The following is a 144,179-nucleotide window of genomic DNA, read 5'->3' on the forward strand; positions in this document are numbered from 1 at the left end:
ATTATATTATTATCAACCATATCCTAAGTCATTAGCACACATTTTGTTTTTATAGTAAAAACATACTGTAATTTAACTTTTACTTTTCTTGAGGAGTATAAAAGACTTGGAATTGAATTATTAAATATGTTTAGTTTGAAAGAATATCTGTCTCTTCTCACTGCTATGACAGGCCATGAAAGGAAGCCTCTTTGAGGTAGATATAATGGCCTGTAAATAATAAAGAGTGCTATATAGAGAGAGCACAGCCTAACCCAGTTCTTCCAGCCACCCCCATTAAGGTACTGGTACTGTGAGTGGTACCACCTTGGAAAACCAGGTTGCCAGGTGATTGCAAAAGCAGGAGTGAGTAAGTAAGTGAGCCCAGTGGGAACTTCGTGGAACAGGGAAACAATGGTCAGCTGAGCACAGTCCAGATTGCAGAAGTGATTAGCTCCCTTAGAACAATGACTTGATCATCATCGCTACTGTATTCCATAATCCTGGAACACAATAATGTTTTTGAAAAAAAATGAATTAAGAAATTAATAGCCTGATATGAAAAGACAGTATGGGGCTACATGAAGTCCTAGAGCATTATAAGGAAGAAAGCTACTGGGAAATGGAATCAACTTAAAAGAAACACAACTGGGGAAGGAAGCTGCTATGAATACCAATGAACAGAAGTGACAGGATACAGACATCTCTTTATGACACTTCACAGAAAAAAATTCTCATAATGTAATATGTGTACATACTCAGGAATCTTGTTGATGTTTACTGATAAAAACCAAAAATATTAAAGGTAACCTCTCCCAGCTCTTTCTGGACACAAGTCAAATGTCACTCACACCACAAAGTTTGTCCTGACTTCCCCAGTCAGTGTCAAGTCCTTGCTCCTCAGTGCTCACATAGCACTTGACTCCGTGTGTTTTCTGTTTGAACACCTAACACTAGGTGTTAGGTGTTTACATACTAGTCTCCATTTACTTATTCCATTTACTTACTAGTCTCCATTTACTTACTAGACTCCCATATCAGACCTGGAGCTCACTGAAGGGTTCCTTTTTTTTTTAATTTTAATTTTAATTAGCTTCAAGTATACAGTGCATTGGTTAGACATCTATATAATTAGTAAAATGATCCCCCCACTTGCTCCCTCCCTCCCCTGACCCTCCACCTAGCCAAAGTATTAATGCTAATTGCATTCCTTATGCCATGCTTCCCATCCCCCATCCATCAGCTACTAATTTGTGAATGGAGTGAAGAGTTAAAGAAGTACAAATGAAGGCTTCTTTTTATATGCTAGCATGTACAATAGGAACTCAATAATGCTTATGAAGAGGGAGCTATATTTAGTGAAAAAAAGGAGAGATAGTATAGCCAAAAGTCCTCTGTCGAAGTGCCAGTTTTTGCCTCTTATACACTATGAGGCCTTCAGTGAATCACTTAATCTCTGTATGCTAAAACAAAACAAAACAAAACAAAACAAACAAAAAACACAATTCAAACTCATTTCATTTACTTTTTAATAAAGTGAAGGTGAACATATTTTGAAACCTTCAGTATTCTAGGAAAGCTATGTACTATTATAATAGTGATAATTAGTCTTCCTTCCATCCTCATCTCTTCTCCAAGATATTTTTTTATTTCAATCTCTATTCTAAGTTACATAAAGAGGCAACTTCTAGCTCTTCTCTGAAAGTCTACAGACTAAAACGATTTATACAAGTGCTCAGCCTTCCATTACCCAGAACAACTGAAGTTAATTTCACTCTTCGAAGGGACAAGTTTTCTCATAATGAAAATGGAATTATATGCTTCCCCAAGATTAAGCTGTCTGGTAAGCAGAAAACTGTGTTTTAAGGCTCTTAAGTCACTTGTATATTTTACCAAACAAGTAAATGTATTTTGAGTAAAAACAATGTCATTCAATTCAAACAAAACCTTGCATAATACAATTTCTCTCTCTTATAGTTGTAGTGTGTTACATTTACCTCCCTTTACGTACATGGCTGTTTCACAACATTTAGTTCTTTTTCTTAGACATTTTTATTAAGTTCCCAAAATATACTGGTTGCTCTTCTCAGCTCTGAGCATAGATCAGTGCAAGACAAAGTCTTTTTAGTAAGAAAGGTTAAAAAATGATACATAAAATTTCCTTCATAACTCTTAAGTCATGATACATTTTATCATGACTTAAGAGTTATGAAGGAAATTAAATCAGAAAGGGAAAGGGCTTAAGAAGTGAAGGTGTTGTCAATTGGATGACATGTTTTATTTACCAGTTCAAGAAGTTTTTTCTGAGAAGGTGACATTTGCTAAGAGACTTGAATGAAATGAGAAACATTCATAGATTTAAATAAGATAACTCCTGGCAAGAAAAACATAATATTTGCAAAGGCCCTGATATAGGAAAATTGTGATATGATAGAAGAGTCCCCCCAAGGAAGTATATGAGATAAATCTAGGGCATCTACTTAAAGATAGTTCAGTATAATTACTAAATTACCAGTGACTAGCTTTACTTTGCTATGATATGTATGTAGTATACACATACACACATGCACATGTTATTGTGCAATGTTATGCATTGTTGTACTTTCGGATAGTGCTGATGTTGTTCAAAGTTACCTTAAAAACAATTAAGTTATGTTGGGGTGAGAGAGTAAATACCAACACATCCCTTCTTCTTCCTTATCTACCCCCATCTGGATTTGGAAACAATTGATAAAGAAAGAGTAAATCGCATAGAGATAAAAATGTCAACTTAATTATTCACAACTTGATCTGGAGATTATAACATAATTATGGATATGTGAGTTCATGAATACCCCTTAATTAGTCAGGTTTATCCTTCTAGTCATTGGCAAAGGAGAAAAACCCAAAGTAGCTTCTACCATGGGGCAGAGGGCAGGCCAGGGTATACATGCTCTCTACAGATTTGAGGCCCAGAAGAATTTTACATCCAGAAGAATCTCACTCATGTCTAATTTGTCTCCATCAAAGACCAAGATTGTTACTGTAGGAAAGTTCTACAAAAAGAAAACATGAAGCATGGAATAAAGTGAAGATGACATTATATTTTAGTTATCCAAGGACAGACCCAGTTAGCACTGGCTCTTCCAGCAAAAGTATTAGTAGTATTCACTATCTAAAGTGCCTTGGTGACTCTGGGAACACGTGCTCCTCTCAATATACTAATACACTTTCTCTTTGTTTTTGAAAAATTTTCTTGATTCCTTTTTTTCTCACATATATAAAGAAACATTTAAAATAATTAGAACATTATATATTTTTGGTACACCCTTGTCATACAAGAGACTGATTTCAGTGCCCATTTAAAATATGAGTGCTGTAGAAGCCCCAGTCACCTATTGAATAAGGCATTGGCCTCCTAAAATTTGAGTGTTGTGGTCTTTTTAAAAATGTTTTCAATTATTGTAAAAATATAGACCAATTACATTTCTGGAGCAAAAAGTATTAATGCAGAGAGGAATATGTAAAAGACTAGATGATATTGACAGTCCTATCACTCATTATTATTTTAACTAGGTGGTTTACTGACTTGTATGTATTTTTCACTGCCTGCTCAGCTGTACTCTCCAAATTTTCTTTTCTGTTCTCATGTTTATCATGGGATATTTCACTCAATATCTATTATTTTAAATTCTATAAATAGCTTAAATACCACAAACCAGCTTTATATTTGATCACTTTTCTTTAATGTTATAGATTAAAGAAGTTTAGTATTGGTAAAATTCAAATTGTGAAAAACTTACAATGTTGTTCATAAAATTGATTATATTAAATTAAAATTCCCTATTTGATCTCTTCACATGAGCTGAATTAGTTATTAGATATTTGTATGCGTTATTTGGGTTGACTCATTTAAACTTACTTGACTTAGTTGTTAAATTGCTTACATAGAAATGTTTTTTTTTTTTAGTTCTTTTTAATTACAGGAAAAAATAAACCTTTTTAAAACAAAAATACTTTATATGTATATATAGTTATCAGTTCTTAAAAAAAAAAACATATTTTTGTTTGTTTTTACATTTCAGAGAAGCTCTAACAAACAAGCCTTGATTTACTTTCAGACTAACTCATTTACTTTTTATATATATAGTCATGCATCACTTAATTTTTACATGATACATTTTATATTCACTATTCTCTCCACCTTAATTATTTATATTACATGGGATTTGATCAAGTTCCTTCAAACGATTAATTATTTTCATGATTTTTTTGAGAAAAAAGATAGTTTAAGATTTTTAGCTTTTAAAAGATATCATCTCAAAGACATACACACATTTGCACTAATGTAAATTTCATGGAAACACAATGCAATGATCAAAATAAGACATAATTATTCTTTAGTATTTGAAATGATGTAATATATTTCCTAAAGTATTATATTTCTGAAATATATACAAAAAAGAAAATTAAAAATAACTATTCATTAAAAACTTGCATTTACTTATTTGGCTATTTTACCATTAAGCAGAAATACATTGTTTTATCAAACATATAACATATAAAATACTTTGCCCAGATCTCTTAATGTCTATTCCATAAGAAAAATAGGATTAATATTTGTTTTATAGCTGAATTTTTAAATGCAAAATCATTGTGGCACAGAGTGTTGGTTGTTTCCCTATATTGGTTTTTCTTTACTGCATTAGTATTAAAACCTGTGAATTTTAGCTGATCTCATTGTCTCTAGAATAAACAATACATTTGCGCTTTACTGGAAGAATAATGATGTGACTTGTTTTGACCGATGAGAATGACAGAAAGTTATTGAAATTCCAGAGTCTTGTCTTCGATGGGTATAGATATGCTCTTTACATTTTTTTTAATTAAAAAAGATGTCATGTGAGAGATAAACAGCAATCTTAAATTAAAATGCAGAAACCATTCCTGAAGGTGTTTATATTCAGTGTGTACTATGTATCAGACACTGTTCTAGATAGAGGTGATAGATTTGTGAACACAATGACAAAACTTTTAGGACCCATGCAGCATTTGGACGTATTTCAAAAAGCAAATAAACAAACCTCCAATAAGAAACACAGAACACCAATGTTCGTATTCTTAATCATCTCTTTAAAAATGTTCTGTTTTTCAAAGGGGAGAACATTCTTACTATGAGGGCCAGCCCCTTGTAATAGCATCTCAATCCTCTTTACTTTCTCATTTTTCTCTGAAGGTAAATTTCTTTCTTCTCAATTTGTGGACTAAATTTGGAAAAACAGCTATATGGGATGATGGCAACCCCCCACTATAAAGTTTAAGTTATATATTTGCATTTGCCATCTTCCCAGGGGCTCCTATCCTAGCCTCTAAAAATTTCAGATGCCAATCATCACATAACTGAGAATAGATTAGTGTGTGGAGATCGACAAAAAAATAGAAGAGTTCTGCTCTGATACCCATCTAGATTTTATCATAACAGAATTTGAACACTCAGAACATATGAAAGACAGAAACAAAGTTAATTCATTGTTTAGGCCTTTATCACAGTAGTCAAGCAACAACAAAGCAATACAATAAAGGTAAATATCAAATAGGTTTATAAGGTTGCAATTGTTATTTATAAATAACAGGTGTATTTAGAAATACAGCACTCTATCTATACTCAGCAAAAATATCCCCAGTTTTTTAACCCTCAAAACATTGCTGAACTGAGATGACGAATAAAAAAATATAATGCTTGAAATTTATTTTAAAGTATAACACATTTATGACTCAATTAAATAACAAGCATAATCACAACAATAATAACTATTATCTAAATGATTTACTTGTAACAACACATTTAATTCAGCCAACAATACCATGAAAGAAGAGTTGTCATTATTCCCCTGATTTTGAACAGGAAACCTGTCATCAACATTTATGTATTGTTCCCAAAGCCGTTCATACATTCAAATCTCAAGCAAGAGACCCTGGAATCACCATTCTTAGATAATAAATTATATTGATGTCTGAAACATTAGTAGTTGGTTTTGCAAGAAGAATAAGTTGTAATTAATAATATCATAATTACTTTGTTTTCTAAAACCATTGGCATCAAATTTTAATTAAATAGGGTTATCTATAAGGTAATGAAATACCGAAACAGTATGCAGAATACTTGGACTACTTTCAGCCCTCAAACAATTCCAGACATTGGCACTGATTATGTATCAAAAGTATATGCCTAATCTATTTATATTAAATAATATTTTGCCTTTATCCTGACATCTAAACCTTCTAGACTGAAATTTCTTTCCAGTCTTATGTGACTAATGCCTCCTACTCCAAAGCACTGACATTAGCAGCATGCACCCTCTGTGCCGATCACATTGTATTCTCCCCTGCTTCTTGAAATATTCTTATCTATAAAGGCCTGCATATTAAATATTTGTGGCTTTGTAGATCAGTGAAGTAGTACTAAAGTATCCAGAGGCAATAAGTAAACAATAAGCAAACAAGTAAGTAAGGCTGTGTTCCCATATACCTGTATTTACAAAAGTATACAGCACTCTAGATTTGGTCGATAACCAGGGTTTGTTGACCCCTTTTTATACATTTTATACTTCAAATGTTATTGATATTTATAATCCTTATTAAGATATATTGGTCATTTTTAATTTTCAAAACTAATCCACTTCTCCCTGAGGCCTCTCTAGATCTCCTCTTTGTCTGCTCTGCCATATGAATCCCTTCTTTGCCTTAAGTAAAGTGAGTGTGTGTGTGTGTGTGTGTGTGTGTGTTTTAATATTACAAATCACCATAGGCTAATAATTTTAGTTATTTGTGCATGTTCGTGATTACTTTTTACTTTCAACTATGGTTATTCATTCAGCATAATATCTCCTATAGTACTCAACATAATGCATTATTCACGGAAGATTTTAATACACATATACACACATATATTACATTTAAGTGAAATTTTTAAAAAATATATCTACTATTGTGCAGATCTAGGAATTTTGTCTGGGAAGTTACATGCTGAAGTTGCATCTATACGATGCCAAAACATCGAGATTAAAAATAAAGCATTCGGTCAACCATGATGTTGTTTCCAAGTATCTACATGCTTGGCATTAGAAAAGAAAAATGTTTAGATGATAGATGTTACTTTGCATTTTCCATCTGGCAGTTCTGGCTTCATGTAGACAGAGCCTCTGACAGTTAACATTGATGACAAAACAATTTCAGGTTTTAGATTTGGTTTTAAGCCCACCCACATGGAAGTAAACAGATTAGTCTGAAGAAGAGAAACTGTTGAATGCTGAATCGCATTTATGCTTTTAGCCAAGAGAAATCTCTGAGGAATGACGATCTGCATTTAAATCTCCCCAGACTGTAATTCTACTCTGTTTCATAAGTGAGAGTTTGCCTGGAAAGATCCCCAGTTGAATTACTCAGACATTTCAGGAATCTCCAATAAGAGTCATGTCAATCTGGGGCCCTACATCCACCGGGGAGGAGGTAATAATTCTCCCCACAATGGTCAAAATCAGGAATTAACTGGTTGGAATTCTCTGCAATTTTTTTCTTTCTAAATGAAGACTTTAGGATTTAATTGGGAGGAACATGATTATGATAGGAAAAAATGTTTTTTGGTTCATTTTAAAAGGACATTGAATTCTTCTTTATAGAGAATCTAGTAGAGATAAGAAGTAAAATATCTACATATCAATTAATAAACAAATCCACCTAAAATCTCTATGTAACTATGAAAAAAAGTTTGAATTGGCTTCAGTGTGACTCTATGGAGCAGAAAATTACCAGACTACACATCTCTATGAACTATCAATTAATTATAAAGCATTTTTAAAAGTTAGATAAATTACTCCCACATACACACAGATACACTTACACACAGACTCACTCATACACAACATGGTAAGAGTCATGCATGCTGGAATTTTTGTATTTATACGAAGAAAAACTTAGGCACTTAGATCTAAATACCACAATTGGGCAATTCTAAATGAGAGAAAATTTAATCCTCTGTTAATATTTATTTATAGTCTTCTATCAAATTGGAGAAACACCTTTGGCAGGATACTTATCTTAATATTATTTTTTAAACAATAGTTTAACAATAAAATACTTTGAAATTAGTGATTTGATCATTTATTCTGAATAGAAAATATGCAATTTTTATCCATGCTGATTAAAAAATATAGAATTCAGCTATTTTTAGTCTTTTAACAATCTTATTATTTCATCTCATACCTCCAAAGAGACATATATAAATCTTATCTTGATTTATATAGCCAAGTTTACTATCTTATTGAATAATGAATGTGGTTGACTTAGCATTGTAACACTGTTAATGATATCTTACAGGTTAAATATGAGTAATTGGCTGTTATAAATAGTAAGCATTGTTCATTCTAATGTAGCCAATTCGGACAGTGCAAAGACAAGTAAATGTTATATGAAAGAGTTCTAAAACTTTATTTATTCATCTTACTTACAGAGTTATTTCATATAGATGGATAAAATGGGTAAATAGGTAGGTAGATACATAGATAGATATGAAGCTGTGCTTATATTTGTATATCAGAAATTGTGTAATTCAAAAAACTTACTGTAATACTTGGAAGTACTTTAAAATTTGGGGTTGGTTCTATATTCTATCTTCTACTATATGCATAATACCTAAATTCAGGACAATATTAAAGCTCTTGGTTTATAAGGTAACTTATAAGTCTAAGCTTTGATTATTCTTTATTTGGCCAGTGAACATTTATTTATTTATTTATTTATTTGTTTATTCATTTAATTTGTTTATTATTTTTCAGTTATAGCTGGCATACAATATTATATTAGTTTTAGGTATACAACTTAATGATTAGACATTTACATAATTTATAAAGTGATCACCTAAAAAAATCTAGTACCCGTCTGATACCATACATAGTTATTACAATATTGTTAAGTATATTCCTTATGCTATACTTTACATCCTCATAACTATTTTGTAATTACCAATTTGTACTTGTCAATCTTTTCCCCTTTTTTCACCCACCCCTCATAACTCCCCTTTCACGGGGCAACTGTTAGTTTGTTCTCAGTATCTATGAGTTTGTTTCTGTTTTGTTTGTTCATTTATTTTGCTTTTTAGATTCCACATATAAGTGAAATCATACGATATTTGTCTTTAACCACAAATGAATGTATGTCTAATGAATGTCAAATGGCAAATTAATTTTGGAATGGGAGCCATCATGAATGATATAAGGCAACTTAAAACATATAAGCAGATTTCTAATTTATTTCTACATAATAGCAAACAGTGGAAATGGATTTGGTCTATAGGTTTAACTATATCTCTGTAGATGTACTGAAGAGGATCCCCATTCTGGAAGAAAATAAATCTTCCTAATACATATGGACATATGTGTGTTACCTGTGAACTTGTGTTGAACAATTTAAGTTTTTTTTTTTTTTTTAAAATGACACAGCATTAATCTCTATCAAATAGAGGCTATATTTCTAATGATATCTTAGAGAAAGTCTGCCTAAAAATATGTTTTTCTGATGTTTGGTGAACCTATTAATAGAATAAATATGTTAATATGTCTCAAAATTTTCTTTCATTTGAAAAGTGCATTATTAATTATTAAAGTAGGTAGATATGGGAAGATAAAAGAAATTTCCAGTAAGACTAGAATAGAACTTAAAGCAGCACAATTCAAAATCTGGAAAAAGTATCTGAGACCATCAAGTCACGTGTAAGATTATATTCAGGTACTGACTTTTAAAAATTATTTATTACTCCTAAATTCCATTGCTTCATATTTTTGAGGTTTGAGTTTTATGACCTTGGATCTCAAACAGCCCTTCATTCTTATTTCACATTAAAAATATAATGTTATAAAATATGCTTAAAATATCTTCAAGTTAATCTTATTTATTAGTTTCAGTAAGAAACATAGCATGTCTAAAGGACAGAGGAATTTTTCCATTTACTTAAGTTTAATGACAGTTTGTTTAACCTGCCCTGGGAAAGTGTTTGGTTCAGTTTTGTTTTATTTTAGTCTTTATGAAATTGCTCTAGAATATGAGTAATAGGAAAATGTAATACTAAGCATGCATACACTAAATTATTCAAATTACACTGATGTATAATCAGTGTGAATTGATAAGTACTTTCTGGAAATAGATTATATATTTGCTAACTGTTAAATCTTTCTGAATATTAGCAAGCATTTTACATTTCTCCTAAAAAAATTCCTCTTGGATCTTCTCTTCTCTTTCTGATGAGTAAAATGTATATACAATAACTGTAAAGCAGGTTACTAAAATTAAACATGTACCAGGACGTTCAGGTAACCCAAATGAGTTAAGTATGTGAAGTAGGGATTCAACAAATCAGAGAAAACACACTTTGTTAAAAGTAGAATGAACTATTTAGCATCATGTGAGTTCGCTTTTTGAAAATGCACCACATAGGATGCTAAATACTTTAGGTTTTTCAGGGGAAACCAGAAATTTAGAGTGATTCTCAAGCTTGATTATACTCCTGAATACTGTTAAAGGAACTAATGCACATGAAATAAAATATACGGTGCCTGTGAAACACCTTTCTGTCCATTACTGCCTTTTTGATGATATCAAGTGCTTTATGTTCTATCCAAATAAACAAAACGTTAAAGATTTGCATGTCCCAAGATAGTACAGCATTCTCTTACTGATCCACTCAATCTCTTCGGAGTCTTTGTAACTGGATTTCACATCTGCAAACATAATATCTTCATATTGTATAACATTTAGAAGTATATTTGACTAATTCCTTTGCATAAACAGAGGCCTATTTAAAGATATATGCCATATTCAGTGTATATACTTTATCCTGATATTTCCCAAATATGTCTGATCGTGAGAATTACCCATGTTGCTTATTAAAAATCTTTATTCAAAGGGCCCCTAGACTGATTCAGTTGGTCTGGAACAGGATTGGCAATCTAAAGCTCTCCAGTTAAATCCAGACCACGACCTGTATTTGTAGATAAAGTTTTATTGAAACACAACTGCACCTGTCTTCCTTAATGCCTGTGGCTGCTTTTCTATTACAATAGCAGTATACAGTATTTGTGAAAGAGTTCATATGGCCAACAGTGTAGAAAATATTTCTTATCTGGCACTTTACAGAAAACATTTGCTGACTCTCTGTCAAGAGAAAGTGTAGAAATATGAATATCTTAAGAAAGCTCCTTCTAACTGACCATTATAATCAAACTAGTTTGGCTCTTTCTGTTTATTTGATATGCAAAGTTATTTATCACAGAGCTTGGAAAATCCTGGGTTACTGTTGAATGATGTAAGTATTATATAGATTGAATTTCAGAACATTTACCTAATCAATGGCACCATTTTAATGAACTAATTCCCCTCCATGACCTTTTAAGAGATGTCTATTAAAATGTTCTAGAATCCTTAAATTTACTCATATCATATACATAATATAAAACTTTTATATTTATCTAGCTTTTAGTCATTCTCTATTTATGTCCAGTTGTTTTTATATGAGGAACAATAGTAGAACATGGATATTGACCTATGGACATAAATGTGAAAAAGTACAATAGCACATTTTTATACATGGCTCAAAGTTTCAGTCATGGACTTCAAAATAACTTATCTTCTTTGTTATTATTACAAAGAAAAACATCCGATGGTAGGAAAAAATAAGGAAGTAAAATATTAAAATTCCAATAAAGAGAGGAAAGGGAAGGAAAAGAAAAAAGAAAAGAAAAGAAAAGAAAAAAGGAAAAGAAAAGGAAAAAGAAAAGAAAAGAAAATAAATTGTATCTCGGCCTGAGAAAATGTTAAATACGCAATAATACTAACATACACAATATTTTTTTTTTATTCTTATGCAATATACAAACAGTTCAAGTATTTTTAAGAAAGAAGTATTAAAATCTGAAAGCATCCTGTTCAGTCTGGATTAATGAATAAAATTGTAATTTATTTGTTTTTTAATCATGCCTCCCCCAGTTGTGACCTCTAATAAACATAAGCTATTTTCTAATCCTATCATTTTATATTTTTAAGGAGTAGGGCTTATTTTCTTTATGAGGAAAGTTCTTTTAGTTCACTAAATCCTTCAATATGCTTCTTTTTAATTCTTCTATGAAGTTGTATTTTAGTTTTTTAGCTCTAAAAAGAGCACATCTAGAAAAAATAAACTGAAAAGAACGGCTGAAAATCAATCAATAAAATAATTCCTTCTAAGCATTAATTTTGCAGAGAGTCTTTTATCATGAGTCATGCCAATCAGTTTGAAAACTGATAAAAAGCTTACTTGGCAGGTAACCACTTGTGGATTATTTATGAACTACTGGTACTATTAGATGAAGTGGTAAGCTCTGCAAAGTTAACAAAATTGCAGGAAAACCTACCACACCCACTCTTAATGGAAAATTTCTTTACTTTTCTCAGACCCACCTGAAAATGGAACCAACTGTATATATCTCTGAAATATAGTCTATAATTATTTATATGCCATAGGAAGATTTGTGTTATTAAGAAATAAAATGACTTAATGTATTCACTTAGGAAGTACCTGAAGCTCTTATTTATTTTGAAACTCAAAAACAATTTTAGCTGAATATTTCTTTCATAAATTTTAATGCATATGATTTTTATTAATGTTCAAATAATTTGAATTAATATTCAGTAATTATTTCTAATGAGTCAGTGAACAATGATATCACGAAGTAGAAGACAATTATTGTACAAGCAGTGCTCATAAGATAGTTTTCTATGGACTATTAATTTACCTACTCAAAACTTACATGTATGTTTCTATAAAATACTTATTTCTATTTCTGTATATTTTTGATGTTTATTTTTTTCAGATTTTTCAACCATTTGAGAACAGGCTATCTATAAATATGACTAATAATAATATGAAAATTTAATATTTATCAGTATCTTCATTAGGGTATCTACTATTAAATTTTCTGGATTCTTGAGAATTATTCTGTTTATATCCACAAGTACTTGCATTACTTATTTGCAAAGAAAAGGTCATTTATAACCTAAAATTCTACTTTTTTTTAACAACATATTGTTCAGAACTACAAAATTTACTATATTTGGAATAATTATATTTAGAGCAATTTAATTTTAATTAAGTTGGTCTGTGAACAACATGGAGGTTAGGGGTACCACCCCTCACCATGCAGTCAAAAATCTGTGTGTAACTTTTGACTCTCCCAAAACTTAACAGTTGTTCATTAGTATTTGTAGGGGATTGGTTCAAGGATCACCATGCATGCCGCAATTAGCAGATGTTCAAGTCTCTTATATATAATGACATAGATCAATGTCGTCAGCCTTCTGTACCTGTGGATTCACAACCATATGTAGAAATACTATTTTGGATTCTCAGTTGGTTTAATCCAATCCTTGGTTGGATCTGTAGGTGCAAAACACCTGGGGCTACAGTGAGCCAACTCTATATTTATTGAAAAATATTTGTGTATAACTGGACCAGCATTGTTCAAGCTTGCGTTTTTCAAGGGTCAACTGTTTTCTACAACTCAAAACTAATATTACATGTTTGTGTAAATTAAATTATTTACAATTTATCTTCCAAAGTTATCTAAAAATAACAAGCCATTTGTAACTACACAGGTAATGAGATTAGTATATTTTTTGCTGAATTGTTATCTGCAAGGCCTTCATCAAATTTATTTTTAGCTTTTTAACCAATGAAAGTTTAGAAATTCAATGGAGATATGTACAATCTTATATAGATTTTAATCTTCACTCTGCTATGTGACTTTTATGAATGCTACTTTTTCTGATAAAAAAGTAGTGACTTTATTTCCTCAATAGCAAAATCTATAATGAACTTTGGAAGTTGAATATATTTGATGCTAGATTAACTTAATTGTGGGCTTCTTTGTTTTCTTCAAATCCTTGAGAAATCTCTTGGTAAATGATAAATTAATTTTCTCTTACCTATTAAAATTTATTGCAAAATTCCTGTATGACTATATATAGGCACATATAACTGACTACTCAAATTTTCTATATGTTTTCTATTTTCTGAGGGGGACGAATTTCAAAATGTCAAAATTTTCTAAGCATATGGTGGTATAATGTATGCAAACATGTTTGATAAATTGTAAAATGTAAGCAAATATTCATATACTAAGGAAATATTTTAAAAGCTTTTTCTTTCTCTCAGTCTCAAAATAAACTGAATAAGACAAAGCATTCAGAATACAGAAACTGGTACAACTGCATTCCTCCTCTCAAAAACTACAAAATAAACAGCATATTATAGTGCTATGCTATAATTACTATCATAGAGTTAAGCCTAAGGTCAAATAGAAACACATGAGAAGCCTCTTGTACTCTGAAGTCTTAACTTGATGAGAAAATTTTAAAAGAAAAAAATAAACTGACTTCACAAATCCTTTTAAATCTAGACTTAGACAAACAAATTTATTTGCAAATCATCATTTATAATTTAGTATTTACATGCAAAGTTATCATCCTAATCCCTATACATTTTTTAGAAGTAAAAAAAAAAAGAGAGAGAATGTAAGACATTAAAAGTTTATTTCTGTCTTTTCTGACAACTATTCAGTACAGAATTTTACTTAGGGCATCTAGGAATATTACCCAAGGAAATCAATTCCTCATTCATGTTTGCTTAGGCTCTTTAGGGTATGCCAGTTAATAAAAGTTGTGATTGCCAGAGCTCAGTGTTTTATTATGTAAAAGCCTTTTTACCCATTCCTTTGGGTCAGCTTTTTAATGATGAACTGAGCTTTCTCTTAGAAGCTCAATTGTCGAGTAGAGTTGGGTTAATGTAGATTATATGAAATGAAGCAGGCACTAGTAAATGACATATAAAACATTTAATGGATTCCAGAAATAGAGTCAGACTATAGAAGAACAAGAAGTGAGATTGAGAAAAACAAGAATTAAATTAGACTTGCTGGTGATTTATCCTGCCTTTTGGGGCAAGGTGACCTGCTTTCAGGTAAATTACTCCAATGCACAGCACAGATGTACCTTTGATATGCGCTTTTTCTTAATTCATTTGGATCTTAAAATTTATTTTAAAGTATATTTTAAAGATGACCCAAAGCAAACTAGGAGCGTAACACTCCTTACATTATTGCTATATCTGAAGTAGAGATGAAGATCCTGAAAGTAAATTTAATTAAGCAATATTGACTATATATTTCAAGAAAAGGTAGGGCATGTGTGCTCAAGAAGTTAGGTTTTCTTTATTCCTTTTGTTTTCTCTAAAATAATTAATTCAAAAGCAATACTAAAAGTTAGCCTACTTTTGATTGAGTTAGACTATAATTAATTTGGGTCTAATCTTAAAAGATATGCTTGTTTATACATTAGAGTCAAGAGATGAAGTAAAACAACATTTGGATTGTCAGAGACAGCAGTTTAAATTATGCAAATGACCACAAAGCATCCTGGCAGTTGACAGTAAAGGGGGAGATGATGAAATGTCTGAGCACAAACTTTCAGCTGAGAGTAAACCTACTCATTTGAAGTTAATGGACTCTGGGACTTGCATCCACATGTTTCTTTGTCAGCTCTTAGAAGCTCTTAAGCACCGCTGCGGTGCTGATGTAAATATGAAGAGCTATTAAGTAAACAAGAGCTCTGTGCTTAGAAAACACATGTAGAAATGGTGAAGATCAGTTATTCAAAATATTTATAAGCTTGAAACTACCTCAGGGAACATTTGGTCCTTAGTCCTACTTTTAAAAAGAAATCCAGCAAGATTAAATGACTTAACCAAGGTCACACATCTAGTATGTGGCTGAGTATAAACATGAAGTGCATCCTCATATTTTCTCCTTTATCATGATGTAAATAGGGATATGCACATAGCTATTATTTATTAGCAACTTGAAGATGTATCTTAATGTAGGGACTGTGAAGAAGGAAAGAAAATAATTATGTATTTTTTATGTTTTTTTTTACAACATAAACATTAAAAAACTGAAATAATACTAATGCCATGTATATATTAAACTTTTACAGATTCCAAGCAACCATCAAGCATTTTTCCTTCCCTATATCTATCCCCCCTCACAGACACATTCTAAACATATATTGGTGGGTGTAGAGAACATTTATAAACATAAAAATGGTTAAATTTGGCCACAAAAATAATTGAAGTCAATATGCAAGAGTATTTTTTATAAATGGAAAATGAATACATGGAATTAAGGATATTTCTCAGTAAAGATATGTAAATAGGACTCAGAATGAGCATCAATTTTAAAATAAATGTGAAGAAATAAAAAAATTGAAAAAGGTTAAGTTGTACATGTAAACAGAAAGGCAGTAAATTACAGATGAGAGCAATAGAGTAGAATCTAAAAGAAAATGATATTTCAAGGAAGAGAGTAGCTAATACTTCCAGATGAGATTCCAAATATGTAGTAAGAATTATAGTGTTTTTTGCAATTAAAAGAAAATTCTGTGCTGTTATTATTTTCTAACGGTTATTGGAGAAATTAAGGCGATTAAACTAGATTTGGTGTGTTGAGGAGTATATTGGGTGAATTATGATAACAGAGCAAAATTATTTTCAAGAGGGTCACTAATGCTGTAGAGAAGAGATATGTGGCATAGCCAAAGGAAAGCATGAATCTAGAGGAATATATGGTCAGTCAGATTATTTTCCTTGAGTCGTTCCAAAGTAGGTAGACTTGAACACATTTATTTTTATTTTATTTTATTTTTATTTTTTAGGGAGGCAACCTTGGTTGACTTGACAGATCACAAGGACCTTGTCAGCTTACAATCCTTATTTTTTTTCTTTATTTATGTTTTTAATTTTTTTTATTTTTTACACCTACAGCACCTGATCTTCCTAGGTGGTCTCCCATCCAAATACTAACCAGGTCCAACCCTGTTTAGCTCCCAAAATTAGACGGGATTGGGTTTGTTCAGGGTAGCATGGCCTTAGACTAGACTTGAACGCATTTAAATGCTGCATGGAAGAAGGCAATAGAGAAAAGGAGGTTGGAGATATAGGGGCAGAGGTAATTGATAAATATATATATATATATATATATTTTTTTTTTTAGAGAAATTGCCTATTTTGAGAAATGGATACCAGTCATGTCAGGAATTCATCTTGATGTACAAAAACTCACTCTTATTGTATAGTGAGTATGAATAAGAAAATTATTTGTGTATACTGAAAAATGATATTGTAGTTTAACGGTACAAATTATCAGGTAATTAAAGTGTATTAGTTTCTGTTTTCTCTGACGTAGAAAAGGTGTTTACATTTGAAAGTGGTGGGATAATACCCTAAGAAGTCTGAAAATAAAGTGGAAGGACTTTAAATAGTCACCGTATAGGAAGAAGAACAAATTAGTTATCGGTATATTGAAGGACTGACAGAAGGCTGAAGAGGCAGAACTATGGAGTTTTCTCAAATAGTTCTTAGTAATTAAGTGAATGAGTTAAAAAAAGTAAATATATTTGGAATAATTCTGGGTGGGCTCTTCCATGTGTGTACAACAGAAGACTAATGGTACAAGGAGTTGCAAATATCGACAAGATATTGGATGAAAATCATAGATCATGAATTATAAGTTATGTAAGGAAATAAACTCTTGAGAAGGGATCAGGATGCTTAATATACTTTAATGATGGCAATGAAAAAGAAACAAATCTCAGACATAATGCCAGTAGTACTCTTTAAAAAAAAAAAATGGTTTGCTCTACATAGGAGCACTTCATTAATGTTAGATTAATTTCAGCCACAATCTCTCCCACTTCCAGAATCTTAATATGTTGTTCGGTTGTTCTGAACACTCTTATTTCTGTATTACCCTACATAAATTTTCCTTTTATAAATCTTAACTTTAATACTATTTACTCAAGGACACTTTTCACCACTCAATAGACCAGGTAGAATCCGTAGTTATACATACCTTACACTTTCCTGTGTTCAAAATCTTTGTTATTTAAAACGTTAAGGAATATTTACATTTCTAATCAACACTTTGACATTTTTCTTCCTGATATATTAATAAATGTCTTTCTTTACTGGGATACCCTCACTACAGGCTTCTAGGTCAGTGTAAGAGTTACACATTGTAGTAGCTCATTTTAAGTTGAAAAGTTTTTCAATTGATAGCAAAAATCTTAAGTCAATTAAAAATAATTTACTTACAATACATGTTTTCTAATTCACCTTAGTAACTTTAATGTAATTTATTAACTCATTATGTTTATAATATTTTCAACCCTTGTTTTTAATATAAATTACAAGTTCTCTGAAGACAGAGATCGCATCTAATATACCAGTCTGTCTAGCATATACAACAGTGCCTATAACCTAGTTGACACTTATAAATTTATTCAAAATTGAATCTTTTTACATTGATCTGGATTTCCATTATATTCAGGCCTTTGCTGATAGGCTAATGATATCATTTTTCTACAAACATCATTTCTTGGGTCAGAGATACATTTTCAAATGTTGTCTTTCCTAAATAATCAAATTAAAAGCACAGACTTCAACACTCTTAAAAATTTCTTGTTGAAAAACTTGAAAAAAGAAATTGGCAAACAAAAAGGATATGGAGGTAAGCAGATAGCTGAGGACATATGTTAAGATTTACCATACAATAGGTATGAAAGATGAGAACTGGTTATATTATTGTAGATCAAAAAATGTATGAAATAATCTAGCAACTTAAAAAGGCAAAACAAATATGCACTGAATGATAATCTTATTGTTCACTACTAAATTGGAGACAGCCATAAATACAAATTTATATATCACAGATGAGTAATAAAATATATATTCAAATAGGATTAGTATTTACTTATGAATTTATGTAGTAGTAAACATTATGTCAGATAATCAAACTATATATATTGTAAATTATTTCATGTTACCAAGGACATTATTCCTATTTTTATTCTATGATATTTAAAGCAGATATTTTTGTTGGAGAACATAATTTTTTAAAAGGATTTTAAAAGTTTATTATAGTTTGACCCATTGCTGCTGTGCCTTCACAATGAAAAGCATTGAGACATTTTTTATTTTAGGTCATTTCTGACATTAGAAAATGGAAATCATGAGTTGTCTCATTTCTAGTCCAATTTCTACAAGAAAATAAGTTACAACTGTAAATGAGAATTTGAACTTTTAGAAATGTAATGGAAGAGAACCACGTTATTTTTTTCCAATTCTTCGTTTTTGGCTCTGGTGTCAAAATACTTTTTACTATGCTTTTAGGTCCACAGAAGAGCTTTCTTTTGCCAACAAACTGTTTAGAAAAATAAAATTTAAATTCATTTATCCAAGCTTTAGAGTTACTCTGTTTGCAATTTTAGTAAATATGCAAGCTCTCTTCTTAAACACAGGTTTAATCAAAGTATATTTGGGCCCAAATGTACCCATGGATATTCTTTTCTTATTAATAAACCAGTAACTATTAATTTTTTTCTAGGCTACTCTTACTACCAACTTAATATTAATTTGTATTTAGTTATAGTTCATTTTAACCTGAGAAAGTTTTTGGATTAATAATAGAAAACTAAAATCAGTTTTAAAAAATAAATTATTAATAGCCCATATTTTTATAATATTTTAAAGGGAGAGGTTAGTGTTAAAATGAAATATTACATAAACATGAGACCTGATGACTAGAAAAAAAATAATAAAAAGAAGAAGTTTCAACAATGAGAAATGGATGCATTTTTAGATAGAGATCTGATCTGAAAGCTTTGGTTTAGAAATGGGTCTAAGTTCAATCGCCCTTAGTAGCCTCTCCTGAGCTTGTCGTAGTACTTACTATTGTAAAAATTATATTTCTGATTGACACAGCTTTTTCAGGGAAGACATGAATTATTGGAAAGTAATATTTCTATCGGACTTTTCAGTAGAATAGTAAACTTTTAGCTCATATTAAACTCAGTTATTATACACCACAATGAAAGCTAAAGATTGGTGATTCTTATTTGCAAAAAAAAAGGGAGATCTGTCTTGCACTTACAATATCAAACATTCAGATCATCAGTTTATTTGCTCTTTCTGCTCTGGCTTTAGCCACTCTGAAAATTCTTTTCTCCTCTGTGTTGTTAAGATCTTAAAATCTCCTATAGGTTTATTCCTAACTTCTGTCTTGCCTGAAATCCACTTCACTTTCTCCTTTAATTCTGAATTAGAGCAGCTTTAAAATGTATGCTGTGGGTTTTAACACCATCTGGGTATTATTTCTCATTCACTGCTATGTCAGGCTTCTCCAGGCCCATCTCTTGTTTTATTTACTGTCGCTGACAGCTCAATCTGTGGGCCTCCCTCTTCTTCCTCATACCAATCTTTTAGAATTAACTTTAAGAATCATTCTAAAGAGATTTTCTGTGATAGATACTCCTTAGATGCTGCTGTTGCTGCTGCTGCTATTACTACTGCTACTACTATTACTTCTACTATTACTAAATATAATAATAGTCTAATTCTGAGGAGATGCCGTGAAACAGGCATACTATAGCAGCAAATTTTTTCTATATTGATATGTTTTGCTAGAAGTAATATGACATATATTTCCAATTAAATAAAGTCATTTAAGGCTCATAGAAGCTAGAAGTTAGAACAAAATGTGTAAAAACTATGCAAAAAAATAGCCAAAAATAAAATTTAATTATTTCTTTTTGGAAATGTTAGCAATAAAACAAAACAATATTAAATGACCAATAATTAATTTTAATTATTATTTAATATAATAAAGAGGAGTAAGTTTTGAAATTTCATTTGAGATCTGTCTTTTCGATGATTAAGTACACTCCCAAACATCTATACTGTGTGTTCTCAACTGCTTAGTTCTGGATTGTCCAGTAGTTTCTGTATTCTTGATGATAGTAAAATGCAACCACCTTTCCAGAAAATTGCTGGATGCCATTGCTGCAGAGTACTGGAGAATATCATTACTGTCAAAGTCTCTCTCTCTCCATCTCTCTCTCTTTCTATCATATATCATCTTATCCATCATCCAATTAGCCATCATCATTCACCATGCTAACTAACCATAGTATACATTCACATATGTATAGTACTACATTTATATATCACAAAACATATATTTCATTTTGTGCATATTTTATTTTAAGATAAAATTATAGTTTTATTCTATGAGAAAATAATATCAAGTTAAAAGTCATTTTCTATTTTGAAAACATCAATAACTAAATTTATACCATCATATTCAAGAAAAAATATGTTTTCTTAGATCTAGTGCCATATTGTAATAAAGTATATTGGAATCTAATGGTTTGTTTTTAGAATAGCTTATAAATGTTACTTTTTTTCCTGTGGAACTGAACCAGCATTTCTCTTTGTTTAATTTTTTTTTTTTTTTTTAAAGAGCTGAATTACAATCCAGAGCCAACAAACCTATATGCATTCAATATCTACTGTGGACTCAGCACTTAGTTACAATATCACTGCTACTTCTGAGGAGCTTTGAGTTTCCTTAGAAAAGAAGATTGACATATATAAAATAAGGGAAACAGAGCCGTTGGGAAGAAACTAAATCTGACTCTTTTGTTGTGATTTATAACAACAGTTTTTATTGCCAATTAGCCATGTGAGCCTGTGCAAGATGATTTACTACTTGAGATTCAATTTCCCTATTTATAATACTGAAGAGATCAGTTATTCTGAAATCTACGTTAAGGATAAAATCTTGATTCTGAAGAAAGGATAGTACAATACAATGCATAATCAACAGCTGGGTCAAATGGGTACAGCTTATGAGAACTATAAAATTTAGAAAGTTTGACATAATTGCAGAGTTGGATTCAATAGCAGATATAAAAATGGAAAGCTAATAATTTAGTTAACAGTTGTAATATTTCCTAAAACCCAGATACTGAATATAATGGGCATACATTTTATTATAGAGTCTACTTTCAGACAGAGTAAACTAAAACGTTTTCTTCTACCTTTTGAGTCTAGTAAGAAATAAGAAAAAAACAACTAATTGACATGAACATGGGATTCTAGTGCGATTTCTATGTGTGGCATATATAGTTTTTGATTTTCTCATGAAGAATGAGAGAGAGAGAGAGAGAAAAAGAGAGAGAGACAGTTATTTTATCATTTTATAGAAACTAAACTCAATTGTGTCTCATCCTAGAACCTGGTAATTCAAGAAAAAAATAATTCAAGGAGAAAAAAAAGTAAAAAAGAACATAAAATTTGCCATGACTTGAATTATTTCGATTCTGAATCAACATTCCAGTTGCCTTTGCAACGTTTATTCTAAATATTGTTGAAAATTATTGTTAAGCTTACTTGTTTATAAAGTCTAAAATCAACCTTTCACCTTTCAAAAAATAAGTTAGCCTGCTACCAGTGTTTTGAAACTCCTCTGGTCCACTAAGTCCCATTGATAAAAAATTGACTCCAAGGTGTTTGAGAAAGTATTTCATGTGGACCTCGATATTATTCTTTTAAATGTCTGGAAAAGCTTGAATTCCATTATCAATTGTGCCATTATTGTCATCATACTTGTTAGCTCACTCTTTCAACCTCAGCTAAAATGCCATTGCATAAATGGTTTTTTTGAATCTGAACTTTGTTTGAAAGTGATCATCTTATACTCTCATACTTCACCTAAAATATTTGAGAGATTCTATTATCTCTATGAAATTTTATTTTTATTTATTGCATTCATATTCTTATACTGAATATTAAAAAATAGCTTCTTTAAAGTCGTTTTCAGCCAATTTTAATAGTTCCATCATTATTAGTCTGTTTCTATTGTCTATTTTTCGCTTGTTTTTTGGACTTGTGGTTCTTTCTTCTGTATGTCTACTAATTTTTCTTTTCTTTTTTTTTTTTTTAATTATAACCCAGAAATGTTTGTCCACCAACAATCATGCTAAATCAAGGCTGTTTTGAAAACTTGGTAAGGTTAGGCCTGTCATCCCTTTCACTTCAGAACTTTCAACAGAAAAAGAGAAATCCTGACATACTAATTGCATTGGAACATCATGAACTTCTAATCTTTGTCTCTCCCTGAGATTGTCAAGTATTCTTGAGTTTCTCTCTTCAGATTCTTAGCCCTACCAGTTCTCATTGCCTTAAAGCTCTCTGATGCCTTCATGCATATGATTTCTGTATTTCATCCAGATTTTTTTTTAAATAATATTTTTGGTGTAGCATAAGCTAAAATATTCTATCCAAATCAGAAGCAGAAGTTCCTTAACTAACTCATTTTAATGCATCTCTCTCCCCCCGCTTCTCTCTCACTGTGTGTATCGATATATCTAGATCTAGATCTGTATGCATATCATAGAGCACATTACAGAACACTTACTTTTACGATACATCTAATTAAGCACAGAAAAATAATTGTGTTGATTTTTATATTGAAGCTTTCTATTCATTGGAAACTCAAAACCAAATGAATTAGAAATAAGAAGATAGTTCTTTGGTAAACTGCCTGAGATTACCTTTTACAAATTAACTTGTTTAAATCATGCTAAAATTGTGTGGCTTACTATATTCTTTTATTTATTCCTATTTTTATAATTTTTTTTGTATTTTATTCACACTTTTTTTTCAACTATGATTGGTCAGCTCTTTTTAATAAAACAAATAAGCAATATTATTAATACTATTTCATTTACTCATGTTTGAAAAAATTTTAGTCAAGATTCTACTTGCAGAGTACAGACTTCACCCTCACAAAAGGAAGAGATATATTACCAATTATCTTACAGATTATTTCAACAATTTATTTGGTCTAATTTTTCAGGTGTCTAAGAGAAAGAGCAGTTCTTGTAAGAAGCAGTTATTATAAACTCTTTCTGGTAATTGTAAGATGAAACATTTATTTCTGTTTGGTCTAAAGATCTGGGAAACTAACTTCAGTCTATTTATTAATACTAATACTTGGAATGAAGCTAATACCATTTCCAATCATAACATCAGCAAAATATAACTGGATTCTTGTCAAGAACTTCTTTTAAGAAGAACGTGGTAGATGAACAAAAAATAAAAATTACAAAGTCTAATATTTTACTTACCTCTTTCTAACTTTGATTTTATTATTTATTAGGCAAAAAAGAACTAGTGTCCTCGAACTTTTTGTTCCAAAATCCACAGCTCATGACTTTTATTATTTAAAATTCTTGTTTGAACTCCAATCATCACAGCTACAATCCAACCAGCAGAATTTTTTAAGTAATAAAAAAAAAAAAAAGACAAATTTTAAGAATATTTTCCTTAAGTGGGGTATATGTATTTTAGTTCTCTTATTCTAGAATTTACACATATATTTCTGGGAAATATATGTTACTTTAGGCAATCAAGTGTTAACTAGCACTCATTAATATTATTTCAAAGAAAGGAGAAACACATAACAGGGTAAGCAACAGGAAGTCTCTGCCACAATTACCCAAATGAAAAGGATCTCATAATCTTTTAATTTGTTTAATTTAGTTTAATGCTAATTTTAGTTTTATTGTTACTGACCATATACTGACCTAATAAAATGGCTTTTTAAAAAATCACATTTTACAACTTCTAAATGGAGTAAATTGATTGTTTTAGTGTCAAATGCTATGTACTACATTTTATGACAGTATGTATTATTTAATAAATTGCTGTACTTTATTAATCAGCATCCTGCTACCTTAAAACAGCCTGACCTCACTTTATGTGATATAATTTGACTCAAGAAAATCATCTTTTGCTCTATTCCTTAGTTTTTCTGCCATTGGGAAACTGTATGATGAACGAAAATATCAATTTTTCAAGTGAAATTTTTAAAAGAAGATAAGTTTTAGTGATCAATCATTATAGCAGGTTGTCAGTTTAATATAATGGAATATTGTAGCAAATCATTGTAGAACGTTTAACCTAAAATTTTCTTTAGCATTACTTCACACATTATCACCTACTAAAGTGTGTTTTAATGAAATGGCCCTGCTGAAGATGTCACTTCCATGAAGAGCAAAGGAACTACTTAAATTATTTTTCAAATATTTAGATTTATTCATTCATTTTTTAAATGTTTCTTATTTTAAAAAATGTTAGGAAATTGTCCTATTATTTATTATATGACTAATTGAACAACTATGAGATATGTATATACCAATTCTTCAGAATTTTATTGAGTTGTAGCCTCAGAAATGGTCCCTTTCTTGTTTAGAGTCTCTGCATTATATATTGATGAAAAAAGGTTAACTTTTTTTTTTAGTGCAAAAAAGGCATCTCTTAGTAAATGCATTACAGAGAAAAATAAATAATGAGTTGTCATATTGCTGCACAAGGAACTGTTGACATGATAGTAATGATTTTTTACTCTTATGATACATAGTTATTTAATGGTTTAAAAGACATTCTTAGGGGGAAAAAACAGCACTGCATAATAAAATAAAAAAGAATACATATCTCATCAATTCCAATGGATACAAGTGAATCTATTTTCTTACCACTTAGTAATCACAAAATTAGTAGAATGAGTTGATAGGCTGAGATTCTGGTGCTAGTAAAAAAAAGTATTTAAAATAAAAGTATGCTTCTTAAATAAAATGTGTAGAATTGATGTGTCTGTCAGACTTCAGTAGCCCTTAAGCTTTCGAATATTTGTTTTCAAATAAGAAGGAAGCAAAAGTATGTAAGAAGGACCTAGATAATTTTTTATGATTATAATAATCAGTGATGAGCTAGTAAAAAATTTCAGACCAATATTCTGTCATTCTCTGGTAAAAAGACAACTCAAATAAAACTTGGAATTCTGTTCTGAATTTATACATCTAAGAATATATATCCCTGTGCTTCAGTTTTTTGACAGTGCTGTACTTAAGTAGATTTACTAAGGAGGTTGAAGTAACAAATCACTTTATCTTTAGAATTTGGATGAGTTCTGTATGAAATTGGCCTATAAAATGTCAAAATCAGTCACTGTGATTAATGAAAAAAGCAATGGAATAAACTGAGCATAACATTTTTTAAGTTAAATTTATTTCAGAATATTTAAAGAAATTAATTATTCTGCCATATTATTGCTATTTTTATATTATCTCTTTCTGTATATGTTGACATGTATATATTCTCAGAATTATCTATGTGCAAGTATATATATATATATAAGAATTAAAATATATATATAACAGTCAGAGTCAGCAAGAAATAGAGAACACATATAAAAGGAGTAATTGAAACGTGTTTAATAAGAAGAATATTTATAAAAGTATAGGAAAGATTAATAAAAATCAATTGAGAATAGCGAAACACCTGGTACAGCAAAAAGAAAAAGCCTGAAAGTTACATCAGTAGTTATCAGACACTGTGATTAACCCGTTTTTCATTATCCATAGCATATTTATTATTTTATCAATCTTATAATACAAATTATATAAATTCTAAATTGCTAACCCATAAAATTATGTAAAATAAACTTATTAAAATTCAGTATTTGCACAGTTTTTTTAAGTCTGATGTTATGAAGTAAATATATTTTGTTCAAGACTAGTTCCCAATAATTAAAGGTGGTTATTGATTTTAATTACAGATAGGTTCTTTTTTTGTTGTTTATATTCCATTTTCAGTATTTCTGCACCCTTGGGGTGTGTGTGTGTGTGTGTGTGTGTGTGTGTGCGCGCGCGCGCGCGTGTTTGGGTGTGTCTGTGTTTGATTAGTGAAACATACTATGGTTCTCAAAGTCGAAATTATTGAGCAATTATATTCATAGAAGTATTTCCCCATACCTTTTACTTCTTCCCATCCTTCATCTATCTACCTCATTCCTACTTATTTTTGTATGTAACCAATTTCTTTGATTTCTTGTTTATCAACTTTGAGTTACTTTTTCAGAAATATGCAGACACTATGTTTTTCACTCCCTATTTTTTCTTACACAAAAAAGTAACATACTATACTCTTTAGCACTTTCATTTTTTAACTTAACAATATGTCTTGAAAATTACTTCAATTCATATAATTTTATAAATCTTACTCATTTTTGTTCGTTTATTTGCTTATAGCTGCATAATAAACTTCTACTTTTTTAAATAACTTTTCTATAGATTCTTCTTTTTTTCTTGAGAAAAAAATATATATCTTCTGTGAATAGTGAAGCTTTTTTTTCCGCTATCAAATCTATATCTTATTGTTTCCTTACGCTAGAGTGACATTCAGAGCTTACAGTAAAATTGTTCATGGAGACAGTGAATGAGGGCACATTTGTTATGTTCAGAAGAGTTCATTACCTTTTCACTAATACAAGATTGAGACACATTGTTTTTGACAAGGAAGGAAGGGTTTCTAGGTGTCTCTAGAAGGTCACAGTAGCAGAGAGAAAATTTCCAAGTTCTGAGTAATTATGGTTTTTTTTTCATTCTTTATCACACTCTATTCTGGCTTCTACCCCCATGTTATACCAAAACTGATCTTCTTTAAGTTTACTGATGAGCATGCTTCATTCACACAACTATACCCTCAAGAAACATTAAGTACTTCCATGACACCAGCTCTCTTGATTTTCTTCCTGCACATTTGGCTCCTCTTTCCCTCTATTTCGTAGTGCTTTCTCTTGGGCCTGACCTCCAGCCTAGGGAGTACCTCATGAGTCAGTCATGGGCCCTCTTCTGTTCTTATTTCCACCATCTTCCTAACGATCTCATAGATTCCTATGGCTTTGTGTATATTTTATCTGTGTATAGCAACTAAATGCATAAATCAACCTTAGTGCTAATTTCTGACCTCTAAATTTCTACATCTAACCTGCTACTTTATATTTCAACCCAGATACTTCATTGGCAGTTTAAAACATCATTTATAAATCTAATTAATAGTATTTATAAATCTGACTAATTAATTTAAACCTTCTTCTATCTCAGCCTCACCCCGTATGCCTGAATTTCCTCCAATCTTTCTACATTAATAAATGATAAATATATATGCCTTGTTCGCCATATATCTAGCTATATTTCTTCCTCACCCCCAATCTAAAATCTGCTAATGCTAATTCAGATTTAATTGAACCTGTCAACCTTTTATACTCCTCATATCTCTTGTCTAAACTTCCATCATCTCATGCCAGGTCTATAATCGATCCTCCTGGCTTCTCTCCATGAGCTCACTCTTATCACCCTTCAAGTATTCTACATATAGATGGTCTAAAAAAATAATAATCCCATGGGTCTTTGTAAATTCTTTAATTGTTTTCCATTAATATTTCTCCCCTTACTGGAAAAAATAAATAAATAAACAACTAAAAAAAAAAAGCCCGAGGACCTTAGAGTCTTAGGACCTTATGTGTGCTTGATCTCCAAACTTATACTATACACTAAATCATTCCTCATTAAGCCTTGGCTCTTTTCAAAATGCCTTCTCTCAATATTCTTTTCTTCTCTCAATATCTTTTCTTCTCTCAATATCTTCAAAAATGAAGGTTTGTTTTTCTCCTTTCTGAAATATTTTTCCTAGCTATTTTTTATATGCCTAATTCCTATTCCTGTATTAGTTTTCACAACTATCATATCCTCAGAGAGGGCTTTCCTTTTCAGATAAATTAATTTGATCCAACCCTCTTATCAACTTTCATAGAGCATAGTTATTTATGAAAGACTTTGAGCCTAACATATACACTGTTATGAGCATAAGAGTGTGTGTATATGTGTGTTTTTGTTTTAATATACATTTATTTAGGCAAGTGTTTTATTCCATTTTAATAAGTATGGACCACATTTATTTTTAAACATCAATTCCGTGTTGGGAATTATATTTGCTGATTTATTTAGCATTTTTATGACTATTAGTTCATAGAAATAATAAATTGCTTTGTCTTTCTCTTGAACAGCATCTTTAAAATCAGTTTTTGGATGAGAGACATTCTCTAGACAATGGCAACACTCTTAAAAGCTCTCTTAAGTTTTTTTCACTTTCTTTGTACCTAAAATGCTCTATGAAGATTAAGAGGAGCAACATTAGCCACTCCACAGTTAAGATATTTTCTGCCAGATTTAAATTGTTATGCTCCAATTTAACGTCATTTGAGCAGTACACCTTAGTAAATATCTAGGTTGCGTTACATGCATGATCCATATTTTTAATTAAACTTTTTATAATTTGAAATAATTGTACATAAGTAAGCAGTAGTAAGACAATGCAGAGATTGCTTGTACACCATGCAAAGCTATGGTGCAATACTGTAACCACTATATTATTAGTGATACAATAAAGATACAGAATAGAATCCCTCATCTTACTCTTTTATAGCCACATCCACCTTTCCCACCAACTTACTAATATTTTATAGCCACATCCACCTTTCCCACCAACTTACTAATATTTCAGTATGCAATGCAGCATACTGAAACTGGTCTGGCAAAAATAAATATCTTTATGGAATCAACCCATTTGTATCAGGACTCTTGTGAAATATAAGATTCTCATGTATGAAGTAGTGTGCTTTTCAATGTAATTTGTGAATGAATATTAACTAAGCATTTTCTGTCATTGATATTTTATATCTATGATCACCTTCAATTTGAATAATAATATTTAGAAGATAAATCTCTCCATTTTACGTATAAGAAAACTGAAACTCAGGATTTATCTATACAAAACCATGCAGTTGGAAACAACAGCACGTCTGTATAGCTCCAGACTCCATGCTTTCCACATTGAATGAAATGACTGTTTTATATAACATCACAGAGGGAAAAAAAAGAAAAGAAAAGGAAAGATTAGAGAAAAAATCTACTTGCAATTTTTAAGTTTTTAAAATGTATCTATATTTTCCCTGAAGGGACTATCTATGCTGTGAGGGAATACAGACCATTTTATTGTATTTTTCTTAAATATCTGGTTTAAAATATACCTTTGTTATCACTCAAATTTAAATCATAAGATCAACTTTAAAATTGTACCTATGCTGTGAATTTAAGGAATCAGAAGCAGAATACAAAGTATCTTGGTTACATGCCACTATTCTTTATAGCTTTTTTTTTTTTACCTCGAGAGTACTTTATTAGTATATTCTATTTCGAGGACTTGTCACTTAAAATAATCATATATTTCTTTCATTTTTAGAACTCTACATGGAATCATGATAGTTATTTAGAAGTGTCGGTGAGCCAGAGATGAATAAAGTATTTATATGAGGGACAGTGTGGCATTATAGAATGATCATGGGTTTTATATGAATTATCACTCACCATGCTCTTAGCAGTGAAAAAAAAATTGCTTAACCTCTTCAATTATTAGTCATTCATCTGTAAAATAATAACAATATATGTCTAGGCATTCAAAAAGTGATCTTGGAAATAATAAATAAATACATAAGAACACCTATGATAGAGATTGACATTTCAGTAGGTAATCAGTGAAGTGTAATACAAAAATATGAAAGATAAGTAATATTGAACTAACTTTCATATTTCAAAAACTTTCAAAGAAATATTTCTTACTGGAAAAAATGCTGTGGTTTGCCTGACTTGACTTACTGATTTAAGAAACATTTCTGTCAAACTGACTTTGTTCTTATGATTGCTTTTATGTTCCAAGACAACTAGGACTTGAAAATGCTTTTAAATTCTCAAAGTCAGTTCATCCTCTTTCAGACTCTCTTCTAGCCAAGATGTCTTGGCTTAGGGAAAAAAACTTCCAACTATAGAGAATGGGTCTCCTTTTTTATTTTTAAAGCATGATTGAATCCTGATGCTTTCTACATATTTCCTCTCTAAATTAAACTGTTTTTTACAAATGCAAATTTATACCGAAAGAAAACCCTTCCAAAATGTATTATTCAGTTTTCTATATTTTTATAAGTGTTTTAAGAATAATGGAAGATGTATGCACCTATGTGAAATTCTTTCAATTACCATATTGTACTGGAGAATGTTTAAAAGGGAGGAGGGTCATGTTTTATATTCATCTAGTAAAATATGTCTTTTTCTGCTATATTTATTAGATTTTCAACTCCTTTAACATATAATGTTCTACAGAATAAATGCATCAATAAGAAGAGAAAAATATGAGATTAATTAAAAGAGAGTTTATTGGGGTGGACAAACAATGAAATTCAGGTTTTATAAAAATAAAATAGAGAAAGCTCTTTGCTTAACATATTTAATAGTAAATAATTCTACCGTATGCAATAGCAAAGCCCTTAATTCTTTTAAGTAGCCAGACAATTCATTTTAATTCATTTTAGTAGCTTCAGATATTAGCATTTTAGGATCCACATTAGAAAAATAAATAAAATCAAATTTTTATTTAGGAAATGGGCTTTTTACTGTTTTAAAATGCAAATAAAAATACAAGTTTAAAACAGACTACTACCAACCCAAAACAAAACAACAAATATAAAATCAAACAAAAGAAAAGTTTTTTAGAACCTATCTACTTTGAGTTGTTTTTATAATACGTGTTAATCTTGTGATATAGATTAATTCAGATTAAAAAAGAAATACATAAATATATGTTTAAATTGTTTATTTCAGTTATACTGTTTAGCCCTCAAGGGTTAAATAAGGTTTACATGATTTTTTTCAGAAAACAGACTCTGTCGCAATACAATGTGCTTCGGTTATGGTTGCCCCAGAGGAGGAAAGAAAATGTAGTAGTATATTTTTCCCTTTCGCTCTGATATTCCCATAGCTGATGCTCTGAGGGCTTTGTTGTTTTTTGTGTAGTTTATAAATGCCAGAATTAGCAATTAAAAATTTCTAATGCTCAATTAAATTTAAACTTAAGGTAAGCAATTAGTTACTATTTAGCATAAGTATGTACCATGTAATATTTGGGAGATACACTAAAAAATACTCATTTATCTAAAATTCAAATTTAATTCATTGTTTTAAATTTTTTTTAATTTACCAACACCAGTCTAGTCATACTAAGTTTCAATCTGCTAAGATCCTTTCTGGTTTTCAGGGGATACTGCTTCTTTTTTACTGATTTTTCCAAGATAAAGAAGTAAGGCATATCCCTAATGAGCAAGCAAACAAAAATACTGGGGTATGTTTAGATGGCAATAAGCAATAAGTCATTAAGCTCATGTTTCGGCTCTTACCCTATGGTTCTCATTATTATCACATATCAATTTAAAGGCACATATTATTCTACCTTCCACTTATAATGTTTATCATTTAAGCTTCATGTTTTTCCTTAGAAAGAAGAAATTCTTAAATTTAAAAACAATTTCTTTCATATTTAACTTAACTTTTAATTTTATGTTTTTCTCTAATTAGTGGACAAGTAGAAATATATAAATAAAAAGAAAATATAATGTAATATTAGGCTTTAAGGGGTGTAGAAATTGCAAAGTAGTTTTTATTATTTCCTCTTTCATTTTACTTATTTAGTCAGGAGCCTCAGAATTCAATATATAATATGTTTGTAACTGGGAAGAAAAGGAAATAATGAATAATTATTTAAATGTTCTTTAATGTTTCTCTTGACATTATAGTACTTAATTTATCTTTACTGAAGTTCATAAAAGAAAAGATTACTGGGTAGGATGAAATAACTCTTGGTAGTGGGTCATGACACCTGTCAGGTTCTCTCTTCTTCAAAAAGTAGTATAGTTACTTATTCTACAAATATTTAATGAATGCCTACTGTGTACTGTTGTTTTTTTGTTTTTTTTTTCTTTTTTTAAGTTGCCAAAATTGCTGATTCTATGAGAGGGCATTGTTTTTATTCCAGGAGCAAATTGAGAATTACACAGGAAGCTCACTATCGAAGTCCCTCTTCTCCTGATAGAAAGACATAAAATCAAACTTTGTTTTGTTATGAGGTCCATTGCTTTCTCCCTACACAGGGGTACTATAATATCCCACACACCCAGAACCCTAACTATCCCAGTATCTCCAGGTGCTAGGCATTAGCTTTCCTATAGAATTTGCCAAGTGCTGTCTCCCCATGTTCAGACTGCCACACACCAAGCAGTCTGCATATTTCTGCATGGACAAGGTCGTTTTCTCCTGTTGCCTCATTGGAGAAAAATGCATAGAGAGGAGTGTTCCCTTTATAGTTAAACTCACCCATATCCAACGGAAGTCCTGACCTGAAACAAATTTCCACAGAATGATAGGAGCACAGGAACCCAGATGCATGTCCGCATTGATCAGCTTCTTTTATCACTTACTCCAATAAAACCCATCTTTTTAATCTATTCTAATTTTATGAAATCTATTCAAACCAATAAGTGCCAGTGTCAGCCCTGAAATCACCTACCTAGCATGAGAGGCTTTTGATGGAATATTCTTATTTCACTTGTATAAACATTCAATATATAATTACTTCCTTTAGATTGTAGGTATGTTAGTTAAATCAATTTTCTCTGTTTTTTATTTGATTTTTTATACTGATTTTTATACAGGCTAATAAAATCTGTATCTCTAGAGAAGTAAAAGACATAATAATGCAAACCAAATAGTGTAGCGATATATTTTTAACTTGCTTGAACTTAAAAACTTACAGATGCCAAAAGTAAATCAGACTTGAACATATTTTATTATTCTATGTATTGTTCTTTAACTTTTATGTTGAAACAGTGCATATATAAAAATGCACAAATTATAAGTGTATAGCTCAATAAAAATTTATAAGCTATTAGTTTATTAATGAGGTTTGCTAAATTTTAAAAAATGAATATTGAATTTTACTAAATACTTTATACTTATGAATATGAATATATTAATTTTAAAATTCTATCAATGTAATTAATTTGATTGAAGCTTGAGGGTTAAACTATCATATTTCATTACAATGGATTCTGTTTACTTACATTATAAAAGTTTGTATAACTTTGGTGTCATTTCTTAATTAAATATTTGGTAGAATTCATTTGTGAAGCCTTTTGATTGTGGAATTATCTTTGTGTAAAAGCATAGTTTTGAGTTTTTTTATATTTAAGAGTTTAAATATATCTTTATATATTCTGGATACATTTATCAGATATTTGATTTGCAAGTATCTTCTCTCATTTCATAGGCTGTGCTTTTACTTCCTGAATGGTGTTTTTAAAGTAATAAAGGTTTTAAATTTGAGCAAGTAAGATAAAAGTGATAATATATATAAGAGCAAAAATTAATAAAATATAAAACAACTTCTATTAAAGGAGTCCATCAAAGCTAAAAGTGGTACTTTGCAGAAAGAGAAAGAAAGAGAGAGAATGACTAAAAGCAATAATAGAAAAGAAGGAATTCCTACAGATCCTACAAATAATAAAAAAATTATAAGAAGATATTGCAAACATCTTTAAATTTTAAAAAGGTTGGTATATAGCACAAATTTCTTTACAGAAGGAAAAGAGAGTAATCATTGTGCACTTGAGAAAGAAAAATTATGAAATATGAATAACCCTACTTTCATGTGAGAAATTACATTGACACAGTGATAATCTATAGGAACTATCATAGGCAAACTCTTTCAGGGGGCTGTGAATGGACAGGGTTATTGTTTCTTAGAATTTTTATATTCTAATTATATGACTGTGATAAATTTTAACTGTATCACCTATGTCTTATGTTTATTTCTACATATGCAATTTCCTTTTTCTGTTTATATATATAAACACACACACATACACATACTTAGTTTTTATCTATATTATGTTTCCCCCATGGGTCTATTATTATGTCATTTGTTTGTTTTTAAATTATTTTTGTCTTATTTAGTCAAAGAAAAAAAATCAGTAGCCATAATTTGGAGTTTAGAATGAAGTTTCTCCGAGATTATTTACAATTATAAGTAAGTTTTTGATTGACTATTTATGTTCGATCCTTAAATTGCTAGAAAAGATAGTATTAAAATAATTGGATGGACACTGAAGATTAAGGAACAAAATTCCGTTTTTTTGGTTTTTGTTTTTTTTTCACCCACCTTACATATATTTTCTAAGAAGTTTCAATATATTGGCTTCTTTTCAACATTTTTGTTGTTGTTGTTGTTAAAATAAAGACATTACATTTTATGGCTCTTATTGTTCTGGAGCTTGCTTTTCAGTCAAAGAAAGTATACACAATCTTTCTAGAGCAAGTATCGTACATCTATATCTAAATAAATTTTGAGTAAATTTCATAGTTTAGTTTTAATTGCCTCTAACTCCAGGAAAATATGAACTACATCTACATATGTATTCTCATTCACCCTGGCTCAGGATGTTGTCACATACCTGAAGCAATTTTGTAATATTAAATTGTTCTCCCTGTCTCTGATTTAAAAAAAAATAAAATAAAACTTTATTACATTCTACTTTTAATTCATCCTAAAACTTTAAAGCATCATTTTATTTTTTTGCAATCATTCTGTTGCTTTCATTTGACTAATGCGTTCACCCCTTTGCTGACTAATTGAAGTCTCCAACATGTATTCAACTTTTCTTTTCTATGACTAACTTGCAAAAACTTTCTTTTTCAACTCAACCCCTAAGAGTTGCTCATTGCAATTTCAAGTTACTTGCTAATTCTATTTCTCCATTTTAACATTCTTTGAATTTACTCATTTTTTAATTCTACCATTATCTAAATTCTTTCTAGAGTAAAATGCAAATACTAATCTCTCCATCTAAAATTATGCTGTTCAAAAATCAACATGAAATTTTTTTTAACATTCTTGAATATGTCACCTCTCCAATAATATTGAGATATGTTCAAAAACAGGATTTTATCTTAAATTATTTTCACTCTTCAGCATTTGCACAGTATTAGTTATTATATACATATTATATACATATTAGTTTTTCATTAAAATAAATAAACATAAATACTTGAACAACTTATGTCTCTTAAAAATGAAATTTTATAGTGAGATTTATCATCATTATCCTTTTAAAACTGGCATTTGATATCTTACCATTTAGAAGAATTGGTCTTAAGGTGATACTATTTTACTGGGTCATTTTTCCTTTCTATTCTCTTTTGTTTAACATAAAAATCTCCCACATTCTCTCCTGGTCCGACTTTCTGATAAGTGACTCTCCCAGGTTCAAGTATTCATTGTTAAAAAAAAAAAAAAATCTCCAACAACTGTAAAATAATATATTTCAATTTTGTACACAATTAAGTATGTTATTATCATCACTGTTTTTGTATAATCTATACCTGAGAGCACTTTGAAATGATGCTTTAACAAGAGATAATTCTACTGAAAGTCTTAAGAAATCAAATTTTAATTCCTCTAACTCTAATGTGCATTATATTGTCTAAGGTTTTTCTTTCCAAAATGCGAAATATAAAATATTTTTTATACGGAGACCATTTTTTTCTTTCTATGATAAATGAAAGTTCTGAAAAGAGATAGTTACTTTACACTGCTTAATAGAAAATGAAAAAAAGTAAATTTACCAACACAAAAGTAAATTAACCAAGTATTTTCAAAACTATAAATCTTCTAAAGATCAAAAAGGCTAGGTAGAATATATTCATGGTAATTTTTAAAAAATAATTTGATATCAATAATTAATATAATTGATGGAATATAAGTCTTAATTATAATGAGTTGTGATTTCCAGAAGTGTATCATTGAACACAGTTTAAAATCTATTTCCACTCACAATTAAAAATAAATTTAATTTATAATAAGCAAAAGAAAATAAGTGTGGAAGTAAAAAATTATGTATTTTTTAGAAAAGATACAAATGCTAGCTTGCATTTACATTTAAGACTTAATAAGAAAATGATGGTACCACCCTGAAAATGGACCAGCTAATTTATCTTATGCATTTATTAGAAACAATATAGTGTATTTCATGTTCTTTGACATGAAACTACTGCCTTCAAGGATTGTTCACTACTAAGCAGAACAGAAAATTACAATACCTTCCATTTATTAAGTCTCTTCTATGCCAGTTAATTGATAAAAATATATGCATTTATGCATATGTTTAATACCTGAAGTTTATTCTTTATTTCCATTATACAGTTGTAAACAGTTATTCAGAGACATTAATAATTTTTCAAGCACACCCAGCTACTCATTGGCTGGACCAACATCATTGCATTGTATCAATGTATCTGACACTAAATTTAATGTTTCTCATTTAATTTTTTACAATAGAATAATGTGATGAACACTAAGAAATTCTGCCTCATTGGTTTATTTTGAAGTTTTATGCAGGAGAAAGACCTTCAAAGTCAAGCTGACCTGGGAAACCTGGGTCATATCAGTCTTTTAGTGCTATTACAATGGAAGAATTGGCCGTAAAATAAGTATTCAAAAGAAATTCTGATCTCTTTTACTCCTCTCTCATCCCAGAGGAAATATTAAGGAAAATGACCATTACATTTATACAAATGTATTGTGGCTGAAGTAGTTTTGTTTTTTTTTTTTTTCCCTGACATATTTTAAAGAGCATTATAAAGATTCTTTACATTTAAAAAATTTTGGCAAATGTATGTAGCTCTAAAGTTTCTTAATGTAATGATGTATCCTAGATTATTGATATATTTAATTACCTATTTGACAGGAACCCATTTATTTCCTTTTTCTCATATGCATTTCTATAAAATTAACTTTACTTGTATTTATTGACTTCGATATTTATGTATCTGTATCATAATTATTAGACTAGTTTTTCTATCAGGGAACATCCATGGAATTGGATTTTTTCTCCTAACCAGATAGCTGTCTTTGAAATAACAATTCAAGCAGTAATGATACTGATAATTATATCCTCCTGATGGTTGAATATTTTTTCACTTAAATATTAAACAAAAATGTCAAGAATTCAGATGACAATCGAACATGTAAAATTATGTTATTTGCAGACTTTAATCTAAGAGAAAAATATTTTTTAAAAGATCATTTTCTTTCACTTATTTCGAGACTTAGCCTGATTCAACTGAATACATGTGACAGAAATAAACAACTAGACTTGAGGATGCAAAAATGGTTCAGCATCTACATAAAAAAGGATGCACACCATAAAACAGTACTATCTCTGCACTTCAGAACTTTTAAACTCAATGTTGCTAAAAAAAATCTCTTTAAAATCTTATATAAGCTCACTTTTTATTTTATAGAAATTATGTTAACTTTTTTCTTAATTATCAATATCTATTTAAAGAAAATTATCAAAATGGACAGTTTTATTTTTAAAATGCATATAAAAGGTGGAACCCAAAACAATGTGTTCATATCTCCAAACTGAGTGAAACCACCCATGTGAATATAGTCCATGTGGCAGTACTATCAATTGGAAATTCTTTTAAAGACAGTTGTTAAAATCATAAATGACATTTTCTTCTCTTGGGGTTTCACAATTGCTTCATACCAGTATAGTCTATGTCTTCTATTTGCCTTTTCTCCTAATGAGAAGGGAATTTTTGACCTATTTCACCACAGCATGTTGATAGTACAAGTTTCTAAGTGAGTGAAAGAACAAAATTTTAGTCTATATGTATGTGCAGTAAAAAATAGCCCCAAAGCTTGATAGATAAGATTTTATATCACCCAGAGATTCAGACTTTGACTGGACAAAGTGACTGGATGAGACTCTCATTTTCTCCCTAAGGGAGGGATAAATGTGTTCTATATTTGGAAAGAGGGATAAAATTATATTATTTTATAATATAGATAGTCTGTGACAAAGGAAGAAAGGATATAAAAATTGTTATGTTTTGCAACAATTCATGAGTATCTTTGTTCCCAAATCCCTACTAGGAATTCAAACTATAAGTCATTTGACTACACAGCAGTTTGATTAAGATAAGGTAGGTTTCCTAAAATACCAGGTACTCTGAAACCAAGGCTTTCTCTGAGTAGCTGACATCATGAGGAACCCAAGTAAGGAAGATAAATTAGGGTCATTATAAGAATAAGCAACATGGTATTTTTCAAAGACCAAGAAACTGAAACAGCCACCACAGCAGAGAAAAGTAGAGAATATCTTTATGATAATCAGTCTAAACATAAATAAATAAAATACAGAGGGCATCAGCTGCCTAGGCCAATTACACACACACACACACACACACACACACACACACACACACACATAAATAGTATAGTGCAAGACAACTGAAACGCTCCGTTGATTCAGGTGAAGAATAGTTTACCAATTCCTCAGTAAGCAGAAGTGATTTTATCATATTGTAATTAGTTATATGTGTAAATTATTAAACAATGGGAGATAACGCTTTGGCAATGATGATATTATCATTAGACACAAATGCTTGTATGAATTCGAAGGAAGGAGACATCTCTATAGGTTTTAAGCTTCAAAGGGAATTCAAGTTTAATAAAAAATGTGGACACATGGATACTTAAGAAATAGGTATAACAAAAAGAAGGTTTTATCTTGTAAATATAAAACACTTTTAGGAAACAATGATTAGATTTTTTTTTAATATAATGACTCAGCAAAGGTCATTCTCAGCAAAGGTCATACTAAACTCTAGTATGCAGAGTTAGTATAGTATTATTTGATTCTTACAATTAAATAGACTGAATACAGACTGTTGTGAATCTTAAAAGAGTCGACACTGGATACCTGGGTCTGATCAAAGTGTCTCATTTCCAAAGGGATAGAATAGGGCTGCATCAGTGTTTCGGTGTCAGCAATTTAGTCGTCTGGCAGGCTAAGCTAAGAGGAGTAGTTGAAGAAAGATGAATTGTTTAAAGAAGTTGTTTACACAAAGACCTTTTATTCTGACTGTTAGGGAGGTAAACATTTTCTGATTTAATAAAACTTCTGTGGACTCTCCCTGGGAGTATAAAGTCTAGTCACTCAGCCTCAAACATTTAATGTCAACTCTACCTGGAGAGCAGCATGTGCCGATGAATGTGTCCACTCAACTAAGAACTAACTATAGACCAAAAAATTAGCTGGTAAATAAAATGTAGTATGTAAGTAAGTCACTATTAAGGTATGGTGGGAAATTTCATTTCAATCTTAAATTCCTAATATTTTCCATGTCAAGCTAGCCCCCTCATTCAAAGATGGAAGCAATCCACTCATCTTCTGTTTTCCAGAGACAATGGAAATACTATGAGACTGAGCATAAGACAAATCTGACTTTGATTCAGACTTTCTTACTGTGCGATACTCATTTGTTCAACATTTATTATAATAATGTATTCCTGCTCAAAAAATTAATTAATGTTTTACTGCTCATCAAACACAATGAAATGGCTGAGGACACAATGATTTGCTCTTGGCCTCTAGCATTATTTACTAGTTGCTCATCGTGAGCTCAGAACTCCAAGAACTCATCCAAGATGGATGATAATGCCATTTATTGATAAGACAACCTTCTTATATGCAGCTTATGGTCTCCGTTCATCAAAGAATTAATGGCATATTAAGAAAAAAGAATAAATAAAAAGTGACACAAAGTAAAAAATACATTATAAGAAGTATTTCATGTGTCCAAAAAAATAAATAACAGACTGTAAGATTGTAATAAAATTCAATAAGAATACTTTATCAAAAAATAAAAAATATATATTTTTGTTTATCCTGAATTAAAAGTAGATCAGTGCATACTTCTAATACATACAATGATTCCATTTTTACAAAATCATATTTAAAATATCATTATATAAAATCATATATATTAATATAAAGTAATAGCTTTATTATATTCATATTTTATGAAGCAATTTTCTTAAACCTTCCATGTGACTCTTCCTCATTACTGTCTAGCCATCATGGCAGCTACTTTATGAGTCATCTAACAGTTTTCTAAAGCACATCATCTTCACTTCTGCCTGTTTTCTGAAATACAGCATTTTAAAAATCCTGTATAATGCTATCGCTGAAAAATTTATTCCAAGCCATCGCATTAAAAAGACTGCACTCTCTTGCACGCACTCTCTCTCTCTCTCTCTCTCTCTCTTTCTTTCTTTCTCTGTCTCTCACACATTTTATAATTATTTTTGAGATATATATTTTACTTGTATAATACTTTATGAGTTTTCAAAAGTGATTTTCAAATGGGTCATTTTTGGTAGCATTCAATCTTGATAGTTGTAAACTCTTAAATTTATGAATAACTACTAATCCATCATAAAGCAACTTTTAAAAAAATATGTCCTAGTAGGTGACCTACAAAAGCATCCACAGTCAGAAATGATTAAAGTTGGTCAGATACATGTTTTTTCCCTCAAAAATATATTTTTTTCTCAAAGTAGTAATTGAATAGAATAACTAGGTAAGTGGAAAGAAGTCCTATTATATAAGAAATCTGAATATGAGATGATTCCATTTTTCCAGGGCATGTTTTGAAAAAAAAATCTTACCATACTTTTGTGGCCTATATAATACCTCGTATCAACGATTTTAGAAATAACATAATTATCTGCATCTGACAGACTTCTTGGAGGAGGTAACACTTGACTTGGATCTTGAAGAATAAATATAGAAATCCAAACTGAGGGAAAAGTGCTCAGAGACATTCATGTGCCCAATAACATCACGAACTACAAACTGTTTTATAAGGCAAGGCGGGAGCACCGGGGCTGTAGGAGAGCAGTGGCGTGGAACAGGAGGATGCATCTCAAAGAGGCCTTAACATATCATGCAAAGTAGCTTTCTCTTCATTCTCACATAACAGGGAAACTCTGAAGGATTGTATAGTACACAAAGTAACATGAGCAAACCTGACTAATAGGCAGAAAGGAAAGGGGAGATGTTTAAAACTGAAGCAGAGAATTAACTAAGAATAGTCGAAGTGAACGAAAAAAAAAAAAGTACTGAAATCCAAGTTTGACAGTAGGCATGGAGTAAAAAAAGACAGCCTGTGGAAATTTTAGGACATTCTATGGATATTAAGTAATCGATATATATCTGAAGTAAGGGATATTGAGGTAGAAGTCTAAGAAATATCTTAACCTCTGCTAACTTCAGGGTTTTTTCCTCTCTGTCATCTGTAAAATGGTAATATTAAGGTCAACTTCACAATATTTAGAGAAAATCAAATAAGATTGAGGATTTATATGTTAAAATCTAGCTAAATGCCTATACATGGTAGTTATTCAATAAGTATTAGTTTCCATAAAGATTTCATCTTTATTAAGGCCCTTATTACATTCTACTTTGTATTCCTGTCATTTGACAAAATATCATTTCTCTCCATGCTGTTGGATATGTTTTTAGAGGCTCACAGTGATTTTGTGCTTTGCAGGATAACTATCTTAATATTAAATAGATGAATGCGTTATGTATTAATATGAGTTGCATAGGGGCAAGGACAATTTATGTAAAGGAAATTACAACTGATGAAGCACATCAATTATTTTCCAATTCACTTTGATTAGACTCCAGGATGGGATGAGGCATTTTTAAGAAAAATGTGTATCTGGATATAGCTTAACATATGCTACATCTGCATGGAGGATGAACATTGTGTTAGATATTTTCCAAAACAGAAAAAAGGCCAATGTCAAAAATATCTGCATACCATATTAAAATATTATCTGTGAGGTAGTTTCTCATTAACAATCTGCAATGTAGAGTTCAAAACATAGTCGTAGTTCTAAGGCAGTGCACAATATTAAATTTTCTTAGTTATCAAAAAATACTAACAGTTAATATCAGCTAATAGTTTACACACATTATCGTACTGAAAGTGTCTCCCTTTTTATTTTGTAAAAAATAGCGCAGTTATTTCTTCTTCAGTAAATGCGTATTGAGCACTTGTTCTTTGTCAGTTGCAGTTTTGTCATGTAATGTATGCCATAAGTCCTTCATCAACATTATCTCATCTGACTCCACAACAACCTAATGGAGTTCATGGTGTCTATGCCTCACTTGAGGAAGCTAAGAGACAATGGTTAAAAAATATGACTTAAAGTCACAACACCACTAAGTAGAGAAGCCCCGCTAAGTCTTTGTTGTTGCCCCAAGCCCAGCATAAGTCTAACACATCTACTTGAATGCAAAGTCTATATTCTTAAAGATCGATAGGTATATTGATTCAAATCTTCAAAAATTTAGTAGTAATCATTGTCTATAGATATACCTTTGTAACCTCTTCTATTTTAAGGAAAGTAGAAAGCAAAGTACCTTAGTTGTTTGCATGTTAATACATTTCTCTTTTCCTTTTCTTCATTAAACCACACTATTTCATTTGAAACCATGTAAAAGTGTAAATCTAAATAATTCGTTATGATTTAACAATTTACAAACTTTCCACTTCTTCTCATTTGAAATTGTAAAAGTTTATATGACTGCACCAAGAGTTTTTTGTTTTGTTTTGTTTTGATTTATAAACTTATGTGTTTTAACAGATTCATTTATTGTCTATGATCATTTGCTGACTTTTAAAAATTGTTGTCTAAAAACCTCAGAAACACTGATTGTCACAATTAATATATGTCTTACATTTTATTTCTGCATGTGTCCCCACTTTCCATACCACAGGAAGCAGATGTCATAAACAAAGAAAAGTGGTGGCAATCAAAGTTCTACCAATGTTCTCTGCTAGACATCAAATGCCTGACATCTCTCAATATGACCTTGTCATCTATTCAAGCACTTTATTTTTATCTTACCCAGAATTATAAGTTATAGTAGGAACAATTTAGCTGAATCAAGATTATTTTCTGTCAATTGGATCAAATTTGATATCTATTATAGCTAAATAATATAAGAATAATATTTAACCGTCTCATCTCTGAATTTAAAATGAGCTTTCATATAAGGCCCTTTATTCTAAGATAACTAAGGCATCTTTTAAAATGCATTAGAATAGTTCATGATTTTATATTATATAGTGTTCTCTAAAATACAATGGCATTTCCAAAGAAATATAAGTTGCAAACTAGAGAACATTATTAAGCATAGTTTATACATTCACAAGCATTATTAATTGCCTACTGTTTATCAAACTCTAGTTAAGGATAATACACCACCAGTCTTATCAGTATTTGTATTTACCTATTTCTATTTATTGTCTGTCTCCTCCACTTTATTATGTACTCCTGGAAGTCAGGGACATGGATCGTTATGAAATCTTCAAAGCTGAGAACTTATTATGTCTGGAGCATTGGAGGCATTTAATATTGTTAAATGTTTGATTTTTTTGAAGAATAGGATTCAAAAATGCCTTGTCATCATGGCTTATTCTTCTTTACCACTACGTCGGAACTTAAAAGCTTTGTATCATAGTAAGACCTTCATCTTTGTATCACAATAAAATAACTAGACCAAGTGACAGCCATTCACTAATAAAAAATGGACTAACTGCCAGACTTTAGGCCTTAAAAATTGCCTATTATATTTTCTATATAAGTAATTACTCTTTCAAATAATAACAGTAAATGGTAAGATAGAGGAATAAAGTGTTAGAAAATAATTAAAAGGAGTTCTCAAAATAACTATTCTCATTCAAAATGAATTAGTTAGACTTTGACAGAATGTAACAAACTATGAAAACTATGCTTTTGAAATTGGACCAATAATTACTTTGGTTTTTAACAAAGGCTAATGTTTGCTTAGTATTATAACAGTAATATAATATAATGGATATAAATAGCCTGAAATTTGGAGAAAAGAAATTAAAAATAAAGCTGAGCTTTGCTAAAGCAAGAAAACAGCTATTCTATTTGTTGGGTAATGATTATGTTTGTGCATGTCATTTAGTGGAGAAAGTTGTTGACATTATACTGAAATGAACATATTTAATTTTCAGTGCTAGTCAAATATATACGAAAGCTGTTTGTAAATTCATAACATCCAGAAAGTGAAATTACTTTCAGAGAAATATTGGAATAGTTTTTCATGAGACTTTTGTTCACAAATCTAGAATTTTCCCAGATTTAAAAGCTAGTTACTTTCTAAATTTAAATTTCTCACGTGAGTTTTGAAAAAAGGAAGAAATATGACTTGTGAATAAGTAAATTTGATCATTAGTCCTTTAATTACAATTGTAAAAATTTCTCTATGTTTTACCAATGAATATGGACTACCTATCGATCGTGATTTCCATTACACAATTATTCATATTTTTTGTGTTAAAATTAAATATATTTATTTAAATTGAGTATGATTACTCATATTTTTAACATAAACATTAGAAATAATATTAAACTTGTTATTTTCAGGACATACCACATGACTACATTATTCGCACATGTTCAACATCCCACACACATCTTTTTATTTTTTTTTAAATTTTGTCAACTACTTGTTTGGATTTTGAATATCTTTAGAACAATTTTACCCCAGTTCTGTCCAGTATATGAGGTTTGCCTGAAATTTTAAGTTGACTAAGCCCCCATTCTTCACACGTGCTCACATTTGCTCTTTACAGATAGCTCCACACTACCAACTTTTGTAACATATCTGTGCTATGAATGCCTTTAATCGCCCTGTCCTTACATACACTTCTAAGGGAATTGTCCACAGCCATGCCTTTTGAGGATTATGATTATACTAAGTATAATCATAACAGATCCTGGCAGATCATGGACTCTAAAAACCACTGACATGTAATCTTACCTCTATTAGGAATGTGAATTTCAGTTACTTTATTATGAAAAGATGAATGTTAAAATCAGGTGTGATTGAGGCTAGACCTAACCAATTGCTATTCAAAGTTATAAGGCAGCAAAGAAGCCATAATGTAGCAGAGAAGCCGAACTACAAAGATTTAAAAGAAAAGAATATAACTTCAGAGAGCAAAATTAAATGTATCTGTAGCATATGGCTGCCACTAAACTGATAAATCCCTGGAGACTGTATCCCTGAAGACGTATATGCACTTTTACAATGGAATTGTCTATAAATATTACATTTTCATTACATTTTAAATCATATCTGGACTAAAAATAAGTAATAAAGTTTTTATATTATTAATATTGATACCCATTTACACATTGTAATGAATTCATTTTGTTAAATTAAAAATGATGTGGACCTATTAATCTTCATCAGATAATTAGGTCACACAGAAAAGATCCGTTTAAGGAATTTCAAGAAAAAACAATGTAAGTTTAGATGAAATTATGGTGTCACTGAAAGAAAAAACGTTGACATCAGAGTGCCACTGGAAATTTCCTCATAAGATATTGAATCTGAAAAGTCTTCGTGAGTTTCAATTTTTAAAGGCTTTGCTTTCTAATGCAAAAAAAAAAAAAAAAAGGAAAGCTGCCAACACATTTTCCTCAGAGAGAAAGCATCACTGAATCTCTGCGATGTTAGCAAGCCCAAAGCTACTTGGCTTTACAGTCTTGTTCATTTTTCACTTTTTGGTTTTCAAAAAATTGTCAGAAAACATATTACAAAGACAATATAAAACAAAACAAATAAATTTTAAAAACCTACTTTTAAACAAGATTTAAACATCTTAGTAGAAGAGTAATTAAAGTTCTAAAACCATGAAGGAAAAAAATATCAATTAAAGATGTAAGCAACATACTGAAGACAAAAATTGAATCATAACTGACATAGCATTTTAAACATACCTACCAGTTGGGGGTATAAGTGCCATGAGAATGAGCCAGTTTAAATATCAGAAATTTAGAAAGTTTTAGCAATTTTGGTCTTATTACCCTGAAGTCAAGTGTCACCATTGGGGGTGATCTAAGTCCATCATTGCCCTGGGGGTGCTGGGGGTGCCTCGGTCCTTTTTGCCAATGCAATAAAGAATTACAGATCAGCAAAGTTTAGGAAAAATAAAATTTATTGATGTATGTTTCAAGAGAGAAACAGACTATACCAGAGAGGGCTGTAGCCTCATAGAGGTGAGGTCTGTCATGTCTGGGTAATGATGAGTCCTTACAAGGATGATGCTAGCCGATGTGTGAGATCATTTTGATTGATAGTTGGCTGCCATATAACCTATTGTCAACTGAACATGTACTTCCCCAGAATTCAATCTGTTATAATTGGATCCATGTACTTCTGGGCATATGTATGACATCATAATGATGGTATGATGAGGCTGAGTTGAAAAGAAGATCACTATGCAAGTGTTTGTAACTGGTCTAAATTGATTGCTATGCTATGATAATTTATTTCCTTGTACTCTAGGATGTAGGGGCATTGTTATTTGAAAAATGAGATTTATCCTGACAGTTCTAAAGGCGGCCTTTTGGGTTGGCCAATCAGTGTGGTTATTTCTATGGTTATAGAGCTGTACCTTTGGGTTCCCATCGCTTGTGGCTACCTAACTATCTAACAAAAGGTATGGGACAGACTGAAAATGTGCATTTTTTAATAGTTTATCTAAGGAGAAAATCTTTCTCCTCAGACTTCATAGTCAGATATTTATTTTCCTTTCTTTAAAAGAAGATGGGAAGATCACATCTGTATCCGATAGCATGAGTTAGAGATGGTGATGCAGGTGAATGTCATAACGAAATAGTAGAAATAGATAAAAATCAGCATAATGAATTATAATATCTAAAGCTGTTTTCTGCTGCACAGATTGAATGGTAATTGCCACAATTATCGAAGAAAACAAATTCTCTGAAAGGCAGCTGCCCAAGAAGTGAGAAGACCTGTGCTCAAGAAGTTAATGATTTCTAACATAAGAGTAAAAGATAATGAATGCCCTTTTTACTCTCAGGAGTGGCATTCTGGGCACACACTTAGTGTAACTGCAAAGGTCCCTTAGTTCAGAAAGGCCCTGCACTTGGATTAATGTCTTGCTGCACCATTTTGAAATTCTTAATAGTTTTATTTTTGAACTTGTGATTTGTAAGTGCCAATGGGAACAAGCTCATGGGTAGAGGAGATGCATAGCATATCTGCATCTAATGTTCTTTGTCAACTCATTTACATATAGCTTCAGTGATATTCCAGGAACGTCCAATTTCAGAGGACCCACAACACACAATAGATTAGCAAGACACCAAGTCAGTACAAAACAAGCCTGCTATACCTACAACTGAGTAAATGGGAACCTGATATTGCTCCAAGAGGCATGTCTTCCATTGGAAACAAAAGTCGTTTCAAATGCAGAAAGAAGGCAATTGCATTTTAAGAAACATAAACCCACCAATATACCGTCATATCTTTTCATACTCGTGTTACTTTCCACGCCAAACACTTAAACTGAAAATTTTATCATAGAAGGGCAGGAAAAGATAGGACAACTTATATTATTTTTCCTTTCAGTCTCTTTTTACTCACCAGTATGCAAAATTGCATCATGTTGGTAAAATGTGTGCATATCAATAACTGAAATATAAAGTGTTGAATTTTTGTGCAGTGCTTTCATCACAGTTTGGGTAAGAAAGAAATACATATGCATGGACAAGCTACAAAATGCAAGTTGTGTAATTCTAGTGATTCTGCACACATACATACATTTAAAACTGGAATGATACAAAGATAAATGTATAGTAATTAATTTTTTTCTGTATTTAGAAGGACATAAAACAGCAAAAAACGAAAACAACAGCAAAAAAACACCATGACAAATTGAGAAAGAGATGCTCCAGAAGAATAAAAAAGCTTTGTATTATTTTACTTTTACATCATTTTAAAATGCTTTATGCTCAAGGGCCCAGAATTTTCACTTTTTACTAGGACCTGCAAATGATATAGCTGACATTTGTTGGAAAGTATTAGTAAATAAAGCAATAGTGTTTTTATTATATTCTTTGAGTCAATTGTCTCTTCCTTATGATTGTGAAACTATTCATTGGCTTGAAATACTAAGAGAAAACAATAAAATAATATCTCATGAAAATGAGATGTTCAATGCATTCTCCCTAATAATTGCATAATTTTATTGTTATAGTATTTTATTTTTGATTTCCTGGATATAGATTCCTTCACAAAAATTATAAAATGTTTGTTAGAGGCAAGTGTAATCCTACCTTCCAAGGAATATAAAGGTTAACAAAAGGATATGCAAGTAACTAGAGAACCAGGAATGCCCTTGAACACATGAAGGTTGTTTGGAAACCTTATGAATACATTATTTAAAATAAAGGCCCAGTATTAATCATATTGGAACAGATACACTGTTTCTATGTTCCTCTATTTCATGTAGTCATTTGCATTTAGAAATATATGAGCAGTAGAAAAATTTGCCTGTGTATACAAAAAAAAAAAATCACATATGTAGGGGCACCCTTCCCCTTATGCATGGAAAATGACTCAGAGTTTTGCATAATTCTTTTTTTATAGGTGCTTACTTATGAACCAGTTTTGTCTAGTGTTAAATTCCTTTAGGAATAAATTAAATGAATTGGAAAAAAATGACCACAGGAAAGAATGTGAGTATATAGCAAAAAATAATATGGATGTTATTCTCCATGAAGAAAAATAACACAGTAAGAAGTGTCTTTTTTATGTATTTTTGTGATCCAGGCAAAAGGGAAAGCAAATTGTTTTTATTAAAGAAAAGAAAAAATCTCATTGAGGATGAATGATCCCATTAGGAAAGACATGTGAATGTGGCTTCTCTTCAGGCTCTTCTGAAAGATCATAGCAACTGCTTATGCTTGGTTGCTGAAGCATCATTAATTTTAAAAGGGCTTGGTTTAGAATAAAGTTATGATCTTGTGACATAATTTAGATTTCTGATAATATTTAATAATAACAGGGATCTGCATACTCTTCCTAAAAAAAATAATTTTTGTCCTTATTTCCAAGTTTCTAGGATTTCATTCAAAGATAAAGGAAAACATTTCCTGCCTTGTTGGAACATGAAAACAGTGACTAGCCAACACACAGAAAGAAATAGTGCTATTAAGCTTGCAGAGGATCAAAGTAGTCATATGATTATGCATATAACATCAATCATGTCTCACATCTTTCTGTAAAATATTTAAGAATTCCAAGGAAGGAAAATATATATATATATATCTATATCTGTGTGTTATAAATCTATTTCTTTATATGCCTGTATTTAAAGTTAATTTTTTTTTCTGAAATATTTTTAAGTAGTCAGAACTTAAGGACAGTAAGCAAATTTGTTTTTGTCACACTGATATTTGAGAGACTTTTCTAAGCAAAATCAACTAAAGTAATATAAAGGTACCATATCTAGTAAAGTTAATAATGTTTGACCATCTCAATTTGTTAACTTAGATTTAGCAATTTCTAACTCAACAAGCAAAGCAATTCTAAAATATGGCTATAAATTCTCCCAATCAAATTTGTTTTATTTTCTATCAAAAGAAAATAACCACGTACTAGTGACACCATATTTAGAAAACTTAATAGCAGATACATTCCTTTATAAATTTCATAAATTCAGATACTTTCATAAACTTAATATAATCACTCTAATTATATCCTAGACATATTAGTAAATAAGATTTACAATTTTTTAATTTATTTGTATTACAGTTAGCTCTTTTATAGCTAAACTAATAACCTTTTTTAAAGCAGTGAATGTGTGGGTTATAAATGGCCAAAGTTTATACTTTAAGGTTGTAGCAGTCCTGTTTTCCTAATTCATGTGCTGAGTGGAGATTTTGCTTCTTCTCAACATGAAGCCATCTGTAATACAAAAAGAAAAATGCTAAATAAGGAGACACAGTTTTCCAACTTAAACATAGTCCTTCAAATTGTTATTTAGTTTTAAAATAATTGCAACTTCACTATTAAATATTTCAACACTAAATGTAAAAAAAATAATTCATCACCACTTTGAAAATCCCATCCCACTTTTTGTCTCAGTATACTGAGTAACAGAATTAGCTCTGGGTAATAGGAGATTAAGTAATTTAATAATGGTAGATTAATAAAAATCTACCATTATGGTAGATTAATAAAAATATTTTAATATGAAGAAATTTTAGTAATAAAAATTGATTTGTGTCTATCACTTTAGTATATTAGAAAGATTATTTAGAAAATAACCAAAGAATAAAATACCTCATGACATTCTTAGATTTTACAACCAGTATTTTACTGACATTGTATTTAACTCAATAATTAGAGAAAACTATTTGCATCATCTACAAAGATACAACCAGTCAAAAGTGCCTTACTCTGAAAGTTATGTGATAAAAATACAAATAAGTAAGATGACTAGTGTGAAAATAGAAGTCACTACAATTTTAAACATCTATTTAGTCAATAATGTAAATTCTGAAACTAATCATAACAAAGTATGCACCTTGACTGGGAAATAATCAAATGGACTAAGAAAATGAGAAAACATTAATGAAAATATAATTTAAGTGCTGGACCTGAAAATCTGATTTGCATATGACTTCCTTCATACTTTATGCAAAATAAGAAAACCTAGTTTGTTTTTCAAAAACATATATAACGTGAGATATGAAAATAACTTTTTCCAGGTGTCCTATAAAAAACAAAAGAAGTTTAGCAAATGCAATATCACTAACTAGAGACAGGTGAAATCATTTACTAGAGCATGATATCTCAGCCATATGTATATAAATATACATATATATTTGTGTATATATATATATATATATATATATATAGTATATATGGAGTGAGACAGAGAGAGGCACTATGAAGAAATAAAGAACCTGGTAAATTGTGGTAAAGCATACATATAAAAGGTTGACATAATATTGTTATACTGTTCTATTTAATTATTTTGTATGTTTTAAAAATTTGTGTTGGGGAAGAGTGGAGAGTTTTTATATTTGTAAGAATCCATGCAAACAAAATGCTCAGGCTAACAAAAATAAAACAGGAATTTCACTTGGGACCCAGATGAGAAATTTCTTTGGAACACAAATGTCTTTGGATTCTTTGGCTTCCAGTTATTGTTTTGATATTTTATCAAACACAAATAAGCCTTTCAAAAATAGTTTGTTTTGAATGGAATTAGCTATGGAATTCTAAAGCTTTTGTTGAATTTATTTAATTAAAATTAATTTTTCAATTACCCATTAAAGCCTACGATAATATTACTACTGTTGCTAGTAAACTTCAGCAACAGTATACCACCATTAAGAGAGGCACCATGCATTAAAGAAGGTTTCAGAAAATGCATAGATTAAATATTCATTAGGTTAAATGACCCTCAAATACTAACTTCCTCTCCAAAAATTCTCCTGACACAAGATATTGAACTTCAGTATTACTGACTTGAGCTAGTCAGTAAAAAAATATTAATGCCCAATATTTCAGATAAACTCTATATTTCTATTAATTCAAATGGAAACTAAATGTATATTGGAAATGTTCCTCATCCTAAAAAATGTGAAATAGCTCCAGTCATACAGTTAAAGATGTAGTCATAGAAGAAGCTAGTACTGACCAAAGATGAGACTATTGATATTTTAAAAATGATGACAAAACTGGATTATAAAAATTAAATCTGAATTAAAAAATAAGATACGAGTGCATAGTGATTTTTAAGGGTTACAGAGAAAGAGAAAAAACAAAAACAAGAGAAAATTGATGGCTAATAAACGTAGAAAATATTTAATTAAAAAAACACTATTTTGCAATCCCCTGAAGTAAAATTGATTCTAGCCAGAATCATCAGTAGATGTTAAAACCACTGGAAGAAATGTTGGAGGGGAATAGCTTACATAGTTTTAAGTGTATAATCTGAGAGATTTCTTACTGATATACAGGGCAGGAAATGCACTTTCAGAAAGAAGAGGATTTGTTACTCAACTTCTCATCTAAGTTACTTAATGGTAAAGCCTGGCGTTGTGTGTCTAATAAAGTCTTTTTGACACAGAAAAATCTTCGACTTGGGGAAATAATCTGAGAAATTCTGACTATGAAACATATTTCAATATACCTGGTATGGCCTTTTAAATAAATTAATACCATTTAGAAATAGAAAGATAGGGGGCTAATCTAGATCAACAGACATTAAAGATACATGACAACCAATCCAATGGACATACCTTGATTGGTTCATTCATTTAAAAAGTAGGAGGAGGAAGATGGAGGAGCCTCAGCTGCTTCCCTACAAGGCATTTTAAAGCCAATAATCCCAGGAGCTGATTTGAATAAATAATCTAAGTTAAATTATATTCTAGCATCATTGCTGATTTTCTACAGAATTACAGATAATGTTCTTAAATATGATAATGCTCTATGGTTATATAGAAAAATAGTCTTATGGTTAGAAAATTCATACTGAGGAATTTAAGATTTAAGTGTCTTGAATTCTAAAACTTACTTTCAAATTATATAGATATAGAAATTGTATGTATGTCTGTATATACACATATAAATAGTGTCTGAATCATCTAAAAGTAATTTCTTTGTGTGTCTATGTGTTGTATGTGTAGAGACTACAATAAAATATTAAAATTTGGTAAATTTTGATAAAGCATATATAAGAATGTTATGCTGTTCTTTTAAATTATTGTAATTTTAAAATATATTTAAAATTGATTAATTTTTAAAGAATATAACATAGTTATATAATTAAAATGAAATAAATTACAATAAAATATAGTAATTATACATATTTAAAATTGAGAAAAACTGTAGCACTTGCTTTTTAATTCTTTCAACTTTGTTACATATTGGTAACTTTGCTACCAAAATATTTAGTCCCTGATTCTTTTCTATTTTATGACATACTCATAAATAAGTCAAGTCCAGTAACTAAGCATTTATATACATACTTTTTTAAGGATTTTGCTGTGTAAAATTTCTGTAAACTTCCTATGAACAGAGATTTAGAGTTGAAATATACTAATCAGAACTCGTGTATTTTTCTGGTACTCACTTAAATAAGCAGTTATTTAATATTGTAGATAGTTGGTTTGACTTTCTTTTTTAACAACATGTTTGTCTCTATCATTGGGAAGTAAAGAAAAAAGTTATTTAAAATATTGGAAAAATTAATAGATGAATATCAATGGATATAAAAGGAATCTACAGATGCCTGACTGTAGGATAACATATTCATTTTATTATTTTGATTGACTAATGATTTAGTCAACCTCTCAAATAATGTAGAAACTTAAGGTATGAAGAATCATCTAAATTAATAGGACTTGTTATTAGGCAATATTTACAGATATGTGTAGATATTTCATTGTATATGTGCTATGTCTGTGCCAAGGAAACAAACACATTTTATGGGTTTACAAGTTTCTTATTTATTTTGACATATCTCCTAGATATGTCAAAATTCCTTTGAAACAACATCTATTCATTTTTAAATTTCTGAAATTATTTCCTCTATGACGACTTCTAAGTATATAATTATCAAGCTCATGAATGAAAAAGCTAGAAGTTTTTCTCAAAGTTGACTTCCAACTTTAGCATACTCTACATTTTTGCTCATTAATCTCGTCTGTTCTACAAACTGTGCCTGGTCCATGGGGAACTATATTTTAATTTTCTTTTGTTGTAGATAGTTATATAATCTATTTCCTCAACAGCCACTGGATTACTATTTCTAAACATCCTCCTTATCATGTCATATTCCTGATTTCAGCCTGCATTACCACCATATTAGTTTATTGGACAAAAACAATAGTTTTTTTAACCTACTATTCCGGGGTCTGCGTAACTGGTTTCTGTTTAGATACACTCCATTTTGTTCTTTTAAATTTTTCACTCCATCCAAACATCCATAATTTTCTCTGATCTCCACTCTTGACACACTGTTACGTGTTCCCACATATTTTTGGAAATAATTGATGTTCTCTCAATTTCACTTCTTACTATTTAAAGACTAGTTCATTTTCTCAATGTTGTGGAAGTTTCTCTAAACATCTAAAACCAAAATTCTATATATTTTCACCAACAGCAATCATTTATTAATGCTGATCTTATTCATATTCCTATTGACAAGATGCTTATATTTACAAGATGATCATAATTTAATTAGAAAAAATATCCTTTAGTTTTATTAGAAAAAATACCCTCTAATTTTAACATAAATTCGACACTGCTTATGAAGTTAGGCACAATCACTTCCCTCAGCCTCTCACTCCATCTTATAAATATCTCATTTATTGTTTAAATGACAATGTATTAAATATATTTCTTCCAGTTATGCATTTCCAGGAATAGTGAATGCATCTTTTATTAAACATCTTATTTGTTATTAGCATGCTACTTAGCACAAAGTACATACTTTAAAAAAAAAATTCTCTTTCCTTCCCCAATAATACAGTATTTTGAAATTAGAGAAAACAAATCAGTGATTATATGGTACTGGCATATATAGTTTAACCTCTTCTACATTATTATAACACTTCATATTAGTTGATCTTTGATATAACTGCATGGACAGCTAAAATCATGAGTACTTTAGAAAGCAGTATATCTTTAATCATGGCAAGACTTACTTTCCTATTCGTGTTCAGAAGGGCTACAGGCAGTGATTTTTATCTGAACACTTTACTGATAGCCCTGTCTTTACTTATGCTCAGAATGAACAGTATCCTGTCCCACAGGAATATATAAACAGCCATAATCATTCTATAATGAATGGAAAATTTTTCATTGTATGCTGATGCAATCAAATAATCATCCATTTCTATAAATTTAAAAGACAGTTAATTTCATTTCAGGCATAGTCAGTTTAGTTATGCTTTTATGTAACAACATTGGTCTCAGTATGTAAATGCACGGGAAGTTGTGGTTATAATCCAGTAATTATTTGACTTCATAATCCAGAGAAAATTTTGTAGTCATGATTATGTTAAAATGTAAGACATTTTCTAGTTCTAAGTAACCTATTATTTCTTAGAAAGAGCAAGGGATGCTTGCTTTAGTGTAACTATGTTTAGTTGGTCTGTAAAAATTAATGACCTGTCTCAAAAATATAATTTAAGTTTTAAAATTATTTGGTTTAATTCACACCCACACATTTATTTAATCATAGACTTTGCTGACTCTTGTAGATAATTGCACTGATATTTATTAGAGCATGTCTACTGCAAATTTTATCTTCTTGTTGCAGACAGTATTAAGTATAAAGAAATAAATCACTTAAATGAATTAGTCAATGACTTGACTTTTACAGTTTAGACTGTATAATTTCCTTCTGTTGTAATATTTATAAAGTGACAGTGTTATATTTAGAGTAAAATATTGATCAAAATATACACAAATAAATGATCCTAACTGTGAAAATGAAATATTAAACTACTTACAATAATTACTTTAATATAATATTTGAAAACGTATACTTTTCGTTATAGTCACTTATTATATTAATCACATAATTTTGCCTTTTTATTTTTTATTTTCTTTTTTTTAAGATTTATTTTTGTAGAAAAGATAATTCTTGAGTTGATTGGAATTATTGGTCAGGATAATCTTTATTCCTGCTCATTTATGTTGTATCTACTAAAACAATTTTGGTTAGGAAAGATAATTTTTTAAAATTTAATTTGTCAAACCACTTCATATATACAGAGTGCTTAGCCATAAAAACAAATCCTGAACATTGAGCTTATTATTATTTCATTATGTATTCTTCAATTTCCTCTAATTTTTTTTCTACTCCAACTAGTCCAGCCACTCCAACTAAACGTATATGTAATTGTGACTTCTAGGTACCAACAGACTAACTTACATCTAATTAATTTCTCAGTGGTAGAATTTATTCCTTGTTTAATTCTCCTAGCTTCCATGGTATAACACTTGAATTTTTAAAAATGTTTTTGTTTTATTTTGTTTTGTCTGTTTGTTTTGGCCGTCCCTCTGGATTCTAGTTCTAACTCTCTGCTGACTTCTCTTTCTCTATGACTCATAAATATCTCCCTTTTGTAGGTCTATCTTCTCTTCTTATCTAATAACCTTTCTTGAGAATTTCATGAATTCCTAAGGTTTAACTGATAATTTTATTCCAACAAATTCTAAATGTTTATATCAGTGTGGACCTTACTTCTGAGTTCCATAACAGGATATTCAAATGAGGAGAGCTTTTGAAATTTTTGCTATTACACAGGCATTTTGAAAACAGCATCTAAAAATTATAATTTTTTTCCTACCTACTTCTGAATGTACTTCTAATTTCCTTTCGCAATAACTGACATATCTATTTACCACCTAGTGGCCCATGGAAGAAACCTCCCTTTGTAAGAATTCCAAATAGAATTCATCATCAGGTCCTGTCAAGTCTATCCTAAAATATTTCATAAATCTATCTATTCTCTTTACTTCTCAATTAAAGCCATTATGTGGTTCTAAATTACTATCTAGAAAAGAGATTTGCACTGTGTAGAAATGTCTCAGTTATCACTATATAATGGTACAGGTAAAGTAATTACCTTACAAATAAGTGATATATACAGTTGGTAAAACATAATGCTAAACATCATGTAATACACAGGGAAATTATACATAGTGAAGATTTTTTTCTGCCCCTGGATTTATTTTAACAAAGAGAAATTAATATGGAGCATTGGTTAAAAAGATGTAGGATAATTAGAGGAGTGTAAAAGCAAAAAAGAGATACTGAAGTATCACAGAAATCATTACTGGAGGGAGTGACTCTTACCCTTAGGGCTGGGGAAACAAAAGGAAGCAGAGGTAGTTATCAGAATCTAAAAGTATAGAGATAGGGCCCCATAGAAGTCAGATTCTGAAGAAGACACACTGCCCAGCTGGAGGCAATAGCAAAGGAACTGAGGAGAAAGAGCCTGCAGAGCAAAATTCAAAACAGTTCAGGAGGAAGCACAGCCTGGCTGCTGCCGGTGCCCTCAAGGAAGCCAATAAGGCTGGTTCTGTGACCATAAAAAGACACTGGAAACCAGAACCAATCACTGCTGGATTCGACTCCAGCTGCCTGGGGGAAGTACATATTACCCAGGTGGTGCAGATGGGAAGATTTCCCTTTTGCCTAGATTCTAGTCACTCCTGCTGCCTTCTGTTGGTGGAACCTTACAGAAAGCCTCTAACGAGAAAAATGTAGTTTACAGGGTCCTAGTCCCAGAATCAAATAGCATTGATTAGAAGGGCAACTTTGGAGCTTAGAGTCAGTATTTTTATGACAATTATTTCTCAGCGATGGGAAACCCTAATTAGTCATTATGTTTTCCACCATGTCAACTCTTCAGACTATAGGCTCCTCATACTTTCTAGTGTTATCTTTACAAAATTGCTGGTCACAAAATGTTACTTCCTCCCAAAGCTTAGTTAGGTGGCTTTTAACATAGAACGAATTCAGACACCTTTGCAAAGGTCCTTATTTGCCTATCCTCTCCTTACTCCCCTCTTCCTCTTATACTATGATCCAGTCATAATATCTAAGCCTTTTTATTGCTGCATATGTGAAGTTTTTTAATGTTTATCGGGAGATTACTTCATTGTACTTCTATTAGGTGAAATGACACTTCTAAAGAGTGTTTTTCTGATCCCTCAATCCATATAAGATCCCCATTTGATTCTGTATGTGAATACTTTCATATCCCTGCATATTACACAGTATTATCTGTAACTATGTATTGATATAGATTATTACATCAGATAAACGTTAATTAAAAACTCCACGAAGGCATAAATTATACCAATTTCTTTCAGTATAGTATCCTGGTATCTAGCAGAGTGCTTGGTTTGTAGTAGGTGTTCTTTATGTATTTTCCTAATAAAACAAATAAAACATTTTTATAATTGATGAGCTTCAAAATATTTGGCGCTTTGCTTTTTCTCTCACTTTTGAAGTAAGACTAGTCAAGTTTCCTCTTGTCATGTTTCATAGAATTATTCTTGTAAATTCTCTGGGAAGACAGTTCATGCAATAAAATTTTTTTGACATTTTTGTTTCAAATTTCCTATTGTTTCTTTCCCTTTACACATTTTTCTTTCTTAGTGTCTCAATGCACTGTACATTCACAAAATGTAAAATATAAATTGTTAATAAGCATAGAAGAAAAATTAACATCATTCCTTTATAAAGCTCTTCTATTAAAGATTTGTTACATATCGTTAAGATTCATTACATATTCATAGTGGATTTTACCTATTTAACTAGAAATAAGAAGTCTTAACAAAACAGATAAAATTATAAGAATGTTAAATATTTCTTTTTGTTTTACTTTTAAAAGGAACAAAACACTAAGTTAATGCCTACAGAAGCAGCATTAAAACTTTATAGCTTTATTTATTAAATAAGAATTTAAAAATTTATTTTATTTTTTATTTACATATAGTATTATGTTAGTTTAAGGTATAGAATATAGTGATTTGACATTTATATAACTTACAATGTTATTACCACACTAAGTCTAGCAATCATCTGCCACCTTGCATACTTATCACTATATTATCGACTGTATTCCTTCACATTTTCTCCCATACCCCCACCTCTCTCCCCTCTGTCAAGCATCATTTTAACCTGCTTGTATAAGTCTGTTTTAATTTAATTTAATTTTATTTTTTAGATTCCACAAGTAAGTGAAATCATACGGTATTTGTCTTTCATTGTATGACTTATTTCACTTAGCATAATATCCTCTAGGTCCATCCATGTTACAAATGGCAAGATTTTATTTAAATAAGAATTGTTTTTAACAATTTGTTAAATAAGTGATATATACAGTTGGTAAAACATATTGTAAAACTTTTGCATTGATCAAACAGATTTAAATAGTAAAGTTTTATAATAAAATTAAGTAGCACATACAATATCAAAACTAGACAGGAAGTTCTAAAAGAGAATTAAATGTATCTTCACCACAAATAAATACTTTGGAATCACTGATAAAGAATAGTACAAATTGAATGACTAAAAGAGAGTATAACCATAAAAGCGAATTTCTCTTCAGCAAGTTATTTATAGCAAAATAATGAAATAGCTTCACTTGATTCTCTTCCTGTATCCAGAAATATTTTGACATTGTAATCTATTTGGTTAGGTATAGTTTTTTCTCATATTGCGTTAGGTGTCCAATGCAATCGGTTGCAGAAACAAGCATTCTTTCACCATTGCAGGGGTGGCAAAACCAAGCCCTTAATAAAATCAGTGATGCAGTCCTTTCAGCAGATTTTTGGTAGTATCAATGAAACACAGTTTATACTTCCCAGGAAACAATCTCCAACTTAGCTCCATATCATAGGCAGGTTAACATGGAAAGAATGTACTTCCTCAGCTTCCTCTATTATCTGTTTCACAACTTTGCTAAATTGAAGGTCAAGAGTGGAGAAATTTCTCAAAATATAACTCTATGTTACACATAGAGTTAGCATATTACCTAGTAATTTCTTTCCTAAGTATATACCCAAGAGAATATCCGCACACACAAAAACACTTGTACACTAGTGTACAAGTGCGGATGTTCACAGAAGCATTATTCATAATAACCCAAAAGAAGAGATAACGTAATGCCTATCAAATGACGAACACAAGAAGAAAATGTGCTATGCCCATAAAATGACAGATTATTCAACACTAAAAATGGTCGAAGTATTAATATATGCTTTAACACGATGAACCTTAAAGAAGCCAGACATAAAAGGCACCTATTGTATGATTTCATTTATATGAAATGTCCTAATAGGTCAGTCCATAGAGACAGATAACAAATCATTCTTTGCCAGAAACTGAAGGAAAGGAAAAATAGAGAATGCCTGTTGATAGATACAGTGTTTCTTTTTCAGGCGTGATGACAACATTCTGGAATTAGAAACTGCTGATAGTTAGCCAACTTTGTGAGTTTTCTAAAAATCACTGAACTGTGTATTTTTAAAGAGAGAATTTTATGGTATGTGACATATTTCAATAATATGAATTGCATAAGAAGAAAATGAGGGGAGGCGAGGTTTCAAATTAGAAAGAAATTAAAATTGTCTCTGTGAAAATGAGAAAGGTATAAACTACAGTGGGGGGAAGATACTGGGGTAAATAGAAATATAAAAGATTAAGCTATATTTTAAAACAGTTCTAGTTTAATTAATTGGGGATTCCAGTTCTTTTTGTTTATATTTTCACATTTTTTCAAACTTAATATACCATTTTTCTTCTAATAAACTATCAATTTTACCGAAAGTTAGGCACCAATTGTTTCTTTTGCTGTTCAAGCCTATTTTTTAGTATTGTAAGAAAAGGTAAACTTTTGAAACATCACTTTTATACAGACTCCCGCTTCGTCCATCTCATGGGAATCCAGGGTCTCTCAAGTACCTATGTCATGTCACTCCCTCCCTTGGATTACAGGAAAGTATGCTCTTGGTTTATCCCAACAACAGATTGTGAACATGTTGCAGCAGAGACTACACATTTCTTTTTTACCTTTGAACATCTTCATTTCTAACTCACCAGGACATTCTGAATATGTATATTTGAATAATCTTACATCAAGAAATAAAACTGGAGTCAATGAAGAAAATTTTCTTCTCTTTATAATTTATGTTTTATTATACTTTAGTGACATACAATTGATCCTCATTATTGGAGAATTATATATTTACAAATCACCTGCTTGCTAAAATTTATCTGTAATCCTGATAATATTCACAGTGTTTTTGTGGTCTTTTCAGGTTATGTACATTTGCAAAACATTTGAGTTACTTGGTGGCTACTTTCTCAAAGGAGGTCAAACAAGGCAATATTCTGCCTTCTTGTTTCAGCTATGACACTGTAAACATGTACTTTTCAGTCTATTTAGTACACCACATTTTTTGTGTTGTGTGAGTTTTGTTGGTGATTTCACTGCTTAAAATGGCCCCAAAGAATAGTGCTGAGGACTATGATGACCACACAAAGAACATTGTACATGTGTTAAATAAGCTTTGTTCAGGCATGAGTTATAGTGATAATGGTTTTGAGTTCAATGTTAATGAATAAACATTATATAAAGATAACATTAAACAGAAGTACACATAAAAGGTTATATATAAATTGGTTGATGAAAATATTGTCACCAGAAGCTGGCAGGAGCATAATCCTATTTCCTCTGTTAGCATTGATACAATGTTTGCTAATTCAGTGTTGGTGATGACTTCCTAAAATAAAACCGCACTAAATAGCAATAGTTGTCTGTATATACAATAGATTTGGGAGATAATTATCTTCAAGGGTCTTTTATGTTTCTGCACATCTTATAAACAGAGGCACTGACTGCGTTTTGTTTCAACTCTCTTGGAAGACAGAATAACGTCTTCTGCTTGACCAAAGGACAGGTGTACTTATTACTTACTATAAAAGATATGGGTTCTCTAGGCTCAATTTTCCTCTCATGTAACATAACTTACGACATGTGCAGACATCCATCTGGACCCATCTTTGTTGCCCTATGAGGCTTGGGGACAAGGCAAACTGACAACATTTTTTAATGCAGATTCTGTTTGCTGTTTCTTATGCATAAAGTCCACTGAGTCTAGCCTATGAGGTGTGTATGTTTCTTGCCAGTATTTGTGAAACTGTGACATACCAGTTTATTAGCTTATAAATTGGGTAAAAATTCAAACTCTTCTTAGTTTTTGGCAATGGTGGTAAATAAACATTAGTACACACATGCACGCACACACAGACACACATATTACATCTCCTTTTAGATAAAAGATCAGAATATTCTTTGCAGGGTCTAATGCTTGGAAATAAATAAATTATACATTTGTCTTTCTTATATAAATATACGTATTGCCTTTTTATTCAAATATCACTTAATAATTCAGTTTTACTTTTTTTTTTAATTAGCGCTTCTGAATTATGTTTTGCAGCCTCCCTTTTCAGTTTGTGATAGAAAATTGAGTATATCTCATCAACTCTGTATTTAGTGACATTACATTGGTAGCTTGAAATCAGCCATGGTGATAGTAGTTATAGAAAAAACTATAAACCAGAGAGTTTTCGTTTTGTTTTTCCTCTTTCCAGAGAGCTCGTTTAAGGGCATACCACTGATACTTTTCTTTGGAATATAGTACAAATTTAGGGAAAAAAGTAAACATTGGTATATTTTGCTTACATCTATTTAATTTTGTCAATTTTGAGTAATATATTGTGTTTTCTTTTATATAGCCCTCTGAAGATGACAAATGCTAACTAAAAAGACAAATTTATGCTTCATTCAAAATTCAAGTAATCAAATAAATGTGACATTTAAATAATTGAAATTTCAAATGGATTTTTATGTTTGTAGCAATTAAATTATAAAGCTTTATATTTTAAAACTGTACTCTGATTACTTGTGTATTTGTATTTGGAACATATATATAAATATGTATATATTGCTTCTTTAATCTTTAATATTTCAAATAATATGTAAACAAAATATATCTCCTTATATTTATAAATGTTTCTCTTGTTTTCTAATTGATATCTTCAGTAATAACTTGAATGATGGAAGTCCCTGTAATATAAATTTCCACTCTTTAAAATGCAAGCATCAGGAAACATAAATCTAATCAGCTTAACAAAAACAATGACTGTATTCCCTTATATGACTGAAAAAGCTAGAGACAGGGCTATTAGAAGGGCTGAATGATGTCACTATGACCTTAGTTTCACTGCTTTCTGATCTCTTCTGTGTACACACGCAGGTTTTTCCTAGTGCTTAACTTTCCTCATATTTTCACAGCTTCCCATGCAGGAGTACATAAATTTACAGCTTTCAAACAATTAAGAAAAAATTCCAGTCCCATATTTCTGTGGTCCAAACTAGGCCATATAAAAAAACACTTTGTTTTTTGTCCTATAGAATAAGATACACTAATTATTAGAATAATGAGGGCTGACTTTAGAGCTGACATTTTTAACCCCATACACTTACACAGAATAAATCATTGTTTCCAACAGAAAATTTTAGCTCTTCTCTCCTCCTTCTCCTCCTCCTCATTATTATTATTATCATTTTTATTACTGTTATTATTTTTTTTAAATGAAGGTAAATGGATGCTTAGTGTCAAAAACAAGAGATTTTCTGTATATAGAGTCAACTAATATTTGACAAGGGAGCCAAAATTCTCAATAGGCTAAAGACAGTCTCTTCAATAAATGATGCTGAGAAAATGGGATAACCACATTCAGAAAAATAAAATTGTACCCCTAGTTTATACCACTCCCAAAATAAGCTCAAAATAAATTAAAGACTTAAACATAAGATCTGAAACCATAAAATCTTAGAAGAAAATACAGAAAATAAAAGCTCTTTGACATTGGTCTTGATAAAGATTTTTTTCGTTTTTTGGTTTTGGATATGACACCAAAAGCACAAGCAATAGAAGCAAAAATTAGTAAGTGCGACTACATCAGAAAAGTTTCTGGACAGCAAAAGAAACAATCACCACAATGAAAAGGCAACCTAGGGAGTGGAAAAAAAAATATTTCCTAACCATATATCTGATAAAAGATTGGTATCCAAAATATATAAATACTCATACAACTCAATATTAAAATTATATATGTATATGATTAAAAAAATAGATAAAGGCTCCTTTTCCAAAGAATACATAGAAATGACCAACAGGTACATGAAAAGGTGTTCAACATATTTGACCATCAGGGAAATGCAAATCAAAAACACAATGAGATACTGCCTCATACCTGTTAGAATAAATATCATCAAAAAGATAAGCGATAACAAGTGCTGGTGAAGATGTGGAAATAGGGAACCCTTGTGAATGTTGGTGGAATGTAAGTTGGTAGAGCTACTATGGAAAACTGTATGGAGGTTCCTTAAAAAATTAAAAATAAAACTACAATCTAATCCAGCAATCTCACTTCTGGGTATTTATTTAAAGGAAATATAAAGAAGCTACTGTACTCTATATGCATTGCAGTATTATTTACAATACTCAAGATGTGGAAACAACTTAAATGTCTGTCAACAGATGAATGACTAAAGAAGTGAGATACACACACACACAGACGCTTGCGCAAGCACAGAAACATTATTCAGCCAAGAGAAAAGAGGTAATCTGCCCTTTTTTGTGTGACAACATGGATGGAACTTGAGCGCATTATGCTAAGTGATATAAGTCAGAGAGAAAAAGGCAAATACTGTATGGTATAATGACTTGTGGTATCTAAAAAAAACTGAACTCATAAAAACAGAGAGTAGAATGGTGGTTACCAGGGGCTGGGCAGTGGGACAAATATGGAGATGTTCGTCAAAGGGTACAAACTTCTAGCTGTAAATAAGTTCTGGGGATCTAATGTACAGCATAGTGATTATAAGTAATAGCACTGTATTATATTTTTTGAAGTTGCTAAGAGAGTAGATCTTAAATGTTCTTATCATGAAAAGGAAATTAAATTTATAAAATATAAAAATAGTTTAAATACCATTAATTAATAAATTATCTTTACTGAAAAAACACAAATATTTTACTATCTCTTGTTTTAGTAAACAAACTTTAATAAATCCTTTAAAATTACATAAAGAGGATGAAGCGTGTAACAGAAAATGTTCTAAAATGTTTGCCAATTATTTTTTATGAACGCTTTTTATCTTAGGTAAAGATACTTAACATTTAATGAAAAGCAGAATTCATTATTTTATATCCTAAGAAACAGATGTATATTTTCCAAAATACACAGTATAACTTATATTAATACCAGTAGGGAGATAGTCACTTGAGAAAGAATGCATTATTATGCTCAAAACAGATAAAGGTACTTTCTTTCATCAAGTCAATGCCTTTGGAAGGAGGCCAATAATATGACAGACCTAGAAATGGATATTTGAACCTCTGACACCATACTGTTTCAATTTACTAAATAGGATTTCCTGCCCAGAAATGTTTCCTTAGAACTTTAAAATTAGGCACAATGAATAACTATAGTTTTAAATCTTAGACTTCCAAAATAAGATTGACTGATATTCAAATAGACTTTAACTTGTTAAAGGAAAAGTGCTCTTCCCAAGATCAAAGATAAATTAAAGATTCCACCTATAATATCAGTGGGCAATGCTTTAAAAAACAAAATACTAACACTGATTTCCAAACATCCTTTTCATTCAGAGTATCATGTCGATTAATATAAAATTATAGTATTAGGTCCTGGAGAAAAGATTATTGACTGCATTGTTTTAAACATTTTCTTAGTGAATGCATTTTCTTAGTTGGGGGTATGTTAACTTAAGAGATTTTTATAGAAAGAGAAATGCACCTCAGATAGTACTGATGCTTCATTACATGTATGCTTTCTCACCATCCAGTACCTACAGAGGATGACTTTGTTTTCTATCTTGTAACACTTCTCACTCAATAAAGCCCTTCCAGGTCATTACAATAAAATGTCCTCACAAAATGTTTGATGTCTAATTGAGATTGACTTTAAAACTGGAGGGGAAAATAAATAATTTCTGTGAAAAACATTTTATACTGTAATCTAGAAAATGCAAGATTAGTGAGTCACAGAGGGTTAATATACTTTAAAAAAGGTCACTGATATATTTTTATTCCTTATATGTTTGCTTTTTTAGGTAATACAGTCTTCTTGATAAATTATGAAGTTGATAATTTACTTAGAATCTGCCATGTGCACCAGGAGAATATGATCCAATTTTTTCCAAAGAGTGAAGCCACGTTTCGAGGAGGTCAACTCAGCAGACAGGTATATCACCTTTCTCATTTTATGGTACCTATACTCATTTGTTTGCTATCTCCAAAGCAATACGGAAAATATTATGGGCTTCAGTTTTCCTAAGTACCTTTCTATTTGTGCTAATACATTTCAACTCCATGTGCATTGCAGCATTATTCATTCTATTTGATATGTGCTATTTTTGATTCCTTTCTCTTTTTGGATCTGTACCCATACACATTTTTAAATATGAGTAACATGTTAGAGATACAATTAATTGCCTAGTTACTCACACGTTGCTGACATTTAAAAGCTACAGATATAATTATTTAAATATTTTTATAAATATATTTTTTGTTATAATAGTTAATATATTCTTAGTTGCAAACAATATTAATAAAATAAACTACTTCAAATGGACTTAAGCATCTTATAGAAAATTATAAGATTTTCATTCTAGTCATAGAAGTAGGATGTGCATTAGAGACTGAAATGAGGACCTGGAAAGCCAGTTGGAATACAAACAGTTCTGACTCATTTTCTGTGTCTCCGTCTCTCATTGTCCCTCATTTCACCCACCCTTCTTTTCGTTCCTTTTTATTATTTTTTCTTCTTCTCATCAAATCTGATCCTGCAAACAAAAGATTCTAAGATATTGAAATTTACGATCAAGGACAAAGCTTTAACTGAAATAGTGGAAAATTTTACACAAACTTAAGCTCAAAACATGTAGAAATATATAATATTGTTTTGTACAAACCTTAATGTATAAAAGAAGTTATTTTCTTTTTCAAAATTATTTTCTTTGTATTTTCAGAAGTCATATTTTTGTCTATTTTATGTAACATAAAAAATTGACATCTAAAAGTTTTATTCTATTTCTAATCATTCTCTTAATATCTAAAATTCAGAAATTATCTAGTGTAGGTCAGTAGACTGAATTAAAGACACATGAGTGCTTTAAAATAAAGAACATTAGCATGATTTTGATTTTCTTATGGAACTTTTAGATCTAAATGCATAGGCAACACCAAAAACAGATAATGGTATATTTCTTTATCATGAAGTAAATTAAAATCAATAAGTTTGCTTGGGGCTATACTGAAAAGTAAAATTCAAAATTAAAACATTTTTGTATATTAAGATTAGTACACTTTGCATAATATGCAACATATTAGAAAACCTGTTTTATATTAACCATGTAACATATTATAGAAAACAAATTATCTGATTGTGATCAGTTGGCACTTTCATTTGGATACAACTTGAACAATGTATAATATTCTTTCTTCATAATGAGAGCTAAATCTTAGACATTATCATGAATGCCACTAATTTGGCAAGTTTATAAGAAGGCCAACGATCTGGAGTGTCCATTTTGTAAAAAATGGCTAAAACAAAATAACAAGTCAGCCATTCATGGATTAATGTAAATCATTTAAAGGACAGAGAAAACAAGTACATTACAGTTAAATTCCAAATTGGTAAAAATGTTCTTTCCTGATTTTTATGTATTTTAACTGTTGTTATTGTTTTTTTTTTTTTTTAAGAAATGGATTTGCTGCCTTTGTTACATTTGTTGAGAAGTCACTATATTTAGAACTAAAGTTATAAAAGTTTTTTTAAAAGTTTATTTTCTGATTAAAATGCTAGAAATATCTTATGGCCACTTCTATAAAAGTATTTCTCATCAAAGCTTAGGAATGGATAGTGTATCTAGAGTAGAAGGCATTTCTGGTAAGTGATTTAAAATTAGAAATATGAAAGCAAAAGTGAAATTCACCACATATTTTAATAAAGGCAATGTTTGTATGCGAGCCCATCATTCAGGATCTTACTCTGTTCTCACTGATAATGCACAAATAGACAACAGCTAAATGGCAATGAAACATTCAGCTTTCTTACTGAGCCAGACAATTGTGCAATAAATACCATATTATAGTGAAATAGTATACTTTCTTTTTAACCACAGCTGACTGAAAGCAACTAAGTAGCCTTACAGAGAGTGTGCCATCCTTCATAGGCCTGCAAAAGTTGGGTCCTGACTGATTTGATTCTTCCATGGAGACACACATAACAAGAAGGAGTCCTAGGCAACTAAATTAAGAGATAACCCAAGAAAGCAAGTGATATTCTTCATTGCATAAGCAGTTGTGTTGAACACAGTGACCATACTCACTGGAAAACATGTGAATGTTTATTGAAAATGATGGTCTAGGAATTTTGCTCATCATATCAGCATTTAAGGCTTGGAGAGAGTTGCAAGTCTCTCCCCAGAACTTTCTTAGAAAGTAGAATGCTAGTGAAGCACGACTATTTACATGAAGTAAGATAATCCCATTTATACACATACTCTAACTCCAATAACCTATTTTTCACCATTACTTCTTTTCGATACCTTATTTACTGTCATATGACTCTTAATATAGAGAAAAAGTGTTATATTAGATATAATAATCAAAAACCTGTTAGAAAATAAATTTTCACTAACTTGCATAAAAATAAACATCCATCAGGATTCATGAAATATATATTTTAGTCCATTAGACTCTTGAGTCATGTATTAAACATAAAGTCAAGTAAGTCACATGGATTAGTATAGTTCTTTTTGACATTTTATCTTTATTATATGTGATAACCACTGAAATGCTAAACATTGCTCCTATTTTGTACAATTTTATAAAATTGAAGATTATCTAATTTAAATGTATGTTTCAAGAAGCATGTAAATCTTACATTTTATAATACAATTTACATTTCTTATATTTCTTCAATCCCTTTAAAATTATATTGGCAATAATTATTGTTTGTATACATGAATGAAGTGTACTATACTGCTGGAGAGCTAAAAATCTACATTTGCAGAATCTTAAAAGCTCCTAAATTCTGGATGTGATTTACTTTCTTTTAATCACACAAACTCACGCTGCATCTAGAGGCAGCCGCGAGGCAAAGAACACACTTGTTCTAATCCCAGTATATCCTTTGGAAAGCATAATCATAAGAGTTACCTTTTGCTGGAGCTGATCCTAGCAGGTGAGATATGCTGCTTTTGCCAGCAATGAGAGTGTCTTCATCATGACATTTTCCTCTTGGTGGGAGTTAATGACTATGAAAATGGTGGTGGGATTATGGACCTGGCAGCAAAAGTAGCAGCAGCCCTCTTAGTAACTTGTTTTTGCAGTGTTGTGTTTGTTTCTTTGTTTTCCTTTATAATTGGAGTCAACCCTGAAGGGTCAAAGTAGAACTTATTTTCAAACTTCTAGATTATTCTAAAATCACTTAATTTCTAGAATAAAAATTCTTTGTATCCTGTTTCATTAAAATAAATCAATAAAAGTGATCACCCAGAATAATTACAGAAAATAACAGACTTATAAATTACAGATATTAGTAAAATGAAATATCTAATATTGAAAAATCTAATAGCTCTCAATCAACAAAAGATGAGGTTTTCTAGTTGGTCTCTGTTGCAGGGAAAGGAGAATTGCAACCTTGCCTTTGTGACCTGCTAGGATAGCTTTTAAAAGATCAAAATAATATATGGGGAAGGTGCCAAGCACCAGTAGAGGAAAAGTGGTGCAGGCACTTAGGATTTTGGAACAAATCCATGCATACTTCAGGAAATAATTCTCATAGAAACAGATCTCGGCTTCACACTAAGACTTAACAGAGATTTAATATTTGAACTTCAGACATCAAATGACTATGATTACTAAAATGTTTATCATAAATTGGGTGTTATCTGATCCAACTATTCATGATTTTTATGGGGAAGCACACTCATCAGGTGGAAGTTGCAAAGATGAGATCAACTTTAACAGATTTCGAAAGCACAGATAATTGTATGAACTGGTGACTCATTTCCCAGTACACCTCCTCTTTGCTGAACTGCCACCTTTACCTCTACCAACATAAATGGCCTATGGGTTATCTATCCTCGATATCCAGATCAATGAATAACAAAACACTGAACCTGGTTTGAAGATAATGTTGACACCAGGCAGTAATGGTCTGCTGCAGATTCTAGCTCAATGCAGGGTGGCCAAGGCCCTGAGAACAAGGTTCTATGCAAGCTATGACACTCATATAATAATAGTGGATGGTCAATTACATTAAAGCCTGTCCATCATGGTGTGTATGACAATTTGTCTTCAGCGGAATAAACATTTATCCTGGGGATAATATGTTATCTGTTCCCACCATACCTTTGCCAAGCAGCATCACTCATGAAATTCAAGAATATTTTCTTAATTACCATTGCTTACCATACTATTTTGTTTCTGAGCAATAAATTCATTTTAGAGAAGAGAACATCAAACAATGGGATGATCTTATGGGATTAATTGATTTTCGTCATGTTTCTCATGGAAAAGTAGCTATAGTTCTTAGAGTGAATGGAATGAATTTGAGAAGACTTCGGGAATCAGCTAGGGGACAAACCTTGCAACTTTAAGGTGCTATACCATAGTATTGACATAATAAGCATATCTTCAGGCTGTTTCTCTTATTGTCAAAACGTATGGGTCCAGAAACTACAGAGTAAAAGTGGGAGCATTACTACCCCTAACCATACAAACTTGCAAGATTTTTACTTTTATACTCTACACCTCTAGCCTCTACTGATTGAGAATCTTAATTTCTAAATAAGAAATGTGCTTCTACTAGAGAACTCAACATTTCCAATAAACTGAACCTTTCAGAATGCCACCTGGCCATTTTGGGTTTCTTATGACCCAGAAGAGACAAGAAAAAAAATATATTGTGTGAACTGGATCATAATCATAAAAGGGACAAGGGCTGTTGCAACATAATGTTGGCGAAAAGGCATTTATATATATATATATGTGTGTGTGTATATATATATGTATATATATATACATTGTGTGTATATATATGTGTGTATATATATACATTGACCCCTGAGAACAATCTGACTGCCGTCATGGTCATAAGACTGGAATGACACAATATAGAAAGGACATGAACTCTCATATATTTTAGGAAAAAAATCAGTGCCACACAATGGTAAGAAACCTCATTAAGAGGAGAAGCTGTCTCTGAGCAAAGGAAATGTGAAATGGATAATGAAAGTGGAAAATACAACTTTCCTAAATCTTTATACACTTAATAAGAAAACAAAATTGTGCAAAGTGATAACAGTAAAAAAAGGATAAATAAAATATAAATCATAGTAGATAATTTTAACACAACTCTCTCTTAATTAACCAAAAGAATGAGTATATAAAAATCAATCTATCTATAATATGAATGACAAAGTTAATAAATTTGACATAATAGACATGCATAAAACATCACATTCACCAACTGTAGTATATACGTTCTTTTCAAGAACACAGGCTTCTAGGTCATACATCCAGTCCCAAATTTTTTAAGTGATTGAAATTATGAAGAGTATATTATGTGAACATTGTAACATTAATAGTGAAATAAATAATAAAAATAAAACTAGATAAATGCTAACAATTTTAAAATTAAATACTGCTTCTAAACAATCTAAGGATCAAAGACAATATCATATTAGAAATAAGATAATATTTAACTAACTGGTAAGAAAGATATGACATATCAAGTTTTGTGAGATACAGTTAAAGTAGTGTTTAGAGGAAAATGTATAGCTTAAAATGAAGATATGAAAAGGAAGTCTTTAAAATTTGGTGATTTAAGTTTCCATCATTACAAGCAAAAAAAGAAAAAGAAAAGAAAATCAAACCTAAGGATATTAAAAGAAGAAATATAATAAAGATTAAAAAAAAGTTTATGATATGGAAAACAAATATATACTAAAGAAAGCCAAACGATGTTGGTATTTTGAAAAGATTAATAAAATTTATAAGATACTAGTTAGAGTTATCATGCATGGGGAAAAAAAAGAGAAAGGGAAAAAAATTACCAATATTAGAAATACAAAATAATTTATCAATACAGACCATAGAGATATCAAATTGCAATGAGAGAATACAACACTTTATTAAACCAATAAATTTTATGTACTAGGTGAAATAAACCAATGTCTGAAAATAATGCAACTTAGCACACTTGATCAAAAAAGAAGGAAAATGAATCATTTATAATCTTAAATGTTGGGAGATAGTAGATACCCTTGCAGAAAGTAGTGCCTAGATAGGATTCCAAATGGAATCTCTGGATTACTGATTATGTTCTATTTCTCGATATTTTAGATTCCAATGTGTGTGTGTGTTTGAGGGGGAGGGGCTTCCCACACAACACCAAGCAATCCTTAATACCAGCAGGGTGTCCCAGAATTCAACTTAATTCTCACACTCTTTGCCTGAAGGTAGCATCAAATCCCACAGGTTGAGAGTTCAGTCCCACAAGAGTGCATGCCCCCAAATTTAGATGTCAGTGGCAAATCCATGTTGTTGCTTATGCCTTTTGACTGATGGGCTATAGATTCAAGGTTCCCTCCTTAGACTTTGGTCACTAGTCACAAGCCTAGGTTTTTACCTGTACTTCTGAAGGCCTGGCTATAGATCAAGATTCCCATGACCTCTTTCTTGCTAGAGTGAATCACAGAACTCAAAGAAACATTTTACTTACTAGATCATCAGTTTATTGTAAAAGGATGTAACTCAGGAATAGCCAGATGGAAGAGATATATAGACAAGGTATAGGGAAAGAGTGTAGAGCTTCTGTGCCCTCTCCAGGTAAGTCACTCTCCCAAATCTCTAGGTGTTCACCACTCTTGGGAGCTCTCTGAACCTTTAGGTTTTTATAGAGGCTTTATTAGAAAGACATGATTGATTAAACCATTGGCCATTCAAGATTGATTCAACGTCCAGCCCCTTTCTCCTCCCCTGAGGTCATGTGTGGGAGAATGAAAGTTCCAACTTGATAATCCAGGTGTTGCTTCCTCTGGCTTTGTCAGTCCCTTAGGTAACCTAGACTCATTCCAAAGGTCACCTCATTAGCATAACAAAAGACACATTTACCCTGTCACACTTAGGAAAGTCCAAGTTTTTTAGGAGCTAGAAACAGGGAAGAAGACCAAATACACATTATTGTAGTTTTGCCAATTGTTTTGGAAGTTTCTTTTGGAAGTAGATAATATTCTTCATATTCACTGATTCTTTCTTTGGTTGTGTCAAATCTACTAATGAGCCCACCAAAAGCAGTCTTCATTCTGTTACTTTATCTATTTATTTTTTATTTCTAACAATTCTTTTATATTTTTTCTTCAGCTTTTCGTCTCTCTCCTTACATACTTATCCACTCTTGCATATTGTCTACTGTTTTTGTTAGAGTCCTTAAAATATTTATTATAGTTGTTTAAACCTTTCTAATCATTCTGACATCTCTGTCATGCCTGAATGTGTTTCTAATGATTGCTATGTTTCTTCAAACTGTGTATTTTCTTGCCCTTGGTGACTTATTAAATTTTTTGTTGAAAGCAGGACAGGTAGTGGGTAATAGGAAATAAGGTAAATAAGACTTTGATGTGGTTTATGTTAATCTGGGTAGGAGTTCAACTGCGGTTAATGTTTGTATTTCTGCTCTTGACTTTGGGCTTCTCTTAATTACTCCTCAGGGAAAGTCTGTCTTGCAACTCAGCTGTATGCAACCCGTTGTTATTGTACTGGAGCTATGTTGGTGTGCTGACATGATGTGGGGTGGGAAGTGCTCTATAATCCTCTTATTAAATTTTATAGCTGTTATTATATTACAATAAATAAATCTCAACATTATTGCTATTATTTTGTTGGCAAAAATGCATAAAAGTTGACCATTAAAATAGGAGAGTTTGCAAATCTTACATGTTTCTCTAGCGTAGACAAGCACATTGAATTTTTGAAAAAAAAAAGGTTACTGTAGCTTGAAATAATCAGAGAAGACTTCTCTCAGTGTTACGAGATCTGAAAAATGAGTGGAAATAAAATAAGCAGAGAAAAGATCATTCTGTATGGCATGGAAAGACAATATAATGTATAAAGAATTCTGGCTGAAGTATATCTAGTGAGTTCACCTTGGAATACAGGACTCACAAAGGAGAAAATGTAAATGCTCGTTAAAAATATATCTTTAGGTCAGTTGGTAGAAGGGTTTGAATACATAATAAAGAAATTTTACTGTATTGTTCAAGAAGCACTGATCTTTGATAGTATTTGAGCAAGTTAATGTAAGTGCCAACATGAGAGTTGTATGTCAAGCTAAATAAACACACGTGTATGTCTGCAAAGATTAGTTTCTTTGAGATGTTTAGACAAAAATACTAGCCTCAAGATCTCACTTCCTAATACTATGAGAATTGATTTGAAAACTATGTTGACAAATGAAATCTCCCTTGGAAATGTTTAGATTGCTGTTTCTCACACAAGGTTGTTCTCCCTCTCCATAAGCTTTATATTTTAATTTTTTTGAGGGGTTAAAAATATATGACCAGCTTTTCCACATTTTCCTTCACAGACCTCTACTCTGATGTACCAAATACCTACTAGATCTAGTGGGAACCCCAGATTTTATTCTTGTCCCTAATTTTACCACTTTAATCTCTTAAAACTTTCATACACTCCCACACAAGAACTGTCATGGCATTATTCCTTCTTCTATTGTGTTGCTCATGTCCCATAACAAATTCAAATTCCCATTTTCTACTCTCTGCATTCATTAGAGACTACCCTTTTCAGACTTCTTCTATAATCATCAAGCAACATAGTGGACATTAATTTTCCAACTCCATGACTATAGCACATTGTTTCTTTAGTGTTCCAGAACTACACTTTGATTATATCTTTACAATAACAATTTCACATTTTTTTTTTAAATAAGATCTTTTCTCTCCTTGACTGTCTAACATTAGGTTAGTCGGTGAAAAATATAGTAGGCAGCAGGTTTTCAATCTGAAAAATGGGTGACTTCCAATTAGAGAAATATGTTATATCAATTAGCTATTATTCCTCCCCCCCTCCTCCCCCCCAATTCAAGAGCACATAATGGAGTAAAAAGTCTACCATACCTTTTAGTTTTTAGTACTTTCTTTTTAGCTACTAAGAAAATGGAAAAAACAATAAAACAAGCAAATCCTATCTCTTTGTAAAGACTTATGTACAGCATAATATTAATATTTGAACAGATAAATTGTGTGTGAAATAGCAGGTTTTAATTAAAGTTGCATGATGTTTTGTTACAACACAGTACAAAAATTTATCTTCCAAAATTAAATTATTAACTTATTTTATAAATCTTACATAATTTATGCAATGCTAATTAAAGTGTAATGAAGTAAAATGTCATCAAAATATGACCAATGATCTCATTTCAAAAACAACATACAGAAGTTCCATTTTATAAAATGATACTAGTAAATAATCTGTGTGTAGTGCTTACATAGTGGGTACACATTAGAATTGAGAAATATTTACATGGTATTTAAACATTGCTTTTTATTAAAATCATATTTAAACTCTGAATCCATTCAGACTGTGGCTGTTATTTATTGTTTTTCCTATAAAAATCTGCAATAAGAGAACAGTTTTTGATCTTCTAGGGAATCAAATATATCAGTTTATATAAAATACTGCATTCTGTGCAAAGATCCAATTATTACTAATCTGCTATGCTTAAAGGGAAGGATGCTGTATTAAGCCAGCTGTCATGAGATCAAGAACACTGAGCCAAAAACTTAAAAGTGAAAAAAAAAGTTAAATTAGTGATGGCAGAGGAATAAAATATAAAACATCAAATCTTTTCAGGTGTTACTAGTCGAGTTTCTTTTTTCATTATATTTTGATCCACCAAAATATTAACTATGATTACCTTAATGCTCAAAAAATATCCTTTGGTAAATGTCACCTTTATTATTTCCTTCCAAGATATTCTTAAGCTTTCTTAAAAAGCTTTTTAAATTATGTTAATTGCCCATAAAATAAAAAATACGCTGATGTTAGCTTTTAGTTGTGATAAGTTTTAGTATGGTTCACTCTTAGACTCATTTAAAATATTTAATCTGGGAGAATTTATCATCCTATATAACATGTAAATTTAATTAAATAAGGAAAATTTACACATATCTCATTTAGATTTTCTGTGGTTTTTGAAATTAAATTTTTCTGCTCCATGTGTGTATGAATTTGCTAAAGAAAAGAGAATCAGAAATATCATTTCCTAAAATGTGTTTCATGGGAAAAATCCAAGGTTGCTTCTTAAAACAAAGCTCATGGGTCAATCATCTTGTGCAAAATTTTATGCTCATCATGCTCTATGAGTACAGTCATTTTAGAGCAAAAAAGGCTTTGGGAAATGTGAACTTTTTAAATCTGAATTTTTCAAACTTTTTACATGAAATAAGTTTTTGTTACATAGCGCAAACATCTTAGGCATTACTGTTCCTGTGGAACATTACTTTGTGACCATAATATCTAAGAATGTGTAGTAATAGCAATGATAATACATTCTAATTTCTTTACCATACACAAGAGAAAAAAAAAAAAAGATTGTAAAAAAAAAAAAAAGAAAGTGTGGTGTTTGAGTTTAGAAGCTGGAGAAAAACAGATTATGGAGGGAAGTAGATATCATATTACTAGTTTAAAATGATTATGAAAATTAGTATATAGTTTTTGCATTCATTTGCTCAATTGCTATTTTATAGATGTATGTTATTAATGAGTACTTACTCAGACATAATTCTTACACATTGTTAGATATCTAAAACAAATATGTAAATCAAAAAAATACTGAATAATAGAGAAAACTTGATACAGGTTTTTAAAAATATTTATTCTCAGAATTAACATGGTGGCATCCTTATGTTAAGTATTTAATGAATGTTGACTGGATCACCAAATGAATTTTATCCTCATTCTTCTTAAATACAAACACCTAATACAGAATAGGTATAATTTTGATTTTATATTACATCCCTCAACCACCCACAAATTCTTTAAAAAGTCTTGTAGCTTCAAAGTCTAATTTTGTTTGGATTCTGGCTCCTACTTGAAGACATAACTCTCTGAAATTTAGTTTTACGCTTTAATGTAGGGATAGTGATATCTCCCTTGCAGTTTGTAATGAAGTTTATATGAAGTAATATATAAGAAACGCTTGGCTTATGCCCCCAGCAATGTCTATTATCATAATAATATAATTTCAGGACTAAAATACTTTTATTGCCATTTAATTCAGTCCTTTTATTTTACAGATGTGGAAACTACATTAAGAAGCTAGGGGTAGTTAAGATTACAAAGCAAATGCATGATTTGCTTTCCTGATTTTCAGTTCCTTATGATTTTTTCACTGTAGTATACCATTTGTTGATGTATAATTCTAAATCTTCCTTCTAAATACTCTCTGAATCTCTATGGGAAACTCATGGAGGTCAAGACTTCTAATAAAGAAAAATCTCCAATTATGGAATTGGAGATACAATAAGATATATATTTGGTTATTTAGGAACTCTAACATATTTCAATATTAAAAATGTCCTAGGCTGTTCATAAATGCAGCTGTGAAGTCTATAATTACCTTTTATAAACTAGAATCATCTGATTCTAGAGTTCTCTATTATGTTTCCACCACAGCATACCTATAGTTATAAAAGCTTTCAAAGTAGTAATTTTTGTGTGTGTGTAGGGGGTGGGGATGGTGGAGAACCATGAAAAAAAAAAAAGTACTTTATGCTTTTTCAACTCAGAGGATGGAAGCATGCAGTTTTAATTAGTCATATGGGGCTTCTGGGTATGATTTTAGATGTTTTACTTTTTTATAATTATGGCAAGAGAATTTTCTCAGTGAACATTCAAGATGCTAAGAAGAGAAAACAAACTTCTTGAACTTACTTATACTCCCTTCAGGTGACCCCTGATTAGTCTCTAAACAACTTTTAGAAATTAATTTTAATTTATTTATGAACATTGTAGCTATACCACTTTGAATTATTTGTTTTAGTGGTTGCTCAAGAATTTGCAAATATACATTCTTATCTTTACAATCTACTTATCGTTGTTTTTCTACTACTTCACATAAAACTCAGAAAACCTGTAATTGTATAAGTTCATTACACCTATGCCTTTATGCTGCAGTGTCATTATGAATTTAATTACTGCAAACCTACTAAACATTAGGCTTATTATTTAAATACTCATATATATTTTAAAGCGATTAAAAGTAAGACAAAATATGACTTACCTAAATGTCTACCACTCATTACCTCTTCAATCGTTCCCTAAAATCTTAATTTTCATCTATCATTCAGCTTGATAAAAATTCATTCAGAATAATTCGGTAGTGTATATCTGCTGATGACAAATTCTCTTAGGTTCACCCTTTTTTTTTTTAAGCTGGAAATGTCTTTTTTTCTCTAAGTATTATTATTATTTTATTTTTAGGCTTTTTAATGGATATAGAATTCTGATTTAACAGTAGATATTTTTCCTTCAGGACTTTAAAAAAATGTTTTTCACATTTTCTGGCCAAAGTTTCTGATAAGTTTCTGATAATAAACATCGTTTTTATGATTAGAAAATATCAAGTTTCTCTCATCATTTTCAAAATAATCTCGTTATTTTTCTTTTTACCAGGTTGCCTATAATGGTCCCACTAATGGTTTATTTTTTATTTTTCCTGTTTAATGTTCACTAAACTTTTAAAATCTGTAAAATGTCTTATGCTATGTTGGGGAGATTTGCAACTAATTTTGTTTTTGCCTTTGTTCTCCCTTAACTCTCATCAGAATTTTCAATTATATATATGCTAGACTTTTTCTACAACCTACTACTTACCTGTCCTTAAGTTTCTGTCTTTTTTTTTTTTCTTTTTCTTTCTGTTATTCACATTGGATAATTTCACTTGATTTATCTCAAGTTCATTGGCACTTAACAGCTGTCATCTTCATTCTGCTCTGAAGCCATCTGATGATTAAATGTATGATTTAATTCTGGATTTTTCATATGGTTGATTTTTTATATATTTTGTTATATATTATATGTGATGTATTTACTATCAAACATATATGACATTTTATTATTATTTTTTTAGATCTTATTTCTATTTGTTCTTCCTCATGGGCATAGTTTTTGTAATTTTTTTTGGTTTGTTTTTACCCCATTCATTGTTATAATAACTGCTTTAAAGTTCATGTCTAATAATTCTGACATCTAGGTCACATTGTGGTTGTCTGCTATTGATCGGTTTTTCATTTGAAAATGGGTCACATTTTTTTTCTGATATTTTGTATATAAAGTAATTTTAGATTGCATGCCAGACATTCTAATTCTTCTTTTGTGAAGGATATGGATTTTGTATTATTTCTCTAAATATTCTTAATGTTTTTCAGTAGTGCTTGTAGATTTCGAATGTCTAAGAATTTATGAGCAGTTTGAAATATGAGCAGCTTGGGGTTCTACTTCTATTCTGATAACCTTGGCTTTAAAATGTATGTTTTTAAAGTTTGATATGGAGATTAACCTGGCATTTTGATTCTGGCCTTTAAGAGAATTTAACTGCTTTGTGATTGCAAAATATAAAATCTGGCAATTTATGTATTTTGAGCTGATATCTACAGAAGGAAGAATATTTTGTATCTCTAACATGTGTGCAGATTCTATAAATTTATCTTTCATCATCGATTTTTATTCTTTCTGTGAAAAGGCTAATGTAATTTACTAGAAATATCTAATTGTCTTGATTAGAGAGTACTCAGCACGTGTTATGCTTTATACCAGGTCTAGACAGGACCTGGAAATATAAAGCATGTCAGAATATATTCTCTGACAACCAGGGAGTTTAGAGGAGACACATAAAAATCCCTTAATGCTACTCAGTTGCATGGGGCTACAACTGATAAGTGGAAGACATAAACATGTGACTAAACTGTATTGATGACCACTATACTTTGATTCTGGTAAATACAATACCTATTTTCTCTTTGTACAGAACAGAGAGATGAATAGTAGATGCATTCTAGATTGAGAAGTTCATTTTAATTTGAGTGGATACTAATATGTTCAAAGGTCTGGAGTCATAAAATAGCATGCTTCATTTAGTAAAGTCTGTATAGTTTGTTATGACCAGCAGAAAAATTAACTGTGAGTTATGGTAGGCCATGAGTTTGAAATGATAGGAAGGAGAAAGTCTTACTGGTCCTATACAGATGTATGAGATGAAGACTAACTGAAAGGTTAGAATAATTAAATAAAATGCTTCTATCATATTTTAAAAACATTATGATCAGGGAGGATATGGCAAGTTAGAAGACATTTTTATAATGGCAAAAAGACAACTTAGGAGAGCTTGTTGATTTAGCCTGAGTGGGAAAAGATTGATTTGCATAGTAATAGTGCTGATTCAGAAAAGTTAAGAAATGTGAGAACTATTAGGAGGTAATATTGACAGAATGTATTGACAAATTCGATACAATGTATAAAATAAGGGCAGGCTATGTTTAACATTATAATTCTTTTAATGATGTTATTAATAAACATTAAATGTGTAGAAGAATAAGAAGTTAGTGAGGAAAACACCAGAGTGTATTTTTATTGGGTTGAATTGAAAATCTGTGTCAGTCAGTATAGTGTAGGTGTAAAGCACAAGGTTTATAGTAAAACAGCTTTTAGATTGAATAAGAAAACTAGCAAATCTTCCAAAGTGTCGCTTTGGGAAAATTACTCAATTTATCTGTGCCAAAGTTCCAATCAATGTAAAATGGGACAGTAATGTTATTACCAATTAGTTGGTTGTGAAGATTAATGATATATTATTTAAAAAGTAGGGTTTAAAATAATACCAGGGCCATGGGAAACATTGATTAATGTTGAATATTATTATAAGCTGCTAAAAGCTAATTCTAATAACTACATCATTGGGTGGTTGAGTAAATAAATACACAAGATAGTGTTTGGAAGCTGTGATACTCCCTGATGCATAAATTTTGTACAAATTGAACCTCTGATTACTACGAGTGGCAAAATATCTAGATGAAGGTGAAATTGTCTATGAGTCGGTAAAAAGATCTGTGCTATAAATACAGATTTGAGATTTTGTAGGTGATTGTTAGCTAAAAATAATCCTAGATTAAATTACTCAGTAAGAAAATAAGTAGATCAAAGGCAAAATCCTGAGAAAACACCAAACTTTTAAAAGAAACACAGAGCATATTTACTTAGTGACAATAACAGGCTTTAGAAAGTTAGTATTAGTGTTATCTGCTGTTATTTGTGATATACTTTGGGAGCTGGGCCATGAATATTTTACAGTGCGTTATGAGGATGGACACGCAAGGTGTGTTGTGGGAGAAGGACAACTCAACAGTTCACATCAGTTTGTATGGGTACATTTTGTCACAAACAGTTTCAGATTTTGAATTTCGTATTTGTGGAGAAGAGATTGAAAATACCTGGCATTACAATTAGGATGGTACTGCCAAGCATGGTGGGAAAACAGCATACAAGTTTTGCCCACTTATAACTCACTTAGAAAGGTTCTGATGGCACCTGAAAAAACAAGTCAAGACTACAGCAAAAAGAGTGAACTCAGGGAAACTGATAGAAGAAAGCTTTTTGAGGAAGGAAGAAAGTTGATCTTTGTGGCAGGAAGTATAAGTAGAGACAAAGACTGAGTCTTATACAGGGAATAAAAGATAGAGCTGTAATAAACAAGGCTAGCTATTGGTCTAATTTATAACAATAATGGTTTTATTTTTTTAAAATAGCTAAAAATGGGATCTGGCAAATTCTATTCCAGATAAAAGTAAAATATATATATATATATTAAATACAGTGTTCTTAAAAGGAACATAAGAAAGACTATCAGAGAAAAGTACTTGGCTTTGAGACTAGTTTCCTCTCTTCCTCTTTACTTTAAATCACATAATCCTATCAATAGTATAGTAAATTTAAAAGCCAGATTTTTTTTTTTTTCAAAGAAACTACCAGTAGGAAATATTTATATTCAAAATGTCAAGGTTAAAAGTAAAACATTTATACCCTTTGATTTTGTAACAGCTTAAGAACAGTCCGGTGTCTGTTTACTTTCAGGAAAAGAAGGGGAAGTATAACTGAGATTTTACCTCATTTAATCCTTGGTTCCAAGTATTTATTTGATTGCCAAGAAAACGAGTTCATTTTTCTTCCTTTGTACTTTCTTCTCCCATTCTCCGGGAACATTTTTAACAATAGGATCACTTTTTTTTTCCATTAATAAGAATTTTTTGTTCATATTTTGCCCGTGCCATGAAACTAATGTTTTAGGAAAAAATTTTGAGCCAGTAGTAATAGAAAATCATTTCTAAAAATTTCTAGAGGTTATATTTGGACTTATGGAAAGTCTTTCCTTGTAGGGAATATAACAGTTTATATAAGTCAGCATTTTTTAAATGTATTTGATGTGAAGGGTTTGCCTTGTACAATTCTAGTTGCAAAACAAAACACAAATCATTCATCTGAACATGGTAATAAGACACAGATATGTAAACAAAAATGAGTCAAAGGACTTTATCTTATAAAAATAGGGTCTGTTTTTGACAAAAATTATAGAAATTGAATTTTATAGAAATTTGAGGAAAATACTTGGAGTTTAACTTAGAGTAAAAATCTTGTGCTCAAGATTTAAATCCATACAATCTTGGGTAACAAAAAGATAATTTTTTTTTGCTTACTATTCCAGTGCCTGTATCTAATACTTTTCCCTATAATCTTGAAGATTATTTTCTAATGCACTAGAGTTGCTATATTTGACTTTGTTTCTCAGTGTATCTTCCATTTGTAAATGTGTGCATGTATAATCCTCTCTCTTTTAAGATTAACAAAGAGCTAATGATTTTTAAGAAATGATTTGTTTTTATTTTTTGAATAAAAATGTTGAAGCTATGCACATTTATATCAGGAAAGATATCACGGATGACTTTTCTGAAGAAAGTTGCATGATAATACAAATTAGGTCCCAATATTTAACATTACTGAAAAAACATCTTAAATGAATATATACCTGGAATGATTGCCATGAGAAATGTTAGAAATTAAGTTGCCGCTCAATGGAGATTTTTATTTTCAAAACTCTCTCTAGTTTCCTGAACGGATCTTTATATTCTCAAGATATGACCATAACTAGAATTAGTTGTATGGAACAGCAAACATTATGAAAAGCCTAACCATCATACCATTTAAAAGCAAACATGAGAATGATCTGAGATATGTCAATGTACAAAGCACAGATGGTGACTGAGTGCCAAAATTTGAACTGATCCTTTTCAGATGATCACGCATAATTTAATATGTCAGTCAACAGAGGCCCTCAATAGAAAATAGAAAACTCGTGGGAGGTAATTGGAAACAAACCTTTTAAAGCCAATATTAACCATAAGTTGGCTACAACACAGCAGGCAAAAAATACTATGAAATGACTTTTTGTATTTGAATTTAGATTTTGAAATTCTGAATTTTTGTTGTATTCAAGGATATAGGTGATTTTTATTCTTTTTGATGAAAGTTAGCTTTTTGAAATTAAAGTATTTTTATAATAATCGAATGTATGTATATACATTTTAAAAGGCAAAAAATATAATTGAGGTTTAAAACAAGATATAAAACCTTTATTGATAAAAACATTGATGGATGTGTAATGAAGTAGAAATTTAGGAAATTTAGAAATTTAGGAAATCTGTAGACATAGATAAGCATTCCTTCATACATATCTATTAAAATTATTTTGTTTGTTTGTTTCAAGTAATAAGATCCAAACAATTCTAAAATTAAGTAAGTGAAATGTGTACATTATAGTAAACATAGTGGTTCTTTAAAATTCTAATTTACAAAATTACTTTAATTTTTTAAAATTTAAATTTACCTGCTCTATTTATTGCTTTGTCAAACTGGTTATTATTTGCTGACATAGCAAATTAACCCTATCTAGGTACTTTCTACTATAATGACAGTGTGATAAATGAGTGATATGTAAGTTTACATTTGAATAATTGTTTTTGAAGAACTTTAACACAAAAAAGAACAAGAAAATGCAATTTGAGCAATTTAATAAGTCAATAAAGCAGTTAACCCATAAGTACCTAAAATACTAAATTAAATAGAAAAAAAAATACTCTATTAACCCTATTCAATAAAACAATTAGCTAAAAACAGCACAAAGTTTCAGTGTAAGAAGTTTGTACGCATGCAGGGAAAATCTAGAAAGTGACTAATGAAAGCAAGGAACATTTGAATTGCTGCTCTACCCCAATCTCCTGGAAGTTTGTAGCTGGTTGTCCAGAATGGGATAGCTCTAAGTAACTGTAAACCTCACCTAGCATGAAACTGTTGTAAACAACAAGTGTGAAACAATGCTAACTTCCCTTTGCTTTGGCCCATGTGTGTTATTTCTTAACTACTTGCTATCTTTCTTATATATACTGTTAATTTAAGTATAGACCTTCAATTAGTGCTGATAACATGTAAACAAAATAATTAGCTTCCTATCCCATAGATTCATATAGATTCTAAATATAAAAATGAACCTTAAGAATAAAGAGTGTATGAGTGCACATAGGCAACCTGTAGATGTAGGAAATATTGAAATTTGAGATTTGAAGAACATGATTTTAACAGTGAAATTCGGATGCAAACACAGCACGTATCATATTAAAGTTTTACTCTTATTTCAACAAAAACACATAAAATGAAGAGAAGACATTTTATATTTATCATAAACCATTACATTAAAAGGTGATTCAAAGGTGATAAAGTCAAACCAGACGTTGAAAGCTGGAGACAAAAAGTATGGAACTTCCACAATACAATTTTTTTAACTTTTCTGTAAATTCAGAACCGTCCTTGGAGAATAGAACAAATGCTAGCTAAGCAGGAGAAAGGCCGAGGGAAACAAAGATTCAGCTTGCCTTCCTTGTCTCCTGTTTTCATTTTTTCCCCTATTTTGTCACTAGTCCAGAAGAAGAAAAGCTAAAACAGAAGACCCAGTGTGGTTTGTGCTTTGGAAATTTTGACAACAAACAGATACAGTACGTGTTCTTATGAGTTTTTAGAAAAGTAATACTTTATTATAGCAATCTAAGGGTGGCACAAATAAGATAAACTAACATCATTTGGAGTCTTCTAGGGTGTATTTGAAATCATGGATAATACACATCAAGTTTTTTTTTAATCTTAATCTCTGAAGTAGTATAATTCATAGTTTCCTACACAGGATTAAATAATTTTTATCCTGTGATAATAAATAATTTAATGATGATATATGTTGAAATAAAAATATAGTGAGTACATATATACCTCCTCTTAAAAATTAAAAATCAGCATATTAAAAGTGCTGAAAAAAAAAAACCTTACAATTAAGGAAACTGCTTAAATTCTTTTTACTCATTGATTCACATATATTCCTGACTATATTTTTCTTATTTACTCAGACAGCTATTACAATCTCAGGAAGATTCAGCTGTGAAATTAAAATATCTATGATTACTTTAGTTTTGTAGATGAATAATTTGGTTATGGTGTATTTTGTAAAAACAGCTTGTCTGACTCTAGGTCATTAAAAGTTGGTCTAAGAAAGCTGAACAGTCTCAACATTTTTTTTTTCTATTCTTCAAAATTAAGGAGAAAATTCTTAACAATATCAAAATTTGAATATATTTACTTTGGATGATTAATAATACCATAAGATAATAATTTTGAATATTTTTTCAATGAGCTGAATCTCTTCAGTGAGTATACAAGCTACATATCCTTTTTATTTCAGAGTATTTATATCATTACCTGTCTTGATTATATATATTTTTTCAAACCAAAAATGCTTGATTAAATCATCAGAGCCATAGAAAAGCTGATATTTCCATTAAGTGCAACAGCCTAGTATTTGATATCACGATCTTCATGGCTGGACTGTATACCCTTTCTGTGGCCACAACTATAAGGGAAAAATGTGTTCTAATCACAGGTCATGTTATGTGTGACATAATATCACAGGCTTCCTAAAGTTTTCAAAAATCTACTCTACTAATGGCCCACCTTTTGACAATTGCTATTAGGATATGCCTTTGTACATCCTGTTTTTTTAAAAGAATGTAACTAATATTTTTAGTGCTGCATGCATATTATACACAAAATTGTGCAAAGTGTTTGCATCTTTAATCCATCTTGTAAAAAGTTACTAAGATTATTGCCATTTTTCAGATGGGGAAATTGAGGCTTAGAAATTAAATGTTTTATTAGGTGACACACCACTAGCAAGCAGCTGACCTAAAATTTGAAATAGGTTTCTAAATTAAGAGCCTTTTATCCATTTTAATACGTTGGCCCATTACATCATATCTTATTAAGACTACATTGATAGTGAGAAATGTTACTAAGTGTCAAAGACATACAAAATACTTAATAGAAAATAAGGTTTCTATTTGAGTAAATAAAAAAATATTAATGACAGTGGTTTTTGAACTGAGGAAAATTTTGAGATAGTAAGATCCAATTTCTTTGTTTAAGCAAAGAAAACATAAGAGAATATGTACGACAAACTCCAAATCACACAGTGGCAAATATATTAGAACTAAGAAATAAGTTAGAACTGATATGAACTGATCTCTATCAGCTTTGCAGCTTTAAAATAAAGAGAAACTATTCTCTGTTCTAGATTTATAGTCACATGATATTTTACCTTCTATACTGGAGCACTCAAAAGGAACTCTTGTAGTAAAAATGCCATAAATATTACTTTGAATTTGGCTTCTGATACAAATAATGAAAATATTTAATAAAAGTGAAAAGAGAAAAAGGTATAAAGATTGAGTGAGAAAATATGTACAGATGGAGGACAATCAAAGACCAGCTTTCTTTTCTTACATATTTTGTGGTAAGGTGGCCTGTTTGTTGACTAAAGCAGTATATATTCGAGAAAATCATTATCATGCCTAATAATCTGTAGATTTATTTATATTTACTTCTAATTCTGTCTGTTTCTCTGTTGGAAACTGAAAGTTGACCATATTTTGCTAACTAAGCCCTTTCTGTATCCTTCATATGCAGAGGAGTACAGCAGAATAGGAATTGGACATGACAAATGAAAAATAAAGTACTGTAAATATGAGAAAATAATTTAAAACAGACACTAATAAGTTTTACCAGCAAAAAATGTATGATTTTAAAGATTTTATAGAAGAGGAATTCCTTTAGACTCTGACTGAACAGCTAATTAAAAAAAGAGTATAGGAGAAGACCAGTTTAGCTAGTGTACAGAATTTAGATTAAATTGACACAGTCTATGTTTTCACTCAGTAGAACTAAAGAACATCATCAGTAGAGTCATTGTAAGTTTCCTACACCATTCTTAGGCTCACTCTTCCTCATTCAGTAACAAGCATGGGGGCCTCATGGTGGCATGGTGGAGATGATTTGCCACATGGATCTGAACAGCTCTGGAATATTGCAGGAGTCTTCAGCAGATATACATAGGTGTTAGGTAAGGTTGTTTATTACTTTTTCATAGCTTATTGTTTGTTAATATATGAACTTAACCAAAATTTTTAATAACCTAACCAAAGTAAATGAAAATTAATAAGTTATCATGAACAAATCATCTTTGAGAGAGGGCTTACTTCTATGGTTGAAGTTGGAGTAAACTTAAACATGAAATAGGATTTCAGCCACCCTGCTTTGCACTAGATGATAGCTCTTCTATAGGTCAAAGCATAAAGTGACCTTTACTGGAAACAGTTCACTTTGAATAGAAAACCAAAAAACTGAATTCTGAGTCTAAATATCCAGAAGCAGCTGATCTTAAGCTGATCTCGTGTCTTCCAATAAAAATTACAATCACTGCCTAGATTAAGAAGGAGATCTAGAGGATCTAAAGTTAATTACTTAAGGCAGGATTTTACAGAAACAGTCCAAGGGAAAAATGTTCTGCAATATGTCTCCATTAAGACATTTATGGTTAAATGCATTTGGGAAATCCTGCTTGGTATTATAGAAATTCATAAAGCTCATCAGCACATTAAAGGCTTTTAGAAGTTTTTAGTTAAAGAAATCTGTGTAACTTTGCTGAATATGACAGTATTTTTTTTTCCCAAATCTATTTATTTATTAAATTCATTGTTCCTATAACCCTAAGTTAGTATCATGAGTTGTCGGCATTTCCAGAACACTTCTTAAGACTAAAGCTAATGTAGAGAACTCCCAGGGTGATGTAGTTATAACCATAGCTAGAGAAAAATGTTGCGAAAAAGGAAATATGTTACGCTAAAAAGAACAGAAGCCAGAACAGCAGAATCATGTCAAACCAATCACCAAGTTTTGTGAACTCCACTGAAGAAGAAACCAGACAATTGACTTAACTCTAGCAGTAGTGGCAATCTCAGCGGTCAATGTTTGATCCCCTCACGGCCTGAATACCAGAATTCTATCTTAAGACATAGCGAATGATATGAAATCTCTGGTCACTGCTGGACTGTGGGCCACTGTTAGAGTTTTAGTTATTTGTTTTGTCTGATATGGATATCTAATGTTAATTTCTTTGTCTTTTATTATAACGTCCATTTGAAATACTGTGGTCAACTTCAAGTCGGAAATTGGCATACAAATTGCCGTTTTACTGATGCACAGGTTCATTTAAGAGATCTGAAGACAATAGTAAGATAAAATTCCTAAATAAAAATAGGGATGCTTCGGAATTTGTCTAAATTCACGTGTCATTCAAAAATTAAAATATATATGCCAAGGAAGGAAGAAGGGCAGTGTAGTAAGAGAACCAAATCACAAGTACCATTAAGTTTAGTTACTGATTGTGTTTCCAAAAATGTTATTCTTTTGAAGAGGACAATGTGAATATTCAAATATTCTAGATCTTTTCTGACTTATCTGTAGACAACAAAATGCTTTCTCAAAAAGAAGAGGCATACGGCTTAAACAAGATACTTGGGAAAGCTCACAAGGAAATAATAATATGGCTTTTCTGCCAATAATGATGATAGCAGGTTGTTTCTTTTCTATGTTAATCACATAAACAAATAGTGATAAAGAATCTAGAATAAAATGCCAAAATATAAATAATAATTGTCAGAAAAAAAGTTTTGAAAAAAGTAATTTCTATATTTTTGTACTCTTTGTTATATTTTTTCAAGATAAGCATTTATTATTTTACCAAATAAAATAAAATAAACATTTTAATAAAATTTATTAAAAAAAAAAGACTTACATTAGGATTACAAATGCACAGAGTAGTTTGGCAAGATTAAACACCAATAACACATTAAACATCAGAACAGATATATCTAGTCAATTAATGTCATGTTACTTATCGTTTGGGAATAAACACATTATTTATCCTTTGGGAATAAACAGTGAGATATCCAGCCAGGCCTGTGGAATCAGAACTTAACAATTTGCACTTATTTACCTTAAAAAAATGTCTAGTTTTTTTCTCATCATCAATTTTAAACTTAGTCACCACTGATGACGGGGTCATCTGCTATTTTCTTCACTGGTTTATATGGTTTTCAGTCCTTTATAAAACCTTTTTCCATCAGCAGCCCACACTATTACCAAATTTCTTAAGACATTTTCTCAAGAATTATTGAGCAGTGATGTACATTACTAGCAAATCCACAATTTTACGAATGCTATAAATTAGCAATCTGATTTGAAGACATCCTAGGTTATGTATTACCCACTATAGAAGATCCAATACCAGTCAAGAGAAGGATTTAAAATTCTCAGCTAACATTGATCATAAAATTGTATTAGTTGAACAAAATGCCAATCAAATGATGTTCTCAGAGATGAGCTAGAAAAGCTAATGAGAAAAGTGAGCAAATCATTGGCACTGTAACAGACAGCATATTGTCCTGTGGCTTCCAGCTCATATTTTGTATTTAAAATCAAATTCTCAAACAATTCCTCAGTTGTGTTACACTGTGAGCCCAGTGGCAATGGAGTCACACTCATTACAATCCAGCTTTACGGGCTAGTCTGCAAGACAGAGTGAATGACAGGAAGCCAAACCACATACTGACTGATGAGTTGAAGCAGGGTGATCACAAACAAGTCAGGCAAAGCAAACATCACAAAACCCCATTATTTGGCAAGCTGAAGCACTATGAAATATTGCTGATGGCTGAGAAGTGACAGCAGGGAAAGGAAAAAAACTATAGTAGCATGTAAGCTACTGAATAGAGAAAGCTCGATTTGTGCAAAAGTCATGTAGTCCTTGGGGCAGTAACAAAAGCCTGCATAATGACAGGTCCTGCAAACAGTGGTCATAGCTGGTGACTAACAAATAGTTCGTAAATATTCTCCATGGATTGCACTGCAAGTAAGAAGTTTATATTTTCAACCAAGTACATAGAAAAATATTAACATTGAATCTTGTGAAAGATAGCCCTCTAAAAATGTTTTTATCTTTTGCTGAGTCCATAGCTTAATAATGAATTACAGAGTAACTATTTAAATTGTTAAGTATAGTTTGTTTAGTATCATCACTAAATTGTAATTATGCACAATTAGTAAGATTTAACAACTCTAATTGTTGAAATATGGAAATGAAATTCATTCATTTTCTATCCAGGTATACTACTACGAGATGTGTCAAAACAGCTATAAAATTGTTGAGAGTAAAATGAAAGGAAAAAGAAAATATCCCTTTACATACCTGTGTTGACATCACTCCTCTCCTTTTCCTTCACTGAAATCTACATACAAGTAGAGAAAACACATCTCTGTCACTGAAAATATTTTTAACAATTTCCCAGCAGTGGCCTTTGCAGATGATTTGTCTCCAAGAAATTTCTCCTCCAGGCTATTGCAATGACCAGAGAGACACCCTTGGTCCACTGACGCATTAAATAGTGGAATAGACAAGGCTTATTAAATAACAGATCTGAGGCAAAGAAAAATGGAGGACTCTAGAAAAACTCTAAGATTTGGTGCTTGGATGAATGTTCAGATGGTGAATCTAAATATAAATGCAGAGAGAGTGTAAGACACCACTTCAAACCTACAACACAGGTGGCCTGTTCCTCTCCAACCCTAGTTCTATCAAATTCAAATTGGTAATTTGATAGAACTCTAAAGGATCTGTAATAGTTATGGGATGTTATTACGTGTACATGAAAATCTGTCTTAAAAGTCTTAAATTATACACATTTAAGCACTTTATATAAACATTTCAAAGAATTCCTAGATTAATGCATTATGTGTCTCCAAGGAATGGATATCAGATGCAACATTTTGATATGTCCAAAACTTATTTGATTGCAAAACCCCATCATGACATTTTTTTAAAAAATAAAATTTCAGTAAGGTAAGCTTTAATTAATCATTTTCTGTTTTATAATTTAGAAGTCCCACTTATCTGAATATATTTGTCTCTCTGTAGACTACAGGCTTTTTTAGGGAATGAGTGACTTATTGCACATCTCTGTATTGCTGGGGCATAATGAAATTTTTATTTATAGTGGGAACTTAATATATTTATGAAATTAATAAATAAATTTTATTTATTATAATTATAATCATGTTACAGTAATTCTAAAGCTATTGGCAATTTTCACAAAATAGACATGAGAATGCTAATTTTTGCCAATCTGTGTTGATTTGGGCATAATTTGATAAATCCTATAAACAGCAATATAGAGACAGCTGGTAGAAAGCTGTATACCATACATATATCCAATACTCCTTGATTCTTGTGTCGTCTTTTATAAACACCACTTTAAAAGACAATTTGTCTAAATTTACTATCTCTAAGTCTGTTGATTATACACTTGGTCTCTTGGATAAGGTTGCTAAATAAATTACAGAATGTTTAGTATGGTAGACACCCTTAGCATGACCTCAAATAAGAAACACTCCTTGTAATCCCCTCCCCTGAATGTGGACGGAAGCTCAAATCTGTTTCTATTCCATAGAATATGGTGAAGTTGAGGGGATATCATACAAGTAATTCTGACAAAGATAAAGAGATTTTGCCAATGTAATTAAGCTCTCTAATCAGTTGACACTGAATTAATCAAAAAAGAGATTATCTTGGGTAAGCCTGACCAAATCACATGAGCACTTTAAAAAAGGAACTGGGCCTTCCCTAAAGGCAAGAACTCAAAGCAAAAGAGCCTCTTTATGTTTATTTCTGACAACCAAGTGGCCATGAATTATAAAACCGAAAGGAAGTAATTTTATCAACAATTTGAAGGAATTTGAAAGTGAATCCATCTGTAGGTGAGCTACCAGATGAGAATATAGGTCAGATGATACCTTCATTTCAGACTCGTGGGATTCTGGGTGAAGCATCCTGACTTGCGACCTACATAAATTATAGGATAATGAATGAATATTTTTTTAAGGATGGTAAATGTGTGATAATTTGCTATGCAGCATAGAAAACTGGTACACTTATTAAATTTAAGTTTAAGCAAAAATGAATTTTTAATATAAGTATGCCCTAAATATATTTGACAGATACTTATACTAAAGTAGTTGTTTCTTATCTGAAATTTGAATTTACTGGATATGCTAAATCTATTTTTATATTTATTTATTGTTAAATCTGGCAACTCTTCTCCTGGGAAATTCTACTCACAACCTTTGTCTGTTCTCTGACTCTCTAGGTGAGTCACCAGTACTTTTCATACAAAAGTTGAGTTTGAAAAAAGTGGTAAATCTCACAAAAATAATTCCGGAGGAAAAAAACTGGGGCCACAAAATAAAAGATGTTTAAATTTGTATAGTATGGAAATCCTTTTTTTGCTTTATGATTTTAATCATAGCTATACCCATACATACAAATAATTTAAAATACGCTGTCACCCTTCACACACACACACACAAGCATGCATGTGCATATGCATACACAACCAGTAACACATATTCTTGAAATACATTCTATTCAATAGCTTAGTTTTATGTTTAAAGAATGTTTTATTGAATTTCTCTTTTTAAAAAAAATTGGAAGAATCAAATATTTTTTTTAAAATCTGCTGTATTTAATTTCCAAGATTTCTGTTCCTATCACCAAAACTTCAGGTAAAATGGTTGTAATCAACATCATATTATTTTGTATTATAATCATAAATTTCTATAAAACACAGGGTATCTGCTATTAAGTTCCTATTTCTTTAGAAGTTGTGAGAATTTCCCTATCATAGAAGCTATTAATGATTTGGGAGATTTTGATGTCCTTTAATTCAAAAAAAAAAAAGTATTTTAAATGAAAAGCAATTAGGTTTTGAAGCGAGATCTGGTTTTAATCTCTATTTGACCATTTATTAACTCTTTGCCTCTAGCATTGTGAAGTCTTTTTCTTTGTGTGACATAACTTGAGAGGAAGAAAGAAAAAGACAGATACACACAAATTCTGGTCCAAAAGTTTCACTGATAAATAGGAATTTATGTGTAGAGTGGAAAGGGCTGGTTTTGCTTCTCTACATTCTTACTCCAAATAACATGGCAACTATCGTTTTCTCTGCTTTCAAGTGTTGAGAGGGGAAGGAATTTCAAAAAAAAAAAAAATAGGTTATCTTCTATACTTCACCAGGGAATGAGGTCTGATCTAGGTTTTTGTTTGTTCCTTCTTCTTTGAAGCATGACTAAGAGATTTTAGATATCCAGCTGTCACAGAGGAAGTGAAAAGGGAGCCAGAAAAAACTTTCATTCAATGCGCATCGGCTCATCTTTTCAAAGTTAAGGTTCCACTAATGCCAAATTAGCAGTATCTTTTTTAGTTTTCAGGTACGTGAGAGTAAATCATTATACAATCCTCAGTCATGTGGATTTCCATTTATATACCACTCTTAACATTTTCAAAAAATGTGATAAAATTAATTTATCCTTCCAGACAGACTGCTTATTTTTTAGTCAAACTAGAGTTTACATTGGTTTAAAGGGTTAAATCACCTTTTCCTTAGTAAGGGTTTATTGAAAAGCTCTAATCTACTTGGATAGCTCATTCTTTGATGTGTAAATTGTTTCTCCATTACTAAGAACACAAAGAGATTTGCTTTACCAAAGGTAACCTTTCTATTCATACAGGGTAATGAATGTACATGGACTCTCCTATAAATGTCATTGTTGCCTGGATATTCAAATGAGATAGGTAAAAATAGCTCACCACTTTATCCAGTAAATAATTGTAATGCCACGTCCGTGTTATTTTGGAAAGTAAAGTGTATTTCATTTTTATACATTGAGGATTTTGTTTGTATTATATTTCTTAGCCATATACATTTGGAAAACTTTGCATAGATTACACATCATACAATTAATTTAAAATGGAAAGCAATGATGCTTCTGCCCAAATCATCATTGTATTAATTTAAACATAGAAATTGCTTCATTTAAATTCTAGTAATTCTGTACACTAGTTTAGCAGATGTGTCTTATATTGGACCTACCCAGAAATAATTAGAAAAAGATTTTAAAATATTAACAAAGCTGAATATAAATATACAAACATATTTTTTATTAGAAGGCTTGCATTCCAAAATTTAGCTTTTAAATGTTACTAGTGATCATTAGATTCTTGAGAGATGACCTATTTTGGGCAATGTGAAATTCACTGGATTTAGTTCACATGAGTTTCAATGACTTTTTTGTTTTTAATATTAACCTCAGTTGAGTTTTAACTTATACTTCCTTTAGTTCTTAAAACTTTTTTCAAACTATAAATATAATTTAATTATCTCCTGGCAAGGAGTTATAATATTATATTTCCTTAGGGGGGACAAATAACCATGTTTAAATATTACTTATATTTAAGTATTACTAGTGAAGATACAATAGAATGGTAATTTATTATTAACATCATTGCTTGAATAAACTATTCTTGAGGGTGAAGTCATTCTATTTTAGATGTAGAACATAAATTTTATATGATAATCATGTATTTTGCTAATGTAAAAGTCAGTTATCTTCTGATCCATGGCTATGAATATTTTTCTTTTATCTAACATTGTAAAGATTTTTTACATATAGGTAGTTTGATTTTTCACCTTATTAGAAAAATGGTGTAAAATAATGTACCAAAAGTTTAAATCAGGCATAACATAGATCACTTATTTCTCTGAGAAATAAGCAAGTGACCCTAAATCTTCTGAGAAAATCTTTCTATTTCTATTTTAGTTCCCTTTCCTTTTTTTTTTTTAATTAAAAAAAATGGTTATATAGCACTTACTATGACCCAGCCACTTTAGAAATAGTAACACATTTAATCTAAGTAACCACTCTATGAGTAGGTGCCATTAGTAACCTATTTTGCAATTGAGGAAATTGTATCACAGAAAGATGAACTTGCACTCAAGGGATGCACAAACAACTTTAAAAGAGCCCAATGGGGTGTTAATGGAACAGATATATTAGAGAATTTTATTCTTTAGAATTTTATTTTCTAGAGTTCTCTATACAAGCATTTCTGAAATTTCATATAGATCTATTATTAAGAACAGGCTTGAACATGTACATGTGTGCACATATGCACACACATTTTTTATTTAATCATTTAATCTTTTCAAAAAATACTATTTGCATTATATCCCTATTATTTGACAGGCACTCTTTCTTTCACAAAGCAGAAAGTGATGTTTAATAAGACACATTTACTTCAGTGAATATTTCTTTAATGGAGATGAATTTGCTTCAGAATTTATCACCTAATATTCACATAATGAGATAACTTTGAAGGACTATCAAAATTTGTAATAAAATCATCACAACCATCAAAACAACAATAATACAGAATTACATATTTTCTTAACTCACTAGCCTGAATGTAGGTAGCCTATTGCATTGTATTAGTTATGACACTCTTTAATAGTTATTTTATCTAACAAGATCATCTGCCAATTTCTTACTAAGCATTCACTACTGCTTTAAGTGTTAAAAAAATATATATTAGTTAAAATGCCATTTCCTTTTCGCTGTGCACAGCTTGTTCCATTAAAGTTAGGGAATTTCAGAGGTTTGACCTATTTTAGAAAATTATTTTCTGTCCTAAGCCTTTGACTGTGTCTCTCTTTAGATTCACATCAAACTAATTCTGGGTAGAGTTCAATGACCTTTGATATCAACAGAATAATCTTTGGTGCAATAAAATATAGTTCCATTGACTAAATTACCAATTATATTTAGACCTTTGACCTAATAATGACCTTAGATGAAAAAAGCAATCAAGACAATAGAGTCTTCTCTTGATCATAGCATAGGTTGCTCTATGAATTGAACATTTTACAGTGGTTAATTGATGGTATACTGACTTATTCCCAAAACTGAGACATAAAAGTATATTAAAATATTTTACAAATATTTTGTCATTAAAGAATATAGAATTTAAAAAGTATAATATATAAGTTGTATAATATGCATTTTATGTAAAGTCAATATAATAACCACATATCCATGATATTAGGAGATAAGAGTGAATTTAATTTGTTGTTTTAATATTCATTAAATTTCGAACTTCTTTCAACTTCTGACTAATTTGTGCCCTATAACTGGACAAGAAATTTATATATATCTTATAGATATCATACTTTCTTTAAAGGTGTTATTATTTTAGAACAAATTTTGTGTTATTTGAAAAAGGTTTGGAGCAAACCTTGTTTTTCATAAATGCTATTCTTTTTTACCAACTAAAGGTGAGAGAACAAAATTAGAGTTTATATCCAAGTAACAGTTTACCAAATCAAAAAACATTTTCTTATGTACCATATGAGAACAACCAAGCTAAGACAAAACAGAGCAATCATTTGAAATAGAGAGATCATTTTGAATATGAAGATATTAGCACCAATATAAAGCACATTTTAAAATGTTTATTTTTGGCCACAAAATTCTATATATCAGGATTTTGTCCCACTCTTTATGAAACTATTTGTTCCACTTATGGTAATTACCACTGAAGCGTATTTCATTCATTCAAGCAACTATATCTATAAGCAGTGAGCAATAAAAGTTGCCAAGGATTTTAGGCTAAGATCCAACATATATTTAACTGGAATTTTGAAACTCCTGGAAACTAGGCCATTCTCATGTTATGTATATTAACAATCGTTTCCCATAGAGTATCCTAGAATAAAATTGTTCCCATGAGTTACACTTAAAAATGTTTCCCACATGAAAGGTTTTACATTATTTATAAAATAAAAAAAAGAAAAGAAATACAAATAGCATCATTCTGAAAGTCACTTTGATAAATTTATGCATGTGTTGATGATATTAATTTTATTAAGCTGTAATTTTTAATACATGCAACTTATACAAAAATTTTTAAAATATTAGCAATTGGGATCAGGCTTTTTTTTTAGTGACTTATTCTTTAAAAAAGAGTTTGTGCGAATAACCACAGTCATGTAACATTTAATATATTGACTGTGTGTAGCTCTTTAGGAACAGTCTTTGCTTACTTAGCTTCATTATAGATTTTCCTAAATTTTTTTTTATTACTATTGTTCAACATAAAATTGGTTGGTATAATTTCTATTATTATATTATTTTCATGTTTAGCTATATATTTTTCTTATACTTAGGTATAGTTATTATCTTATTGGTGTCACAATTTTATTTTTCATAGCCTTTCTGCTTTTATGCGATTTAGATATCCTTCCTAAAATGTTTTACATTTTTTTTGAGTGTGTTCATGTTTCCACCTTTCAAGTTACAGTTCTAGTTTAACACCCTCAGTTTCTTTATCACATAGATTTAAATCAATATCTATGTTACCTAGATTTTATTTATTTTACTAGTTAAATAAAGCCTTGTATTTTTATCTAAGTCTTTCTTATATATGTGTTGCTTTTAAATCCAGAGTATTAAGATCTCAAGTACAAAGTTAATTACAAAAACAAAATTAAGACAGATTTGTAAAAGAGGACTTTTAAAAGATTAATATTTATAAATAATTATGTGCTGGGCACTATTTAAGTATTGTTTATTGTTCATTGTTTTTTACTAAATGTATTTAATACTACACAAATATATAAAACCTATGGGACTATACTATAAACACTCAAATGGAGAATCCAGAAAAGTCACTTAAATATATTAAGCCTGAGTTTCCCCATTTTTAAGATAACAGTGCATATCAATTCACTTGGTTGTACAATCAGGACCAAATAAGTACATAAGTGCCTTTTTTATTAATGTTTGATTTTATTCAACAAATATTTATTGAACAAATACAATGTTCCTGGCACTCTTGTAGGTAAAAGAAGAGAAAAATAAGAGAAGCACAGTGATAAATGCTATGATGAAGGAAAGATTAATAGGAGGGCAAAGAACAGAAGCCATTAACTCCATCTGAGGAAGCATGGGGTAAAGGTAATGCCATGGAAGTTTTCCAACAAGTCTAGATCTGAACTGGCCGTTGAATGCTGACTAATCAAAGTTAGCCAGATAAATGAGGTGAGGTGAAATAGGAAGAATATTCCAGATAGTTATCTTACTTATCATAAAAAATAGCCCAAAGACTTTTAGGTTAATTTGTTAGTATTAGAACCACATTTTATCGCAAAAATTCTAAAGTTCAAAGATTATAAAATCACTATTGACCTATGTTCACCTAGCTAATGAGAGAGCCTAAATTAATCCTGTTTTGTTTAATTCTAAAGTGGAAAATATTTGTTTCAGTGTGCCAATAGAACATATAATAGTGACTAAATAAATATTTGATGTTTTACTTGAAAAACCTAAAATAATTAAGCAGCTCTAGATAACTGGAACTTCTCCTAAATATTAATTTAAAATGTTGCATATGTCAATCAAATGAGTACTCCTACAGTGGAGTGATAGACATGAATTATTTAAAACCTCGTATATTTTACCAATATTCACCCCAAAACAGAGCATCTCTTAACACTATCTGATAAACAAAATTCCAGAAACTTGAAGTCTATGAAGACACAACCAACCGGCCAACTAGGCAAATTCACATATATTTCTCTAAGAAGAGATCATTTTTATTATTATTGTTTCATTTTTAGAGGAAAGCTCTAGGTTTCTTGTTTCTAAAAAGTTATAATCCATAGAAAATTTCAATATGAGCAGAGATTCCGAATGTTTCTAATATTTGCAGAAATATGTCAAGGTATATAATATCCCAGTGCACTTTTCAAAGAATGTTTCTGTTGTGCCTTAAGCTATCATTCTATGTAATCAAAAATGTTGATAAAATATCAAGTAATAAAACCTAATTCTGAATATAGTAATGCTGAACTTTTTTACAGAAAGTTCAGCTTTAGTCTTTGAAAATATCATGCAGTACTTAAATATTTTATTAAACATTCACCTTTAAAATGTATGATTGTAATCCATAATATATTAAGCTTTGAGGTTGCATGGGACATTTTTCACATAAGTAAATTAACGGCTAAATTAAACATTGCCTTAGGCCTGAAATAAACTTTTCATCAAGCCACTTACAAAAAAAAAAGAGTGAGAAACATCACCCATTTTTCCAAGCACATTTGCTTTTGCTTTCTTTGATTATTTTGTTGATAAAGGAACCAAACCTTATTGTTGAGATTGATCATCTGATATTTTTAAATATTTGCTGTAAAGAAAGCAATTTTCTTATCAGAATGATAAATTTTAATAAGTCTCTTCTATTTCTCTGTACCATCTAATTCACATCTTATTTTTCTACTATTCTACAATTATAATTGCTAGCACAGAATATCTGCTTTAGTCCACAGAATATGGTTATATAGAATAACATAAAAGAATATAGAACTTCATCTCTAATTAATATTAAACACCATATGTACGTTTTTATGAAATTATTTATATGCATGCAGGTCAGAGTACTTGAATATATTCTACATAAAAAGATTGATTTATGTAGTCATTGAATAACATCTCTGGAGGAGGGAAGATAATAAATAAACATTAGCAATTAAGTTCATAAAATGTCACTAAGATTCCTGACCTTTGCTGTATTACTCTTTCTGTGTAATCTCTTCCCCTAGAGTGTGAGCAGAATACATGAACAGGATGAGATGCTACACTCATGTTAACATTACAAAGCAAAAGTGAAGGGATTTTGCTGATATAATTCATGCCCCTAATCAATTGACTTTGAACTAATAAAAAAGTGATTAACTGAGTGAGCAGTTAAAATAAGTCAGGAAGAATTCTCCTGTTGTCGTATTCACTTATCCCATGCTCACAAACAAAGCCAATATTTAGGTAGCATGTTCCAGTGCCCTCGCTGGATGATAAACTCTTGGAATATCTGTGCGCGTGTGTGTGTGTGTGTGTGTGTGTGTGTGTGTGTGTGTGTGTCTGTGTGTCTGTGTCTGTGTCTGTGTGTCTGCAAGCGTGCACGTGTGCATGCTGCTATTTCACCCTTTCCATCCTGGCCATACCAGCCTCTCCCAAGCCCACTATCTCTCCATGCTGGAGCAACTAAAGGATTAATAGCTGACCCAGGAGGAAGTGAACAGGATGAGGCCAAAAATGGCATCAATACTACTTGGCTGCAATGACTGTTATGTACCTTCGATTATGCTCATTTTGCAATGTAGAAACTGAGCTACTGAGAGATTAAGCTGCTTGCACCCAAATAGCTGGAATTTACACTCAAGCAGTTTGTCTCAGAAGTAAATTCTGTAAGCAGTTCTGTACAGTTCTAGGTGTTATAAGTTAAAAATGAAGATGTCACATTTACAGTAAGATTTTAATAAAATTCTAGGGCCATAATGGAATGATACAGACCCACTATATTCATATTACATTCTGCACTTATACATATACATATATACACATATATACATGTATTCATATTATAAATATATTGTTTAGATTTTATTTAAAAATAAGAGCTTCCTTTTAACCATGTATTTATATTGTATAAACATATTAAAGTGCTCAAAAATGCATATTGTAAATAAACAAGACATCAGGGAAACATCATTTACTTTCTACATGCACATTTAAGTCAGTTTCAGCAGCACTGGTACTTTGATTTTGTTTTCCAGCAGAAAACTACCAAGAAGTTGAAGCACCAGCCAGTTGCCCCAGCTGGCATGCTCACTTGTGTATTCTGGGCCTGAGATTCTTTGTGTAGCTGTAGGTTAGTGATCATTGAGCTAATATAAGTAGGACAATTACAAAGGTGACCTTTTCCATCTCTTACAATTTAAATCATTTGTTGGCAATTGGGAAAGCAGCTACGACAACATCAGCTGCCTGAGAGGCTAGTTATTCTGCTGGACCTCCTGGCCAGACAACAGACATCTCTGGAGAATCTGTGCCAAGGAAAAGCATGCAAGTAGATATGGAAAGGGGTAAACACAAAATGTCCTATAAAAGCTCTTACCTCTATAGTCAAAAGTAAAAAGGACTCTTCAAATCTGTTGGCATAAGGCATTACATAAGGTAATATATTTACATGAGGCTTAGCCAAAAGTAGGGAACTAGGAAAAAAAATATTGGAACAGGGATTTATTTTTCTTATTTCAAAACTTGTGTAAATAACACTAATATACCTTTGTTCTATGCCAGAAAAACAAGGGCATGGATTACTCAGTTGATCAGTATCACCTTGTAAAAAGTAAGGTGGCTTCCTCTTCACAAGATCAAAACCTGTTCTAAATAACATTGTTTTTGTGATTGAACACTTCCTTCTGAGAGTAAAATTGATAAATTTAATCCATTTTAATAAAATGGTGCTTTAATTAAGATTCTCTTTAATGTACTGGGGTCTTTGTTATTTTACTTTGTGATTTTGTATTAGGTCCAAAACATAATGTTATGCAAAAAAAATTTAATGTGGTATTTATCATAATATATATAAGGCCACCTTGAATATGAGAAATTCTCCTGTGTTCCTAATGAAACAAACTTAAGGTATGTGGTCAAATCATTACTTGCATTTAATTTAGACATTTGATTATAAAGGCTTAAAATTAAATATTACATGGAACAATATATTTTATTTTCAGAAATAAAGCTGTTTTCTATTGTTAAATTTTATGAAAAAGTCATTCAAATTAGTGATGTATATATTTCATTTCACATTTTCATCAAGAATGAGGCTACTTGTTAGGTTATTTAACAAGTTTTCTAGAGAATGTCATTTCACTTTCATCTAAAGTATCTGAAGTAAACATCTACTTAAAATAACATGTGTGATGCTGTTGCTGCAAACATGATCCCATGCTACAGGTACTCATTTGCATAACTAGAACTATCTACTGTGCATCTGTGAATAGTACTTACCAAGGAGATTTATAAAGTAATCTTTGTGAGTTTTGTTTGCCATGATATCCAACACAACCATGAAGATATGTCCATGGTCAGGAATTACTAACCTTGTGACAAATATCTTTGCCACCTGTTTATTCATTTTATTGAGTGAAATCTATCAATCTCCAAAACTAGCATTGACTGAAATTAATTTCTGTCCTCCACAGATGATACTATAAGGCTCAAAACAAAGCAATGGAATTATACTATCGTATGTTAGCAATAAGCTCACCTAAGGGTCCTAACTGAATCTTGGATAAACTCTAAATTATAGTACTTTTATTTTATGAACCTAGCCCATACTAGTGTTAGTGAGATGTAAAATTTAAGTGAAGAATAAGAATTTGTGTGTGTGTACACATATATACATGCATCACATAATTACATATTACTAATTACATTATTTAATATTACTTAATTTCATAGTTTTCACACAGTTATTAAATTATGAGAAAAGCCATAGAAAAGTGATTACAGTCAACAGTCTGGAATGATTTATTGGCTTCCAAACCTTGGCACTGCTTTTTAACCGTGTTGCCTTAGAGAAGTTACTTAAATTCTCTAAGCCTTATTTCACTCACCTCTAAATTAGGGCTAATAATGGTGCTGACATGCTAGAATTGAAGAGCTGGACAATATGCTCATATGGATATGACTATTAGTATGAGAAAAAACATTTAGCAAGCAATTTTCCAAGCAAGAGACCATAGTATTTCCATTTATAAAATTATTTCTATTAAAAAAAAGGAATTTTGCATAGTAAAAATAAATAAAATAAACTACTAAGAAAATTTATTTAAAAATTTAAAATTCTGGAATGTACATATGTATATGATATATAGAAAAATATTTGTAAATATTTCCTACTTATATATAAATATACATGTTTATAAGTATGCATATTATATATGTATATATGTATTTATGACATTCTACTCTTTCCCCACTTCTTTTCATATAGATGTATGAAATATAGATAAATAAGTATATTTCAAATACTTCCTATCTATAGCTATAGAATATACTTATTTTTGCTATAACTAAGCTTTAAATTTGACTCTACTTTGCTACACAAAGCAAAAATGCCAGGCAAAAATTAGTTGGTTTATGTACTTGAAAATGCCAAGAAAAATTATTTGGTCTACCTTGTACTCTAGTGCCTTGGCATGCATAAATTCTATGGTTCGTGTTCTTAATGATCTTGCAGCTTAATTTGTATAGTTTAGAAATGCTTAGGCAGATTTCTATTGTCCCTATCTTATACTACATAGTATGTTTTTCTACATGGAAAACCGCTAAGATGCTCATGAGATTAGCTGCCTTTTTCTGCAGCAGAAAATTATTAGTAATGTGGAAGTAATAAAGAACTATCTTTTTTTTTTTTTAGAATTAGCATACACTAGCCACACCTTTTACCACCCCTCACCCACTGCACTATACCCTGTAGAGATATCTTTATGAATAATTCTACAAGCCTATATTAACTTCCAACAATGAAGATTATACGTAAGGAGTTCTGCTCCAGGCCAAAATCCTGTGTATGCTTTTTCAGGCTGGACCATGGAAATTACAAAGTCTCTACCTGGCAGGTTTCATAGGAAAGTAGCCCTCCTCACATTTTGCCTGGTGCACAACCAGGACACTGCACTCTCTGAATAGAGCTCCAATCAAGGACTTAGCACCACCACCCCTAGTAGACTGTGCTCTTACAAGGATGTGCATCTAGCCTAGGCACCTTTATTTGGTGGTCTCTCTTAAACACCTTTGCTAAGACCCATTCTTATAGGAGGGTCTTGGAGACACTTATCTCCACTCTAATTCACACCCAGTACTTTTCCATTCCTAACTCTTCCTTTTCTCCCTTCCCTTGGCCCCTAGGTCAACAAAATTTCAGCAAGCCTTTTGTTTGGGGCTCCTTCAGCAGTGAGAAAATACTGGATCTGCCCTGATCCATCAGAACTTCACTTAGTGCTATTTCACATGGAAAAATATAGCATTGAGTGAGGTAACACTTTCTCCTGCTTATACTTCTTACACTATCACAGTAAGTGATTAAAGCCTCGGCTATTACTTTCATTTTGACTTGTCTTAATTGACCACTTGACATCTGGCAAATCAGTGCTCTGCAGCTCAGCTCAGCTGTTGAAATTGGTGAGGAAAGGATGAGAAAGAGAAAAATATGATAAAAAAATGCTATTAAAATATGATAAATCAAAAGAATGAGAGAGAGATTGAATAAAATTCATTAAAATAAGTCAAAAGTAACAAATTATTTCTGTCACCCAATAGTATTTTTTAGAAAATTGACTAAATACAAACAAGGAAGAATTATGCAATGTTAGAGATATTTTTTATATTTGGCTACCATGAAACTGTACAAAGTGGTGATCTGGTTCTTATATACATATATTTCAATTAAACAGGGGCAATGCAAAGCCAAAACTGCTTCTATTATCTGTGTCATTCTATGACTCATTTGATAGGAAAATCTGTGTGGTAAAAATAGCAAAAAATAAAAATAAAATAAAAAATCAAAGACTCAAGCAGTAGTATGATTAGTACTTGTTTTTTTTTTTTTTCTGTAGCATTTAAGCATAACATATTTTATGTGTGACAGTATGAAAATTTGCAGCACTTAAAAATAAGATAATATCTCCACTGAGTAGAGACATAATTTTGGCACAACTCTACAGAGTAGAGGAAGTAGGTGACGGAAAGCAAAAGACAGGCATTATTAGTGTTTTAATTCTTTGGTTACAGTCACCGAAGTTGATGGCATTAGACATAGTAAATAGGGAGTAAGAGCTTTGACCCCTCAAGGTTCTTTTAAATCCTGAAGGCATTCCACACTTTTGATGGGGTTAAATTCACAGCATTTTGACAACATGTTCCCTCTCTGATTAAAAATGCTGTAGTTAGCTTGAGAGTAGCAGAAAAAGATGTCAAATTAATAAGCAAGAAAATGCTGCTTAGAGCAGGATTTTAGAGATTGCTTCTCACCTCATTTGCCAGCTCTACCTTAGAGACCACTTATTTAAACAGTTCTTACATTAGAATACTGTATGTTCTCTGTGTTCATTTTAATTATGAATGGCCCTATGCTAGACTGAATTCCCATTATTTATCATGATATCTATCATGAGTGTAAGTTATTTCTCTATCTCAGACACAGAAATCAAACACCCTTTCCCCATTAGAGCAAATAAATAGATAGATAAACAAACAAACAAACAAACAAACAAACAAACAACTATTTCAGGATTTGAGATATTTTGGGGAAAGAAATATATCTTGATTCCAATTTGAAGTATGAAACTAAATAAACTCACCCAGTGCCATAACTGAGAAAACTAAAAACCTTAATGTCTTTGTCTAAATTGAATCATTACAGTATTGAAATAAAAAGTATTAGTTAAATTATAGTGAGGTTAAATGGCCATAGAAAATGTCCAAAATCCAATAATGAATACATTCATAAAGAAATTGACTTGGAGGGTATGAATTAGTATTTGTTGAACAGTTTCTAAATGACAGTTAACTACCTTCAATAATAGATAGTATGTAACCTCAAAACTAACAAAGATAATTTAATGAATGCAGATGCATGCACTACAGTCCCAAGAGGTTGAACAACTCCATCCAGGTCACACAGTCCACCACATACCTTCTGTTCTATGAAAACTTGGCTTGCTTCCACAGCCCATATGCTCTATTGAACACAAACATTGTAGACTCCCAATGTTTGCTGAGCATGTGTAAAATTATACCTGGTATTGGAGGACTGAAAAGAAAGTCAAGTTTCCACATATAAGTTTCCATATATGTGAAAATTAAATTATCTAGTTAGCAAGTCAGAACTATAAGGCATTATGTCAAGAAGGCAGGGAGGAGAAAAGAGAGGGAAAGAGAGAAGGAAGAAATAGCAACATGTGAATTTTTTTTTTTTTATTTGTGGATGGCCTGAGTAAATTACTTACATTTCTTCTTCAGTTTACTTGTCTGAAAATGGAATTATAAATAAAACTCATTTTCTTGGCTGTTACAAAACTTTAGAAAAAAGATCTTTATAATACATATAGCACAGAAATATACACAGTATAAGCTTGATATGTATTATCATCATTATTAGGTAAGAAAACGGATCTTATATGCTAAGAAGCATAGTAACAACCACAGTAACAATAATAATAACTGTAGCACTACTCATTTAGGTAACATGAATTAACTTAATCATCTCACTGTTATGTACATTTAACAGTGAAGGAAATTATAGTACAGTAATTTGCTTAACAGCTCTCCATAACTAAGTGATAGAGAGCCAAGGACTACAAGTTGGTTCTTCTAGGTCATTTGACACTGTGAATATACTGTGTATATACTAACCATGGTCATATAGCTGTGGTACGAGTACACATGTGTGCTGCTTCATCACTGTGCATTTCCTGTAGACAGCGTGACATGATGGTTCTGTTACCATATGGGATGATTTGAACTCTGGTGCTGCCCAGTAACAGGAGATTCTCAGTTCTTTTCACTGACATAAAGATAATTCCAGCACAGTGAGATTTATGAGAGATAAGATTTATTGAAAGTATAGTTTAGAAGGAGATGGGCCACACTAAGGAAAGCTGTAGTCCTGTGTAATTTGGGAGGTAAAAAAAGATAGAGTACATTCCCAGGGAGGAGTGTGTTTTCAGCAAAGAGGGCTGTAACTTTACAGAAGTGGGAAGGTCTGTATTATATTAGGGCTGCAACGGGTGGTTATAAAGGTGGTTCTAGGTGCCTGGCATGTGAGGTCATTTTGACTGACATTTGGCTGTTACATAACTCCCTGCATACTGCACATGTGCTTACGCAGAATCCAGTCTGTTATAATTAGATTGATGAATTTCCAGGCATAGGTATGATATTTTAGTGATGGTATAATGAGGCTGAGGTTATGGGTAGGTTAGGGTAGTACTTCTTGCATAAGCATTTGTGGCTTGACTAAACCAGCTATAGGTTTATGGCCCTCCGGTCCTTAGTCTCTCAGGATGCAGGAGTGATTCTTTAACTGTAAATGAAGTGATCTTTGGGCAGTCTCTGGGCTGGGCCTTTGTTCCTTTGTTCCCCCATCGCTCATGTCTGTCTATCTAACAGTTCTAGTGTGATAATAAAAACTGTAACCAGATCACAGATGTTATATCCAGGTGAAGTAGCTGGTTATAAAGGTAGTTTTCACATGTATTAAAGTAATAATGTTGGAATTTTACAGTGATAGGGTTAGGCGTTTTCAGATCTATGCTCAGAGCTTTCTGCAGCCTGGCAGGATCTCCCCTGGACAGGCCTGAAATCATTAGCACCCAACACTAGTGCTTCCAGCACAAATAAAAATCAACCCTATTGACATATCACTTCCAGCCTGGCACATCCTACCCTGTCTTGTTTCCTTTAAGTTTATTATAAAAAAAAAAAAAAAATTTCCAAAGAGCTCATTTTTCACCAGATTTTGTCCCTGAGATCTACTTTATTGGGGACAAAAACATACACTTTAGAAAAATGACTTCCTGCTTTAAGTCTTAAAAGACTAAATGGGATAAGATTTCTCATATAGGCATGGCCAGCAATGCAGGGGGTCAGCTGAGAAATCTCCCAGCAGTCCAATGTGGAGCAAGGTCCAGGGGATACCTTGCACCAGCCAAGGAGCACAGGAAGCATTGGACAAAAAAAAAACAAAAAACAAAAAACCAGAAATGACTTCTTGGAAAACATATCCTTTTTTTTTTTCCCCCCGCCAACTCACTGGACAGGTGGGTATAGGGATAACTTAATGGAAAGCAGGAGAGAAGCTGCCTCAGGCAACTTGCACATTCTTAAAGCACTTGGAATCATAGCAGAGGAAGACTTGATTGATTTAATTGCTACTCAAGTGTGAAGAGGTTGGAGCCCACAGGCATATTCCAAGCATGCACAAGTTCCTTCTGTTAGATAAAATTTATGCTATCCAGAAAGGACAAGCCTGGATGGATGAGAGAGAGTCTGGTGAGGAGTATCCCCTGAAGATTCCTGTTTTTCTAATCCTATCTATGAAAAAAAGATGAATGCTATAGCACTAGCAGGCTCTGCTTTGTTTTCTCTCTTTTCATTATCAAAGGATCAGGCGAGGCATTTCCTCAAGCAGGAGATGCCTGGCGACTGTTTCTTAATTGTAAATAGTGGTTCACCCTATGTGATACTTATTATTTTTCAAACACTGTTCTAAAATGCATATTGCATTGATTAACTTCTAAGCCTTACTTCAACCCCATGTTTAAGATGGGTACTTTTTTGCTCCATATTTTTGAGAATCCCATATTTTTGAGAATTCCAAGATGGGTACTTTTTTGCTCCATATTTTTGAGAATTCCAGAGTCAGGATTGAAACCTAGGCAGTCTGGCTTTACAGCCTATGTCCCTAGCTACTACAGTATACTGCCCCTGAATCTCAGCATGAATAATAAAGAAGAAAGAAGGGATGGATTAAGTAATAATGACCAAAAAGTAGTACATCTTCAGAAATCTCTGTCCTATAGTAGATATCTCTAGAATGACAGATAGCAACTAAAGACAATATTTTCAAACCAAAGGAATGATGGATCACAACTGATTTTACTAAATAAAGTTTAATTCCATCAGCTTGTCTCTCTAGCAGGGTTCATTTTCAGCCTGTGAGAATGGCATCTGTGGCTTACAAAGATAATGTTTGAATAAAAAAGTGCCCTCTGCTCTTGTTATGCAATATGAGTCCTGAGGAAGAAGTAACCATCATTAAATAATGATACCTGATAAAATACATAATCTAGTTGGATGTGCTAAAAGATGGGATTCCATCTTTTAGGAGGAGACTACATTTTTCTAGCTCAGGATGTTCTTAGAAGTGAACACTTAACTTAATGAGGATTTATTATTGGCAGAGAATCTACCTCATTGGAAAATCCTGATGGATAGAGTATGGTAACTCTAGCCACTGTGACATAGTGAATTAACATATTAAATATTGCTGCCAGAGTGAGAGATGAAGGTTGGTTACAGGAGAGCAATAGCAATATAGTTCAAACGATAGGTCAGTAGTGCTTAGACTATTTATCCAATGATGGATATAGATATGGTTAGGAAAGTATGGAGAAGAAATAGCTGATGTCATGTGTCACTGTGACTGTTTCACTGGAAATGAATAGATGAACAAACTTTTAGTTTTACTAGATGTTAGGGGACAAACTAATATTAATATTAGCACAAATATTAATTAATTGTTTTGGTGAAAATATTCCAAATGGATAAAGAAAGATACATCTCAAGAAACATTTGTTATAGATTGTGTTCCCTGGAAAGCAGACTGAGTGGGGAGACTAGTGTGTGCAGATTTGGAAGAAAGCAGATTTGTGAAGAGGGAACTATTAGGCTGTGTAAAGATCACAGTAAGGATTCAGCTGGCCATATGTGTAACTGTGAAGGTGGCTTAGTCCTTCAGAGTTGTCTTAAGTTGTGGAGAGGCAGATGGGGCTTCAGAGTATTGCAATGATCTGCTATTCATTGTGAGCTGCCCTAGAAAGGGGGGACGGTATTGAGTGAAGTAACTCTTTTAAGCTGAGTCAGTTCCCTTCAATTCTCTGGAAATCTGAATAACATAGCACAGCATCCATGACAATGTCATAGTCCTTAATGGATTATAACAGAAGTACAAGTCAAGGCCCAAATATATATAGTCTGGACCCTTCACTGGCATTCAGGTTATGATGGCTAACTAGTTTATGCATGTGTGTGTGTGTGTGTGTGTGAGAGAGAGAGAGAGAGAGAGAGAGAAAGTAAGTGAGAGTGTTTATGTGTTAAAAATGAATGTTCTTCAACAATAGGAAATATAATTACCAGGTAAACGTGTTCCAACCTCTAGGAAAGACCTAATGGACAATCGTGGAGTGGCTGAGTCATGAGAGATAGTTTCCAGCAATATCATATACTAGATACATATAAAAGAGACTTCGACTTTACATAAATAAATGAATGCAATACCCTATAATAAATCTTTATATAATAACCTCTTGATTACACATGATAGATTATAACCATTAAATTAGTTGCTCCCTCATCAGTTCAGCCTCAGACCTGGTAGTAGAAAGTTCTCAATCTCTTGTGAACTATATGGAGTAATTGATCTGGAGAATTAGCATTCTCTCCGTAAATGTGTATTACCAGAAATAATTTGTATACATCAAGGAAAAACTATAGTATACTTTCACAGTATCTAAGAGTACCCTAAATTGCTTAAATATTACTATAAAATTGTGTGTGTGTGTGCGTGCGCGTGTGTGTGTTTGTGTTGGATAAGGGAGGTACTTGGAGGATGCCACAGTACCTCATCCCTTCCACTATATCATTGCAATGATGGCATTCTACTTTGTAGCTCACTAAAGATGAGAAAGTGAAACAAGGCCTGTAATATGGGTTCTCCAAGGCACAAATAGTGCTAGATATTGGATGACTCATCTCTGCAGCATTGTAGTAGAAAAATTAAAATCAAGAAGTATGCCATGGGCATTGTAGACACTGATCTCAGCAGCATTGCGATGGGAAAATTAATACCAAGAAAATTTAGGGCCCAAAACAAATAGTAAAACTTATTAATAAAGTTGAAAAGTTGTTGAAATTACCTCACCAATTATGAAGCAAGAGGATCAAAATTTTATCAGTCCCTAGTAAAGTCCATATTTTTCATATTGGGACATTTCTGGTGAATTTCAACAAAGTTATTTGAAATGCAACAAAAGAACCAAAGCAAGCCCAGATCCTAAAGAAGCCTAAGCCATTTAATATTCAAGAACTGATAATATTATTGCCCTACCTAGGCCCATCCAAGCTGAATAGAGCCTGTGTAGACCTTAATTAGGGAAATCAACTCCAGCCTCTTTTGATTCTAATCCATATTTCCTCATACTCACCAGTGATATATAATATTTTAGAAAACAATTATTTGCATGCTATTCATGCCACTGAAATACACATAATGGAACATGCTCTCATGTAGAAGCCAGAAATACACATACCAGAACTGATAAAATTTATCTAGTCGAAGATATATCAGTCATCATTCCTCAAATGAAAGTGGCTTATCCAGAAATTCAGTAGGTCTAGCTTACCTACTGGGTTGGTACACTACTTGAAAAAATAGATTTACATAGTGAGAGAGCCTATAAATGTCTGGGCTTCCTACTCAAAAGCTTTTATAACTTAAACATCAAAGTTGAATTTATCTTTCAGTTATGATTAGCCTGGTTTTACTGACTCAGGTAGCTGATATCATTTGTTTAGAAACTGGAGGACAGATATTTTAACACCATTGATGGTTGATTTGGTCCATCTGCTCAATATGAGCAATACTAGGTACAGCCTTGATGGTGTTCAATAAAGTCTACATTAACCATGTATTTCAGATAGTTGTATGCAAAGCTTATAGGAATTGTAATGGGCTTGGCAGAATGGTCTCTTAAAAACTGGTTCATTTATAGATCTGTATTGTGATGCCAGAGGCTTTGGATAGAAATAGAACAAATCTCCTAACATATTAAATGTCAGTACTCACCAAAGAGGCAGTTCTCCACCTGACTTTGAAATTCCAAAATAGATCTTTTTATGCAGATTACTGAAATTGCAACCTGGGCTCACATCTAATAGGACCAGGGTGGCTGGGGTGATATTTTGTGGGCTGAAAAAACTTGGTGCTGCTAACCAAAGAAGCAATCATTCTGACAGCTTTCAAAGTCATCAAAGAAACTCCATAACAGTAACATCAAAAAAATTGTTCTCTAGGAGACAAGGGAAGCACAATTTGGTGAATGGACTAACAGGAGCTTTACTACCTTTACCATTATTCAAAATGAACAATATGCTTTAATGCAATTACACTAAATTTTTTCTCTGTATATGGAGAGGCCATGATTTGAGCAACCATAACTATTACCACCCTCATTGATCACACTGATTTGTTAGTAGATAATAAGTAGAATGATTCAAAACTAAAGTGATTACCAGTGACCAAGAAAATAATTTTACAAAGTCACGAGGGACTAGGTGCAAAGTCATGAGGAACTAATAGTGAGTCTTGGACTTCTCCAAGCATGCAATAGTTGCCCATACTAATTTAAACTCTATTTCTAGCTAGAGGGGGCAACTCAGCCAACCAATCTAGAACAATCTAGAAGGAGAAGAATGTCTATTTAATGTTGCTTCAGTGATGCCCATGAGGACACAGGAGAACACAGGATTAATTGTGCACAAGGTCTTTGGAGTATAATTAGAATATTCTCATTCCAATAACCACCATAGTGGGATGATAGATGGGAAATTGTCTCACCCTATAGATGGCCTCAATTCATGCTAATACTACAACATAATTTAAATACCAGTAATTTCCTTTACCAAAGTGATATAACTAATAAAGTAACTTAGAAGTTTATAAAATATTCCCTTTTATTGAAAAAGGAATGTCAGCACTGGCACCTGTTATATCTTTCATTCTTCTACAATGCCTTAAGTTCATCAGGGAGGACTAGAGCTGCTGGACCAATTGAGATCTATGTAATTTATGGTAACTTGTCCAAAAAATATTATGTCAAGCTCTCTGGACATAAGAGAATAGGAGTTGAAAAGTATGATTTCTGATATTTTCAACACCACTAAAAGTATTGGTAATATACGAGAAATCAGCTGGTCTTCAATAGGAAATAGGTAGACTTTATAAAATTGTAATCCTAATTATTTCCTTCTTAACTGCTTTCTTGAAGATTGAAGAATTTATGCACTCCGTGAAGTATATCATGTTCTGTGTACGTAAATTGGTTAGAGATTTTGGAAAAAAATATTTTAAAAATGCAAGAGTCTCTTAGTCACTCTCTTAAAAGAGGGCAACTGGAATTGGAGGTGGCTCAAAAACAGTTCCAATTGATGCCTGAGGATGAGAGTAATACTGTACCTTGCAATAGTCAAATTTGCAAAAGAAGGTTTTTGGAACCAGGTAGAAAGAACCTGTACCATGTTATTCCTGGTTGTTAAGTTTGGTTAGGAAATGAGAGATCACCACTGAAGTCCATGACCAGCAATCCAAAGCCTGCCAGGCTTCATTTGTCTTATATCTTGTAACCTCATCCCACAAACAGATTATAATTTTATAGTCTTATTATCTATATATGCGTGATACTTAGTCTTCTTTATAAAACATGAGAACAGTATACTAAATTGGCTCTTTTATGATAAAGATATTTTACTCAAAACTGGATTGAGGTGGTGAAGCTTCCTAAAGTTAGATGTACTGTAATATAAACAGGGCATAAGAGATTCTGCATTTCCCCACTCAGACTTGGGCAGCAGACTACCAATGCTACCCAGCTGAGGAACTCCTGAGAGAATATGAGGAGACTCGTAGGGATTCTCTCAGTGAATAACCCTGGCCAGGTGTATTCTGGATTCCTTTGTTAATCATATATCTTTTCTGCTATTGAAGTAAAATTTTACTTATATAAGATTTATGTATCAAGATGCTCATTTTCACCAAGATTTGGTGAAATCTGGGTGTCTACTTTTAGAAGTTAAAAAACACCGTCACATTTATATTGTACACTTCATAATATTGTAATGCATACATTTATTTCTCCAAAGCCTCTGCTTTCAACCACTATGCTTTATTTCCAAAGGCAGCTGAACTTATAAATGTCATAATTACATTATCTAAATTGCTACACACATAAACGTTTCTTCCAATGCATTTCTTAACATTTTAAACTATGCCATCACTTTTTACAAAATCGATAGTAACCTCAAGGCAGTTTGGTGTTGGTTGCGGCCTCCATCTCACCACCACATTTATTGAAGATTATGTCCCATTAATTATACCTTCTAAATAATTCTTGAATCTGTTTGTCTCAGACTCCACCTCTACTGCTAATTTAATCACTACCTATTTTGACTAGGGGACTTATATACATATCTTCCCTGTCTTTAGCATTGTTCCCTAGAATTAATTCTTGACCTTGTAACTATAAAGGTTTTTGATTTCCAGTAATCATTCATTTTCATTTAAGCATTGCAACCTCAGTGACAAGCTGAGTGGTTCTTATTATCAACCCAATAAATATTTATCAAGTGAATAAACGAAAGGATGGATGATGAAATTTAAATATAATTATTTTCCTCAGACACCCTATATAGTTCAGTGTGGCAAGCAACCTATAAAATGGCTTCAATGACCTCCATCTCCTGGTATTCATGAATAGGATATGGCAGACATGATTGAATGCCACCTCTAAAACAATGTTATTATACATCTGTAATGTCTACCTCGAGTGCTGTCTTTTGCTCTTTTTTGGATCACTTTACCTTTTTGAATTACTAGATAAGCTAGTCATCATGTTTCCAGGCAGCTCACATGGCAAGCCCTGCCAATGACAGCAAGTCAATTTTTTATATTATGTGATGCAACTTCATAAGAGGTCTTGAACCAGAAGCATTCAACTAAGGTGTAACTGGATTCCTGATCCACAGAAACTGGGAGATAATAAGTGTTTGTTGCTTTAAGAGGCTACTTTTGGGGATAACTCATTATATAGCAATAGATAATTAACATGACATACTTTATATATATATATACATAAATATACTTTAGATTTTAAAACAAATGGGAAAACATTCATTTAAGAATATTAGTGAATTGATATTTTTGTTGTTAGTTCTTTAAACTCAAATTATTTGTGAAGCAAAACCATATAGATGTGTTATTGTTTATCTTTAAAAAGTTTTAATATTGAAAAAGAATGAGGAAATTGCATAGGTAAATGGCCTTAATATGTGTAGAGATATGAGGAAGCTTATGTATGATTCATGTAAAATAGTGCTGCATTTTTATTTTCTTGATATTTTTCATAGCTTAAAGAAGTGACTGTGAGTTTGAAGCCTATTATCTGAATTTGGATATTATATTTATTTATTTTTTTGACTGGCTCAATCTAAAAAAAAAAAAATAAAACTCTTGAATTTATACCTTTTGGTTCTGCATTTCCTATCCAGTTTTCAACAGGTTTTACTATTTATTTAACCACATTCCTTTGTTTCTAGGATGGACAGTTTGTCATATTTTAATATTTCTGAAATCAGATGGGTCTTAAGATTGATGGCATTGTTCAAATGCTACTGGGCAGCCGCCATTTTTGTATGGCTGCACAAACTTGTTGAAATCCCAAGTAGCTTGACAGGATGACTGCAACTCCTCAACATTTCATGCAAAAGAAATGTTTAAAGATACTTGAGGAAATAATAGAACCCTTGTCGTTGTATGAAAATCTGCTTAGACTTTCTAGAAAAATCAAGGACATAATGGCATCAGTATACACAGAATCGAAGGCAGTGGTTTGGATGAGAATCTCAGAGACCAGAGTACACCCCCATTTTAAGAAATGCTCAATTACCAATATTCTTAATAGATAATGATAGTGAGCAAAATACTGTGGGCATAGGCTGAGAAAAGACTAAAAGACTTTAAGTGGGAAGATGTATTAAGAATCGTATCTACTCTCTATGTTTGTTAATATTTTATTTTTATATATGAACAGGATAGTTGATAAAAATATGTTTAAGTTGAACTTAATAGTGTTTTAAATTGGTATAAAGTAAGCATTCTAAGTAATGTGTATTTTATCACAATTTAATTGGCAGCATATTTTTTCCTTAGTGTAACAAAATAATGGTGTATCTTACAGAGAAAGAACCTTAGATATGATGAAATCTAGTATAAAAATGGTTACTTCACAAACTGATATTTATCTTGCCTGACTCCTGAAGACATTTGAATTTTGTATGAAACATATACATATTAACAAAATAATATAACAAATCATCTAAGTTGTATATATGTGTTTACTACTTAGCAAAAATTATAAATACATCTTTAACAATGGTATAGAATAAAAATAAGTATTATTTTTTTTCTTTTAAGATTATCTTTTGAATCTTTTTATGACATCTGTGGTAGATCAGCAGTCTCTCAGGGAGAGGAGAAGGACTAAAATTTAAAGATAATGTTATTCCAGGAGCTAATTTAAGTTTATTTAATGTAGGAAGCATGGGTGATCTCTCTTTGGCAAAGAAAACATTTAGAGTATTTCTGTGAGTTTTGCTAATGGAAAATAATCCACTTCATGTTTACTCAGGAAGAAATCACTCTGTTAAAAGGCTTGAAAACAGTGAAGTCAAACTTGGATATAAATAAATGCTTACTGGATAAAATTTTGAAAAAGATAAGTTCAGATAGCTAAAATGAGGTTAGTGGGTGGAGAAAATTGAATACCAGTGTTTGGTGTTTGAATTTGAATAAAAAGCTGTGATTGTACTTCAGGGTTGTGGTCTTTCCTGAGCTTCTGACTTTTAAAATTCCCAGAAGACACACATTAGTTAGATAGTTAGTTAGATATTAGTTAGTAGATAACAAGAAAATACAAATAAGTTAGAACTTGCTATTTTGATACATTCATTTTTTGAGGCTTCCCATACTGGGAAAAATTTAAAAAGTTATTTTAAATTAATTTTTTATGTGCTTCCTAGTATATCTGTTTTGGTATAAAAATCCTAAGTTCTGCTAGAAACTATCGATAAAGGTAAAATATAGTTTTGGAATCTGCTTGAGAAAAATACAGAACGCAGAACAAATAAACAGATAAAATATTACCATGACTTTCTTTAAAGCAGCAGGAATTTTTGTTACATATTGTTTCTGCTACTGTTTTGATCTGAAGGAGTTGAAGATCCAAACATTAACTGGTAGTCAATTCTGTTGGTTCTGGAAGGAACTTTGCTATATATCCATGAGACAAGGTGAGGGGTGGAGGAAGGCAGAGGAAGGGCATGTGTGACTTCCTGCTTTCTATAGAGGTCAGGTTCTAACTGTAGAAATTAGCTGATATTAAAGACTTCCATTAATAACTAGACAGGAAAACATAATCAAGCAGATATGTGTAAAGCACTTTGGCTGTTTATGATATAAATATAACAATGAAATAATCACCTACTACTGGTTGAAAATAAAAAAAATAGAATATTTAATATTAATTGATTTTTAAACATTGTCATGTTTATCAAAGTCATGGATGACCTCAGTATCAGATGGAAAGCATGAATTCCTTATATTTTAGCAATTGTCTCGTTTTCTCCTCCATCCTTGGTCCCTCTCTTATATGTAATTTTTATAAATGTTTTTACTTCTAGTATTTTTTATATTTATCTTTATTATTCTAGACATTATGTTTATTATTCTTGGATCAACAAATGCAGACTCTTTTATCACCCAAAAAGAAATGTACAGATTTAAATAGATTATATCATCCTCACTTCCACATTTCCTTTCCCAATATCTGATATTTATATTGTTTTCAAGTTTTTCCTTGATTGCTTTTCTAACTTAATACACTTAAACTTCAATTAAGTTTTCCATCCCTTTAGTTTCCAATATGTAAGATGAAGATATTAGCTTTTCTGTTTTTTCAACCTTCCTCTCACATTCTATGCCCTAGCTTCTTTCAGTTTCCTATCTTTGATTTTATAGTTACTAACATTTAGATACAATATTATTAATATATTTTATAATCACAACAAAATTTTCTGTACTTTGTCTATAGGTATAATTTAGAAGTTAAAAAATAATAAACTGTCTTCATATTATTATTACCACATCAATATGTTTTTAATACTGAGCTAAGTTGCACGTCTTATTATGAAATTCCTTCTCTGTAAGTCTAATGTAGGATCTCTTGGATTATGCTGAGTACTAATATTTAATTCTCTTTAGTCATTCACTCGCTTTGTATATTGACGTTTGTACTCACTTCACAGATTGTGCCAGTCTGTGTTTTTTTTTTTCCTACATTTTCCAATATTATTTGTTCTGTTACACTGTGCATCTTCCTTTTACCACACTTAAATCCATACTTTCGTTTCTATCAAGTCTCTCCTTCTTGGAAAATTTTTTCTGTCCTTTTTTGCTAAGGCTGAATTTTCATTTGTTACTCTCCTATATTTAGTCACAGTTTTCTGAGATCTCCAAACCTTCTCTTCCTTCTGCATTTTTCTGATGAATACTATAAGAAAATTCTCAAAATGTGTCTATAGGAAGAAAACATTCTGAAATATGCTTGTGTGAATAATCTCTAATCTTCAGGAACTAATAACAGTACAATCTACTTTTTTCTAAGCCATTTTCTTCAGAACATCCACGCAAGTGCTCAATTGACTCTTGAATCTATTATTGATAATATCAAGTTCAATGTTACTCTGATTCATATTTTTTTCCCATTTCTACAAGCACTTAAGTAGTTATACCTATACGTAAGTAATTTTTTTGTTTGTTTGTTTTATCACTTCTGGTCTTTAAATCCTTTTAATCTGAAGACTCAATTTTACTCACATTCTAAAAAGTGACTGACCATTATTTCTTTCCTTATTTTCTATATTCCATTTTTTTTCTTCTCTCTTGGACTAGTATTAGACAAATCTTAGACCTCATTATTTTTTACATGTTTTTCCCCATGTTATTCTCTATTTTATCATTTTGTTTCATAATTTTGGAGGTCTCTTGATATTTATTGTGTTTATTTTTGTTATTATATTTCAACAATATTTCAACATAGTCAATGCTTTAACATTTGAGATTTCAGACTTGATCACTGATTCTTTCATTTCTTTAGCATTTTCTTTTTTTAATAGCTAGAGTTTCCTCACCAATTTCTCTGGCTTTAAAAATGTTGGAGAATTTGTTTTATCTTACATTTGTTTTTAGTTATGTTCTATTATTACAATAAGCTTTGCATCTTATACTGATCTTTTCGTTGTTGTTGTTGATGTTATATTTTTTCCATGTTGCCGGCTTCCTGCTAATGCTTTGGCATTCTTTGGTTGACTTAGGACATGTACTAGGTAGAACTTAGGACATGTAATGTCTGTAGTTTGGATGGGTTCCATCTACTAATAAGTAGGACTTTTTTTCAATAAGAATTTTGACTACAGACAAAGGAAAATGAGTTATCTTCAAATATTGCACCTATGTTCTCTAGAGAAAAACAATACAGAATATGTCTTAGGAGTAAACAGTACCTCTTCTGACACAGATGGATTGGGAACAAACAACTAAGGCTTTATATTGTTTTTAGTTTTTGCTTTGTTTTATTTTTTAACAGTTTTATTGAGATATAATTGGCATTCTATATACTGTACATATTTAAAGTTAATGTAAGTGTTTTGGTGAGCTTTACACATGTTTTGACCTGTGAAAACATCACCACGATAAAGATAAACGGATTTATCATTCTGAAGAGTTACTTATACTCTGTAATCCCTCCCACTCTAAGCAACCACTGATTTGTTTTTCATCACTATAGATTGAGTTTTCTAGAGTTTTACATATTTGAAATCATCTGGTATATAGTCACTTTTTTGTTTTGTCTGCTTCTTTTACTCAGAATAATTATTTAGAGAGTTCTTTACATATTCTGCACAGAATTTATCAGATGTGATTTACAAAAGTATTCTCCCAGTGGTGTAAAATGTCTTTAATGAAATTCAATTACCGTTTTTTTTTTTTTNTGCAAACCAGTGTTTTTAAACAACCTCTTAATTGTTCGACATCAGATTTTACTGTTGACCTTGGCGATACCTGCTGTCATTGAAGCCAGGGCATCTCTAATCCTAACCAATAGATCAGTTTCTATCTTTTGTGCAATTTTCTCTAAGTATATTCAAGGCTGTGGCTTGTCCATAATCGAGCTAATTTCATTCTTTTCAAGTTTCTGAAATTTATTAAAATTTATTTGTTGATATAAGTTCTCATTTAAAAAAAAATCTTCACCTTTATTTTTGCTTTTAGGAGGTAATTTTGTTCTTCTATAACTTATATTCCTTTTGTGTTTGCATTTACAGTTTATTTTCTACTGCTACATCAATAGTATCTCAGAGGTATAAAAGGAATGAATTTGATTGCTTTGAATTTTTATATAAAGATGAAAATACGTGTATGTGTCCAAATTTAAAATTAATTTAGTCCCTAGACCTTGGCTGACAAATCCTCTGTGAATCACCTACACAAAGAACTCTTTTGAGAATGTTTGCTTTTTCATGTTATCAATGTCCAGTAAAATTAGTAGTCCTAGTAAATATTGCATGAATTTATATCAATTGTTGAAAAAAGATAGCTGTGTAAACATTATTTACAACTCATCTAAATCTGAAAAACAAATGAATAAATAAACGAATGAATATACCACATATACATCATACGACCATCATTTAGCTTTAATTAATATGTTACTGTTTATTAATTCTATGTAACTAAAATTAAATATGACATTTAATATCTATAACTAGTTTTGAATGAATTTGTCACATATTTAGTGAAAGCTTCCTAGATGCAAGGGACTAGTCTATACCTAGGGGTACAGAAAAGAGTAAATAAGTCCCTGTTCTCCCAGAGTTTAAACTCCACTGAACATGGGAAAAAAAAATTTAAATAGATAATGATGTCACTTAAAATAACTATAAGATTTAAGAAAAAAAATAAAACAGATGTAGAGATCTAAGGAGTCTGGAGATGCCAGACTATATAAAGGGGCTAGGGCACAGGCCGCAGGCTGTAGCTGAGTTTGATGCTTGGGGAGTTAAAATAAGGCCCAGAAGACTGTAGCATAGGAGAAAAGAACAGAGGTGTTGGCTTAAGATGATTTTGGAAATAGGCAAGAGCCAGATTATGAAAAGGCTTATAAATTGCTTAGGAATTTAGATTAAAAATGTAAAGTAACTGTAGCGTATTAAGCAGCAAGTAATTTGACATGATTCAAATATATATATCTGCTCTAAGGAAACTAACTATAGGGACAAAAGTAGAAGCTGAAAAACCAATTAGGAGGCTATTAAAAAATGCCCAGGAGGAAAAAAAGAACTAGAAGTAAAATGGTAGAGGTGGAGATGGGGAGATATGGGTAGATCAAGATATGCTATAGAGTTAGAATTAAGAGCTCACGATGAGTTAGATGTTGATGATAAAATAAAGACAGAAATAAAAGATGATTTCTTGTTGTTTTTTTTCCTCTTAAACAACTTAACGGATATAATTTCTCATGTGAGGGAGAATAGGAATTAGGAGCAAGTTTTGTAACTTTATTGGTGGGAAATTAAGAGTTCTGTTTTTCACATGTGGGTGATGAAGTCTGCAACTCAGGAGAAATCTGGGGCATCTTTGGTTCTTTGTTTCTGGTCCAGATGACAACATATAGATACAGTATTAAATTATCACTAATTGCTAAGTTTCATGTCTACATATACACAGATGTAGACCCATAAAGAGACATAGACACTTGCACACAAACATGTAAATATACATATCACCTCCTGTATATTTTACTTATAGTCTTATGCTAGAAGATCTTGACTCTATTAGAAAAAAAAAAAAATAAATGGCTACATTTATAATTTCAATAAGATTCAGTTTGGTTGGTTATTGTCTAATTTTAATTTAGAAAAACACAAAGAATTTTCTTTCCATATTTCCACATGGTAGGTAGATGGATGGGTGGCATTTTCTAAGTGGCTCCTTTTGTCTTATTGAAGACCACAGTGTAATTTCCCTTGTTTGTAAATTAATGCAAGCATAAAATATTTTTCATCCTTTAAATAAAATTGTTTTTATTTCTGAGTTTCTCTCCTGGCTCTTAGCGTTTTTCTTATGAATTTTCCTAATTATGAAACAATGGAGCAGCTTGACATTTTGCTTTGCTAAAGTAATAGAATTCTGCTTTCCAATTTTTTATGCCTGCCATTTTATATGGTCTTTTAGAACTGCAAGACAAGACAATTCCTTTTGTCTATTTATTAATGCTATCTTTTACATTTTACCGATTTTACTACTTTTTAATTTTATTTTTAATGAAATTAGTCATAGAATGATGTTGGGAAAAGATAATAAGGGACTCAGGAAAAGTTTTTAAAGAGTAAAAAGTACTATTCACATCATAAATCTTGATAATTTAAGTTAAGAAAGATGTTACGAAACTAATATACTTCTGTAAAGTAGTTAATATACAAATTAGATCACATTTTATCTTTTGTAAAAAATTTCACATACGTGTGTACATGTATATGAATATATTTATAATCAATCCTCATTGTCATCATTCATGAACTCTACATTTGTATATTTGCCTGTTCACCATAATGTATTTTTAATCCCCAATTCAATACTTGTGATTTTGTAGTTATTTGTGTTCATGATTTTGCACAGAGCAGTAAAAAATTTGAGGCTCTTGGCACCCACATTTCCAGTTGAGGTCTAACAAGGCACAGCTTTGTCTTTTTGGTTCAGCATATCGCAAATAAGTAGCTTTTTGTATGTTTATTTACTGCCGTAATTTTTACTTTTTTGCTTTAGTTGATTTCACTGTTTAAAATGACACTTAAGCATACAGATGAAGGGATCCCTCTTGTTCCTAAGAGCAAGAAGGCTGTGATACTTTACAGAGAAAATATTTGTTAGGTAAGCTTCATTCAGTCATGAGTTATAGTACTGTTGGCTGTGAGTTCAATGTTAACAAACCAATTATATATATAAAGGAAGTTGTCTTTAAACAAATATGCATAAAGCAAGGTTATGTATTGATCAGTTAACTTAAATGTGTTTGCTCACAGGAACCTAAATCTGTATTTCTCCTAAGAGCAATAGCTTTGTATTCAACATTCTCAGTGACTTTATAGAACATAAGTTTCGCTAGTAATGTGAATGTTTGTGTGTATGTTTGTGTGTCTGTGTATACAGACATACAGACACAGAGACAGACATACACAAAAGCCTGTAAGGGTATGATAAAAACAAAACAAAAAACAAACAAACAAAAACTAAGAATAATGCAGCTCCCAAAAGATTCCTATGTAGTAATGCCTGGATCCAGTGAATGTTAATATGGCAAAAGGGCCTTTGCTGGTAGAATTAAGGGCCTTGAGACAGGGAGATTATCCTGGGTTTATTGGGTAAATTAAATATAATTTAATAACAAGGGTGCTTAAAATGGAAGAGGGAAGCAGAGAAGAGAATCAGAGAGAGAGATGACTATAGGAGAATGGTCAGAGAAATGTAATGTTCCAGGTTTTGAATTTGGACAAAGGCAACCATAAGCCAAGGAACACATAGAGCCTCTGGAATCTGAAAAGGACACCTCACAGAACTGCAAGATAATAAATTTGTGTTGCTTTAGAACCACTTATTTTGTGGTAATTTGTTGAAAATTACCACAGCAGTTGGAAATTAATGCAACCGCTTTGTATGGACTGATCGTTCTCAATTTCTATTTCCCTGATTCCACAACTCTATCACATTTCAACTCCAGATTTATCTTTTATTTTTCCACTCAATCCCTAGACAATCTTAGTTTAACCTTTAAAACAACAACGAAAAATCTCTTGAAACCTATACTCTACAACATGTCAATTCTTTACGATCTTACTTAAAAGTAAAAAATGCAGCCATGAATAAGGGGGCACCCAGCTGCCTCTATGCCTTTCCTTCCCTTGAGATTTTCCTGCCAAGAGACTCCTATGCAGCCTCACTTGACCAATAATATGGTTGCCTTACATTTGATACCCAAAATAATTGTATTTCTTAACATTCTTTACTCTCTAATTTCTGTAATATCAGACTCTCTTAACTTTCTGAAAATTTCCTCCTATTTTCCCTACTTACTATTCTCTAATTCATCATTCTGTCTTCTTGTTTTCTATTCTGTTCTTTTCTTGAATAAAACTCTGGGATTCATCCTTGGTTCTTCGAACTTCCTATTCATTAGCCCCTCTTTGAGTAACCAAATTTTTCTCTTTTAATTATATATATACTGGAGAATCTCTAAATTGCATTTCCAGCACAGACTCCTCTGCTAAACTCCATATTAAATATCCAACTTTTTACTCAACACTTTTACCTATATATATCAGAGAGCCCTCAAAATCAATATGACATCTATACACACTTTCTGGCTACTTATTGGCCATGATTCTATCTTTGTTTTTAGTGCCTCTATGACCAATAAAAGCTGAGAGTCTTTCCTGGTCTCTTCACCTGCATTACCTAGGCCAGTCTCACGCCCTAATAATTCTCAAATATTAACTGTTTGCTCTACTTTTATGGCCTCCACAGTTATTATAGTCATTCTTATCCAAGCTCTGAAAACTGCCGGAAACTCCAGGTTTTTCTTTGGTCTTATGCAAATCTATCTTGCACTGTGTTGCCAGAATAGTTTACCTAAAATTTAATTGTCACATTTACATTATCTTGCTTCAAACCCTTCAGTGGCACCAAACTACTGATTCAATAGAACTCGATCCTTTTAATAGGACACGTAAAGCTTTCTTTAATCTAATCCCTGACTACTTCTCAGTCACTACTTACCCCTTAATTCATACTTTATATTTCTCAGCACTAAACTGCTTACATATCTCTATATGAACTATGCACTCTCTCGCTTCATTATTTTCACTGATGATGTCCGTTGTCTTGCAATGTCCTTTTACCAATACTCTTATGGAGAGTGCCAAACCATTTGAACAATGTGTGTGTGTGTGTGTGTGTGTGTGTGTGTGTGCGCGCGCGCGCACACACACATTCGCACGTGTGTGATTCATTTATTTCTTTTTTCCAGAAACCTTTCCTTGACCTCTTCCAACTTTCTACTGGGTTCATTTCACCCAGGAGCTCCTCATCTGTTCTCTCATCTGCCTGTTAAAATCAATATCATTGCAGCTGGTACATCACCATATCAGTTTCTGTCCTGTATCTGTCTCATCGATTAAATCATGAGCTTAGTAAAAGTACAGAATCTAAATTATTCATTCTAACATAAGAACTCAATGTGTGAGGAAATGAACACATGACAATCTTTTGGGGACACATTTCCTGTCTGTTTGATCCAGTGTTTTTGGTATGTCCTGAACATTTTAGCAGAGAGATTTTATATGTCTATTTGGCTGCTACTTGATCTATTTTGTAACAGTCAAACCAATCAAAGTAAAGGAATACAATTAAATAAATGGTACATTCTTTTATTGGACATTCATTAAAATGACTTTTTCCTTGTGAAAATTTAGAAATAAGTCCTTTCTATGCATCAATAAATAAAAATGCATGTACCAAGTATGATAGAAACTTGTCTACATCCTCATTTTTAAACTTACGGGGGATTGAGTTATCTGTGATGCAGCTTTACTATTGCTCATTCTTCAGGAGCATGACTATTAAAAAATATATATTGGCCAAAAGTCTTGGGAAAGTAGGTCACTATAATTGTAAACATGTGTTTTAGTTTAAAAATAAAATGTGGCAAATCTACTTGGATTAAAAATATGTTAGAGAATTTCTCAAGAAAATGAGAAAGAGCTCATATTTGAAATAGAGACCAGAAATATTACCCAAATCTAGAGATTCCAGTTCTACTCACATTATATATATATATATATATATATATATATATATATATATATATATGAACATATATACATATTCATTTATAGAATATAATTTATATATATATAATATATTCATTTATAGACTATAAGCATAGTCTATTCATTCTTCAAAGAAGTAATATTATGATAATAACCTTTCTACTTGCTGATTAAAAGTTCTCATGAGTTTTACCTGTTTTCTCCATATTATCTATGTTCTTATTAAATCTAGAAGGATTGAGTTACATTGTTTCTATAGAAAAATACATTTCCTTATTTTTCTGTTTATAAACTATGTCTCAGTTTTGCATGTTATTTTTAGACACTTTTTCTTCTAAAATAGCTGTTAGTGTTTCAATGAAAATCTATGAAAATCACAAATTTGATGGTTGGCTCTGTAGTCACATACCTTCACAGAACCAGTAAATGTATTTCTGACAAGTCTTACTGCTCATATTTATTTTATTTTGTTTAGGAGAAAGAAAAATCACCACTATTTTAGTTGCCATTTCTATAGTATGCTGGTTTAAAAAAAATATTTGTGAGTAATATGTTTCTATAAATATGAATTTATGTATCTAAATAAATTATATTTACATATTAAATATGTTGAAGGGCAACACTCCTGTTAATGATACCTAAGGCAGAGTAAAATGTATATTTTAATATTTCAACAAGCGTTTGTAAATATTTTTAAATGATTTAATATGTGACTATTTTACAGATAATGTATTTATAAAATAATTGTTAACATTTTAAAAATTATCTTTAGTTCTATTGTGAATTATAGAAGAAAACATTCAGAACTTCTTTAGAACATCTATATACTTGTACAGATGCTATCATACTTCAACATATTTCAGCAGGCTTTTCCTTACTCCTTTAAAATATAAAGTCATTTAATATAATAAAAATGTCACTAAATTAAGACTAATCAGAAGATTCAAATGGAAACTTTTGAAGAGATAGTTCCTCAACATAGGCAAATCTTAAGAAAGTTTATACAGTGAAATTAATGTTTTAAGTATCTTTATAAAAAGTATGGGAAAGAAATAATAGATGTGCAGGACAACACAAAGACTGAGAAATAATACAGTTTATGAAAATTCAATAATGAAGAAATAGTTCAAACAATTCTAAATTTGCCATCTCTAACACTAGGTGGATGGTGGTAACTGGAACAAAAATAAAGAAGCAAAAAATTAATATTATTAGACAATATGTTTGATTTTACATATCGTAGGTTTGATGTACCAGTAAAGGTATTAACCTAGAAGTGCTTATTTGACATTTACAAACTGATTTTGAGATAGATATCATTAACTCCATTTTACTGATGCAGAAAAAGACCCTCAGAGGAGTGAAGTCACTTTCCTCAAAGTTACATGGGTATTAAATATAAAAGCTTAGAATAATCAAAACAAGTATGTCTGACTCCAAAGGCTATGCTTTCAACTACTCTTCAAAGGAATTAATAACATCAAAGTTGAAGATTAATGCAAAAGAAAATGGAAACAAGGAGTGGAGTTTCTTGGGAATTCTCAAACTGTGCAAAATCGGGAAAAGAAATAGGCCATTGGGGAAGGTGCCTAGGAATGTGAGAAGTCAGAAAAAAACAATTGAGCAAGAAAGAAGAAAGAATTACCAGAGAATCAAAGAATGATCAGCAGTATAAAATGCAGTAATGTTCAATAAGAATAAATTTAGTCATAGAAATTAAATTTGGAACTTGATTTTATTATTAATTTGGAGATAGTAATTACAATAGACTACTATGTTGTAAGTAAACTAGGAAGGGACCAAGAGGATAGATGGTGAGGAAATAGGATATATAACTATAGACCCCAACCTTATCTGTGCCATTGATCTTATACCACTTCAATTAAATTTTGTTCTATTATTAGAAATTTTTCTCTGACTTGACTTTTTTCTTACATATCTCTTCTATTTACATAAATCTGTGTGGGATAATTTTTCTTAAGTAATTAAATGGCTACAAAAATGATATTAAAAGTATATATATATATATTGATTTTGCCACCATTTAAGTATCAAGGTCTATTTTTTGCTCATTGGCTATACTTGAAATAGATAGAGAACAGGAATTGCTTCTTAGCAAATTTATGTTTTAAAAAAGCAACATTTACCATAGAAAAGAGAGTGTGAAAGAAGCATCATCAGAGCAAATATATATACATTCAAGACTGAAGGAAAGGATTCTCTCTCTCTCTCTCTCTCTCTCTCTCTCTCTCTCTCTATATATATATATATATATATATATATATATATATATATATATATATTTATTAAGCTCAAACAAAATTTCAGTCAACTGGGGAGTCATTAGCATAAAGTGAGAAGAATATTCTGTCTCCTGACCCATAGGTATCTGGGAAGAGACCAACTGACTTTAGTAAGCCAAGGAGCTGAAAGGATCATGCTCATACAGGTTGATAGTATGAGATTGTGTTTATCTTAGAATGAACATTCTGAAGTGTATAGTGGAAAGGTTAAGAGGAAGAAGGGTGGTATGCCATTGGAAGTGCTGAAGGGAGGGACATGCCTTTGATCAAAGATACAGATTTGAGAAAGTACGACCAATGAATCTCATTCAAAGAATTCAGGAGAAAAAGTCAGCCTTGAAGCCCCTGGACTTGAAGACCCTGGATTGGGACCACATGGTCCAATTGAGTTAGAATTTCCTGGTGAAGTGGGGATGGGGGCAAAAAATAAAGAGGTAGCTAAAGAGATTCAGCAAGGGTCCACTTTAAGAATGAATGCCCCAGGAAGAAACTAATGGAGTTTTGCAAGAAATGCACTGCCCAAAAAGAATAGAGTGGAATGGTAGATTCCTCATTGAGCTTCAGAAACAAACGGCACTTATAAACCAACCTTTGGAACGATTTGGGGTGCATGGTGCCCTGGTGGGACAGTACATTAGGGTAGGTAGGTATTTCCTCCTGGTATCTATGATCATGCCAGCTTGGCTGGCTTTAGAAAGTGATAGTTGTTGAGCTATTATTTCACACCTAAGTTCAGGGAAACATAAGACAAAGTAAACATTATTGACTATACTTGACTTGAAAGTCGCTGTCAAACTCCTTATATGGGAAATATCTCCAACAAGCATACTTTTTTTTTTTTTTTAATGAGGATCTGAAATTTATAGAGAACAGTGGGAATGTTTCTGATCACACTTCAATTGGGAATTAATAAAGTTCAGAATTTTGTTTTCTGTATTAGTATTTTTCTTTTCACATTCCAGTACAGAAATAACTGTTTTTGATAAAACAATAGATGAATAAGCTTGTTTTATATAGTTTATATTAAGCTAATTTAAGAGCTGTTTCTAAATTTTAGTAAAATATTTAATATTTAAACATTTGTCACAGTCATAAACCAGATCCAAAATAAATATATGGCTATATTTTTTGTGGAGTTTATCTATTAAACCTTTAGCGTATCGACATTTTTTTTTTTTTATGAAATAAGGAAAACATTAAGCTATTTTTTTTTTTAAATTAATCAGAGAAACAAAGTATACTTTAGGCAAATTGTTTAAATTTGTTTGGAGGTTAGCTGTTTGATCCATATATACATTTTTTGTATGCAAATGTTTCCTGTGATTATACTCAAATGAACTTTTTTATAACAATAACAAAAATAAGGTCCGCAGCATGAGCCAGGACAGGTCCATTTGTATAGAAAATCCACTGAAATTGGCTTGGGTGGGCCTGTGCATTGAGAGTGGCCGGGTCTCAGGGAATGACCAGTGTTAGCCAAGTTGATGGAGGCTCAGAATAGTGCCCACGTATGTCTGCAAGCCCTCTGCCAGCATTTCTTTCTGGATCAAGCTGCCTCTCTAACCCTCACCCTGAAGCCAGACCACTCATTTCCTCCCTGTATGTCTCTGGTGCCTTCTGAGCTGCTGCTCTAACACTGGAACTCAGAGTGAGTGAGTCCATCAGTGAGTAAGGCCATGCATGGGCCCCTTAAGCAGAAAGTCTTTGACTCCATTAATTCTCTGTTTCACGCAGCCATGATCTCAGCTGATTTTCATAGCCAGAATTTATGGGGACTTCTCTTCCAGGCACTGGAGCCCTGGGATGGGAAGCCTGGTGTGGGGCTGGGACTCCTTGTTCTCCCACAGGGAAGTCTGCAGCTGAGATATCCCTCCTGATTCTCAACCAACACACATGAGTGTAAGACCAGCCCATTTTGCACCTTTGCCCCTCCTACCAGTCTCAAAGTGGCTTCTTCTGTGTAGCACTTCTATTCAGTTAGACTTCATGTGATTCTCAACAATGGCTATTCTGTAGTTTAGTTGTAATTTTGATGTCGTTGTAAGAGGAGGCAAGCACAGTGTTTATCTACTCCCTCATCTTGACCGGAAGCTATGAAGGGCTTTTTAAATTGTGTGTTTTTGTTTCTGTTTATGTTTTCTACTGATTCCTTAGAAACTATAATAATGCCTTGCATTATATAACCAAGTATTGATTAAACTAAAGCTTGAATAACTTAATACAATGACTAAAAAAGAGTAAACACTTAAAAATGTTAATTCTCAGTACTGGAGCAAACCAAGCTGCTTATGAGAATTGAAATATCTATGCCAGAATTTGCAAACATGTATAAAAGGTCAGACACTAAATGCTTTATGACTTGAGGGCCAGAGAGTCTGTTGCAACTACTCAACAGTACCTTAGTAGTGCAAAAATATCCAAAGACAGTAAATAAATGGGCATAACCGTGTTCCAATAAAATTTTATTTACATAAATAGAAAGCGGCCACTCTCCTGGCCGCAGGAATTTTCCAAAAGATCCATGAACTCTTCAATATATAGTACTAAAGTACTATAGTACATAACAAGACTCATTAAACCTCTGGCATCAAAGCATACACTTACTGTGTATCTCAATCTCAATCGACCTAATCTTAATCCTAATCAACCATTTAAAACCATACATTAAACCTGACATCCAAATCTCATAAATATCCTAATTTTGACATCTCCTAATGAAATGGTAGTAAGATAAGGCAGTGCTTTCCTTTAATGCTGAAAGCAAAACAGAAAGTTTTAATAATATTATGAGAAGCTAACATTTGATATTTGCCTTGTGCTATTATCCACTTGCTTTCTTCATACTTTCTTTTTTTCTTCAAATATCGCCAAAACATTAAAATTTACTTGCATTGGAAAATTTTTTTCATAATCACAGTTTAACATTTCATAGACTATTTTATTAACTCTAATAATATCAAGTGTATTTGGCTTATTAGTGGTTAGAAACAAATATAAGTGATTTGGTAAGCAGAAACATCAATTGGAGGAGGTACAAGTGCTCAGATGTACAGTTCAATGTGTGACAACCAGTAGTATATTTTATAGAGGGAAAGGTGAACAAGGTGGTTAAGTACAAGTCAATTAACTATTGGCCATCTTTAAAATTTTCATATTCTAAGAACTTCTCAGTTGGCTGCTTCCAGGCTTTCATAGAAACAATTAGATCTCTGTCATTTTATTTGGTTGGGGATGAGGATTTGTTTTATATTTCAGAATTTCCAGAATATTTTAGGGTAAAAGGAGTGATGATTTTTATATGACACTATTTTTCTTGCCTCTTAAAAATATCTTTTGTTTCTTAATTCAATCTGAACATCCTTATATTTTAGTAGTATATGTCCATCTATGTTTATTGTCTCAATTGATGTATTTTACTCTGCTCTGACACATATTTAAAAAAAATATGTGTTCTACATAAATTTCTAATCAGTTTTTTTCTTTTGAACTATAATTTAATTTTCACTTTATCTTCTTAATTTTTGGAAAAAATGTATTATAAATATTTGGAAAAATACATTCTACTTGTGCTTCCTATTGAAGTGCTTAATATTAAATGTTAAAGAATATAAAATAATAAACTTTTCTCTAATTATCCACATTTAAATAATAATGAGGTTCATATTGAATCATTGCATAGTTTGAAAAAATTAACAAAATTTTACCTATCCTTTCTTTTACTCATTTCTCATTTTCTAAAATTGTTTTAAATTAAATTTATTTGGGTAATATTTGTTAATAAAATTACATAGGTTTCAAGTGTACAACTCAGTAATACATCATCTGTATATTGCATTGTGTGTTCACCATCCAAAGTCAAATTTCCTTCTGTCATCATATATTTTACCTCTTTTACTCTTTCCTACCCCTTCTCTCTACTTCTAATCTAGTAATTACTAAACTGTAATCTGTGTCTATGATTTTTTGTTTGTCTTCTTCATTTGTTGCTTTCAATTCTATATCCCACATATGAGTTAAGTCATATGGTTCTGAATTTTTTCTGACTTATTTTGCTAGCATAATAATCTCAAGATCAATCCATGTTGTTGCAAAGGGCACTATTTCATCTTATAGGTGAGTAATATTCCATTTTATATATACACCACATCTTTTATTTAATCATCGGTCAAAGGGAACTTCAGTTGTTTCCAAATCTTGTCCATCGTAAATAATGCTGCAATGAACATCAGGGTGTGTATATCTTTATAGATAAATGTTTGTGAATTTTGGGAGCAGATGCCACGAAGAGAAATTATTAAATCACATAGTAATTCTATTTTTAATTTTTAAAGACCTCCATACTGTTTTCCAAGCTGGCTGTACCAGTTTACATTCCTACCAGCAGTGTATGAGAGTTTTTCTTATCCCACAACCTTTCCAACACTTATCACTTGTCTTGTTAATAATCACTAATCTAACAGGTGTGAGGTGGTATCTCATTGTGGTTTTGATTTGCATTTCCCTAATAGCCAGTGAAATTGAGCATCTTTTCATATGTCTGTTGGCTATTTGTATGTCTTCTTGGAAGAAGTGTCTATTCAGGTCCTCTGCCCATTTTTTAATTAGATTGTTTGATTTTTGTTGTTGATTTGTATGAGTTCTTTATATATTTTGGATATTAAGTCCTTATCAGAGGCATTGTTAGTAAATATCTTCTCCCATTTAGTTGGTACCCTCTTTATTTTGTTGATGGTTTCTTTTGCTGTGTAGAAGCTTTTAGTTTGATACAGTCCCATTTGTCTTCATGCTTTCTTCCTTCTGAAATATATAGCTGCCCTCTTTCTTAATGGTACTATCAGATGTCATTCAAATGCTCTTTTCACAATGGCTCTGCCCTTATATTCTCTGATGAAAAACCATTTCTCAATGACTTGGGATACCCATTATATATACATGTATATGTATATGTATATGTATATGTATATGTATATGTATATGTATATGTATATGTATGTGTATGTGTATGTGTATGTGTATGTGTATGTGTACGGGTATGGGTATGGGTATGTGTATGTGTATATGTATATATATATGTATACGTATATGTATATGTACATGTACATGTACATGTACATGTATATGTATGATTTTCCCTCAGAATAGTGCTATAAGAAAAAAGATTATGTGGAATTTGGAGTCAGGGAGATCTGGGTTTGGATATTTGCCTTGTCATCTATGTGTTCTAATACGAACAGCTTGTTACTATTTTTTAGCCACTTTTCCTCTTTTATAAAATTGCATTATTACAATCCACTTTATGTGATTGCTAAGAGCTAAATGATATAATGAAGTTGACTAATTTTTTTTTTTTTCATATTGTGTTTCAACTGCTATGGCCGACAATTTTGATATAGTTTGTATCTCTAAAGTTTCACCTTTCTATATGTATTAAACATTTTGGATTTTTATAAATAAATTTTATTGAATTTTTCTACTTTATTAAAGTATTTTTAAAAATTTTGGATCCCCTACTCGTCACTATGTTTCAGATACTAGTGTTATTGAATCTAACAACATAGTTACTGGTCAAAAACTCAGTTAATATTTTTGACTAAATAGTGTATGGAAAGGTGGAGAGATAAAATTTCAAACTAATAAGTTTTATTCTCGATTATTAAAGAAAATGTCTCTAGAGTCAACCTATTCAACTTTTATGAACTAATTTAAATTTGCCTATCCCCTCAACTAACTTTGAGTTAGGCTCTTCCGTCATTCTGTGTAGTAGTACTTCAAAACATGAACAACTTTTAAGTGTTTAACAATTACATGAGCGAACTTTCCTGTTTCCTTATAGCAAAATTCTGTAAATTATTTTTTCTAAAGCTAGAGAGAAACTAAGGACAAAATGTAAGTACAAAACATAAAGGTTTATCATTTGAAACTGCAACGTCTCACACATTTGCAAATCTAAACTCATGTCTATCAAAGAGTCTGAAATAAGGCATATTCTAAACATAGAAAATAAGCCCTTCAAAGTTTTATTTTGAAATGTGCCTAATATGGGTAATTCTGTTTGAAAACCAGAGATATAAAAGTCGATATCTAGGAAAGGACTAATGACAGATATGTTTAGGTTTGCCATATTCTTCTACCATGGACTTTAACCTAATAATATTGAATAGCAGTGTGGAGCATAATACAACAATCTTGCTTCTGAATCTTTCAGTTTGCAATGTACTTGCTTTGCTTGAATTAGTTCGTTTTATCAGTTTACAGTTTACATCAATATTAACATGGCTCAAGCACATAAACAGTGATAATGTTTAAGTGAAGAGGGTAAACCTCTCAGTACAGTCGATCTACTGTTCTAGAAGTTAACAGATGGACCCTCAGGAGACAAGAAGACCAAACAGATTATAGAGTAAAAGCCAAAACTTCTGTGTGCAGACAGTCTTACAGGAATTCAATTCTCTAAGAGCAGATTGGAAATTTCTTTCAAACTATTTTTATCTGTAAAATATATCATTTTTACCAAGGAAAATAAATGTGTAGTTCCAAAGACTATAAACACACACACACCTAATTTTAAGTTTAGAAAGCAGACTTAAAGGGTGAGATTCAGGTATTGAAATCAAGTCTGCTATTTCCTGGCTTAAATCATATTACTCAGGTGATGGAGTTATTTAGATTAAAAACAAAAACAAAAAAAGTTTTTTATAATATGATAAAGATACTTGTTTTGCTTTAATAAGTTAGACTTTTCTATTTAAACAGGTAATTTGTAAAGACCATTTTTCTGTACAATTTTTCCATGTATACTTATTCTTGATGTTAATGATGCTATTAGAGAATACTATACTCCAGGATCATTTTATTTCTTATTATTCACTTTTCATTTATTTACGTCCTTCATAAGGAATTTGTTTCTTCTCCATTTTTTTAAAAAAACAAACATACAATTAATCCTTAAGCTAAATCTAAAAAATAAAATTATCATATTGCTTTTCATATGTTTTTGTCCTTCATGCCATAGCCCTCTTCTTTCCCACAGACAAGAGGGTTTGGGTACAGTACAATATAGTAAAAACATTACAGACTTAAGAATCATGATATTTAAAATTATAATGAGCACTGAACAAGAAGGTCTTAATGTTTCCTTTTCATTGGGGTGGGGAGCTGGTAGAAAGAAGAGAGAGAGAGAAAGAGAGAGAGGGAGGGAGGGAGAGAGAGAAAAAGAGTTGAGAGGGAGGGGAAAGGAGCGGGGAGAGAGAGATGTCTTGTCAAATGAAATCAGTAAAAACACATTATGAATTAAATCAATTTTAATTGTCTTCTCTCTCTATAGTGAACGTCTTTATTTTCAAATGCTTATTATATAAACCATCTTGATTTAAACATACTTTTCGAGTGGATGGAGAGATAGGCACGAATTATTAAATCAGGGAAACTAATTGGGAGACAAGATTGACAGAGATAAGCAGGGTAAGGAGATTAAGCTTTCAGCTTGGAAATTATTTGCCACTAAGATTTCTGAGTAAAAATCTTTTTTTAAAACAAAATCTTAACAATTAAGTAATTTTACAACTAGACCTACATCTTTTAGTTGTGTCCTAAACACCATAGGTAAAAAATATATAAAATAATAATTAATCATAATAATAATTAGAAGAAGGAGAAAAAGCAGATTTCCTTTTTACTCTAATAACTGCCTTAATAATGCAAATTAAAAATTTAAATGTGTTTAAAGTTATTTTAAAATGTACATTTATACAGCAGTATTTCAAGACATAAGATCTGATACTCATTCTCCCTTCCTGGTGAGTCAGAGAATATAAAACAGGCTAATCAAACCTGAAAACACAAAATGAGACACTAAAACATGAATGGACAGGGAAGGAAACATCTTGCTCAATAGCAAACCCAAACTAGCAGAAGCCTGTTCTTTAACTAAGAAAACAATTGGAGAAAAGCTTCCCTAAGGGTAAGATGTAAAACTATGTAGATCAAAACTAAGTACCAGAAGTTTTGAAAAATTGGAAAATTGCAGCAGTTTGGATTGTTTATCTGTTCATGAATTCCATTACTTTGGGGGAAAAAAAAGTGAAAATTAAAGTGATACTTATTGGAATTTTCTCTTTGCTGTATGACTCCAAAGATTAACTTTCATGTTTTTAATTTATGTTGCTTAAATTAATACAACACATATTTGATAGATTTGTGTATCTTAGATCAGTAGAAATTCAAGGACTTTAGTAGAGAGTCTGTCTCATGATATGGAACTCAGGGATCGTGATCTAAGTTTCCAACATTATTTATAATAGTGGATGATGTTTCCCTTTATACAATTATATAGAAAGGGAAATTTGATGTTTGTATTAAGTACCACTTTTCCTTCCATCCAAAGTAGTGTCAGGGAAACAGCTTCTGTAGGGATGAACGAGTAGCTGTCGAAAACTGAACAAGTAATAGTATTTGTTCTTGCATTTAATCCTTAAATCACGTTCCCTTTAAGAACAAGGGAGAAGTAAAATAGAACTTTCTATTTCAAAATGTGAAATGTTGTCCTTGTAGATCTAGCTAAATAAAAACTTATGAGTAACCATTTTAAAAATATTTTAAAATGATAATGAAAAGAAATTATTAGAAGATTCTTGGGAAAAAAAACAAAATTTAAAATAAAAGAGCTTTAATACTAATTAACAAATGATAGGGAAAATTCAGGTGAAACTTTGATATACTAAAAGTAAATATTTTTTCGTGGTAAATATAATTTATTCTTTCAACAAAAACAAATTATAATGGGTTCCTATATGGAAATATTACATATTTCTCCCTGTAACACTTTTATTTTTATGTTGATTTAATTAGCTGCAATAATATTATGCCTAAACAGAATAAGAAACTAAAAAAAAATGGGATGGGTCTGGGAATTCCATTTAGCTTTGTGAACCTCTTTTTAAACTACATTTTCCTCATGTATTGAATTGACTCAGTTCAGAATTGCCAAGACTAGGATAGTAGAACTACTGACTTGCTTCAGAAACACAGTACTGTTGAGAACATCATACATATAGACTAAGTGAATATAATATAGACTAAGTGAATAACTTAATATAGACTAAGTGAATATAATATAGACTAAGTGAATAACTTAATATCTTATGTTAGTCTTTTATTTACCTATAAAAGTGTGCTATAGCATATTCTTTAAACCATTGAAGAATTTAAAAAAAAAAAGATTTGCATAGTTTTGATGTTTTGTTTTTGTTTTTTCTCCTCCAGTACAATATGGGCTCACCTCTGATTTGCATATTTCTGCAAGTATCAGCTAACAGTAAGTTTTAAAGCCATGCGACAACCTTTAGTAAAGAAAAAGTAGCAGCAGCTTCCCTACTTTGAAAAACATATTTTTGATTATTTGAATCAATTCTTTCACTTGCTTAAAGTTGTATGTATCCTGAAGAGTTGAAAAATAAAATAACTTATTAAGATAAAGAACCAAAATAGTGAACAATACACAACAGTCAGTTTATTCTAGTGTTAATTTATGTGATATAGACCAGTGCTTCTGACTTTACTATGCATATAAAAACCTGGGAATATTGTTAAAATGCAGTTTTGATTCAGGAGGCCTGGGGTAAGGCCTGAGATTGTGTTTGTAACCATCTCCCAAATGCCGCTGGTCATTGAGGATTCTTGAGATATCAATAGGATCTACCAAGTCTATTGTAAATGTTGCAGGTGACATTTTAAAAGGGAAGAAAGTTAGAAAAAGTTTTCAGTGTCGGAAAAATTGTGAAAGACTTCGAAATGGGCACATACAGAAATAGATAACTGGCTATCCTGTTTGGCACATCATCTGGGTTATCTGACTCTACAGAATATGTAATATTCACTGTCTTTGAAATATTTTATGACTGTAAATCATAGAGAATTGAGAACAATGCAAATAACTCCAGATGAAGGAATTTGACTTTGTCTTGTGTATTTGCAATTGTTTATTTCCTTGTAAATATTGAGTCTATAACTTTATTAACAAATCATTTTTGCATTTCTGATTGCATATGTGTGTCTGCTCTTTCAATTATCCTTTAATTAGTTGTATACCTCATTGGTTCCTTCATTTAATAGTAAATATATAAAATTTCTATTCTGCAGTCATTTTATATTTAATGAGAATCATGATCTTACTCTTTAAAAATATAAACTTAATAAAATGCTTTATTTAAGAGTTAACATCAGAACGGAATTCACATATACAGGTAAGAAATATTTGGTCAAGAGAATGTTAGGAAGAATATATTCCAGAAGAGAAAGCATAAGAGAAGCAATGGAACATAATATTGATGCATTTATGTGCAAGCACATAAGTGTGGTTGGTAGTGGAGCTAGTGTGGATAAAGAGCTAGGATTTAAATGAGCATTTCAACCTGAGTGCAATCTTTAAAAAAAATTAGTCTGACATAATTTAAAGATTAAAAAAAGAGAGTAAATGAGGTAAAAAATTTAGGAATTCCTAATAATTGGACTAATTTGCGTCATGATGATGGACATTTAAGCCAAAAATTTATAAGACCTAATGAATGACTATAGGAAGAAACAAGAGAAATACAAGCTGAAATAACCATACAGTTATTTTTAGAAAAAAAAATGCATTAAAATCATTTCAAAGTTATAGCAAAGCAGCAAGACTATTATAGAGAGCCCTAATTTTATCAGATTCATTATTTTTAAAAAATATTTTGCCAAATTTGTTTTTTTTAGCTCCGTGCGCATGTGTATGTGAGCATTTCTATTATCTTTCTCTTTCATCTCTTGTCTTAACTTCTTGAGAGTTGGTATCATTATCATAATACTTACAGTTTTGAAATAGACTTTTTAAAGATAATATTGTTGTCCCTAAGAATAAAACATATATATTTAAAAACTAAATTGAAAAGACCAGATCCTTGGAAGAGAAGCTGTTTTGATCAAATGAGGTCTTAGTCAGCAAATACAACATAGTATTTAACTTGAATTTAACCTTTTATACCATAATATGTCAGTTAAATTTTTGAACTAAACACTGTTGATACAGTCTTTTCTTTCCCAAGTACTATAACAACTACATATTTTTTTAAGTACGTAAATTCAATATTCCCACCTTAAAGGTGGCTTTGTCCATACTTTCTTCTTATTTAAAATTATTTTTTTTTTTTTACTGATGATCTGGTTTCACCAAACTAAATTGAAGGACATATCTGTTACCAGTTTTTGTAGAATAGGACAAATAAACTAAGAATGGTGTTTATATTTTGAAAATTATCAAAAAATTAAAGTAAAAATAATATTTTGTGACATGTGAAAAATATGTAAAATTCAAATTTCAGCATCTGTAAATAAAGCTTTATTGGAACCCAACCATACACATCATCTCTGATTTCTTTGCACTACAGTGGCAAAGTTGAGTAGTTTTGACAGAAAAGGTTTGTCCCGCAAAACATAAAATACTTAGAATCTAGCCTTTTACAGAAAAAAAAAAAAAAAAATCAACACCTGCAAGACCTATCAAGATGATATGAGGCAATCTATTTCCTTTAAATGTGAAATGACTAACAGTGGTGGTGATGCGCAAATATAAGAGCTTATTCTAGTTTGGGGTGTTGCTTCCCTCTAGTCTCTCAGTGTAATATCACATGTTTCACAAGTTATAAAATGTGGAAAAAACTGTTCCCAATACATCCCCCGCCCCCCGCCCTTGAGAATTGAATGGCCTATGCCTTCTATACAACTCTCAATGGTATTTTTTTCAAGCCCAATTTTTTCCAGATAAACAAAAACTATTTCGATGGAAAATGGCCAAAATGTCTTAGCTGCATGACTAGGTTCTCCAAGGGTCACAAGGCCTGTTTCACCCTACAAGTTTTTCATTCACTGGTAACAGATGGGTGCAATCTTTGGTAAAGAAGTTCTCAACCGTTCTAGGGACATTTGAAAATGTTTGGAGGCATATTTACAAAATTTTCTCAAAACTAAAAGCCAGCTACCAACATTTAATGGGTAGATAACAGAAGTGTAAAACATCATGCAATGCATGTGACAGTGAAAAATGATCACTTCAAAGATTTCAGCACACGCTTATTGAGAAATAATGCTTTAAAGCATTTTTAAAAAAGAACTTTTATTGTCTGTCTTTCAAGACACAATCAAAAAGGATTTGGTACCCATCTGGCTTGGCAAGAACATAAGACTAGTAAAATAATAACACTCAAGTAGATGATAAGTGTCGAAAGCTCCCAGGCGTATTCAGTTTTACTGCCACCATGTGAAGACAGTTTTAGATAGCTTACTATTTATTTTTTTAAGACTAACTTATTTTAAAAACTTACATTCTCTCTATCATGTAATAGTTTTAAAAAAGATTTCCAGACAGAATTGGTTCAATTTTTTAAATTAAATTTATTAAGGTAACATTGGTTACATTTTAGGTGTATAATTTAAAACCATATTATCTGCATATCCATTGTATACTCACTACCCCAAATCTAGTCTCCTTCTATTATTATACATTCGATTCCCTTCTTCCTCCTCTCCCGCACCCCCATTCCCCTCTGGTGAGTACATTAACATGATCTCCAAACTATGTCACAAATGAAGACCCTGACAATTTAAGTTTTACTAATAATTCTATATAATCCTTCAGAAAGAAATCATTTTTCTTTAACCAATGGTTAGGAAGCTCATAGCCTCATAGATTTTTAGCTGTCACAGAGATTCTGGTGATACTTTTAGTGGAGTTAATGAAGTTGACATACACATACACACACACACACACACACACACATATATTATATGTAATATATATTTTTTTAATTCAACATTAGAATTGACCAGTCATTTTCCATTCTTAACATAGTACGTATGCTCGAACTATTGATCCACTAGAGCAAATCCAAATATTTTAACAGAACATATAATAAAAAAGATTCCAGGATTCTTATTGAATTGATAAAAGAAGCCCACAATGGATTATGGTTAGTTATAATTTTAGTACAGCTGATGATTGTCCAGTTTTGACATATAAAATATTACTCTGGAACTAAAAAGCTAAGTTTTTGTCTTGTATCTCTAATTAATTCACTGTGGAACTAAGAGGCTAAGTTTTTGTCTTGTATCTCTAATTAATTCACTGTCTATTACTAATTTTTTCTGTGGGTACATGTGATACATATTGCGACTCATTTTGAAATATCATTTTTCACTCTCTTAAATCTATAAAAGCAAGGTTCATTATTTCTGTGGTTACTTTTCCCCCCAAAACTGCAGTTCTTTGGTCTCAGGCAGATTGTGGGAAAGCCTAAACAAGTAGAAATTCAAATTCTTTGTTGGTTCAGGCATATTGAATCAGAATGAAAGGGTTGCAGGTGGATTCTCAGGGTTCCTGGCTGTACCCTGAGGCAGAGTTGACTATTTCACATAGGAAATTGTCATTCCTACATTATCAGTCCATCTCAATATTTTCCTCAATGGCACAATATTATTAATGTTTGGAAGGCATTTAAGAAATATGGTCATATTTTATGCAAAAATCAAATTCTGTTAGAATATAACTTTTGTCCTCCTGATTAGGTCATGACCCAATGTCTTTTATTTGCCTGTTATGAGAATGTCTGGTGCATGTAAGGCATGGAATATAAACATCAATCTCAATCATTTCATTTTGGGTATCCAATGGCTTTTTACAGAACGTCATCCATTTTATGGTAGACTTTCTTCACAGTACTGCCGAGTTTATATACCCATTTTTTTCTCTCTCTAGTTTCTGATATCTGCCTTGAGGAAACAACTACAGCATTTTTCATTGTGAATATTTTCATGAAATATGATGTATATTAATTTTAATTTGTTAGACATTTGTTTTGCACAGGAAATTGGCCTGTAAAAATCTTAACTTGAGGCTATAATCATTAGAATACCAGTGACCAGACCAATATCTATGTATATAAGGATCATCCTGGATCCCTAAATGCATATCTATTCTATGTACTATTAATTGCCTTTAATTCTACACAATGAGAGTAGTCCCTTAATCTTCTTTTGTAAAGATTTATCTGAGGCCAGGTGTAGATCAGTTAAAATCGACTATTTTCTTTGACAGTAAAAGTTGAAGAGCCATCCATAAATTTCTCAGCAGTTCTAATGTATAAATACAGCTTCCAGGATACTTAAGTGTTTTTGTTTGTTTGTTTGTTTGTTTGTAAGAAATTTCTCTTTCCCAGTGACTTATTCTAGTAAAGAATACAGAGTTCCAAAAATAATAAAATTTTCATGATTTTGGGCTTTGCCTTAACCTACTTTAGCTACTTCCATTAAAGAGAGTCTCATGTGCCCATCCACCTATGGCAACAAAATAACTTGTTTCAAGAAAGTCTGAGTAAGCATCTAAGAGCTGACATTTAAATGTAGTATTCCGTTTTGAAACACAGGGACTTAAACTCCACAGGGACCTGCCAAAGGCTTTATGCAGTTATATTGGTAAGAAGAGACACCTATGAAGCATTGTCTTTATCTACGCAATAAGCACCAAGAACAGTGTAGAAATAAAACTCATCTCTTTGGCTCTTCTGTCACTGAAATATTAGAGCTGGCTCCATGCAAATTCATATGCATTTTTAGTTACATTACAACATAATACCCAAGTACATAGTATGCATACTTCAGAAACAAATCATATTAAATTTTTCTTTTTTTAAAAAAAATATGTTTCTGAAGAATAACTGTACTCCCAAAGAGTACTTTGTAAGGAAAATTTTGATTTTTATCCCTGTAGAATGATCCATTCCCTTTAAAGTATTAAATTAGTAAGAAAGATTAGCTTCTCAGTTACATTTTTTTTTCTAAATTTCCCTGTTTATCATGCCATCTAAACAATGGGTTATATTAACTTTGAGTTATATTAGGTCATACTATATTAAGTCCTGACATTCAGATTTTGATATAATACTTAGGAATTTAAGTATCCCTGTAGCAGAGCAAAAAAAGATAACTCACTGTCTCAAATAAGGCCCAATTTATATTGATGGTAAAAAAAATACTATCCTAAAAATCATTAAAGTCAGTAATATAACAAGGGATGATTTATAAAAAGCAACCAATATTAAACAAAAACAACAACAAAAACATTAAACTCGTAGCACTAGTACCACCTCAATTTATTTTCTATAATAATCAGGTAATTGTCAGGACCACCTCTCTTTTTTACAGTTTATGTTGAGTTAAAAGAAGAAATGTTAGGACATGCTAGTCCCAGTTCCTCCACTCTGAAAAAAAAAAAAAAAAATAGTTGTCACTTGGCTTAACCTTGCTTCAAAGGAAATGAAGTCAAATTTTAAAAAATGGAGCAGGAGTTTCTGAGATTTCTATTACTTGTGTGGTCTTAGTCCACTTAGTTCTTCCCATTGAAGGAGGACCTTCTCTTTTCCCCAATATTAGCAAAAATGACTTCTATTGACACACTTAGGGTAAGTTAATTACCTCTGGAAATTTCTTTGTCCACTGTGTTCAAGTTGTCTCCTGAATTTTCTGTAGTCTCCTGAATTTTCAGTGCTCTATAAACATGAAACTCATGTGATGAGCACCAATATATGGTTGTTGTCCTTTCTGTCAGCTACCAAATAAGAGCAGGAAAAAAGGAGAGGAGGTGTATAATCTGTATATTCTCTCTATCAGTGACATCTACAGTCAAAAGAAAGGTGAGGGAGAGGAGAAGGCTTTACTTCCATGCTCATCCCCTCACAAATGCAGTAAGCTGTTAGGAGAGGAAATTCAGCTGTCCTTGAATAAGGCAGAAATGTCTAATTTTTTGTACTACTGCCTTCTTAGTGATTGGCTGGAGTATACCCCAAGGAAAACA

The 144,179-nt window shown here is 31.2% G+C and overlaps 1 pseudogene; it reads right to left on the bottom strand.

Annotated features, from left to right (window-relative positions):
- Nucleotides 1-16,849: 16,849 nt before the first annotated feature.
- On the bottom strand, nt 16,850-16,968 carry LOC120582949 (uncharacterized; annotated as a pseudogene).
- Nucleotides 16,969-144,179: the final 127,211 nt, after the last annotated feature.

The sequence above is a fragment of the Pteropus medius genome, unplaced genomic scaffold (assembly GCF_902729225.1).
Source record: "Pteropus medius unplaced genomic scaffold, Ma_sr-lr_union100, whole genome shotgun sequence".
Taxonomy (NCBI): Eukaryota; Metazoa; Chordata; class Mammalia; order Chiroptera; family Pteropodidae; genus Pteropus; species Pteropus medius.